Source organism: Danio aesculapii, chromosome 9 (assembly GCF_903798145.1).
Source record: "Danio aesculapii chromosome 9, fDanAes4.1, whole genome shotgun sequence".
NCBI lineage: Eukaryota > Metazoa > Chordata > Actinopteri > Cypriniformes > Danionidae > Danio > Danio aesculapii.
In genome coordinates this window covers 35,890,250-36,034,428 of record NC_079443.1, presented here as the reverse complement: position 1 = coordinate 36,034,428, position 144,179 = coordinate 35,890,250, and the positions used below count along the sequence as shown (strand labels likewise).

The following is a 144,179-nucleotide window of genomic DNA, read 5'->3' as shown; positions in this document are numbered from 1 at the left end:
TCTATTCCTTATCCAGAAAATAAAAATACATATAAATACATTTAGATCATTTACTGTGGAATGTGAAGAGTCTTTCAACCAGCACAACAAAAAATGTTTCTGAAGACAATCACCTACTGCACCTTTAAATTCTTTTAATTCTTTCGGGGTTTTTTTCAAGGTGTAGATACTCAATCTTTCATTAATTTGTCAGCACTACATCTTGTTTTGACATTCTGATATGTAAAACCTACTTTTCACTATCCAGTCACTTCGTAATAGATAAAATCAAGGTCTCCTCTCCTTTTCGCTCCTCACTGAATAGCCTGTTTCACTCGGAAATAGGTCAGATTATGAAAGTAAAGTGGGTTGCCCATGTCTTTTCTGTTCACTTGAACAACAATTTGTACCTTGTCTTGACTCCCACAGGTATACCCAGACCTCCAGATCACTAATGTAGTGGAGGCCAACCAGCCTGTCAGCATCCAGAACTGGTGCAAAATGGGTCGCCGACAGTGCCGCAGTCACACGCACATTGTTGTTCCCTACCGCTGCCTGGGTACGTATGTGTGCGTGTTCACATAAAGAAAATCCTTCAACGTGACACTTACATCAGAACACTCTGCCACTCCTGGGGTATTAACCTGGATTTGTGGAACATTAAACTAATGCTTTTAGCACGGCTCTTGTTCGATTTCCTATCATCATTCTGCAGCAGATAAGATGAGATTCATTAAAACGTCATCAACATTTGCTCGGGATGCTTTACACATCAGCAGAAATCTACTTGAGCACCTGCTGAGCAAATGTTTCTTTTTTTCAGTTGGGGAGTTTGTCAGCGATGCCCTCCTCGTCCCAGATAAGTGCAAGTTCCTGCACCAGGAGCGAATGGACATGTGCGAGAGTCATCTACACTGGCATACAGTGGCCAAAGAGGTCAGGGGTCACACCACATGACATTTACACTTTCACTAATAATTAAAGTCATATTTTGCTATATTTTGTGCAAAAACAAGTCAGATCACACATTTATGGTTCTGAATCGGGCACTTATTTTACTTGATATCAATCTTTTATGCTACTGAAAACATGTTAGAAGGGACAGTTCACCTAAAAATAAAAATGATCTCATCATTTGCTCTCCCTCATGAGGTTTTAAACCTTTATGAGTTTCTTTCTTCTATTAAACACAAAAGAAGATCTGTTTTAAAATGCTGGTTGCTGGCACTTATTGACTTCCATAGTAGGAAACAAATTACTATGGAAGTCACCGGGTGCCAGCATTTTTCAAAATATCTTCTTTTGCGTTTAACAGAAGAAAGACTCTCAAATAGGTTTTCATCAAATGAAGGGTGAGGAAATGATGGCAAAATGTTTATTTTTAGGTGAAATATCCCTTTAGTAATTCCTTTTATTTTCTGTGATTTATATATATATATATATATATATATATATATATATATATATATATATATATATATATATATATATATATATATATATATATATATATATATATAAATCCCATCTATCACAGCAAAGTTTGTTTGTTCTGCAGTTTGTCACTCCAAAGTAGAGTCAAATCATGATTATGTACTGTATATAGCATTTTATACAATAGATAATGCTAGCCGTTTTACAGTATTTTACATAAAAACAGTGTTCAAGTAGAATTACAGTTCAGTTTCTGCTGTTAAGCAGCTTTTTGCTGTTTGTTTTTACTCATGGATTTTGACAAACTGAATGGGGAAAAATGATCCAGAGCAGATTTACAGATCAAATGCAGTGCCTCAGAACCACATCCAACTTTTTACATAAACACAACAAGCCAACAGCAGTTCAAAGTCATTTACCAGCCACTCTAGAAAAGCTGTTTCAATTTCCTGGAAAAAAATCTTTAAAAAATTTGTTATGGCCTGATTTTAATATCATAGCTTATATAAGTGCCATATATGACCCTAGACAACAAAACCATTCTTATGTTGTACGGTATGTTTTGGGGAATAGTTTGGTTCAAATCGTTCAAAATTACAGATTTTTCTTTTATACCCAAAATCTTTATAATATTAAGTAAAGATCATGTTTCATGAAGATATTTAGCAAATTTCATCCTGTTCCTAGTGTTCTCACTATGTATTGTGCATTGCTAAGAATATAATTTGTAATAAGAATATAATTTGTAATATTTTTTGAACCCTCCGATTCCACATTTCCAATTCCAAACATTCACCACGTTTACATGGACACCAATAATCCAATTTTAATATGATTAAGACAATACTCTGATTAAGAGTCTACCATGTAAACAGCTATTTTTGATTTATTTAATCTGATTAAGGTCATAATCAAACTAAAGAGAAATTGGATTTAGACGTGGAGTGTGCCAGTTTTAGTCGCATTATTGAAGTGCAGTACAGACATGTAAACACCGCAATCTAACTATTATCGACTTTTCACTATGTTTTGTGACAGGATAGCCTAGTCCTTACAGACATGGCTGTTTGACACTATTCTCTGCACCTAGCGAGTCAGTAAAGGACCACAGAAACATACACCACGAAATCCATACTGCATTCGGTATCAAATTCCATTAAAACTACACTCTTCCAGCAGTTCATACTCGCATCCAATATCTCATTTGTCATGGGGGGCATGCATGAAATGTTCCAGAATGAAAGTGAAAGTGCCAAACTGCTGTTAAAGTCAACTAATTAAAAATGAAACACCCGAAATTACTAAAAACTCCATAGGAAATGTGGATAGCTTGTTGACGCAATGATGTCAATCAAATTATGTGCTTTAACATGTATAACTCAATCATGAAATTAACATTAAAAAAGCAACTCATGTAAACACCTTAATCATATTATTGTCTTATTCAGATTAAGGCAAATATTTTGATTACTGATGTCCATGTAAACATAGTCATTATCATGTTCTAATAAACCATACATCAATGGAAAGATTATTTATTCAGCTTTCAGATCTTTTATAAATCTCAATTATTTTTTTTTAGAATGTCTCTTTCCTTTTGTGATTCAGGGTCACGTACAGTATCTGCTACAAATCTTTAACATAAATTTCAATCCTGTGTATTTAATGTATAAAGTTGTATACACTAATATTATTTCTTGTTAAACAAAAGACTTGCATATCTGAACACATACATCCTACTTCCACATTAAATCATGGTGCAAGAACATTATAATTGAGTATGATGTATAATTCATCTCTCATAACCCACGAGTGTGTTCCACATATAGCTGGATGATGACTCAGCTCCTCATTCCTCTCTGGCTTTATTTGCATCTGTCTGTGCCTCTGCAGTCCTGCGCCGATCGCTCCATGAATCTGCATGATTATGGTATGCTGTTGCCGTGTGGAATCGACCGTTTCCGGGGTGTGGAGTTTGTGTGCTGCCCAATGGAGGAGCAGAAGGACTTAGACAGTGAGGAGCAGGAGGAGGCCAACTCTGATGTGTGGTGGGGCGGTGCTGAGACTGAATACACTGACGCCAGGTAGAGTTTTACAATGCTTGATGAAAAATTGCATATCATTTTGTATTGATTTGACAACATACATTTTTATGAGAGTAGTGCTCCAAGTTATATATAAATATACATATATTTGGATCATTCATTGTCATTCATTTTCCTTTGGCTTAGTCCCTTTATTCATCAGGGGTCGCCACAACGGAATGAACCGCAAACTTATCCAGCATATGTTGTACACAGTGGATGCCCTTCCAGCTGCAACCCAGTACTGGGAAGCACCCATACACACTCATTCACACACATACACTTTGGCCAATTTAGCTTATTCAATTCACCTCTACTTCATGTCTGTGGACTGTGGGGGAAACTGGAGCACCCGGAGAAAACCTACGTGATTACAGTGAGAACATGCAAACTCCACACAGAAATGCCAACTGACCCAGCTAGGAAATTTGGATCAAAATAACATAAATATATTTTGGAAACTGCTCTAAATACTTTAATATTAAATGGATATCAAACACGGAAAGGCAAGGCAAGGAAAACGCGCTGTAATATTCACAATCAGTTCAAGACTCAGCCAAGTCTGTGTGTTAGTGTGCTGTATAAATAGTCCAACTAATCAGTCTTTGAGCAGCTTTAGCTGTGTGAGTTAGCTATCAGCCTGGATTTGGAACCGGTGTGTGTGTGCTGTGCATGACTGGATCTTGCAGTCCATATAATGGTGGATTTGTAGTTTTATGCGATACTGTGTGTTTACCAGCAATCTGCACAGGCTGGATTGCTGATGATCATGACACACATAATGACTGTATTTTCATAACTTGTTAATGATTAATTTGTCACTGCTAAACTTTAGTATTGCATTATTTACAAACCAGTTAAAAGTAGGTGGTGGTTTTTAAGAATAAGTAAATGATACTAAACTATTATATAATATGTATAAAACATAATAGTTACTCTAAATGTCAACAAATGCTTTTCTAACTCAAATTCCTACAATTTTGGGAGGTCATAGTCCCTAAAGCGAGAACTATTTATGCTTTGTAAATCTATTCATTCATTGAAAAAAATTTTTTAAAATATACATTTTTCCAATTTGGGCCAAATTCGCAAAAATATAGATTGGCAGAGAGCTTCAGTTAGTTGCTAAAAATCATAGATTTTGTCAGCCTTTGAATGACCAGGAAAATGGCATCTTAACATTGAAAAATCTCTTTGTTGATGGCTGTTTCTTGTCTTTTACCCAATTAGAATGTTTAAAATTCCCAAAGCCTCCTTTTTCAGATATCTACAGGTGTGTGACTTTACAAGCAAGAATTTTCCCTCTTTTCCTTCCCTTCCCTGAACAAAATCCTATTGATCAACTTTTCCCTGATGACCCAGAACAAAGGGGAACTATTTCTGATCTATATACTAAGCTTGCATCATCATTATTGTCTACTTCTAGAACTACACAAAGAGACTCCTGGCAACTAGACTTTAATATCGGTTTGACAGACGAGGACTGGAATGAGGCCATATATAGAATCTATAGATCCTCTATTTGTGCTAGACATAGCCTTATTCAGTTAAAGTGGTACATAGACTTCATCTTTCCAAGGCCAAGCTAGCAAGGATGCATTCCTCTGTTGACTCCATCTATAGAAGATGCAAGCAGTCCCCTGCAACATTAGCCCATATGTTTTGGTTATGTCCCAGATTATCTAGAATATATCTTGTCAAATATTTGTGTATCTTACTCCAGAATATTGTGTAAAGATGTTTGTGCAAATCCCTTAACTGCTGTCTTTGGTATTGTATATGAAAATAACAATTTGTCAAAAAGTGAATTATACTGCACTGACTTTTCTTTTGGCAAGACGCTTGATTTTAATCAACTGGAAACGATCCTTTCCCTCATCTTTTAAACAGTGGGCCATTGCAGTTTGGAAAAAATAATACTTAATTTAAATGGTTCTGAGTCTAAGTTCACTGCCATGTGGCGTCCTTACTTCTAAAGCCAAATATAATTGCTAGTGGACAAAATGATGATGATGCTGTCAGGTTTTGCTCGTATTGTCGTATGTTTATACATATTCCATAATAGTTTCTAATAACTGATTTATTTTATCTTTGCCATGATGACAGTAAATAATATTTTGCTAGATATTTTTCAAGGTATTCAGCTTAAAGTGACATTTAAAGGCTTAATTAGGTTAACTAGGCAAGTTAGGGTAATTAGGCAAGTTATTGTAAAATGATGGTTTGTTCTGTAGACTATCGCAAAAAATAGCTTGAAGGGGCTAAAAATTTTGACCTTAAAATTGTTTTTAAAAAATTTTAAACTTCTTTAATTCTATCTAATCTAGCCAAAATAAAACAAATAAGACTTTTTTCCAGAAGAAAAAAATATTATCAGACATACTGTGAAAATGTCCTTGCTCTGTTAAACATAATTTGTGAAATATTTAAAAAAGAAAAGAAAATTCAAAGGGGGGCAAATAATTCTGACTTCAACTTATATATATATATATATATATATATATACTTTCCATACCCAATTTGATATTTTACTTAGCAACTCAATAATTCTTGTACTAAAATTGATCATTTATAAATATATTTATATTTATATATATTTTTGTAATACAGTTTTGTACTTTAACATGAGCAGTTAGATATATGTCAGATATATGTACTTGAAACACTTTCTGAATGTATCAAACAAAACTAAAGTACACACACAGAACAACATGAGCATTTAGAGCAAATAAACAAATGTAAATATTATCCCGCTTGATTTTTGAGCAATGTCGAGTGAGTTTTTCAACGCCTATGATTGATCACACGCTCAACAGAAAGGGCTGCGATTGGCTCTGTTCAGCAAACACCGTGACACGGACACTAATGTTAAACAGCTGTGGCAATCAGCTGATCTATTATAGACTGCGACACTGTGGAGAAAACACGCTCTGCAGACAAGCTTGTGTCTTGATCCACAAGTAACGTTATTGTTGTAACAGCCAAGAGGGAAGATAAAACGTTACCTCACAAACATGCCAGCAGGTCAAAGGGGCCACAGAGTGTGAGAGAGGGAGAGTTTTCCTAGCTGGATTCTAATATACTTCCCTGTCAGTGAAAGACTGTCCAGCAAACTTACAAGCAATGAATTGTGAACAGTTATCTGCTTTTTAAGTAGGTAGAGCGCTTTAATTACTCACAGTCTCCTCCCTCACCATAGTAAGCTACCGCCATATAACATCAGTACATAACAACCGGTAATGTTTATTACAGAACCGATACCGAATTGTTCACGTCTTCATCGCGGTGCATCGAAAAAACAATTAATTGTGACACCCCTAATAAATATGTTTAAATCTTACCTAATTATGTCTTCTAGTGTTTAAAACTACTAATTAGTTTAATTCTTATTTAAAATAAAACTTTGATTTTTACATGTGATTTTCTTCATTATTCTCTGCATCACAGCGTGCTGAAAGAACAGGTCACAACCAAGCCTGAGCCTGCAGTGACTGAGGATGATGAGGATCTCAACAATGAGGAAGAGGAAGTCTGGGACAACGATGAAGACGGTGACGGTGAGGATGATGAAGATGAGGAAGATGATGATGAAGATATAATCGATGAGCAAGACACCAGCGAACAGACCTCCAACATTGCAATGACGACCACCACCACCACCACAACAGAGTCTATAGAGGAGGTTGTGCGAGGTGAGAATTGTGTGCATGCATATTGGTAATATACTAAACAATCTGGTAGTTACCGGTCAAAAGTTTGGGATCATTCAAATATGAAGAATTGTTGCTCAAAAAACCATTTCTGATTATTATCAATGTTGAAAACTTTGTTGTGCTGCATCATTTTTTGTGAAAACTATAATATATTGCCTATACATTATTAGCAAAAATTAGCATTTAGAGTAATAATTTTAACCATCATATGTTACCTATACATATATATTGAAAATTAGCATTCATTGTCAATTTTATGGTCAAGGACTCAAATCAAAGTAAAGACATTTATAATGTGAAAACTGACTAAATACTTCATTTTAAAAAATGGTGTTATTTAGAAATGCATCTTTGAGACGCCTCTCGGGCATTCTGTCTGAATGGGGAAACATCAAATTCTCCAAAACTGTTTGCCAAGCTTACGATTACATTACATATTTGGAAACACCAATAAAATAAAACAACAACAGTCTCATAAGTTTTGTTTCGAAACAATCAAATCAAACAAAATCTGCATTTTTCCAGGCTTCCAAAGCGAATGCGCATGTGAACTCAAAAGGAACGAGATCACGACACCAACCTTATTTATGGGCGTGTTACACATTATCATACTCCGGATATTGCTTTGCTGGTCTTCTAAAGTAATTGACAACTTGGTCCTGATGGCGAATCTCCTCCAGAAATGACAGCGACTCTTGTGCCGTAGGCGTTTGAGTAGTTGCTGCCATGTGATGTGCTTTTGACAGGACGGACTGTTCCTCGCTATTGTTTCATACAGATTTCAAAACCAGAAATCTTTTGTTTTCAAGTGTAGAGAGTTCGTTTAAAAGTACAGATTTCAAGCTACTTTTGAATATATTTCTAATGTTTGTGAAGCAAGTGTTCGCTGAGATTCCAGTATGTTTGTTGACCACCACAATACCTGTCGTAAAAGCACACATCTGGTTCGCGTATGTAAGCAATGTTCGCATATTGTTATACTATTCCCCATTCAAAAATATATGAGCGACATGTCTTGTTAATTCTATAGTCTTTGGTCATGAGCATAAACAGTTCGAATATAAATATATATATATATATATATATATATATATATATATATATATATATATATATATATATATATATATATATATATATATACATACATACATACATACATACATACATACATACATACATACATACATACATACATACATACACATATATATATGTGTGTGTATATATATATATATATATATATATATATATATATATATATATATATATATATGTATGTGTGTGTGTGTATATATATATATATATATATATATATATATACACATATATATATATATATATATATATATATATATATATATATATATATATATATATATATATATATATATATATATATATATATATATAAACGTTTAATCATGTATTGACTGTGTGCAGGACGATTTGTTTGGTTTTCACACATTTTAACATTGAAAATAAGAATATCGATCACAAATGATTGAGCACCAATAATAAATGATCATAATAGAGCAGTAAATCAGTGAGACTGGAGTAATAATGCTGAAGATGTAGCTTTGTGTCCCAAAAATAAATGACATTATAACAAATATCACAGAATATAACATTTTTCTTACTCTTTTATTGTTTATTCGAATAAATATGCAATCTTGGTGAGGGAAAAAAAAAAGGTATTTCAGAACATCCCAAACTTGTGACCGGTAGTGTATATTTCAGTTGTACATTTCAGTATCCAGTATGCAGTTCCTAGAATGCACTGGAAAGGCAAAACACAACTAAAACCTTTCTTATGAAATCAAGAGTGTCTCTTCCCCATTAGCGGTGTGCTGGGCCCCTGCTCGGTCAGGGCCGTGCCATGCCAACCTGCCCCGCTGGTATTTTGTGGCGGAGAAGGGCCGATGCGCCTCCTTCACCTTTGGGGGTTGCGGGGGAAACCGCAATAACTTTGAGTCAGAGGAGTACTGCATGGCTGTCTGCAGCAGCAGTGTGTGTAAGTCAAGACGTCTCCTCAGAGGAAGTTCCGCTCTCTAACCAGCACCTCGTCTCTTTCTCACTTTCTTCGCTTCATTCGTTGCCAAACTCACAAGCTCAGCAGATGGCTGGATGCTTTAGCCCGCATGGATTACAGGTCTCTGTGAGGTGACTGTACAGCCAGAGCATCTAGTTCTTTTAGTTTAACCTCCTGTGCAACTGTGTGGAACTTTGCTTATGCTCTTCATCCGCATTTCCTGAATCCACAAAACATGTCAAAAGGAAATATATATGTGTTCAAATCACTATTGAAAGTTATAAGGGAAAAAATAGGCTGAGTTCACAAATTGAAAATCTCTATAAAAGTTTAAAAAAATAGTAATACATCCATGCATAAACACATACACACATATGACCTGCACACACCTAGACAATAATCATATTTCATACTCTGATTAAAAACGTGACACATTAAAAATTATTGATGCTGTATTTATCTGTTTTATTTTGTTCAGGCATTTACAAGAGATGATGACTTGATTTGAGCAGAGTTTCTTACGATGTGGAGATGATAATTTGTGTATTACTTACTATTGGACTACTATTACTTACATATTGTTGCCACCTATGTAGAGGCTTTAAAAATAATGAAGGGTGAGAAGGCGAAACAATTGTATGATTTGTTTCAAGAATATGGTTTTATTTAACCCCTTACAGAGTTTCTGTTTGATGTCTGCACAGTATGTTGATCTTTTTTTGTTATTTTATACATTTTGGTTTGTTTTGTTCGTGTAATTTTATGGCTTTATTCTTGATTTATTGTCTATCTGGCATGTCTCAGTCAGTTTGTGAAAGATTATGTTGGTTTGGGCTAAATTATGTTTTTGAAAGGCAAAAAAAAACTTACATATGGTTCACCATTAGTGTTGTTTAGTAAAACATGTTGATTAGCGATTGATTAAATGAGTTATTTCCTCAAAAATGCTCACAATGCAGTATAGTAATGCCTCTCCTTCATTGACATCCATTATAAAACAGCCTCTGGTCTAGCGTTAGCATTAGCCACTATACATTTTTTGGCTAATGATTTTCAGCTTGTCATCTATTGGCTTTGATGTGACTTCACAATGGAACCTGAAATAAATAGTCAAACATAAAAGAATTTTAGCACATGCTAACCAGAACATGTAAACAAGTGGGCGTGGCTAACTCACAGGCAATATATGTGAGCTTGAGCAAGATAAGTGTATCTGTCTGCGGACTGCAAGACGGGGCTGTAACATGAAGGGGCTTTACTTGTGGTAAGTTAGACTGGAGAGGTGTAACTTGCAAGACGGGTTGTGGTTGGCAAGATGGCAGAAATACTTAACAGAGAACATTTTCATCAAATATTTTCATGAGTTTTTTTCTTCAATTTTATCCACAACCTATTCATTTGATATACCAATTATATTCATTCATTTAGCAACTCCACCATGCACCTAGCTGACTTCTTCACCCATTGTGTCATTACAGTTTACCTACTCTGTATTGCCCCCTGTGACTGATGTACAGCGCCGTTTTGCCAACAACATAGTTTTGACATGGCTCCATAACTTCAAGTTACACCTCTAATGTACTACAAGTTATGCCCCTTCATGTTGCGCCCTTGTCTTGCAATCCGCAGACAGACCCTACTCGAGCAAGACGCTGCTCATGAGACTGAGGGAAGCTCTAACTGGAGCGCTCAAAGTAAGATCAGGTCAACAATCAGAGGTGAACATTTGCCTGTGATTTTAGATTAACTGTTTCGGATTACTGATTTGAAACTGTGAATGCGAGTACAGAATATCTCTGTGTACAATATCCCTCAGCAAGTAAACAGTCACTTGTGTAGCATTAGCCTCTGCTGACTAACAGCCTCCTCCTAGTCCTAATGCCCACCCGGTAACACGACTGTAAACCTTATACTAGAGGTCTGCATTCCCGCGGTACGGGAGCCGCCGGACCCAACTAGATTTCTTGCAGCGCAGGAATAAATTTCCGAATAAAGCACGGGAGGGGTCGGTAACTGGTTTAATTTTGAACGAGAGCGGGCAGTCTAACAATATCGCTCCCGACTCCCAAGTGAGCGAGCATGCGTATGTATGTGTGTGAATGAGACAGCGTGAGTTCAACTGCAACCTTAAACAAACACTTCAGATCCTACTTAGTTGGTTTAATTGTGTTTGATAAAGTTTGGACCTCTGCAGGAAACTAAATCTCCAGAAACAGGATTTAATCTAGACTACAGGTATTGCAGCCTACTCAGCAGTTCAGTTTGATTCTTATTTATATGGTTTTGATTTGATACCAAATTTGTTCAGATTAGGTTTTTTTTTAATCGAGCAACAAAAAAAAGCAAGATCTTCAGGACAAGAGATGGGAATATTCAGATACTATTCACATCTTCTGAATAAGCATGCATATTAACAATGTATTCAAGAAACTTCCCAAATTTATGAAGTTTTGTCAAATTGAAGATTAATTTAAACTTTAATAATATATATATTTTACCCAGCCTTACTATTCCACAGAGAACAATACATGAACATTTCTATATCAAGTAGCGTGAGATTCCAAGAGATTGGAATACTACTGTAATTGAATATAGACCCTTTTCACATTTCCAGGTTTCGTCATAGTTGGGAAAACTTGGAGCGCAGTGAATGGGAGAATACAACTAATAATTTTTTTACAATTTTATTTGCTCAAACAATAAAAGAAAAACTCCATGAGGATGTTATAAAGACTTCCAGAAAAAGGAAAAAAGTAGTGTGAGACAGGAGCCAGAGGAGAGAATAATGTCAGACTTACTGTCCTGTCCCATAGACGCTGCATTAGAAACGCCTCACACAAGCGGTAATTCTGGGGTTTTTTTTGTAATTTGAAGCAAATGTGATAAAATACATACATAAATAGATATAAATGTTCATACGATTTAAAAAAAAATCTAAATATTTAAAATCTTTCAAAGATTTAAGATGCTGATGACCGTTAAACGCATCATAACAGGCTTGTGAAAAGGGTCCATTAAATTACATTTTGTCCACACCATCTGTACCTTATCTGAATAGAGTAAAATAATACAATAACCATGTGTTACATCATTGTCTTTGCTGATGCAGAATTAAACCTCACAACCTTGAAGTTTGATTTACACACAAATTAAGATAATTAATCATTTTTAATGAATTCAAATATAATAATCTTTGGTGTCTCTTCAAAATCTCTCTCAGTTCATCAGAACATTTACAGTCTCCATAACTGAACTGCAAGTTATCAATAGCAGTTATATAAATAAAATACTAAAGTGCGTAATAGTTGCTGTATAAAGTGTTTTCTGAGTCAGTGTTATCCTCCAGAGATCCTCCAGAGTAGATACTGACAGATTTGATAGGCTGAGTGTTTGTTTGTGCTTGTGTCTGTTTTGAGTGCGCCTGCATGTCAGTGTGTGTGTTTCTGAATCTGCTGAGCACTGCAGTACTGGATGTGCCTCTCTCTCTGGGCGTGTGTGTTTATCTCAGTGTGTGGCCAGTGATAGAGCTGCAGTCGGCCTCTGGTCAGACCGGTCTGTGGCAGCGGTTCAGTGAGCGCTTTCTGCTCGGTTAAGCACAATGCTGGACTCTGTGGGAAAGTGACAGCAGAGCAGCCCTCATCCTGACAGGGCATATTCCACACAGCCGGGCGGACTGTTCCCGCATGCTCGCTGTCAGAAAGTGTCACAGCAGCCTCACAGGAGCTGATGTACAATTCACACAGTTACAGTAACACAATGAAGTATTATACCTTTAGAAATATCACTGCATTGCAGCATAGCATACCAACTAGCAATTCCTTTATAGATTTTATAAATATTTTTAATATATTTTTAAATATTTTATAAATTGAAGATTACAAAATAATACATTTCACAAAAATAATCTGAAAACAATAGAGGCTACTTCAAAATGAAGACAAAAGTTTTGTTTTCATAAGTGGAACTTGTCTGCATGTCTTTTGAAATGTACTCATTTGGAAAACCCTTTTAAATTTCTGTTCTTATTGACCTTATTTCCGACATACGAGCGCAGACAATCTTTTTAGCTGAAGACTTCCGGTCTCATTCACTACTATTATATATATACTATTATATATACTATTGATTTTTAGTTGTTAAAATGGCTCGGTATTCTGCTTTATGTTATAAACTGATCTTTTCTAATTATATTATTATTCTTGTTTGTGTATAGTTATGAACACGCTTGTTTGTAGAGCAAGCGGTTTGACTGTTTACTGTCGTTTATTTTTGCTAGTCATTTCTCCCACAGGCGACTAAATTGGAAGATCTAGAACAATTTCACACTTCCGCATTGAAAAATAAGGTCAATACCAGTTTGTTCATTTATACACATTATAGCTCCTTATGAGATTTGTGAAAATTGTCAGAATTTTGAAATTCAGTCATAAAAATTGGAATTTACTGCAAAATAAAAAAAATTGGCAAATTGTGGAACAAAATAAAATAAATAAAGTAGGACTGTATCTGTAATCAAATCTATAAATGAACTGTTTGTATATTAAACTGCAAAAGCTATTTAAATATGAATTCTGCATGTTCTCTGTGAAAAAAAAAAGATGCCATGGCTTATTTTACTGAACACATTAAATATATATCAAATAATTATATATAAATTTTTTCTATAAATTTCGGTTCATTCTGCTGTGGCGACCCCTGATAAACCAGGGACTGAAGGCTCCTGCGTTTAGCAATCACCGTGACCCACAGCGCCTGCCTTGCATGTAGTCGTGCATTTATACTTCTGCATGCTGTTTGTGTTGCTCTGCAATAACTCCCGAACCACTAGCTGGCAGCGGCTTTTTATGTTCCTCTGCATCGAGTTTCTTCATGGGTGTTTGGTTTTTTCTGAATGCTACCTTAATGTACAAGAAACTAAAACTTATTCAGAGGTGGGATCTGGCGGACGTGCAACAACATTAATCATAAGGTAGACACAAAACAACAGTTTCCATCTGGAGTTTCTTTATGGGACTCAACACTTAACTACACATAAACTCATCTTAACGTAACACACTTAACTTAATGTAAACATTCACTCCATCAGGCTCACGGCTATCAGCACCGCCCGCACTCATCACAGCTACCAAGCTGACCAATCACAGAGCTTGCACTACACATCATGGTGACGCGTAGTTACATTTTTTGAGAGGTGCGCATCAGGGCTATGCGACCACACGAAGGCTGCGCTGGAGCATACACATACACGTGCACTGGATGCAGAAGTATAAATCGATGTCGTATAAGTTGAAGGAAAATGAATGAATTTTACTAGGAATAAAATTATTAGGAGGAAAAATAAAATAATAGGAGAAAAGGTATTTCATAGCATTCTAAAGTGTCGTTATTTTACATTTATTGTATTCTTTAGGGTTGAAATGTGGTTAAATTGTTTATATTTTAATATTTCTTTACGTTTTTGCAGGATCCTAATCACATACATGATATTTTTCTAATGCAGCATGGACCTGTATAAGATTGTGACGGTATAATAACCTTGGATAAAAATATCACGGTTTCACAGTATCACCGTATTGTGATCGCTGCTCTAAAATATATTCTTATTAAATATCTGGGTAAAAAACTAAAACTTTTCCCCCTTAAACACAATATATTGTATTTTGTGAAACATTTATAATATTTTGGAGCAGTAAACATGTCAGGCTAAATAATTCAAATGAATCATTAACTTCTGCTGTCTTCATCAGTTTTAAAAACACTGTTTTCTTTACATTTTACAAGATATCTTTGGATATCTTTTCTGCTGGAGATACTGTTGTCCTAAAAAAACAAAAACGTAAATAAAAACTCTTACACATGTCTTAGGAACGGTATTACAGCAAATGTTGGCGGTTTTAAAACCTTGACTTTTCCAACCCGCGGTATACCTTGAAAACGGTTATCGTCCCATGCCTAAGTGACGTTCATTTATATTTGTGTGAAAAACACACATACACACATTGTTTTGGTCACACATACAGATCTTCCATTTCATACAACCTCCAGCATGAAACTCTTTCAGCTCTCTGAGTCCACTTTCAACCTCCTGCAGTAGAGCAACCTTTGGCAAAAGCAATCTCGCGCAAACGTTTCTGTCTCTGCTAACCAATTTTAACCTGCACCCGAACTAGCAGCTCTTTCCCAGGAGTCTTCGCTCTCTTTGCCGCAAGGAAGATTCTCTGGCTCGCATTTACCTGTCTTTTTTTGTGACTGTCATTGAACAAGACTCATCTCTGTCTCTAGTGCCAACCATGGCCCCGAGCCCTGCTGATGCGGTGGATCGTTACCTGGAAGCTCCAGGAGATATGAACGAACACATGCGCTTCCAGAAGGCAAAGGAGAGCCTGGAGGCCAAACACAGAGAGAAAATGTCAGAGGTGAGAACATCAGTAGATTTATTACCCTTCAGCTATATGAGAGGAAATTACAAAACAGTGTGATGATAGATGAACTGAGAAATAGTATTAAACACATTGACAGCATTCTATAAATGAACAATAGCGTATGAGAATGAAATCGATCAGCTTTGAGTGTGAGATTGCATTTATTCAGTGGTTTGGTGGCACACGTGTGTAAATAAATAAGAAACAACCACTGACTGTGTGAAGAGCTAACTTTCAGTTCTGGATTCAAATCTCAGGTTGTCAGTTTAAGAGCTTAGCAAAAGCCTCTGGTGCTACTTCTAAAACGTCACTTTAGAGCTTGTAAGTAGGGAATGCTGAGATTCTTTTGAGGAGTTCTGCAGAGTGTTATGAGACTATAAAGAGAGGATAAATTGCATAAAATTGTAATTAAGATTTGACTGAATTTCTGTGATGTTTGGTTAAATATACACTACCGGTCAAAGGTTTGCGGTATGTTTTTTTTAAAGAAAATTATTCTGTTCAAAGTGTCATTTATTAAATGTAAAAAAAAATAGATAAATTGTTAAATATTTATTAACAACTGTATGTAGTTTCAAATTAAATTACTACTCCAGTCGTTATTGCTTTTATTACTATTACAATTAATAATAATAATAATAATATTTATTAATATTAGAGTGATTTCTGAAGGATCATGTCACTCATATGACTGGAGTAATAAAGCTGAAAATTCATCTTTAAAATCATCGGAATAAATGATTAAATTCAGTTATAAACTACATTTGAACAGTTCTTTTATAGTGCAATAACATTTCACAATTTTACTATTTGTACTGTATTTTTGCTGAAGTAAATGCAGTCTTGGTGAGCACGAGAAGCTTATTATAAATCCTACTGACCCCAAACTTTTGAGCGGTAGCGTACACACATTCAAAAGCAAAAGTTAACTTTAAAAACAGTATTGAAATCATTTGAAATTAGCATTTAGTTATCTTATATATTATCACATTACAGCAGACAGCAAAGATATTTATTAGCTCTCCTTTGAAAATTTTAATTCATTTAAATCTATTTTTCATGTGCTGAAAAAAGTGATTTTTTTATCTATTTTTATTTTGCTTTTTCCAAAGTGAACAATACAGAACATCAAAACTAAGCAACAAACAAACTAATGTAAAAGATACACAGTATCTAAAAATAATTAAATAAAATAATAATACATTTTTAAAAAGGAAGGAGATACTGTTAAAATTAATGAGGGAAAACTATTTAGTCAAATCATGTGGTACTGTATTTATATGAATCAAAAATGGATTCCAAATCTTTTTAAATAATTCACCTTTTTCTTTCAATTTTCAACCCATTTTTAAACATATCAGTTTTAATAAACTAATAATTCATTTCTTTTGTCTTGGCTATAATGACAGTACATAACAACAACAGGCTAATAATATTAACCCTGTGGCGCTGGTGTACTCCATTTTTAAACTGAAACTGACTGAATTTACAAAAGAGGAATTTAATCATTGAATATCTATACATGTTTGTCTGGGTGCCAGGAAGATATAAATCTACCAAATGGAGAACAAATAATACTAATTTTTTCTGAGGGTATTTTCATCACCAGCTACACACAGAATAATAAATACAAATAAAACACAAAATAAAGGCTCAAAGTAGAATTCTCATTAAAGTCCACACAGACAATGTTGAGAGTGAAAGGTTTACTCTTAGAATAAATGTAAAACTGCTTTTATAAAACTGTTTTATTCCAAGCAAACTAAAGGAAAAATATTCTCCTGAAGAAAGAAATATTATAGGAAACACAGAACTTTCTTGCGCTGTTAAGCTTTAAATATTTGACAAAAGGGTCAATAATTCAGCCTTCAGTTGTATATGTTCTCTAATAGTCACTTCAGCAACATTTGACCTTTTAAAGGAATCATCAAATCAGAAACACACAACAACCTGTCAAAATGAATATTTAGTTCAAACTTTCAGGACAATTTCCACTGTGTGACGTTTTGAAAAATAGTTTGTTGTTTAATTGTATAGATCTTTTTCTTAGAGCGCAAAATTATCCATAATGCTTTGCATGTATGAGCAAGGAGGATGCTAAGAACTTCCGGTCGGCAGCTGATGATATTAAGAGTCACATTCGGACCGCTTTGAAGCGATAGTTTTAATCTATTTTATCTGCTTTTGACATCTTTGAACTAATACTGCTGTCGATCAGCATCACTCCTGGACTGATTATTTTAAAAAACGCCATCTGATGGGATGGAAAACAACTGCTGCAAGGGATTTTTCCCTCGTTGCCATTTAAATGAACCCTTGTCATCGCTAAAGTCAACATTTTCTTTTTTTTTTATTTATAACCAACCCAAACAAATGTAATTCACCAAAATGTTTGACACACACACACACACATAACCCACTGTACTGTCCCACTGTCCCATTGATTGAATAAGTGTCACAAAGTGAAAATAAAGTGTCATTTTGAAGTGACAGAAAAACACAAACCCTGATAAATACTACACAACACAAACTAACTAAATGAAACATTACTGCTCCTGCCTAGAATCAACATGCACGTGAGCCAGCATGATTTACTGCTCTTTTCGCACCGCCTACACTCGTCAATGCTGCCAAGCTGACCAATCACAGAGCTTGCGCTGTGTTGTTGCAACGTGTAGTTAAAGTAACGTTAACGTTTTTTGAGAGGTCAGCGAGCGTTGGCGTCAGTCACAGAAAGGGGTATGCAAATGTGTGAAGGCTACGCCAGACCATACACTGCGCTCAATGCAGAAGTGTATACAGAGCAGGGTCACATGACTCCACACGCGGTAGGGAAAGTAATTGAAGAAATTGACCTGGAAAATGTTGATTGATTATTGGTTCTGAATGTCGATTTCAATTACTTTTCAATTAATTGCCCAGCCCTAGTGTGTGTGTGTGTGTGTGTGTGTGTGTGTGTGTGTGTGTGTGTGTGTGTGTGTGTGTGTGTGTGTGTGTGTGTGTGTGTGTGTGTGTGTGTGTGTGTGTGTGTGTGTGTGTGTGTGTGTGTGTGTGTGCATTGAAGAGCTGCAGAGTACACTATAACAGCTGACAGGTAGGCTGTATTTCAGCATATGATCTAACAACAGGCACTGTATTAGGAGAACATTTTTCTCTCGCACTTGAACCGCATCTGACAGAAGCAGAACGGCTTTGATACACATCTTTCTTTCAAAATTAAAGTTTTGCATCACAAAAACACTCCGTAAGCCCCTAAAAGAGTATTGACATCCAGTTGAGAATGCTGCTCTGGCTGATGATGACTCTTAACGGAAGTTCTAAGCATCCTACTGAAAGGTGCTGGTCACTATCCATGCAGCAGCGAAGAAAAAGGTCTATAAGTCGCATTACTTTTATCACTAAAATTCAAACCATTTATAACACAGTCCAGATGAATTGTGGGAAACTAACATTTCAACGTACTGATTCAGTTTTACAACCATTGCAGATATCCTGAAACACAGAGTACCATATTACCTTTTTATTTTCGTTGTTTTGATGTTGGAGAGTAACTTGATAACCATTTTCCTGTCCTTCTGTTTCTCTTATCTGTGTTCAGGTGATGAGGGAATGGGAGGAGGCCGAGAGACAGGCCAAGAACCTTCCTCGTGCTGATAAGAAGACCATAATTCAGGTGAGCATTCGGCTTTTAATAAATGTGAATGGGATATGCTGGCTGATGATTCATGAGCAATAAAGTGCAGAGAGTAAACAGCGTTTATTGGTAATGTGATGTAGTGGCTTGTTGGACCTCTTATATAAAAACACTTAGCGGGGTTGCGGTTTAAGTGCGTTCAGATTTAGTAGTACGGTATACATCTCCCATTAAAGTGGAGGGGGCTTTCAGGGGATTGAACAGCTTGTGCTATTTTATTCTTGGGGATTAATGAACGTCTGCTGGCTTTATTGCTGTTTTTCTAGCGCTTCCAGGAGAAGGTGGAGTCGCTGGAGAAGGAAGCGGCTGGAGAGAGACAGCAGCTGGTGGAAACGCACATGGCTCGAGTGGAGGCTCTGCTGAATGACCGCCGCCGTCAGGCTCTGGAAAGCTACCTGAGCTCTCTTCAATCTGACCAGCCCAGGGTACACAAACACTCCTATACTTGACAAAACAGCGCTGTCTGCAGTCTGTTTGCATATGCAGGTCATTCGAATGAATTAGAAAGGAACTGGTTTAGTGAACAATTAAATGACTCATAAATGAATCTGTTTAACAATTGATCCACTGACAAACATATTTTACTATGTCATTTAAACAGCTATGGGTTCACAAACACTGCTATACTCAACAAAACAGCACAATCTGCAGTCTGTCTGCATATTCAGATCATTTGAATGAATTAGGGGGGAAAAACTGTTTAAGTGAACAATTCGCTGACTCATAAATGAATCTGTTAAAGAAATGATCCACTGACAAATGTTTAATGTAATTTAGGCAGCATCAGATACACAAACACTGCTATACTCAACAAAACAACACAGATGTGTTCACTGTAGTCATTTGTTTAGTTGTAATTTACCGTAGATTCTGACAACATGTCATTGCTGCAGTCTGTTTGCATATACTGGTCATTTGAATAAATTAGGGGGGAAATGGTTAAGTGAATGATTCAATGACTCATAAATGAAACATTTGTTCAACTAGGTAATTTAAGCTTTAATCTTTTAGGGATGAATTCTATGTCAGTGGCCATATCAATATCGCTTGATAAACTGCATTTTTAATGTTGTTATTGCTATAACACTGGGTTTCTTCAGGGTCTTAAATCTTTTTTTAAACAGGTCTTAATTTTCATTTGTTCATGTATTGCTACCCCATCTGGCCAACAAACATCCGATTACCAACAATCCATCTCAATAAAAGTTCTAACTTTTTATTGAAGAATGTGATTTTTAATTCTGTTTACCAAAATTGTTTCATTATTTTCCATACATTTGTTTAAAAGTTTAAAAGTTCTCTGTGTATTAACTGCTGAGGAAGCTGACCTGGACAGACTCTTGTACATACATTTAGTTTATGTATACAACTAGAGCTTGCCTATTTTGAAAAATAATTAAAATATATTTTTTATATTAAATTATTGTTATTAATGTGTTTTAAATTTATTAAATTATTTAATAAAATTTGATTTTGCATATAAAAATCTAATTTGAAAAGCCATTCGAAAAACTCCTTAGCATTTAGCCCTGTATGTCTAATATTTCATTCATAATGGTCTTTAAAATGTCCTTAAAAATTCCTAGATTTAACTTGCTGAAACCTGCAGAAACCCTGTAATAACAAAAGTGGGTCAATATCTTCAACAGCACAAATAAAACTTAATTTATCAGGTTAAAACACTTCAGATGTTTTCTGCTGGCCACTAGGGTTTTAATGGTCACTTCTGCGATGATGCAAAGTGGACTTGTGTGTGTTTCAAGAGCTAATGCCGCTGAAGAGATAATCTCAGTTTTTTTGTTGTGGAAAAAATGACTCCATACTTGTGAAATCTGCAAATGCAAGGGGGTTTTCATAAGCATGCTGAAGTTTTGCCGAAGTTTATAAAGATTATTAAACAATGAACAGCGTTATCCACTACCAAAAGTCAGCACAACAAACACACTTGACAATATGAAGAAATTTGTGGACAGTGCCAAGGCAAAATCTATACATGCAAAGTTCTGAAAGTGATGGCCAGCTTTCAGCATTGTTGAGGATTTTGCATTTTGTTGGCTTATAAAATTGTAACCATGCTTCTCTCTCCCTAGCTGGCAGAACTTTTCTGACATTTTATTTATTAGACATGTTTTCATTTGTTTCCTTTTTTATCAGGTCATAGGTTTTATTTATATAAAAGAAGGCTGTCTATAGAAATGAATAATAAATACAGTAGTTAATAAAGTTCAGAGATTAGTTCAGACTTTTTTTAAATCAGTTGTTCATTCCATGTGTTTGACTAATGTTTTTGCAATCATGCTCAGAAAAAAATGTATATTAATATTTATTGGCCGATATATCGGCTATCGGCTTCCAAATATATAGTTATCGGTTATTGATATCGACTAAAGTTTAAATAGCGGGCCATCCCAACAATCTTTTGAAGAAACAGTTTTTTTTGTTTTTTTTTTATCTTTACATCTCATTTATGTACACATTTCTACCAGTACGTTTGGTACACTCCTGAAAGTTAGCAAATAGTTAGCATCAGTTTTGCCTTCGGATACTAGCGCCAACATTTTTTCTCCTATGGTTAAGTATTTTGGTTGGTCTCCTGGACAAAAATAGGTGCATAAAGGCTAAAAGTTTAAAATAAAAGTGAAACCAACAACAAACCTGACCCCCTTCATGTTTACAAACACAAGCGCAGCCATTTAGAGTTCATTTCATGTCAGAAATTATCGGTATTTTGAAATGGGTGCGTGAATGGTTCCAGAAAAATGAAGATGTTCCAGATGTTTACCGGTATTACTGTGTGAAAGGGGCTTTTGTCTACATCACTACATCAAACCAGCTAAAAATTGTGTTCTTTTGCCCTCAAAAAAACTACAAATCTTAATTTTATAACATAATCTAAACAGTTATGATTGTAAATTACATATTGAATACTTTAGTAAGTGTTGTCATGAATATAGCCAATGCTGCTGATATGACATTCAAACATAATTAAATAAACAAATCGTAACACAAGCTAAAAAATCATCTTGAATTGTGTCCTGTCTCGCACAGCCTCGGCAGGTGCTGAATCTGTTGAAGAAGTATATCCGTGCAGAGCAGAAGGACCGACAGCACACTCTCAAACACTTTGAACACGTGCGGGAGGTCGATCCTAAAAAGGCCTCACAGATTCGGCCATTTGTAAGCTCCTGTCAAACTGTTCTTTCCTGCTTTAATTATGATTTGTGTAAATGCTTTATAACTTGATTTTGAGCCCCTGTGCTCTTAGGTGATGACCCACCTGCGTGTGATTGAGGAACGCATGAACCAGTCTTTGGGTTACCTCTATAAAGTGCCTCAAGTGGCTAATGATATCCAGGACCAAGTGGGTTAGTGTCCAGTCAATCATTTTATATTAGATTTTTGTTTTAATTGCACTTCAGAGACTCAGACTGGGGGTGATGGAAACGTAATATGTCGTCACAATACATTTCAATTTGTTTTATTTTTAATGTTTTATTTTTATTGTTACTCAAAACTGCTTTACTGTACTTCTGTTTCTATTTTGTGTTAAGTGTTTTAAAGGTGCTATATAAAGAGAAGTGATGATTATTATTATGAAGTAATTTTAAATACTGTGCTTGTGCAGCGGTGCTGGTCCAGCGTGATCAGGCTGAGGTGACGCAGCAGCTGTCGTCTCTTCAAAGTAAGATGAGGGTCAGTTATGGGAACGATGCCCTGATGCCGGATCTGCCAGACAGCACCACACCACTGGACAGCCTTCCTCCAGAGCAGGACGGCCTGGGCTTCATCCATCCTGAGAGCTTCAACCAGGCCAACACTGACAACCACGGTAAACATCAGCACATTCACTGCCTCAACCCATCTGTGCAACTTTCAAAAGAGCCAGTTTCAGGATCCTAAGATTAGATTAAATTCAACTTTATTGTCATTACACATGTACAAGTACAAGGCAACGAAATGCTTTATTATTGAAGTTATAGAATCGCCGACATGTCTTTAGTTATTGTTATTTCTGAGTATTATTAGTCTTGAGTAAAATATTTAATTGTTTCAGTTTGATAACATGTCATCACAATTTCAGCTTAGAACGTCATCTTTGAACACATTTAGAGCATTTATTTGCAGAAAATTACAATGAAAAAACAGGTCAGTATATAAATTTGTTAACTAATGAAGGTCTGGAAAAATGTAAAATGTTTAAAATTACTTTTAAGTGGTTTAATGTTCTAAATATTATTCTTTTCTGAAATTTTGATGAGGCATTATTGATTGTGAAACATGTTCTTATTAATGGCAAGTTCTAAAAACCAACAACTTCGTGTGGTCTTTTCATTTTTATCCTGAGCTTTATACAACTATATCGAGCTGTTTAATAATTTTGTGTCAGTCAGACTTAAAGAATTAATCATTTTATGGGACAGGGATACATCAGATAAGCCCCTCGAGGGCGCTGTTTAAATGTTTCCAATCTAAAATATATAACTTAGCATGTGTTTGCTGTGTTTCCGATAAAGAAAACACTAGAGGGCACTGTTTACATTTTGGCAAATCTGAAATACATTACTTAGCATGCGTTTGTTGTACGTTTCAGATGAAGAAAACACTAGAGGGCGATGTTTACATTTTTGTAAATCTGAAATACATTACTTAGCATGCGTTTGTTGTACGTTTCAGATAAAGAAAACACTAGAGGGCGCTGTTTACATTTTTGTGAATTTGAAATATGTTACTTAGGGTGCATTTGCTGTACGTTTCAGATGATAAAACCACTAGAGAGCGCTGTTTACATTTTTACGAAGATGAAATATATTACTTTGGGTGCATTTGTTTGTTTTAGATGGAAAAAACACAAGAGGGCACAGTCTACATTTTTTCTTGAATCTAAAATATATTACTTAGGGTGCGTTTATTGTACGTTTCAGATGAAAAACCTTTAGAGGGTGCTGTTTACATTTTTCAGAATCTGAAATATGTTACTTAGGTTGCGTTTTTGTGTACATTGCTAATAAAAACACTAAATAGCGCTGTCTACATTTTTGCAAATCTGGAATATATTACTTAGGGTGCATTTGTTATATGTTTCAGATGACAAAACCACTAGAGAGCGCTGTTTACTTTTTTACGAATGTCTGAAAATATATTACTTGGGGTGCATTTGTTTTATGTTTCAGATGAGGGTGCTGTCTACATTTTTACAAATTTTAAATACATCACTTAAGATGCATTTGTTGTTCAGTTTAAATGACAAAACCACTAGAGGGCGCTGTTTACTTTTTTGAATGGCAACAAATCAGCATATCAGAATGATGTCTAAAGACTATAGTAATTAGGCTAAAATAGATTTGAAAGAGAATGAATAGCATTTTTTTTTGTCTTGCTCAGTTGAACCTGTAGATGCCCGTCCAATTCCAGAAAGGGGTTTGCCTACAAGACCCGGTGAGTATGAACTTAATTTGAGTTCTTTTCAGCTGCCTCTTTCTTTGATTTCACATTATTTAAGAAATATAATCATATATGTTTTCAGAGATTCCAAAGGTTCGGCTGGACATTGAGGAAAGGCACAATGCTGGCTATGATGTTCGTGACAAGAGACTGGTACAACACTTTGTTTCACTTGACAATATATAACAATTATCTCCTTTACAGTCTGTAGTAGGTAATCGATGTGTTTGTGTTGAATCAGATGTTCCTCGCGGAGGACATGGGCTCTAATAAGGGTGCGATCATTGGACTGATGGTGGGGGGCGTGGTCATCGCTACTGTCATCGTAATCACTCTGGTTATGCTCAGGAAGAAGCAGTACACCTCTATTCATCATGGAGTTATTGAGGTGAGACACGTTTATGTGCGTTTCCATGCAACTGTGAAGGAATTGAATTTTTAGAAAACTTTAAAAATCATCAAAGTCAACACAAATGCATGAATGCAAGTGAATATCTGCCGGTCAGTGCAGATGAAGCAGAATGTGTGATCTGTTGAATTCCTGCATTGAATTCACCTGGATTGTGTCTTCTGCAAAAGCTTTGTTGTCAGCAATAAAACATTTCATTAAGTATAGTCTTGATTTTAAATCCTTATTCACTAATCATGGTGGACAGCAAATTGCTGCAAGCTATATTGTAATGAAAGTATAAAAATTTTAATTAGTACTTAAAAAAATAAATAAAAGCTTTTTACATAGTAGTAGTCCGGGATTTCTCTCTCTCTTTTATATTTGGGGAATTAAACTACATTTTGCTGTTTTTGTTTGAAGGGGTAGTTCACCCAAAAATGAAATTACCTCATCATTTATTTATTCTCTCGTTTATGAAACCTTAATGAGTTTCTTATTTTTCTCTTGAACCTCCCCAAAGAATATATTTTGAAGAATTCTGGTCGCTGGCACTCATTGAGTTCCATAGTAGAGAAAAAAAAATTACTATGGAAGTCAATTGGTGCCAGCAACCGGCATTCTTCAAAATATATATATTTTTTTGTGTTCAACTGAAAAAAGAAAATCAAATAGGTTTTGAAGTGAGAGTTAATGATGACAGAATATTTATTTTTGGGTAAACTATCCCTTTGAAACCATCAGAGGGTGGCAGCAAGTTCCTGTTTTAATGACTAAATCATTGAATCATTCATTCAAGCTATTCAAACGGCTAACTCATTTAGAAACAAAGTGGATCATTGAATAACAGGCTGAACTGATTCATTCAAAAACAGAATTGTTGAGGAATTAAATATTCTACTATCCAAGCTTTGTTTAGAACTATTTTTATAGACGAAAACACAAATGTAGCATATGAAATTTAACTCATTCAATATTTAACTGTTATATCCGCTTGTTAAGTGTGACGTCACAGGAAGTGGCTTCCGGTTCCAAGTGCTTTATCAAACTATATGGGGAGACTCATCAAATAGTAATAATAAATGTTTACAAAGCGATGGTATATTTCGAAAATCGCGATCACAACATGTATAGCCTGGCCTAATATCAGATGGCCAGAAAGTGATTCATATTTTATAAATTGTTAATATATTGTTGTCTGTGATTCAGCAAGTCTGGAGTCTGTTGTGTACACCATGATTTTATATCAAATTCACTTTAATGTGTGATATGACTAAAAGTGGTCATAAACTAATAATTTCTCAATTCAAATGAGTAGCAAAAACAGTAGAATGGAGAGACTATGACATCAATTTGTATGCAAAAACCCAGAAGCGAGTTAGCATTTTAGCAGTTCCGGTTCCCTTATCCCAAAGCCGATGAGTATTTCATAGTTTGTAGTATTTTCCTTAAGTTAGATGATTTCTTCACTTTGAGACCGTCATGACAGATTCTTTTGTTGATCATCTATTTTAATAAAACGATTTTACACTGGATATGGCAGCCTGTCCTCTTTCCTGCTCTCAGTTATGCAAATGTGTGAATAAAATTGTAAAAATGCATAAACATTAACTGTCATTTTAACGTGATCAATCAATATTTCGTCGTTTTTTCTTCATCTAAAACATTTAACTCTATCATATGTGCAAAATTTACACTCCTCAAAATTGATAGCATACTGTATGTGACTGTATGGGCTGCTTTTCGCTGTACTTTGTGTTGTATACATGCGCACGAAAGACTTATTTAAATATGTCATATGATGATGAGAAAACACATTTATAAAACATACAGTATGTGTATTAAAACTTACAACAACTGTAAAGCAAAACAACTGTATTTCCCATGGAAAAACTATCCAAAAGGCATGTAGTTCTATTTTGGGTGTTTTTGTATTTGTTTATAATATATAGCGTGGATTATAATATAATAAATCGAGAGAGTAAATCTTTGTCATGACCTAAAAATAAGCTTGAAACATTGTCTGTTGCAGGATGGTGCTGACGTAACAAGCGAGCACCCCAAAGTCAGTGTAGTACGTCTATAGCCTAATGTTAGCTTTTTAGTTCTTGCATTTGCATTTAAGATCCAAAAGTGATCAAATTTGTATTTTTGTGTGAGGGTTATCCGGTTGGACAAAACGTGTTTAAACACAGAGCTCATTATTTTCAAACTTCGAAAAGCCAATGGGAAAATCCTATGCGGATTTTATCGAGGGAACCAGTTTTATGCTTGCAGCTGATTGGCCTACAATGTGATGTCATAGTTCCTACACTTTATTCCATACGTCACGGCAAGCAGATAATCGCAGATTCAGCTGGCTTTTTTTTTTTCTTCTATTGTGTTTGGCTTAAGGCCGGCTCACACTGTTCGAATTTATGTTTTTTTATAATCCTGAATGAATGTAGCATCAGACTGTCAGACTACACGAACATGGCTCCTATGTCACACTGTAAGATCTCAGCAGTCATAAAGTCAGACTGATTGACAATGAAGATCCACTAAACAGGAAAGATAACGCCCCCAGAGTTTGACGTCATCCCCCCGTGACACTTTCACTATCCCGCGTTCTGAAATGATTCCTCAAAAAGGTCATAAGCAATCTGTAGCGGCAATTTTGCACACAGCATGTCTCAAACAACCAGGAAGAAAAAAACATTTAGACATTTCCCCATGGTCATTTAAATTAAATCACGTCATCAAATTCAGAGCTCCTATTGGTTCTTTGATTGACGCTCATCGCAGCTGTTGTCACACTGCAGGAAAGTGTCCAAAATCTTCTGACACTGCCTAAACTTCATTGGAGGAAAAAATCTGATCGCAATGGGCACTAAGTGGCTGTCAGTGAACATATCAAACCAACGATCAAAGACCACAGATATTAGCCTAGGATTTCAGGAATCTTTTAGGATTTCCCAAATTTGTCTCATGACAAAATCGTGGCTGAAATCTCACAGTGTGAGCAGGGCTTTAATTGAGCCCCTGCCTTCTAGAATTTTCTAGATGTGCTCACACTGATGTTTTTCTTGCTATATATCACAGCTGCAGCATTAGAAATGTTCTGGAAGTGGAATAAAAAAAATACTAATAAAGATCACCTTTTTTTTTTCCCCAGGTGGATGCGGCAGTGACTCCTGAAGAACGTCACCTGGCGAAGATGCAGCAGAATGGCTATGAAAACCCCACCTACAAGTTCTTTGAGCAAATGCAGAACTAAAGATCCACATCATCATCATCATCCCCCAAAATATCACCACCATCACCTCTGCATCAGGACAGAGAAACAGACTGACCCCCACACACACAAACACCGGTCAGCTCTGTCACCATCATTGGCTTCCATCACCTCAGCATTTCATCCAATCAAGCCAGCGCTCACTCAGACTGCACAGAAAAAAATGATGCATCACTGCTGCCCATCTGTCAGCGGGCCCGTCCATCTGTGCGCTTTCATGCCTGTCCATCACAGCACTGTTGCCGAGAATGAAGCCGTTTTCTTTTGCCCTTCTAAACTTACCCATGATCCTCCTGTCCACCATGCTTTAGTTTCGTTTCACCCTCTCTCTCTTGCTTGATCATTTTTGTTCCCCTTCCAGAAACTTCTAGAAGCACTTGCTCTTTTGTTTTGCACGTTTCCTTCCTTCCTTTTTCCCGGGCACTCAGATGACGCAGTGCTGTGTTCGGCTTCAATCCCAGACGCAGAATAATGTATTCATCAATCAATACGCTTCTCATTCAGGTTATTTTTTTTCTCTGGAAACAAAAAAATATATATTTAAAAACTAGTAAAAACGAAAAAAATTATAAAAAGAACAAAAAAAAAACCACAGAGATCAGAAATGAATGTTTGTTTTTATTTTGTGTGTAATATGTATTGAATTAAGGCAGAAATTAGCTGTATCTATATAGTGCATGGCAATTTTAACAGAGAGAGAGACAGGTTCTGGATCCAAAGGCAGATTTTTGACCGCTCTCTCTCTCTTTCTCGTGTAGAGATTTTAGCTGGATTGTACATTTTATCGTCTTCTTGTGATCACATTTTAAATAAGTGAGAGAAAATGATCAAATAATTCTGCTTGGCTACATCCTCACAAGGACATGTTTTAATGAAAGTGTGCTCTCTTACTTTCTTTCCTTTAGACCAGAGGTGTCCAAACTCGATCCTGGAGGGCTGGTGTCCTGCATATTTGAGTTCCAACTCCATTTAAACACACCTGAAGCAGCTTATCAAGCTCTTTAGGTATACTAGAAACTTCAGGCAGGTCTGTAGAAGGAAGTTGGAGCTAAACTATGCAGGACACCGGCCCTCCAGGACCAAGTTTGAGCTCCCCTGCTTTAGACCATGCCACGCACACTTAATGGTTGCATGGGGCTGGAAAAAGATGTATGTATTGTATTATGAAGTGTAATATTAGCCCATGTTTTGGTTCAACACTCTACGCACTTGGCAGTTTAATTTTTTTAAAGGGGTCAAAGACACCCTATTTGCCTCATGAAGTTTTACTCCATGTCAGGATTTGGTTATGGGGCCTGGATTAGAGAAGGGAGGTAATAGAAGTGGTGGGATTTTGCTTCAGAAATAGCCACCATTTTTCAATCGTGTTTTTGTTTGTTTGTCCCACTTTCCCCGTCTTTATATTCCACTCCCAGTGTCTGTGATATTCACGAACACTTTTTGGGATAGAAACTCCTCACCTCTCTTTTATCCTTTCACTGAAGTATCTCATAGCACCTTACAGGCCAGAGCAGGTGGGAAGGAATCGCTAAGATAGGATGTAATGAGTCGCTCTGATGTTGATGGAAGTTGTAAAAAATCTGTTGAATGAAACACAGCCATTAAACCAGTCAAACATTGTGCAGTTTTGTCACAGTGCACACTGCTCATTACGTTCCTGTATAGAATTACCTTAGCTCCAAAATCTGGTGTTGTGCTGATTTGTGGATGCTCCAAGCGAGTGTCTGTGGTCAGTAGGGAACAGAGAAAGCTCTTTCTGTGACGTTTTCCTTCGCTATCTATTCCCATCATTGGCTCAGAAGGGGGGAAAAAAGCTTTCTACAACACTGTAACCCATGAATAAAGTTTTGAATGTACATACAAAATGCTGTGATTGCCATCATTTAGTCAAAGGGTGTGTTTGTACGAAGTCATGCTAGGGCCATACATGTGTATATATATATATACTTGCAAAATAAATGTAAATCTCCAGAAACCGCAAAGCGAAAATTTATAACAAAAAAACTGCAAATAAAAAAGTTTCACTTTTCGACTTTTGGAGATCGGAGCTCAATATTAAATTTTTTTCTTTTGCAAAACTTTCCTTTAATTTGCAAGTATATATGGCCCTAGATCAGTGTTTCCCAACCCTGTTCCTGAAGGCACACCAACAGTCCACATTTTCCACCTCTCTCTAATCAAACACACCTGAATCAGCTTATCATAACATCATAAGAGACTCCAACACCTGAAGTTAATGCCTCCAGGAACAGGGTTGGGAAACACTGCCCTAGATTAACTCCATATGTCTGTAGATGCGTCCCAAATCGCATACTTATGCACTATTCTACGCTATTTTATAGTATAAATTAAGTGGTGCATTCACACTGAAAACTAAAAAAAAAAACAGTAAGTGCACTTTTAATACCCAGATGATGCCCTTATTCAACCAGTAAAAATAAGTGTGTAATGTTGAACACTTCACACTCAACAGCCACACTTCGCTCACATAGCGGAAGGGGCGGAGCTTTAAGGCACTGATGTTGGATTACTTTATTTAGTTTGGATTGTGAAAGCAGTACTCTCCTATGAGACGGATTATACCTCCTCCTGATGGTGAATGCGGTTATACTCATGGCAGCTATTTGGTAGTTTGCTCATTTATTTTAGGGTTAGGGTTTAAAAAAAAACATTAGTGTTCCATTTGGGACAACATTACGTTTATATACTATGCTGTTGAGTGTGAAAGTGCATAATTACATAGTGGATAAGAGCATAGTGTGCCATTTGGGATGCAGCCTGTGTGTTTTTTTCCCTGCTGCATTACGCAAGAGTCATGAAATTCAAAAAAACCAACTGTCTCTTTATTGCCCTCTGGTGGACAGTAAAAAGTACCTCACCTTGAGGGAATCGGACACTCGAAAATAAAAATAAAAAAAAGAAAAAGATCCTTTACAAATGGAAAATATCAAAATACACTGCGCCCACGTGGCTATCAAAAACAGAGAGTTATATACAATGGAAATATAGCCGATGCTACCCTGCAGTCAGAGAACAAGCATACAAAAAACTGAAAGCTCATACGTTATCATCTATACTTTTCTCACATACACACACACATTCATTCATGCACACACACACACACACACACACACACAAAGCGCACATCTGCTTACAAACCCGCTGTTCTCCCACCCTGGCCCAAAGTCAAATATCAAACCCGGATTGCTCCTGTCTTCCTCCTGATTGGCTGGGAGTCTCTCCTCAGCTGTCTTTGTCCAGCGCGGCGGCGGCCAGAGTGACTGTGGTGACGGGTTGACCTGTGGCGGTGGCCAAAGTGACTGTGTTTACAGGCTGACCGAGGCCCTGCAGCTGCACCCGCGCCAGTTTCTTCTGTTCGCACTCAGTCACCAGGTTGTTGAGCTCGGCGGCGCTGTAGCCAATCAGAGTCCTCAGGTCGCACACAAACTTGTAGACGAATCGCTTGCCTTGCACTTTGCTGATCATGTCTCCGTCGTAGTAGTACCTGTAATGGGAAGAGGTTTGAAATAAGAATGACTGTGCGATTCTTTAAAACGGCTAAGGAAGTGATAATCCTGGAATAAGATGATCACAGATATGGAGACTAACATTGAAATCATAGATTTTAATATTATTTTTGTAGTGGAGCAGGAGATAAGAGATGTAGGGAGACTGGGTTATATAATAGAATCTAAATAAGTAAGAGTACACGGGTAGAAATATCACTTCTGGTCCAGGCAGCTAATCAGGAGGTGGCAAGAAATGCATTTTAAAGCTGTATGCCAACCGCCAATTAAAGAGCCAAGAAGAAGAATCCCGCACCTGAGAGCTCTGCTTAGCTTCTCGTAGTTCATGGTGGGCTTGTTCTTGCGCTGACCCCATTTCTGAGCCACCAGCTCAGGCTGATTGAGTTTGAACTCGCCTTCTTCGCCCACCCAGGAGATGCAGTCGCGAGAGTCTTTATCCGTCAGCAGCTCCAGGAGGAACTGCCACAGCTGAATCTGACCGTTGTTACCTGAGAGGAAACACGCATGATGTATAACTCTACAATCATTGTGCAGGGTGTTTTCTCTGGTACAAGAGAAGGCTCAGGAATAGAAAATGATGATTTGTGATTTGGGCTGGGTGATTTGGCCTAAAATTAAAATCTCGATTATTACGATTAATAAACGATTATTTTATTTAATTGTTTTATGTTTTTGCCCTCATAGTTGACTGACAGCTTTTGTACAGTATCTATGCTCACATATTACAAGCAAGAGATTTCTGAATGAAGGGTGCATTACTTTTTAATGATTTAAAATAATTGAAGGAAACACACACTATCTACTATCTATGATAAATTTTTGAACATCACTGTTGAACAACTGAAATTAAACACACACTGCCTAAAATGAACAGTCACTTTTTTCTTATAAAATAGTGAAAATAAATAACTTGCCATTTTGGAAATAAAGAAATTATTTTCAATGTTTTTCATAAAAGCAGAAAATAAGCAGTGTCTCTTCTAAATAAAATAACTATTGTATATCCTGTAAATGACATTTTAAAAAGTGCATTTCTTGAATTTTCTGTAAACAAATAATGGTAAATGTGCTGTCTCAAAGCATCTCCAGCACAGCTTCTAATCATCGTCAATGTAGTGAAAAGTAACACAAAAGTAACAAATAGCGCAGGGTCACGTGACTCTACATGAAGGTGAGTAATTGAAAAAAAATAGACTTAGAAAAATTAGATCGATTTTTGGTTAGGAATGTCGATTTAGATTACTTTTTGATTAACCGTCAGCCCTAATGAGAGGAAGAAGGAAGTCCAGAAAACAAAAAAAATTACATTTTTCAAGCAACCAATAAATAAATAGATAGATAGATAGATAGATAGATAGATAGATAGATAGATAGATAGATAGATAGATAGATAGATAGATAGATAGATAGATAGATAGATAGATAGATAGATAGATAGATAGATAGATAGATAGATAGATAGATAGATAGATAGGACACAGACAGACAGACAATCTAGTGTATATCCACAAATATAATATTGTAGAGCTTCTTATTATGTGAGGAATGTACTTGTATATGCTGAGCACTGTGTATATATATATATATATATATATATATATATATATATATATATATATATATATATATATATATATATATATATATATATATATATATTTAAAAATTCAAATACTGTGTCACACAATCCTTCAGAAATCATTCCAGCAAGCTGAGCTGAGCTGATTTGATGCTCAAAAAACGTATTTCTTGGTTAAATAGCTTTTAACACAATGAAAGGTCTTATCTGCATCTAGTGACACTGCTGCAATGGGTGAACTGTCATTCCAGATTGCCAACATAACATTGATGAGGCGTCTAATATTATCAGTGGAGTGTCTGTTTTGTATAAATCCAACCTGGTCAGAATATATTATGGTTGAGATTACTTTTTGTAAACGATTAGCAAGAATTTTAGAAAGTATTTTGGTATCTAAAGAAATTAATGATACCAGTCGGTAACTGGCAGTCAGTTGGGTGCTTACCCTTCTTTAAATTTACTAAAATCACCACCTGATATAAAGTTGGGGGTAGTGTTTCCTTTTCAAAAACCTCCTCATACATATCTTTTATTAGAGGTGTTAATTCTGAGGAGTAACACTTAACAAATTCAGCTGTAAACCTGCAGGGTTAGATAGCTTTTAAATTTGAAATTAAATGTTCATTTTTCGACAACACAATACCAATGTCTTATTTTCGGAAGATCAATATTTGGTGGAATAACCCTTACTTTGAATTACGACAAATTAAATTAAATGTTATTTTGACCAATTTAGATTTTTCTTTTAAAAACATCCTCTAAATAACAGCAATTTTATTGTAATTATTTGGAAAAAATATTATCAGACCTTCATAAAATAAAACAAATACTAACAATTTCATGCCAAGTAAACATTGCCATGCCATGTAAACACTTTCCATTAATTGTATTTCCATATTAACTAACAAAATATTTCTTTACCTTTTTTTGTATTAATAAAATGACATGTAATTTGAACAAGCTGAGCTGAATATGTTTTGTTGTCTGAGTGTTTGTGTGTACCTGTGCGGTTGCCTGGGGAACTGCGCTCCTCTCCTGAGATGCGAGGGGCTCGTGGTGTTTTGTTGTGCTTCATCACTTTAATGGCTGTAGGTGTGGCCTGCTGTACAGGAGCAGGAATGATCTGCACCGCTGGAGAACATCAACAAACTCTGTTACCCACAACAACAACAACAAGCTCCTTTCATCAAAAAACAGAAGTCTAGCCTGGAGACACAAAACTGCCCTTCAAGCTCCAGTCATGTGTAGGTTCAACAAAAAGTGCTTTTGTTGAGGAAATCAAGCAGATGCTTCAGGATGTACTGATACTCACGTTGATCAATGGTGACTGTTGCTTCCTGACTTTGATCCTGACTCGCAAGTACATCTGCACAGAGCATTGGAGAAATTGAAAACAGGCTGAAAATAGAATACACACAAAACATACAAATGAGTGTTTTGTTTGTGAAGCGTACACTTGCGCAGAAGCTCCAGGTGGCTCCACAGGATCTCGCCGCTGGGCACTCTCTGCAGGAACTCCTCCTGGCTGAAGCCACAGAGCTGTCGTCCTGGGATGTGAATGCCACCCACCTCCATTTCATCAATGCCAAACTCCTTCATCACCCAAACTGCCCAGTGGATCACCTGATCTGCTGTCCACTGCACGGGGTCTGACAGACAGAAGCATTTACCGTGTTAAAGGGATAAAAATAAATAAATAACGTCATCATTTACTCACACTCATCTATGTGTTTGCATCTGATGTTGAACACAATAGAAGATATTTTGAACATTGCTGGAAAACAGCTGACAGAGCCACTGACTTACTTTTTTCATACTATATACTATATTTTTTTGTTCAACCGAAAAAAAAAAAAATCATTTAGACTTGAAACAACATAAGGGAGAGTGAATGGTTGGTCAATTTCTGGGCGAACTGTGTTTTAGCATAAAATCTACTGTAATGGCGCTTTGGTTCATTTCCCCGTTTTTAATTAAAAAATAAATAAAAATAAAAAATAAAAAAAAAGGAGTATAACAAATACATACACTGCTGCTCAAAAATGTGCAGTCAGTAAAATCAATTTGAAATAAATTAATAATATTATATAAAATTAAAGTGATTACACACAGATTTTAAATATATATTTTTAATAACTGCTGTTCTTTGAACTTTTGCTTTCATCAAAAATTCTTTCATTATTGTGTATTTTCCACAAAAAGTCTGTTTTACAATGACTTATGAAGAATATTCTGGCAGAATGATTTTTGACACTGAAAGCTGAACAAACAGCTGCTGAAAATTCAGATGTGCCATGACAATACATTTGAAAATAAATCAGGGTTTCTGCAGGTTTCACAAAGTTAAATTTAAGACCGTTATGAATGAAATTTTAGACTCATAATAGGCTAAACACAAATGAATTTCAAATGTCCCAGATAGAAAAGATTTTTATTGTAATTTAATAATAAATTAATAATAAAAAAATTGTAATATTTTAGATATTTCTTAGCTAAATATTTTAAATATTGTAACACACAAGCTCTACTTGTATTATACACTTTTTCTAACATAAACGTTCTTTAAAATGATTCAAAAAATGAACAAATGTTTTAAGTTTTAAAAAACTACAATAAACTAAATCTATGCAAAACCAATTGTCCAGGTCAGTGTCCTCAGCAGTTAATACATGGAGGACTTTTAAACAAATGTTATTGTAAGGACAATAATTAAACCATTTTGGTAGAGTTAAAAACTATATTTTAAATAAAAAGTTTCAAGTTTTAGTGAGATGGATCGTTGGTGATTGTATGGGTTTTGCCATATTGGGTAGGAGTACATGAGCAAAGGAAGATTTAAGACCTACAACACAATATTTCGGTAAATGTAAGATTTTTTTAGGGCCTAACATTTAGATTTTGATATTTAAGACATTTTTTTACTTTTTAAGACCCCGCAGATACCCTGATAAATTTTAAAATGTAATAATGTGAAATAATATTACAGTATAAAATAACATTCTATTTTAATGTATTTTTTAATCAAATAAAATGCAGCCCTGGCATAAATTATGTGCTTTAAAAAAATAAATGAATGAACTTTTGACCCAAACCTTTCAGTACTAATTAGCATTTACATTTAACTCTCAAACACACACAGACAAAGCACTCACCATAGGGAATGTTCAGTCGAACCTGCTCCTTGCGGTAGCCTTCTAGTGCTGCCGCCCAGCGGGTCACCTGCTCTGAGGTCTCATCAGGAAGGGCCGCTCGCTCCACAGCAATCACATGTCCATCCTCCACCAGATGAGCTTCCTCACCAGCAGCAGCGTCTGGATCAATCACCACCTCCACTGTCTCCACTGGCTTCACAATCTCCAGAATATTCAGCTTCTCTTCACCTAAAACAGAGCGCAGACTTAGCTCAGCATTCAATTAACTCTATGAGTCAAATGTCTGGTGTCAGTAAGAAGTTTTGTTGTTATCTTTATTAGAACAAAAATAATACAGTAAAAATATTACATTTCAAATTAATTTCCTTTTGAATTTTGTTTAATATTTTATTAATTTAGCTGAATTTTCAGCAGTCATTACTCCATTGTTTAGTATCACATGGTCCTTCAGATAATATGCCCCATATATTTGCTGCCCTATTATAATTAATTTAACAATTATTATTGCTGCTGAGGCGACGCAGTAGGTACTGCTGTCACCTCACAGCAAGAAGGTCGCTGGTTCGAGCCTCGGCTGCGTCAGTTGGGGTTTCTGTGTGGAGTTTGCATGTTCTCCCTGCGTTCGCGTAAATTTACTACGGGTGCTCTGGTTTCCTCCACAGTCCACAGACATGTGGTACAGGTGAATTGGGTAGGCTAAATTGTCCGTAGTGTATGAGTGTGAATCAGTGTGTATGGATGTTTCCCAGAGATGTTTTACGCAGCAGATGCCCTTCTAGCTGCAACCCATGGGCTGGATAAGTTGGCAGTTCATTCCGCTGTGGCGACACCGGATTAATAAAGGGACTAATAAAGAAAATTAATGAATGATTATTGCTGCTGCTCATCTGTTATTAATGATTTTTACAATTTTTCTAAGTTGAAAACCGTTTTCCTGCAGCATCGTTTTGTGTAAAGTTCAAAATAACAATAGGCCTGTCACAATCAGAAATTTTTGTTGTGCGATATATTGTCACAGAAATTGTTTTGATAAGCTATAATATTGTCATTTTGAGATCATTTTATGCCATTAATTAATTAATTAATTAATTATTAATTTGTGAATCTGTAAATATATATTGCAACGCAAAAAAATTATTGAGGTCATGTCCAAATATTGCAGGATCGATATATTGATTATTGTGACAGGTCTAAATAACAGCATTTATATGAATTTTAATGTTTAATGATTATCTTTACTTTCACTCTTGAACAATTTAATGTGTCCAAATGAAAACCATAAATACATTATTGGTACATCATACGAGTAAACACTTTCAATAATCCTGTATCACTCTTTCCACAAAAATATAAAGCAGCCCAACAGATTTCAACACTGGCGAAAATAAATATTTCTTGAGCAGCAGATCATCATATCACCAATCCTGAAGAATTAAGTGACACTGAACACCGGAGTAATGATGCTGGAAATTCAGCTTTAAATCACAGGCATAAAAAAAGCTTTTAAATACATTCCATAAGAAATCTGGATTTTAAACTAATAATATTTTACAGTTTTAATTCCATTCTTGATCAAATAAATGTGCACAGAATAGATTTAATCATAGAAGAATAGATCTAATAACTTTTAAAAATCTTGATGGCAGCTTAAAGATGAATCTCATATGAAGAATAAGGTCACATGCATTGCTCAGGTGTGATTTGTTTTCACAGAAATCAACAGTAAAAATCTTGATGGCTCATGATCAAATCTGATCTTTGTTTTGTATTTTCTTTTGGATTTGAGACAGGTGATTGGCTGGGCCATTCTACAGCTTGATTTTCTTTTTCTGAAACAATTTGAGAGTTTCCTTGGCTGTGTTTTGGATCATTGTCTTGCTAAAATGTCCACTCTGGTTTCATCTTCATCATCCTGATAATGTAGACGTTAGACTGAAGCAGTGAATATTAATTTACACTGACAAAGAGCAAAGGGTTGCTGAATAACTTCTGAGAATAACTTTATTCAGCTCCTGTCTTGGCTTTCACTGACTTTCTACAGCTCCCAGTCTTTATGTGTTCAATATTTCTCCTGTGTCATTTCATTTTAATACACACAACTTCATTTTAAACTAATTAGATTGGTTATATTTTCATATTTGGATTTCTTTGATTGTTATCAACATCCGCCACTGAGACTGCAGCTCTGCACAAGACGTTTGGCCAGCGGAGAAATTAAAATGGTGGTGCCCAACTGAGCCTGGTTTCTCTCAAGTTTTTTTTTCTTCACTTCCGCCATTTGGTGAAGTTTTTTTCCCTCTCCGCTGTCGCCACTGGCTTGCATGGTTCGGGATCTATAGAGCTGCACATCAATGGTTTTGCTCTTCAGTGTTTGGACTCTCAGTAGTGATTATTAAACCACACTGAACTGAGCACAACTGAACTGAACTTAAACACTACAAACTGAACTACACTGTTCCTATTTACTATGACCTTTTATGTGAAGCTGCTTTGACACAATCTACATTAATTATAATTATAAGCACTATACAAATAAAGGTGAATTGAATTGAACATCTGGTGAAAATAGTCAACAGCACCTTTACATATATGTTTTCTGAGAAAAAAGGTGACGTTTTGAATACTTATTTCCCCTCCTGTAATTGTGTAAATTAACTTGTAATTTCATTAGATGTTCATCTCTAACCTTCTATGCTTTCACAACTTCAATTTAAGTCCTCTCTCTGGCAGTTTTTAAACATGCAAATATTCCTCTAATCTCTCAATTATCATGAACTCATAAAAGCTGCATGCATAATTACAAAAGAATTAGCAAAGTGTTGTTTAAAACAGCACGTCCCACCGCAGGACACGTAAAACCACCCAAATATTTGAATTTCTGTCTGAAGGGCATGTTGACAAGTTGAGATTTGTCCAACAGCAACATGAGATCACTGTAAACAGTTACCCGGTTTCGTGACGATCTGCACACTGAGCTGTACTGTGCCATCTGTCTTCACTCCTTGATCGAACAAGCTGTGATCAGGATGCAACTACGAGGGAAAAAAAACAAAACAGATGAGCGTCAGCACAATGAGTGCACTCAAATAAGAGTCTGTTCAAACAGAAACACATACTAGGATGTCCTGCAGACAAATGTCATATCCATCCAGCGGGACCTGAAGACGAGGCTCCAGCAGCTTCTTCAGGTTCCCGATCGGCTCATTGATGTCAATGTCCTGAGTGATCAGTTCAGCTGCTGTGATGGTTTGCTCCTCGATCCTGGCGTTCGGTCAAATGAAAAGCATCATTTCACAGGCACAAGATGCTTATTAGTCAATGAAGTGATTCATCCTACAGAGAGGAAAAGAGGAGGAGGACTGAAATCGCTTACCCTTCCTCTAAACACTCCTGTTTCTCCCGTCCATCGATCTCAATTTCAATCATCTCCTCTGTCTCACTTTTCGACATCCCTTCAACTCCTTGTCCAACTATAAAGCAAATGCAAATTAAAATGTATAACATAGACAATTTAATATAGAACTGATCACAAGCAAGTGTATAAGAATGGCTGGTAACAATTTACAAACAAAAAGTTTGTTAACAAATTAATCTAGGTGTTTGCAAGTTTGACAAGTAAAAGTAAGACTTTCAAAAACTGTAAACAAATTTAAAGAAAACATAATATGTTGATATGATCTTAACTTGATCAGTCAAATTATAAAGACCACACAATGAGTTGTATACTACCTGACAAAAATCTTGTCGCCTATCAAAGTTTTAGGAACGACAAATAATAACTTGACTTCTAGTTGATCATTTGGTATCAGAAGTGGCTTATATGAAAGGCAAAGGCCTTTAGATTACAATTATTTCACCAAAATAAAATATGACCATGCCTTGATTTTTAATGATTTAATTAGGACAGTAAGGTCTGACTTTAAGACAAAAGTCTTGTCACTTAACAGAAATAATGTACAGCATATGGAATATAAAGTCATGGTGCAGTGGATAAAGAATTATTATGGTGTATGACTCCCATGAGCTTGGACGACTGCATCCATACATCTCTGCAATGACTCAGATAACTTATTAATATTAATAAAGTCATCTGGAATGGCAAAGAAAGAGTTCTTGCAGGACTCCCGGAGTTCATCAAGATTCTTTAGATTCATCTTCAGTGCCTCCTCCATCTTACCCCAGACATGCTCAATAATGTTCATGTCTGGTGACTGAGCTGGCCAATCCTGGAGCACCTTGATCTTCTTTGCTTTCAGGAACTTTGATGTGGAGGCTGAAGTATGAGGAGCGCTATTCTGCTGAACAATTTGCCCTCTCCTGTGGTTTGTAATGTAATGGGCAGCACAAATGTCTTGATACCTCAGGCTGTTGATGTTGCCATCCCCTCTGCAGATCTCTTGCACACCCCATACTGACTGTAACCCCAAACCATGATTTTTCCTTTACCAAACTTGACTGATTTCTATGAGAATCTTGGGTCCTGGCGGGTTCCAATAGGTCTTCTGCAGTATTTGATGATTGGGATGCAGTTCAACAGATGATTCATTAGAAAAATCTACCTTCTACCACTCCTCCAAATGATCAACTAAAAGTCAAGTTATTACTTAACGCTCTTACAACTGGGATCGACGAAAAGACTTTTTTTCAGGTAGTGTATTAGCAAGAGTTTAGGTTGTGAATTAAACTGTACTGATATCTATTGCTTTTTAATTGACTGCACAAAAACAGCTTTAGTTTGAACAACTCCACTGTCAAACCATTTTGAAGTAGTGGTTTATTTTTATTGCTATTACAGAATCTATAGCTATTGTCAAAGAATTGAGTTGCAAACTCAAAAATACAAACACTATATAAAATCTAAATAAAAACCAAGCAAACATAAAATATATTAAAATTATACAAAGTTTGTTTAATGAAAATGATTTTTAAAAAAATCTCCCAAACACTAGAATAATAAAATAACTTTGGCCGTACCTTCCTGTCATACTGCATCATGTTCTTACTCATTTTGTTGTCTTTATCAAGATGAATTGTCCAAAGAATTGTAAATCAAGATGCATATTTGGGAAGAAAATTAAACGCTATGAGTCTTGTTTTCTCTGGAATTAAGCCAAATTAGGAAAGGAAGAACACATATCTGCCAGTAGACTAAAAAAACTTCAAAGATAATTACTATACATGTCAGTCGCTTTTGTTTTAACCATAGGAGTTTTTATGTCTAATTAAAAGACCTAATTTCCTCATTTTCTCTTTGATTAATTGTACCTTGTTTGGATTTTTTTTTTTTTTTTACATTACTTGTAAGGTTTAACATTAATGCCATAACTTTATAACTTCTTTCTTCTCCAATTAAAAGTATTTTTAAGCCCTTAAAACTGCAAATGGACACTTTTTAAGACCTACAGAGACGTCAGTTCACACACTAAGAAACTAAAAGCAAGAATTTGTGACATCTGTTTTTATTATTCTTTGTTACGAATCTATAAAGTTATTACATAAAATTGTTGTGTGTTCACACTCCACATTAATCTTAACCTATTTGATTTATATTATTAGTAAACATTACTAATATATTAACAAATAAATATATTAATGCAAACATTAGTATATATTAAAGGATGCTGTAAGTAGTTTTACACTAATTTAAAAAACAAAACAAACTAAATTATACAAAACAAACTATACTAAAAATAAAAACACAATATTACATCTTTTCAAACATTTTAACAAACACAAACTTATATAAAACATCTAAGTGTGTCCCAGATGCAGTAAATGGTCAAGTTAACGCACTCAAGCTGTCTCTGAAGTCCTATAAACTCTCAGGCAACACCGAGGCTTTGCTTGAGCACAGGCCCAATGTCCAATTTTCCGCACATTATCACTTTTATTAAACACAAGGGACGCACTTATTTATTAAATATGCTATCCATTCGTTCGACCCGTTTATTATTTGGGTGTGTAGCTTTAAACGTAATATTTCGCTAATATAATTTCCACCCGCGACTGGGTGGGAAGACGACGCGCGAATCGATACAAACGCAGTTGCCATGTTGGAATGCTTTTGGGTTTCGTAATATAACCGCAAAACCGGGCGTAAAAGACGACTTTTTACAACTTCTGAAACTTTCAGGGCTAGCTACACATCAAGACTTTTGATTCTGGAAAGTTAAAACGGAAATGGAAGAAACGGAAACAAAACAAGAGAAGGGCAGATGTAAAAGCAGCCGGAAATCCTGGCCGAAGTCACGGCGGCTGACAGACTTCCGAAAACAGCCGTGCGACTGAAGAAACGGACGGAAACATCACGATGTTTAATTATGCGATTCGTGCGGGATGTATTATCTACGGCAGGTACAGTTATGGATGGAGTATATATATGTATATCTGGCGTCTTTGTTAGCTGCTTAGCTTATGCTGACGAAAGACTGAGAGACACGCCTGGCTGAACTGAAGATCTGCTCGAGCAAACAGCTCGCGCTAACTTTTACGAAAAGTCGTGCGATCGAGTTATAAACGTTAAGCACATCTCTCGATAAAATAGATCCGTTTATAACAACCCACAATAAACTATGCAAGTATCTTTACCGTCTGCTCGTCGGATGTGAGAGGGCTGGGTTATTGTCACTTCTGTTAGCACTCCGGCTAGCTCTGTTTCCCCTCAGGATGCTAACAGCTAGCTCGCGCAGAAAGCGGGAAAACTGACACGCTTATAACCTCACACGCATTGAACAGACATTCTGTTCGCCTTTATCTCCTCAATATCATAATTTCTACCAAACTTACCTCTTTATCCCGGCGAGTAAGTGCTGTGTTGGAGTTTTAGCGGGCTAAAGCTGGGTGTCAGGGCTTTAGTTTAGTGTGTGTGCTAATAAGTTGACTGAATGTTCATGCTGGTTTTTGGTCAACATTGCGTTGGGGGCGGGGATGAGCTGGAGGCCTCGCTGCCCACTGACAGCAACACGAACACCCCACTCGGGACTCCTCATCCTCTTCATGCACGGGGATTTAAACAGTATCTGTGAATTTGTTTGTTAACTGTGCCACACAAATGCCAACATAAGACAACAGAATGTGTCAGGTTTTGCGTTGTCTTTGAGGCGAGACACCGTCAGTGAATGGAGTAAAACTTTTAGTTCTCGACTTATAGAACAGAAATATTAATTTATTCCTCAGTACAGAAGGGGAAAAACTAACTTGCAAAAAAAGGCTTTAGGAATTTTTATTGTAATCAAAATCTACAGATACAAATAGATACATAGTGATTAAAAACACTGTGAAGTTTTGAAAGCCAGAATTTCTAAATTAGTCCCTGCAGTGTTTCACCTTACGATATTGGAAAAATCTGACATTACGATATTTCGTTTTCTTCTGTGAGATATATTAGGATGTACTGTAGCACTATTTGGAAAGAATTTATGGTCACACTTTATTTTATGATTCAATTTTTGCTATTAGCAAACCATTAACTATGATCTTTGACTTCAATAAACTCCTAATTTTCTCATTATTAAGATAGTTTATGTATTAGGGATCAAATACATGATCTCAGAATAAGATCATGCAGAATATGTAGTTTATAAGTACTAAGCAGCCAATTCTCAATAACATGCCTGCTTATCTTTTAGTTAATAGTGAGAATTGGTCCCTAAAATATTAATGTATTAATTTTGATTGATTGAGATGATTCTGTAGGTGAGTGAATCATGCATAAAATGTAATAAATTATTTACAAGCATAGATAAATGCAGTAAAATGAAATAAACAGTGCATGATTTATTTTTATTATTATTATTATTATTTTTGGTTTTGTTATTCGAAAAATTACATTGCAAAGGCTTTAGTGTATAAATAATTCAATAAAACTATTCTTTATTAAGCTTCCTATTGGATTGGTAGTGTGTATTGTGCCTGAAAACTTTCATCTCTCAGGCCTTAAAAACATGTAAATTATCAAATTTGACCCTATTGTGATTAAACTCTTCAGTGATACTTCTGTACTGTGACTCTCGCTAAATTCTAATCCGAACTCAACATTGCATATCTAGGTGATGTGACTATTGCGCATACACACACTGCTATATCAATGCTGATCAATGTCAAAATGATGAATTGTGCAGCCTTAACACAGATACTAACATAAACACATTTGTATTTATACAGTTGTATATACATTACATAATGTGTTGATCTGTACATGCACTGTAAAACCCAAAAAGTGAAGGTAACTCAACCCGTTTAAGGAAACCGATGGCAACAAACCATTTAAGTTCAAAAACTAATCCTAATGAGTACTGTGAACTTAATCCATTTGAGTAAACGAAGCAATATGAGCACAGTAAAAGCCAATAAATTAAGAGAACTCAAATCAACTGAGTACTGTACAACTCAATAAGTTAAGGCAACTCAAACCGTTTGAGTTAAAAACTAATTTATATGAGTACTGTGAACTTACTCCATTTAAGTTGAAGTAATGAGGTATTTAACTCATTACCTTCAACACTGAGTTCAAAACTCTTAAAATGAGTAGAATTAACTTTTAGTCAATTTTGAGTTAACTACACTCATTTCTTTTTATAAAGTTGACTGTTGGGTTTAACAGTGGGTATTCTGCACTCCAACTATATGCTGTACTTGATCATTTTATTCTTAATCCATAAACAACACATTTCTTTGGTGTTTTCACATGACTAATAGTACAAAAGGTACATGTAGTCAATTGAATATTGCATAAGCTGCAAATCTTCCTCATTATTCATAAAGTTGAGATGCAAAATGAAGAAATTGTGTGTTGCTCCCTATAAATGGACATTTAGAGAATATATTGATTAATCGCTCTCTCTTCAAATTATTCTTAATACTGTCTTTAACTGCATAAAACCTGAAGGAAATTCAGGTAAATTGTCTTTTGGTGTGATTTGTAACTGCCCTCAAGCCAGTGATCAAATAAATATTGTAGAAAATATAAAGGTTTTGTGACTTTCTTTATTTTAAAGTGTTTTTAAAAGTCATTGAGATCATCAATGTCAAAGAGGAATATTGCAGTGAAGGCTGATGTTTGAATTCACATAGAAAATACTTTAACAAAAGACTAAAACATCTAGTTTTGGAAGAAAAAACAACTCTTTGCTTGTATAAATCACACATATAAGGAAAAACAAATAGTAAAATTAGTAGAAAAGACATAATTCACACACAAAAAAGAAAACTGCCGTCATTAACTAACCAATCCAAACCTGTGTGACTGTTTCTTCTGAGAAAAATACATACATTTTGTCCATACTCAAAATACATATAAAAAATTCTGAATGATTTGATACATGCGTCATCAGACAAATGACGACGCTGAAACAAAAGAAAACATGTAGAAACAAGTCAAGGTGCTTGTGATTAAAATCTACCCAAGATTGATTATATGATGACTACAGACTTTAGCGACATCCTGAGATGAACCAAGCCTGTTTCTGCTCAAACCAAACAGACCATCAAATCTGTAGTTTGGGCCTCCTTAGTAACATGATTCTTAGCAACTTGATATGTCTGTAGGCAAAATCTAAATAATAGTGCAATATTACCTTTAAACTGTAGGTTGTATGACCTATAGCGGGCACGAGACAATACTACACGGTACATAAAAACAACTGAATCCTCCTAAATCAAAAAACACAAACAATACAGTAGTACAAAAGAAACAGTAGATGCTGCAGGCTTGTTGTGAATTGTTTAGCTGTTTTCAGATCTGGCCACCAGGGGGCGTGTTTTTACTCTTAAAGCATAGAAATATACAAGTGCACTTGAAAAATATATATAATTCTCTGGCATTTGAGGTCACTGATTCACTTCTTTTAGCACAGCACTGGCCAACAAGTGTCCATACTTCACAGCACAAAAGATTGTGTATGTTTGTATCGCCTCGGCTGTGGAAAGAGATGAACAATTCATTAAAGAACAGCCACATTATACAAAAGTTTCTTCACTATTTGAATACTATGACCAGTGAGTTAACAGTAGGTATAGCAATGCACTTAACTAAATCTATAAAACGTACTCCTGTCTATTTTCATTCTACTAGTACATTTATAGCTACTAGTATATTTTCCATTACATACCAGTGTTTATTCTATAAAAGTCAATAGTATTTATTCATTAGATACTAGTTACTACTCAATAGATACTAGTACTTATTTATTATATACTTTGACTTGCACTTTTAATAATGACTAGTAAGTACTCGGCTTTTTTACCATTTTTTTTTCTTACATGGTATATTTTGGGTCACACTTTAAAATAAGGTTTCATTAGTTAATGCTTGCTAATGAATTTACTAAAGTGTACAGTACTTGTGCTTGTTAACATTAGCTAACAATGAACAACTTTATTTTCATATAACTAATGTTAACAAAGATAAACATACTGCAATAAAGGTATTGTTCATTGTTTGTTCGTGTCAGTAAATACATTAAGTAACATTAATCAATGGAATCTTATTGTGAATTACCATACTTTGTAACTAGTGCTAGTACACACAAAAAAAATGTATCTTATTAGTCACAACTAGCTTTTTTTTTTACATATTTACATTTTTGCATACTTTACATAGGTTTGTCAAGATAAGATAAAAATGTTCTGAAAAACACACAGGACTGTGACAGGTAAAGTCTGTGTGAACCGGAAGTTGCTGAGACTTTTATTTTTAAAGGAAAACTCAAATTTTGGCTTATTATTTCTGAAAATAGAAAAAAAAATCAAGTTTGTATAGGAAATGCTTCTTGATTTAAGAAGTTTTAGATATTTGGAGTAGAAACGAGTCAAAAAACTCTTCATAAACAACTAGCCATTTGAAGTTATGACTGGAATGGCCACTGTGGACTTCAATTCAAAATCTTACTGGTGAAATAAATAATCAGTATCACTTTATTTTGATGGTGCCTTTAAAGCATTTTGTTGAATTTAAGTTACACTGCATCTACATGCCAAGTAATTCTCATTAGATTATACACTGTTATCCCTAAAGTTGTATTAATTCAAAATACCTAGATTCAATAAACATAAATACCAATTTTTTTGCTCAATTATTCAATTTGTTTAGTTTGTTGTACGATTTGCATGATATTTTTTATTCTACTGGAATGTTTAAATTGAATGTACTTAACAAAGCTTATTCTAGTCTTTTGTCAAAGTAGTGATGTGCAAGGGAAAATGTGATTGGCTCTTTGTCTTTGGACTGACGTCACTGGTGGATACAGCGTGAGCGCGCATTTTCGAATGGCTGCTGATCACTGTGAGTACAATTTCATATTTTTGTCTTAAACAGCCCATACATTGTTTTCCTTTAATAAACAAAGTATGCAACAGTTAACAAGAAAGCTACATGTAAGATTAAGCTGTGTCTAACGTTAGGATCATGTTATTGTTCCGGTCAATCGCAACCGCCATTACCACATTTATAAACAGCTCTAAGACATGCAAAGTGCAAAGACGTGAGTAATGCGATCGTGACATCGAACATATAATTTGTAAAAAAGTGAATATTAGTTTTGCCTGTGTTAGCGTGTTCATTTATGCTACGTTATAACCGATCGCGGCCGCCGCATTATAACTTAACGTTACAGTTACTGTACGTGAAAACATGCTTTATGAGGTCGTCACATGTTTAATTAGGGACCGAGCACCGAACGGTGCAAGGCCCTATTGGAATTGCTCCGTTTATTATTATTATTATTATTATTATTATTATTATTATTATTCTTCTCCCGAATGAATCGCGATTTTGAGGGTCTAAACATGCCCGAAAACTCACGAAAATTTGCACACGCCCCAGAAGTGGCGAAAATTTACGTTTATTGTAGGTTTCGGAAGTGGGCGTGGCAAATTGACTCGACAGCGCCACCTAGAAAATTGATACGGACAAGCCCCCGAGCCACGAATCACGCACATGCACGAAAATTGGCACACACCTCAAACATGCCAAGACCTACAAAAAACTCTCAAGGAGCAATATCTCAAACCCAACAGGAAGTCGGATATTTATGGCTTCCTGCGGCGAAAAAGTGGCAATTTTGCCATTTCCAGGCGTTGTACTTTAACGAACTCCTCCTAGGGATTTCATCCGATCGACACCAAAATTGGCTTATGTCATCTAAAGGCCTTGGCGATGTTAAATTGCGAAGCTTTAGAGTTTTCGTCGATGGGCGTGTCCGTGGCGGCCTCGTAAATTTTGACGACTCGCCATGAAACATCAAGTTGTTATAACTCAGGCATGCATTATCCGATCTGCCTCAAAATTCACACGTTTGATAACCGTCCTGACCTGAACACGTTTACATGCCAATATCCCGATACAGTTATAGCGCCACCTGCTGGCTACAGGAAATGACATGATTTACAGTAAAACAAACTCCTCGCACAAATTTCATCATATCAGCACCAAATTTGAGTGGTGTCATCTGAAAGCAGTATCGATGATATATTGTGAAGGTCTAGAGTTTTCGTCGATGGGCATGTCCGTGGCGGACTCGCAAACTTTGATGATTCGCCATGAAACATCAAGTTGTTATAACTCAGGCATGCATGATCCGATCTGCCTCAAACCTCACACATTTGATAAGTGTCCTGACCTGAACATGTTTACGCGCCAATAACTCGATAAAGTTATAGCGCCACCTGCTGGCAACAGTAAAACTGCCTATAACTCAGCCAAACAACATCCGATCTGCCTCAAACTTCACATGGTTGATAAGATTGCTCTCCTGAAGACATCTACATGCCAATATTGAGTCACAGTCATAGCGCCACCTGCTGGCAACAGTAAAACTGCCTATAACTCAGCCAAACAACATCCGATCTGCCTAAAACTTCACATGGTTGATAAGATTGCTCTCCTGAAGACATCTACATGCCAATATTGAGTCACAGTCATAGCGCCACCTGGTGGCAACAGTAAAATTGCCTATAACTCAGCCAAACAATGTCCGATATGCCTGAAAATTCACATGGTTCATTAAAATCCTCTCCTGAAGACATCTACATGAAAATATTGAGTCACAGTCATAGCGCCACCTGCTGACGGGAGCAAGTTTGGCATAAATCAGTGATTTTCTCAGATTTTTTTATGTATCGGCCTATACTATTATTGTTCGCGGTTCTCTGTCGTCCTACAGCCGCCGGGCAGCGGTGAGCCCGGGTGCGAGGTCCCTATCATCGCTGCTTGCAGCTTTAATATTGATATTGTATTCCATGAGTCATCCGCGTTATCTGTTGTGTAAATTGACTATTTTTTCAGTGGTGGTTATGTATCGTCAGAGATGTTTAGCATAACATTAACCTGAGCTTTTTTAATGTTTCTTTGTAAGTGAAGCATTAAACAGACTAGAATACATTGAGATTTGCCTCTTTCTTCACATGTGAGAAATACGAATCCATGTTAGTCAGCAGTTTTTAAAGATATGTAACCTCGTGCTCATCAACATGATCTTATCAAGTGCATTTTCAGGTTATTAGAATGAAAAGCTACATAAATAAATAGCTGTTGTGCTCTACTCCAAATTTCTCCCAAACAGATACTGTTAACCAAAAGAATTAAACAGATCAAAATATGTAAATGTGTTTTGTTAGCTAGTAATCTAATGTATATTTTTGTAACTGCAGATTCCAGAAAGATCAAAGCAAGGCCAACCAGGATTAGATGAAAATGTAAGTATTGCACATTTGCTTGTGACAAAAGAGGGTTATTATTAAAACATTAGAGAATTAAACATGGGAGCTATGCAAGAACCAGCCATTTCCATGCATATATCAGGAATGTACTTGTAATGAAATGAGTACAGCATTGATAAACATGATAACATGTTAATTTGACAGTTGTTAAATTTTGACATTTCTCTGATGTTAATAATTTTTTTTTGTGTGTGTTTTACTACTACAGGTGTATCAAGAATTCAACCAGATAGTTAGAAAGAATCTTAAGCAAGAATTCTATGGGTCTCTTGATCCTCACTGTCCACAGCTGATCCAGATCTTCAGGTCAAAGAGAGGTCTTACTGTGTTGCCATTGAGTGCTTCCAGTACTTCTTGGTGATGACCCAACTGAGTTCTTCAAAGCATGTTTTGTAAGTATCATTAATAAATGTTTTTGTATGTTAATATACGTTTTTTGTATCATGTTTCTTAATGTGCATTTATGTTAGCAATAACAATAAATAAATCACCCAAACAATGTCTTATTGTAGTTCATTAATAAATAGAATAATGATCAACACCTTTGAAACTCTAAAATGAAAAGTAGAATAACATAAAATCTTTAGTAATTTAATTATATCAAATATTTTCATGCCGTATGCAATGACTTGTATAAAAAAAATGTATTTAGTTTTTTGTAGTATTTTCATAATTTATATATTATTCAATACTGGATTTATTTGGGTATACAATTAACAAATTATGTTTGCATAGAACTAAAACATTCAATACAAATAATGTATATTAAAATCAAATGTACACCTCTAAGATTTATTTATGTTATCTATTTATTGTTGTAAGCTTCAGATTATGGAGACTCATGCCAACATGTGCCCACTGGATTCCTTAACCGAGAAAATTAAGATGTGGCTCTGCAACCCCTGTCCTTCCGCCTCCACCCATCCTCAGTGGGAATCATCTAGGAGGGGAATGTTGAAATGGACAATATACCCCAGGCCATGTAACTTTTTGGATTAACCTATGAACTACACCTAGGCTACCCAAAGTGCATGGACAATACCCTTCTTTTCATTCAACAAGTTTGGGTAAGAAGACGCTGAAGGGTAAGATTCTGGCTGTTAAAATCAACTTGCCATGTAAAAAGGTACAGAAAAGGCATATTCCTTCAGACTTGCTGTCCTAATTGTGAGATCAAAATTTTTTTAAACTATGCCTTAGTGTTTGGCAAGTGTTAATATTCCATAATGTTACAATTTAATAACATACTGTGGTTGTTTATGATTTGTATGTGTTTGTAAAAATTGTTTAAAAGATTTTAAGCAATTGTTTTAATACGATTTATAACAATAAATATTGACTAATTGTTGTACAAGGCATTTTCTAGTTTTGTTACTTGTTTCGGATTGATATGCCTAAGTGATTTTAAATAAAGTGTAAAGTAAATTTTTATTCTTTGTCCTTGTTTGTAATGTAGGTGTATTTTCATTAAATCATTTATAGTGAATAGCTAAATTTTAAATTAATTCTGTCACAACATTCAGGTCAAGATTTTATGTATTAAGCCTATACAGGTTGATTGAACCTAAAAAATTTATGGAAACTCGTTGCCCTAAAAAAGCTAATTTTGTTTTGTTGAAAAAACAACACCTTTTAGGTTTATTGTACCTAGGATTTCAATAGTGTTGTACTAAAAACCTTTATTTCAGTCAACTAAATATTTAATTAAATGCATTTGAAATCATAAGTACAATAAACTAAAAAAGTGTTGTTTATTCAACAAGATGAAATTAGCTTTTTTAGGGCAACGAGTTTCCATAAATTTTTTAAGTTCAATCAACCTGTCCGGGCTTACAGTGTAAGTAGACTGTAAAGGATTGGGGTTATGGTTAGTGTACTGCAAGTTGACATGTACTTGCAAAATTTCATGAGTTAAATGTCTGTTGAAGGAGCAGTATCAACAGATATTACGCAGACAGGCTACTAATACTCAAAAGAGAAGTCATTGGCATCCCAGGTAACAAAGAATTCTGACCCAGATTTGGCATACATCTGGAACAGCAGGCATTCATCCAGCACTGGCATACAGCATGTGGGCCAAACATGGCACTGGTTTGGCAGAGGTGGTAAACAATACTCGGTCAGAAGTCAAATGTAGTATTTGGCCCAGATGTTAATACTTGATATGTGGACCATGTAAGTTTGGCCTGTCTTGACCCACATTTAAAATGCATTTTTTTTCTATTTTCAAATAAAGAAAAACATTCTACCAATCAGGTCGCTTTGAGAAAAAGCTCACCCATAGCAAGCCTTAAGCGCAATGATAAATAGGTTTATCAATTTTATTGCAGTCGTGACACACAAACATATCTAACCCATTTTAGGCACATATATGGGTTATTAACTTGGCTGAGACTTGGCCCAGCTATGGTTCATATTTGGCACTTGTCTGGAAGCCAGAAATGGTCCAGTCATGTACTGTAATTCACTGCGGCATGTGGGCCAAGCAAAAGCTGATTGTGTAGTCCAGAGCTGGGTCAGAGATATTTTGCTATGTGGGATGTAGTTACAATGCAACTTTCAGTCACCTAAATGTGCAATAGTGACTAGACATGGGACGACAACTGTTTTCAAAGTATACCGTGGTTTGGAAAAGTCAAGGTTTTAAACATTTTCTGCTTTACCGTTCCTAAGGTATGTATAGGAATTTTTATTAACGTTTTTTTGTTTGTTTGTTTTTAGGACAACAGTATCTCCAGCAGAAAAGATATACAAAGATGCCATTTTAAACTGTAAAGAAATCAGTGTTTTTGAAACTAATGAAGACAGCAGAAGTCAATGATTCATTTGAATTATTTAGCCTGACATGTTTACTGCTCCAAAATATTATAAATGTTTCTTAAAATAAAATAAATTGTGTTCAAAGGGGAAAAAAGTTTTCGTTTTTAGGCAGACATTTAAAAAGAATATATTTTAGAGCAGTAATCACAATACTGTGAAACCAGCCTGATCTCACGAGAAAACGTAAGTATTTTACGTTTTGTCAGTTTAATGGCTAATTCGTACAAGTTCCGTCGTACAAAATTGTACGATTTTAAAAAGAAGGCGTGGCACCTAACCCCACCCCTAAACCCAACTGTCATTGGGGGATGAGCAAATCGTACTAAATTGTACGAATTAGATCGTATGAATTAGCCACTAAATCAAAAAGTTTCGAATTGCCATGAGATTGTGTTGGTGAAACTGGGATATTTTTATCATACTGTCAGTATCTTATAACGGCCCATGCCTAATAGTGACCACCAAAATAAAGTGCTACAAAATAAACTTGTTAGTAGCATTTCAGATAAAAATACTAATAATGGGTGCTTGCATCTACTAGGAAAGCACTATAATCTAATAATACATTCCAGTGTCTAAATAATAGGTATTGGTAAATATTAAAAAGGCACTAATACCTAAAGTTTAAACACTCACACAAGATTAAGCACTTGATGGGAAAAATAACTACATTTTAATACTAGTATAGAGTAGATATTAGTACATTAACCACATAACATTCACACTCACATTCTGAGTTCACATTTGAAAACGATGCACGCATATTTTAAAAAGTTTGTCAAGATAAGATAAAAATAAATAAATAAATAAATAAATAAAATAAAAATCAGAAAAACTGTGGGACAGTGACAGTTAAAGTCTGTGTGAATCAGAAGTTGCTGTGACTTTTATTTCAATTTGTTGATATTGCATAGGGGGCTTTCTTTTTGCCCATCATTCCCTCAGAGTAGACGTTAGAAACGATTAGTTAGAGGTTAGAGGGGCTTGGTTAAGAATATTGTGGCTGAAGCCGTCAAGCTGACATCATGAGACCACCACAAATGGTCAGACTTTGACTGAAGATTACCAAAACTCTTTTTTTAATTTAGTGGATTACCTTGCACAGATTAATTGTTCACCTAAAGAACAACAATGTGCACTATTTGATTGACTACTTGATTTCAGACAGACTTTAAGGGCTTAAATGTTAAAACTACTTTTCGTTATCACTGTTATAATAAATATTAAAACATCTTCCCATAATAAGAAGCATAAACACTTACATCTGTTGGCTGGTTATAGCTGGTCTTTGTTCTGCTAAAAAGAAAAAGAAATGCTTTGTTTTTAATAGTCTGTTCTAATGTATTAATATAGGCTAGACTAAAGTGACATACCTTTGTTTTGTCTCTCCTTTACTCTCTGTTGATAAATGTAAAAGTTGTGTGAGAAGATGCAGTCATTGAGAATCAGGTATAGTTAGTATTGAATAAAGTTGTACTCACGACGGCAGCAGCAGCGACAGCAGCCTCGTCTGCAGCACAGACAGATGGACACACAGCAGGACACCAGCAGCAGGAACGCTCCCACTTCTATTGCAATAATCATTGTCATGTTCAGCTCAACTGCAACAGAGCGGGTCAGACAGTTATTCAAATGTGCTGTATGCATTTATTAACTCCAGTATCTTGGAGTTTAACAAGCTATGACCCTACAATGTGTTTCTGCAAGAGTCAAAATGATTTTTGAATGCAAACAGTATATGGACCGTCAATAAAATAAAATAATAATAATATTCATTCATTCGTATTCTTTTCGGCTTAGTCCCTTTATTAATCAGGGGCCGCCACAGCGAAATGAACCGCCAACTTATCCAGCAAATGTTTTATGCAGCGGATGACCTTCCAGCCGCAACCCAACACTGGGAAACACCCATTCACTTGCTGTGAGGCGATCATACACCCACTGCGCCACCGTGACACCCATAATAGTAATAAATAAATAAAAATAAATGAAAAAATATATAATATATTATTACTAAATGAAAAATATTTAAATATTTATATAATATGCTAATTTAGTGCTCAATGAATATTTGAAGTCAACTATTAACTATTAATGTTGAAAAACACTTAATATTTTCCATGAAAACCAGGGCACATATTTAAGGATTCTTCAAATAAACAAAATCATTTGGATAGCATAAATAGTGGAGTATAAAAGTAACCTCGGAACATTATAAATGTCTTTGCTTATTTTAGATTTTGTCAATTTGGATCAATTTATAGCATGCTTGCAGAAAAAGCACATCCTTCCAAAAAACAAACAAACACACTTTTGAATGGTAATATATTGTTCACATTTCTGAAAAGTCAACTCTGTAGCAAAGCAGATAAGGAATTAGGCTTTAACTGCATTTAAATTTGGACAGAAAAACTTAATTAGTTAATGTTGAAATTATGAATGTCATTTTAATAATAAAATATGAATATATTAATAATTTTATTATCATAGTCAAATTTAAAAAAAAACAAATAAAGGTTTTTCCTGCTGTAGTCAAAATGTTTTAAGTGAATGCCTGAATGTGTCACATGACCTGCAATTCATATTATGTAGACGCTTTTGAAATGACCAATTTACTATACTTACATTCAGTTATCTTCATATGATGGCCTGCACAGCTTTTGGGTGCTCCCACACCATTGGAGGCCTCACATCGATACTGACCCTCGTCAGATTTAGACACTGACTTAAATTTCTGCTCAAAAGCAAAGGATGAGAATCAGTATAATTCAATCTTCATGTTATAAATGCATCTTAAAAGGTAATTCGATTATTCTGGTGGAACTTCACACAATCAACAAGGTGCATGTAAAAAACACTGGTGTTAGCATAATATTACATATACATGAAAGATTTTATATACATAGAACTCAGAAAAGTGTCTGCTTTAATGTTTCAAATAGCATTTATAAACTTAAATATGGCTGAAATAATGTAGTTATTCAGCATAACAAGTTGACTTCATGTAGTAACATATATAAAAGCTTTTATTTAATTTGATCATATTTCAAGAGACTAAAATCTCAGTGGTTTGAAGGACAGTAGCCAAGTACAAAGATTTAAAGTGTCAATTAGTGTTTATTATTTAGTAAATACACTGTAATACTTAAATGCAATATCTTAATATTTCATGCTAAATATGCTATAACAGGTGTTTCCCAACCCTGTTCCTGGAGGCACACCAACAGTACATATTTTGGATGTCTCCCTTTTCTGACCCATTAACTTCAGGTGTTGGAGTCTCTTCTGATGTTCTGATAAGTTGATTCAGGTGTGTTTGATTAGGGAGAGGTTGAAAATGTCTACAGTTGGTGTGCCTTCAGGAACACGGTTGGGAAACACTGCTATAACTATACTTTTTGTACATCTGATGTTTAAGTGATTGAAAGAGATCATAACACTACTCTTACCAGACTCCCGGTTTTTGTGTCCAGGGTGTAGTGGACATCTTGAGGGTTGGCAGTGTTGAGTGGTTTGTTGTCTTTGTACCAGCTGTAGGTGGCAGCAGGAACACTCAGCTTGTCTTTACAGTGGAGTTCAGCAGAAAATCCTCTCATGACTGCTTCCGGGACCTCACAGGTTGGCGCATGGGGCGGCACTGTAAATGTAGAACACAGTTACAATCACATGATCAGACTGCTCATTCAGAGAAAGGTTATAAATATCAATGGTGCAACTGCACATGTGTAAGCTATTAATGAAAATGACAACGCAGTTGAATAATTAAAAAAGATTTGCATTCCCACCAAGCACACTGAGGGTGACAGAGACCTCCCCAAGCTTGATTTTGTCCTGACGGGCTGTGACTTCACAATGATACACTCCCGAATCTTTCTGTGTGACACCACGGAGGGTCAGAGTCGCTCCGTCGATGGACGCACGCCCTTTATATGAGCCTGGTAATGATGAGAGTAAACAGTGTACAAATCATACATTGATTAGGGTCAGCTTTTTTCAGAAGTTTGTGTAATAGATTTAACAAATAACAATTTGTTAAAACAATAAATAAAGACAACAGACATGTTTCTCAAGGTTTTTGCTTTCATTTTCGTCATTTGGTGATGTTTGTTCCTTTCAGCACTGACATTTGCATTAAAATAAACTGAACTTCAACTCTGAAAACTGGGCTGAAGCAGGTTCAGTATGTTAGAACTTCTTCTATGTTAAGCTGCATTGACAAAATCTACATTATAAAATAAATATAAATAAAGATGAATTGAACTGAATTGAACATGATTCACATGTAGATCGGGGTCTAAATATTTGAACACCAGAAGTAAACATGGCCTCCAGCACCCACTTCCAATGTCATTTTTATAATGTTGGTGAACCAAAACAGAATGTAATTTAGTGCCCCAAGTGGTGCAAATGACACACATTCTGTCCAAATTATTTAGCAAAATATCGAAAGCTTTCCGCTACATGTGTGGACATACAGTAGAAAGAAATTTTATGACTTGCAGGACCATGGTGCTACATAAATAATCACACGTCATGATTTTGCCAAGTACGATGTTGATCCTGGAACATAATTTTTGTTAGGAAATGTAATCCATACCTATTCCCTAACCCTAAACCCAACCATAACTGTAAATTATTCCCAAAATCAGAGGAGAATAATAGTTGGATAACAATCATGCAGAAGTGCATAAACCTAACTGTAAGCGTAAACTTAACATAAACGGTAAACACATCCCTTAATCCTGAAACATAACCCTTAATTCTGATTTGCCTAATTGGAATGTTGTTCCAGCATCAACATAGATGTAATCCAAGAACATGTCCTACTTGGTGAAATCAGATTGGCAGAAATCAGAGATGCCCAAAGTAGGGCCCGCGGGCCAAAGTTGGCCCATTGTAACCTTTGATTTAGCCCACCATGCTTCTGAGAAGAGATTGAGAATGATGGGGGGATTGGGGCAAACGCCTTTAACACAGAGATCTTTTTTGTTTGTTTGTTTGTTTGTTTGTTTGTTTGTTTGTTTGTTTGTTTGTTTGTTTGTTTTATTGTTGAGCTACAAAAAAGCAAACTGAAATTAAATGTTTCAATTAAATGTTGTAAATGAATCAGATTTTAAAAAATGTACAGTAAATAATTTCACTCGATGGATAGAGAATGCAAAAGACATCGGTGAGCAAATCAAGGCAAAAACTAGTGTAATTCTGTTACAAATGAGATTTTGTTTTTGTTAGTTCATAATAAAATGTAAAAAATATAATGTATTAGTTGTTATAAAGCAATGTTTTCTAGTCATTTTTAAATATTATTAAATAAATTAGGAAATTACCCGTGGCATATTTACATTCGGCCCACTAGCCTCAGTCAAGTTTGATTTTTGGCCCTTCATAAGAAAAAGTTTGGGCAACCCTGGCGTAAATTAACATTCATTCATTCATTCATTTTCTTTTCGGCTTAGTCCCTTTAATAATCTGGGGTCGCGACAGCAGAATGAATCGCCAACTTATCCAGCATATGTTTTACTACAGACAATTTAGCCTTCCCAATTCACCTGTACCGCATGTCTTTGGACTGTGGGGGAAACCTGAGCACCTGGAGGAAACCCACGCGAATGCAGGGAGAACATGCAAACTCCACACAGAAACGCCAACTGACCCAGCCGAGGCTCAAACCAGAGACCTTCTTGCTGTGAGGCGACAGCAGTACCTACTGCGCTACTGTGTCACCCCGAGTAAATAATCATAATTATGAATATGAACACAACACTGGATGTAAGAGCTATTTTAAATCTCTACCGGAGAAGTAATATAACTATAACTACTAGTTATGTATATACTATAAATACTTAACTACAGTTGAAGTCGGAATTATCAGATGTCCTGAATTATTAGCCCCCCGTATATTTTTCCTTGAAAAAAATATATTGCTTAAGAGGGCTAATAATATTGACCTTACAATGATTTAAAAAAATTTAAAACTACTTTTATTCTAGCCGAAATAATACAAATAAGACTTTCTTCAAATAAAAAAAAAAAGGGAAAAACTGTGAAAATTCCTTGCTGTTAAAAATAACTTGGTAAATATTTAAAAAAGAAAAAAAATCACAGGAGGGCTAATAATTCTGACTTCAACTAACCTAAGACAGACTATACAAGCACTTTTACATAGGACAGAACAATACTGTGCAAGATATTGTGCAAAAGAGGTATTTTAATATTGAAGAAAACATGGTTTGTGGTACATTCACAAGTAAACATCATCATTCTTATTGAGTCCTTGTAAGATGGAGTTTAAGTAAAGTGTCTTGGTGCATATGGAGAGAAGAGTGTTATAACAACCCACCTGTAAAATCCCCTTCGAAATAAACATATGAAACATCTTTCCCTCTCTTCTTCCATTCGACACGTGGGTTTGTTTCTTTTTCTGTCTTGAACTCACAGGACAGGACAGCATCTTTTGCAGAAAACAGATAAATCAATAAGTCACATTAATATGGTCTGAAAGCCTGTAAAAACAGTCCAGATAATGAACTTACTTGTGTTTTCATGCACATCCACTTTTGCTTTGCTTGTCGTCACCGTAACAGAATCTGAGCTTGGAACTGGAGGAGAGACAAAAATGCAATCAAACATGTGAATGTTGTAGCACACCAAAAGCATTCACTCCCACAGCATTTGTAACATTTTTAGGCTTAGTTTATAAGTAAAATATATTGAAATCTACTTTAAATGAAGGACTATGGGGAACCATTGCATATTTGTACTATAGCTTTTGTTTGGGATGAAAAATAAATTCATGCACATACGCTGTCAATACCTATAATGTAAGAAATATTTTTCTAAATGGTAAAAGACTGTAAAACATATACAGTAACAGAAAACAACATGCTAAAGAGAAACTTCCTAAACTACATTGCTCTTAGTCTGTGTGACAGCTCACATTTGCTGCTTTGATCAAAAACACAAGAGTTTAATTTTTTTTATTGGTTATTTAAATTAGGATTTTACATCATATGTTGCTAAATTCACCTTATTTATTTCAGTGTTTACATCAGCTTGCAGAAAAGTACATAAATTTTGATTTATTAGGTAATGTTTTGTTTGTTTTTGTTTTACTACCAAGGCTTTTAATGATGTGGTTGACATTTTTGGCTGTCATATATATATATATATATATATATATATATATATATATATATATATATATATATATATATATATATTAGGGTGTGACAAGATCTCAGGCTACAAGATCTCGCGAGACTAAATCACGACGAGGTGAAAAGTTGTCTTGTGAGTTTTATGTCTCGTGATATTATGATGGAGCTTCAGGGTGAATTTAGCCCTGAAGATTGGAGGCAGGATTGGATTTGAACTATTTGCTGCACCAACTGAGTCAGTAAAGCACCACAGACGCACATCTCCTCTGAGTGCGCTCGCAAACACCAGTCAAGTCAAGTCAAGTTTCAACAATATACAGTGCGGTACACAGTGAAACGAGACATGTTCCTCCAGGACCAAGGTGCTACATCAAACAAGATCAATTGACAACATAACACAGGAGGACTGTGCACTACTATAAAAATATATTGAATGTAATCAAAAAAGATAAACCTAAATAAAAAATAAATAAAATAGGATTAAGAGTAAGTCATCATCGTCATCATTTATGCCGTCCTAAAAAAACTGAAGTTTTCTTTTCATTCAGCATGTGGTCTCTCCTTTCAGTCCATACTCGCATCCAGTAGTATGTAGAGTTTAAAGCAAAATATTTGCAGTGTTTGCATGACTTTCACAGCATAGAAGTAAAATAACTTTAATTACAAGTTGATTTAAAAAAGCACCTAAATACTTTTGCATGTTGTGACTTTTTTCAGTTGAATAAAAGACTATTTTCATCATTGAGGAATCCAAAAAATAGTATAAAATCCTGTCTAGTCTCGTGAACCCGATGTCATGTCTCATCATGCTGTAAATTTAGGTTTAACATTTTCTATGGTTTTCTTTAATAAATATCACAGATTTGTTTTTTTTTTCACTGTGATCCTGAACATACCTTTAAATGGGTTTGCATTAGTCAAAATTCCTTGGCAAATTTACACATTGCATCATTTTACCTTTGCATTTTTTTAAAAATATTTAAGTAAATATGATGTTATGAAGTGTAGCCATTAAGATTCTCCTCAAACATGAAACATCTCCAAACCCTCACTCCCCTTTGCGGTGGTGCCAGGAACAGGGATATGTAGGAATTTACGTAATGGATGGTCATTCTGACATGCTCTGGTTGTGTATAGTGGGGGGTGGCAGCTCAAACCAGGCCTGATAACCTCCTCACACACTGAAAAAAAAGCATGCACTTCTGGAGAAAGTGAGAAAATACTTTGCTTTTGTCTACATAGGTCCCCTTTTATAATCCATTTGCTGAGCAAACAGTGAGAAAGTACTGAGATTCAAATGAAAGGGCTGCAGAGGATCATTTTACCCAGTGATACAAAGACTCACTATGCTGCGGTAACCTAAAACCCCTTCAGCTGGAGGAGGACTGGAGTTAAAATCACAGCCCACACCAGAAGGAATTAACAAGCATAACTAGCACTTAATGGCCTGAAATGTGAAAGTTATCAGAATAAAGCCCATCAATGCCAGTCAGTTATTAGAATTTTTTAATGTAAACAATTAAATGTAACATAATATGCAACAAAAACTGGGTGGGTTCGAGCATTTCTCATGGTATGCAGAGTAACGATAGTCTCCATGATAATGGTCAATACACAAGAGTCAGTCGAGGGGCATCAGCAACATGAAAGTGTCCCTGCCACATCAGAGCGAACTTCAGATCTGGACAACTTCTTCTTGGATATCTTATCACTCAGGATCTCAAGTTTTCAAATGCTGTTTAAGACATTTGTGTAAACAGTGTCTTACAAGATCCCCACCCACCCTATCCAGAACCTCAAAGCATGCATCTTTCTTTGAAAAAGCATACAATCACACACACGCTTGAATATGTGGTTTATGGGGACTCTCCACAGACGTAATGATTCTTATACAACTGCACTTTTTTAATCCCTAAACATAACTCTTCCTCAATTTTTGAATTGAAAAAAAAAGTTTGTGTCCTCATATATCATATTTATGCTGTAATACAAATATCACCATACACATCTGTGATACACATTTCCCATGAACCCTGTGTGCCAACAAACACACACATTAATATTGGTGGTTCACAAAAACTCTATGCGTTAAGTATTTTATACAGTAACAAAAATGTATCCTTAACTAGTACAACTTAATAGAGTACAATACCCTTGTCATTATACAAACTCCTGTTTTGTAAACCACCAAAACCAGTACACACACACATACACACAGTGAATGAAACCAAACGACAGGCTACTGGTGTCAAAGATAAAAACAAAATTAAATTTAAAAATCAATATAAAAATATTTTAACTATTTGTAAACATCTGTACACATTAAATTGTTTGTAACATTTAAAAAATTAATTTTAAAGAATTAATTTAATTAAAAATAAACATTTAGGCCATTATTCACTCGATGTTATCAGCCAATTGATATCACAGTTGTTTTTAAATGTTTTAATTGTCTAAATTAAAATAAATATACAACGAAATAAAATCAGCCTTCATAATAATTACAGATAAAAAGCACAGACCAAATACACATTGAAAGTTTTAGTGAACTTATGAACTCCAACTCACCTCTCACAGTTCCCACCATATCAGTCTGTGTCGGTTTACAACTTTCTTATAAAACGTTCAGAAACTAACTGACCATTTGAGAGAAGAGCGTCAGATATTAACAAACATCATGATACTTACTGTAAATCAGCACGAGAAGAGCGAAAAAGGTTAGTGGTTGTCTTGTTTTCATCTTCGTGATGTCTGGCTGCTGCAGGAGCGTGTGTGGACGCTTCTCTCTCGCGCGCTTCTGGAAGTCCTTGAAGATGCTTTGCGCGCGCTCGTCAGAACGCTGCCTGCGCGTGCACAGCACAGATGCTCTGACAGACACGTGCCGGTCCTCTCCACTCAGGAACGTGTGTACCCTATGGTCTATACAGCATGGGGTAACTGATATTTTGTAAGTACGCATGGTAGTTTTAAAATATCAAACCGTTATTTCTCGCTGTAAATCATTATAAAATAGTATTAAATAACTGCTCCATCCTCATTGTTTACTGCCGTGGGTAGGATTACGAGCCATTTTGTGTCTGCAATTAGATTCCATTATTTTTTTAAAACGAAAAAAAAAAATGTAGGCTAATAAAACAGTTTTAAATCATAACAAAATTCTTAAAAAAAAAAAAAAGATGTCTCTAAAAAGTTTGTATGTGTATTAAGGGACATCTTGTTTTGAAAACTTTAACTTAAAATTAAACATTAATTTTCATTTTTCATTTTTTTGAGAGTTTACGAAGTAAAAACAATGCCTTATTTATTTGCTTTATTTGCAATATATACTTTTCGTTTCAACTCTGTTGCATTGGCTATAAAAAGACGATCTTTAAAGCACTTATAGAAAAAAGCGTGTGACTCTGGAGGGAAGACATTGGGGTATTTCACTATTCGTCTCTGACAAATGTGTACAGAATATTTAGGATACATCAACAGTAGATTTAATATTCGTCAACTCTGTTTTTGCAACATTTCAGTGAATTTCTCATTCACTTTTTAAAAACAATAATATGATACACAAATACATATTTTGTGTGCCATATGGTGTCTGGTTTAAGGTTAGCATCTTGAACAAAAGCACAGAACAGTAGAAAACAACAACTTTGTTTTTGTCAACTGGTTTGAAACGTCTAACAATAATTAAAACAACATTTAGCAACAGACTCAAACATTCCCTATCATATTTGAGCATTCAGTTTGCTGTAAATTACACATTGGTTTTATATAATTCCAGTCAAGAAAATGAATAAAAAAATGGAAGAAGTCAATAGCTAATCTGCCTCAGTCTATATCTTTAAACTTATTAGGCCAGCTTGTAGGCCGTTAAGGTCCCATGATCAGTTTTTTTCTGTCTGTCCCTTGGTCTGGCTGCAAATCAAAAGGTGGTTGAGCTTTCTGTGTTGTGGCCCCCAGTGCTCTGGAACAGTCTCTCTCTAAACATTAGGATTTCTCCATGATTGGATGCCTTTAAATCTAACTTAATGACCTATTTTTCTCCCTTGCCTTTGAGTGATGTATGCATGTTATTTCTTATCTGTATTTTAGTATTACATATACATTTTTTCCTTTTTTTATATTTGTAATACAAGTTTTTTTTTAATAAAATATTTAAATTTATTGTAAAGCACTTAGGATCAACTATGGTTGTGTAAATTGTGCTCTATAAATAAAGTTTACCTTGCCTTGTCTAATCTCACATCACTACCGTTTTCTGCTATATGCACTGTAAAATATTTTGTTTATAACCTAAATTATATTAATTAATTTATTTTTTTGTCCTCTTATTTCCAAGACAAGAAGGGTGTTGTTCAATAGTAGGACAACTTTGTCAGAACATTGTTATTTACGTCAAAAGTTGACTACTGTATAAAGATTAATATATAAAAGGCATCCACACTGATCATAACAAACCTCAGTTACCAGTTATTAATCTATCATCATTCTTGCTTATTTCTATTCCTTCATATTCAAGAAAGATGTTTAGAATTGTATCATTATCAGTGTTTGAACTGGCATTGAGGGTCAAATGATGTCCTTAATACATGTAAACATTTTCACGTTTAACTTTGGCTGTAAAAATTGAAATAAAAATAAAGCCTAATCTAGCTTTATCAGCCAGATCTATATTTACAGTGGTAATTTAGTGGTGCCATGTCATTTGGTTTCATGTTTTATGGGTTACTCTTTCAAGGGAATGATTTGCAAATTACAGTTGTTTTTTCCCCTTTGTAATTCTGAAGAACACAAACATGTGCAATTAAGATAACCAGAGATGACATTATAGCTTTGCCCTGCTTTTCACCATTGCAGTTGGGTTTCAGAAGAACAGGGATGCATTGTTCATGTGTGATTCTTTTGAGACCTCACACTCACTGCGAGACTTGTGCTTATGAAAGTCTTGACAGCTGCTTTATCCATAGTATACTTTCCTCTGTGTGACACTGCATTCTGATATAGCCAATGCACACAGCACCTGTCCACAGAGTCAGTTGTTGTGCTGCTGTAAAGTCCACATGTGATGCTATCCATATGCTCTCATACACACATGGACAGCGCATTATACATAATAGGCTAACGGTAACAATGTAGTATTGTCATTCTCAAAAAATATAATGTGATTAAAGCAAACTAAGAAATGTAAGCAGAACAGTGCAGAACTATAAACTGAAGTAATGCTAAAGTCTAAACTTCAAAGACCAAGTTAACAAGAAAACAATGAGGAAATGTAATAGTGAAGGCAATAATATTGTTATCAAAGACACATGAGCACAAAATTCATTTAAAAAGTTATAAATATCCTTTATGAGAAGCACAGATTTGAGCTCAGAGCACTGAAACACTCAAGAGTCAATACAGACCTGTAACATCAGCACTGGTTAGAAGAACTTACCTCATATCTCATGTCTGTCTGCCTGCCTGCCTGTCTGTTGTTCTATCTATCTATCAGTCTATCTGTCCGTCTGTCTTTCTTTCTTTCTTTCTTTCTTTCTTTCTTTCTTTCTTTCTTTCTTTCTTTCTTTCAGAGCAATTATATTTAAAGTTTAAAAAAATAAAATAATACTTTGTAATAAGTGAGCATATTTATTGTACAAAACCTGTCAGTGAACTATAAAAGGCCAAAAATTAAATAAAGAAATAAAATAATCGTTCATTAATTGTAATCGTTTTAAAATGTAATTTAATCGAGATTTTGATTTTTAGGCCAAATCGCCCAGCCCTAACACAAAATCAGTCAACTAGCACCTTGTTAACATGCTAGATTTACCACACTAGTGGTTTAATGTTTTAGCACATTGTTAGCATGCTTTTAACTAAGGTTAGAATAATGCTAGCATGGCTTAGCATGCCCTTTCTAACATGATTTACCACACTGCATAAAACATGTTTAGAGATATATCACACTGCCAGCATGAATTAACATTGCTAACATTTTAACACAATAAGAACATTTCATGCATGACTTAACATACTACCATTTTACTACACTGCAAGCATATTTGTAGCATGCTTTACACACTGCTAACATGCTTCTAGCATGATTAATCACACTTATAGCATGTATGCCAACCTAATAAGTTGTACACCGTCAAAGGTTATAATTTATAACTTATGCTGTTTATGTGATTTATAACTTACTATGTATTCTCCTGTTCTCAGTATATCAAACTTTGTCTGTTTTTCAGGTAATCTGGTATTTAATGATGTACCGTGCTCAATATCCAAACCAATCATCTGTTCCTGTCCAGTTTAGATACAGCCTCAGATGAAATCATGCCATAAACATTTTGTATGCATTAAAAGATTGCCCGTCAACAAACTTGTAAACCAGCGATGCGAATAAGAAAATCAAACCAATGTTTTTTTTGTAAAATCTAGCATTTATTGATAATATTGTAATTATATATGTGTTCACATGACTAAGATGGGGAACACTGGCTTTTCGTTTTCACCTCTCCTGACCACTAAATGTGGCGCTGTAGCAAAACTGTGCAGGAAAGTTCAGGTCATGCTTATAAATATGCAAAAGTATTGCAGATATATAGCTCCACATAAACTTTTGAAAGTTAGTCATCAAACTTGCGCATGTATTTTTCAGAAATATTAATTTATCCAAAAACTTTCAAATAGATTAAAAACTTAGCAACTTTGGACGGTTGGTGTCAATAAATGGATTATGTTAGAGACTTCAAAAGTACTGTAGTTTATATTTAGATTTAGTGTACATATACAACATATATATATATATATATATATATATATATATATATATATATATATATATATATATATATATGTATATATATATATATATATATATGTATATATATATATATATATATATATATATATATATATATATATATATATATATATATATATATATATATATATATATATATATATATATATACAGTTGAAGTCAGAATTATTAGCCCCCCTTTGAATTTTTTTTCTTTTTTAAATATTTCCCAAATGATGTTTAACAGAGCAAAGAAATTTTCACAGTATGTCTGATAATATTTTTTTCTTCTGGAGAAAGTCTTATTTGTTTTATTACGGCTAGAATAAAAGCAGTTTTTAATCTTTTAAATTCCATTTTAAGGTAAAAATATAACCTATTTAAGCTATATATTTTGCGATAGTCTACAGAACAAACCATCGTTATACAATAACTTACCTAATTACCCTAACCTGCCTAGTTAACCTAATTAATCTAGTTAAGCATTTAAATGTCACTTTAAGCTGTATGGAAGTGTCTTGAAAAATATCTAGTCAAATATTATTTACTGTCATCATGGCAAAGATAAAATAAATCAGTTATTAGAAATGAGTTATTAAAACTATTATGTTTAGAAATGTGTTCAAAAATCTTCTCTTTGTTAAACAGAAATTGGGGAAAAAATAAACAGAGGGCTAATAATTCAGGGGGGCTAATAATCCTGATTTCAACTGTATATATAATTGCAAATATCGTAGTAGTTTTTTTTTCGCAGCGCTTGATTTTTACTTGCAGTTTTTTTAAACAGATTATTTTTGGCTAATATTGCATTATATTTTACATGCAAAGTTCTGTTCATAACTTGTCTATTCATGTCTATTCATAAACCTGTAAAATGATTAAAATTGAATAAAAAAATGTTTGTTTTTTACCATACAAATGTATTTCATTTTATTTTCTTACTACATATATGATTGTAATTTGCCAGAGGTTGACTCATTTAGCTGTTAACTGAAAGGTCCCTCAATGTTAACTCCTCACAGATCTTTTCACTAAAGCTTCACAGAAAGTAAAGGAGAGCACTGGTTATTCACTCCTTCCACCTGCAATCACTGCTGGTGCCAAGACTCTTTCCTGTGACTTTTGGATCACAAGTTCAACTCTCTAACCATTAGAACACAGCTGCGCCACACTAACAGCTCAAAATGAAGTATTCTAGATCTAGTATTCTGGAAACAATAAGGAAATGTGATAGTGAGCAGTTTATAATAGAATAGCAGTAATTAATCTCAGACACGTGACAAGACAATAGCCATAAACAGTCATAAATATACTTTATAAGCAGCACAGATTTGATCTCAGAGCACAGAAAGAAACACACTACAGACCTGCAAGATCAACACTGGTGAGAATAACTTACTGTATATATTTATTTAGATTTTTTCTTTCTTTATTTCTTTCAGTAGTGATTTTGTTTCTGCAATTCATTCTCTTCATTCCCTTCATTGTAACTGGTGTAATTAGTTGATTTAGTAATGTTAATAACATTTTTAATAGAACTATACTTTCATTTCACTTTTGTTTTATTTTTGGGGATTTTGTGTTGCACTTTTAACATGAAATGGTAAACATTTTCATAACATTTTGTACAAAACTTCAAATTGATCACATTTGCACTGCTAGTCTATCTTTAAATATTGCAAAATAAAGGTGCTTTAAAATTTAATGCTTTTTCATTTTTATCTTTTTCAGTCCAAACAATCATTTTTAAATAAAAAAATCATGAGAACATTTATTTGAATCTCAAAAACCCAGCACTATGTTTACAGAGAGCAAGGAAGATGACAGAAAGGAAGTTACTGTGAATAAAATTTGCATAATTAAACACCTATTTTGTGTTGGGAAAAAATATTTTGTGGTTCTGACCTAACAACTAAAAAATGACAAATTTAAATGCATAAAAAGTGGTGCAGTTTTGAAAACGTACAAAATTGCATCAACTTAAAAAATTTACATGTCATTTAAATAGTTTTCCTTCATCTTTGCTCTCTTTAATTCTCATATTACAAAATGTGATATTAATAAGACTACAGTATATTATCTGAGTTATGTTGGCTTTATTATTAAATCATCTCTTTGCAGAAGGAACTCTTTGGATATTTTCTCCAAGATGAGGAAAATAATCTTTCTGGTTTTCATCTCATCAGGTATTATCTGTGCTGTAGTTACACGTGCAGTTAACATAAACTGAGTTTAATATTTAACAGCTTGACCTATATTATTTACTGTACCCTATTTGCAGCTTTCCGTAACCTATTTGATATGCATTTTGTTTTGTTTTGGGATTAGCTTATTTATTTAAAATATAGCTATTTTGATAGTGGATTTTTTTAAAGACTTGTTTCTGCTATCATTTACTCACCCTTCACTTGTCAAAAATTGTTTGAGTTTTCTGTTGAACACAAAAGATATTATTTAAAAAAAAACTATTTTCTATTTGGTTCTCCAATGGTTACCAATTTTTATCATTCTTTAAAATATCTTCCTTCATGCTCAGTATAAGAAACTCACAAGGTTTGGAACCACTTGAGAGTAAGTTAGTAAATGTTCCTTGCGGGGTGAACTATCCTCTCAGGAATGATTGTAAAATATAATTAGTATAAATATTTAGTAAATATTTCATTTCTAAGAAATTATTATTTCAATTTCTTTAATTATATTTATTCACTGACTTACACAATTTCTGAATTTATTTACAATGACGTACAATTACATTAATATAGGTCATAGAAATAACGAAAACAAAATATCAAACTTAATTATTTCTAGATTATTTTTTTAAACAATTTTCTTTCTATAGCAACAGTACACCTCACAGAAGCAGAAGAAGCTCCTCTGAAGCAGGATGAAGATTTCCTGGAGCCTGATTCAGTCTTGCTGGAGCCTGAAACAACAGAGGAGTACAAACACACAGAAGAGGCATCAGTGCTGTTGGAGGAACCAGAGCTAAATGCAGATTATCTGACTGAAGAAGCGCCAGAGACAGATCTACAGTCAAAAACCCTGCTGAACACAAATCTCAAACCTGTGGAGGAACCTGTAGATGAACCTGTGGAGGAACCTGTAGAGTTCCAGTCTGAAGTTCATATGCAGGTGGAATCTGAAAATGTGTTAAAGGAGGAGCCCACACTTCAAGCTGACTATATAGTGGTTGAAGAACCAGAAGTAGAAATGAATCCTCCTGGCAGGAAACAGCGAACGGCGTTACAAAAAGGTAAGACGTACGTTGGATGATAATAGTTTTTGTACTGTGCAGGCTACCATGCAAACAGGTCTGACATTAGCATAAATGCACCAAATACTGCAGTGTTTAAAAGGATCGTTTGCCAAAAGTGTAAAATTGTCATCATTTACTCATATTTTGGAAACCAGTAGCCATTGACTTCAATAGTAATGCTTTTTTCCGACTTTGAAAAGCCACTGCTATGGCTACTAGTTTTCTACATTCATCAAAATATGAGTAAATGATGATAATGTTACATTTTTAGGTGAACTATCCATTTAAGTTCACTTTGAAATGTTGCCGATGTAAACAGTAATATGAGATGATGTAATGTGCTGAAATGTCCACAGGTAGGCGCCATTGTAGAGGATTCACCATACAGTACACATGTTACGAGTTCTTCACAAGAAAGCTCAATGCCAGGGATGCTGAGGTAGAAATGAATGTCATTTTCATTTGTTAGAAAAAAAAAAACACTTTATAATGAGTATTAATTATATTATGGGTCTGGAAGGCAAATGATAATATACTTATAATTTGGTTTAGTTATCACTTTGCACATTTTGTAATTACTATTAAATTATAAATTATTAATTCCATTTAGTTTTTTTAAATAAAATTCTAAACAATACATTTACTGAGGTGTAAATTAAAAAATATATATTTTAAATTAAATAATCAATAAATAAATGCATTAATATATGCTTTAAAAATATATACCTGCATCACATTTTCATTTTATTTCTTGATATTTTTGTATATATATATATATTTTATATAATATATCAATATAATTTATATCATAATTTTCAAACCTAAAATCAGCTAGCTTTTACTTTGGATTGTCTGTAAGTAGATATACAGTGTGTACTGCTGATATTAAAGTGAATAGTTATAAGCTCCTACTAAATCACTGGTTTTCAACGTTTGTGCAGAGTAACTGAATGGCACATTTAGTTACTTTTAAAGTAACTTTCCCCAACACTGGATTCAACTAATTGTTATGAAATATATTTATAGTTATTTCTTTCACTTTATAACATCTCTGTTTCTCCTTAGTTACAATGCCAAAAAGTCTGTCCTAATGGTCATCTGGCCTCCGTGACAAGCAGCTTTATTCGTGCTGAAATCTATAATCTAATGGACCGGTACGGCAGCCGCTCTGATACATGGCTTGGAGGAAGGAGAATCATTGGTGTAGGTTCATTAGCTTCACTTTTTAAAATAGTTGATACATTTCTTATCTATATATATATATATATATATATATATATATATATATATATATATATATATATATATATATATATATATATATATATATATATATCCAACTATTAAGCTACTTTCCTGCTTTGACAGACAAATACTTTTACATGGTTGGATGGAGAGCCCTGGACCTACAATGGCTTTTTTTCTGGAGAGCCAAATAATCTGGGTGGAAATGAGGATTGCATTGAGATACTATGTAAGTGTCACAGATAACCCAAGACTATAATCTATACCTTAGGTTTTCTATTTATTTACTTATGTAAATGAGTGTCAATATACATTTATTCAGATTTTATTAGAATTTCAATAATGTTTTTGACTAATATGCTAATTAAATTGTTTTATTTGTTTACAAAACAGTTTGGATTACTTTCTGTCTTTTGATAGATAAATAAATTAAGAGACTTGCTTTGTTTACCAAACAAGTGGGTCTAGTTCAGGGGTGTCCAAACTCGGTCCTGCAGATTTTAGCTCCATCTTGCCTTTTAACACACCTGCAAGAATGTTTCTAGAGAGCCTAGTAAGAGCTTGATTAGCTAGTCCAGGTGTGTCTGATTTAGTATGGAGTCAATCTAGGGCCATATAAACTTGCAAAATAAAAGACATTTTTGCAAATAAAAAATAAGGTATTGAGCAAAAAAATAAATAAATGCAAATCTCCAAAAATCGCAAAGTGAAAATACATTTTTGAGAAATAAAAGTAAATTTTGCTAACAAAAATAAAGAACTGCAAAGGGAAAATTAAGTTTTGAGAAATAAAAAGAAAATTAGCAAACAAAAAAGAACAGAACTGCTAATTAAAGTCAAGCCATAAAAACTCAAATATTAGCAATTAAAAAAAATTTGCAGAACAAGGGGGTGGAGTCAAGGGAATTTGGGCGTTTACGGCAGGCCCGGACCTACTGGGCTGTAAGACCACCTCATTGATGCTGTGTCTCCAGGTGATGACGTCGCTTAAATGGAGGCTGGTCCATATGTTTTGCATATATATATATATAGTTTTTTTCATTGCAAATTTTTCAGTTTTATTTTTTGCACTGCTTGATTTTTATTTGCAGTTCTTTTTTGTTTGCAAATTTCATTTTTATTTCTCAAAACTTATTTTTCCCTTTGTACTTCATTTTCGTTAGCAAATTAAAAGAAAATTCACATTTTTTGCAAAGAAAATTTGCATTTATTTATTTAATTTTTGCTAAATACTTTATTCTTTTTTTGCAGAACTTCCTTTTTTTTTGCAAGTATATATGGCCCTAGATTGATTCCATATTAGGATTAAGGTTGGAACTAAACTTTGCAGCACACCGGCCCTCCAGGACCAGGTGTTGGCACCCTTGGTATAATTGGATTTGCATTATAAGCCTTAAATAAATGTTAAAAAGTTATTCTGTTTTATTGAATGGTTTAAGTTACCCAAATCATTCCACATAAATTGCACATTTTTACAAAAAGCAGCACAGAAGTAGCAAAAAAATTATCAAAAAAGTTTTTTAATAAATCTAACAAAATGTGATTTCTTTTGCTAGATCGAGTGGGGTTCAATGACGTAGCGTGCTTTCTAACAAGACCATTCGTCTGTTCCTGTCCAGTTTAGACAGCAAGAAGATTCACCAAAACAAAGTGTTTCTCAACCACGTTCCTAAGAGACCACCAGCTCTGCACATTTCCATGTCTCCTTAACCAAACACACCTGATTCAGATCATCAGCTCATTAGCAGAGACTGAAACACCTGTAATAGGTGTGACCGACAAAGGAGACTTCCAAAACATGTAGTGCTGGTGGTCCTCCAGGAACGTGGTTGAGAAACACTGACCTAACCCACTACACAGACACTTTTGTAAAGTGCAAAGTGTAACCTTGGAAGAAATGTATTAAATGTATTAAAAATAATAATTAATTATACAATATAAGTTATTCAATCAGTTTATATTAAATTTGCCATGGTTTACATTAATATTAATAATAAAAACATACATTTTATGAACAACAACTGATACATTAATCAGGTTAATATAGCGTTCTTTAAGTGATTTTTTTTACTCAATAAAATCATTCTGTACATCCCTTCTCCTATGTTGAAATAAAGCTGTAAAATGGCATTAAATAAAATGGACTTTTATTGCCATACACATGTCTTGTATTTTATTACTGTGTGTGAGGTTGTAATTTTCATGCCAGTAGTTGACTCATTTAGCTGTTAACTGAAAGGTCACTGGATGTTAAATCCTCACAGAGCTTTTCACTAAAGCTTCACAGAGGCTTTAGCAGGCGCTGGTACGCTAATAGCTCTCATCACTGAGCCTACAATGAAGGCCGTTTTTCCATCCTATCATATGGCCAGGAATGCCAGGATTCCCATGTTTCTATGCATCATCTATGGGCTAAAGCGAGAGTCACTCTGTCTGACAGATGCATTTGTTGTGAAGCCAGTGTTGAATCCTGGGAGAGGCCTAATGTTAACCTGTAACGCAGAAGGTATTAACGGTAAAATGTGTCATTTCTGTGCCACCAGCATCACTTTCAAATTTAAAGAATATATATTACTTATCAAAACCTACATTACAACTAGTGTGTTTCATATCGGGGTTTGTTCCTGGTTTTATTCTTGCAGATTTGTTATGAATCTGTTTCTGTTCTTTCATTGTGAACTTTATACAGAAGACACATTCAGAATTTCCCAAAACTGCAATGGATACAGTTTTGATTCACATTCAAGGGTAACCGGGAGCATGTGAAAGTCACAAATTCATTAGTGCTATGTGTTAATTTGTAGAAACTGACATCAAGATGTTGTACTGAATTGCACAACTCAAAAAAAAGATGGTGGTCTCTTTCGCATCGAGGGGATTTACCTTTAACATTCACCTTTTAATAAGATATAGACATTTAATGACTGCATTTATACCCAAATTAATTCATAGAATACTATATGCAAACATGTTTTATTTTTATCATTTTGCAACATACAGTGGGTAAAAAATAGTGCTGAATACATCACCAATTTTATCAAAAGCATATCTAAAGGTGCTGTTGACTTGAAAGTTTTACCAGATGTCTGTAACAACCAATGTAATCCACACATACAAAGAAAACTAATCTAATTAGTTTAGAAATTAAATTATGTGTAATAAATTTAAATGACAGGGATTAAAATCACATGAAAAAGCGAGGTGTAAAAAGGCAATGAAAGCCCAGACAGCAGCCGAAATCTCTCAATTAGAAAGCAGCCCTGCCCCTCATCAGTGTAAATGAATATTAGGTATCTCAGTCTCAATGTCTACATTTCAGATGATAAAGACGAAGCAGGGAGGATATTTCAGCAAGACAATGATCCCAAGCATATCCAAGGAAACCAATGTCACATGTATTGCTCAGATGTGCATTTTTTTTCATACTTCAAGAGTATAAAAATCTTGACCGTTTTGTTGGTCTCAACTATGACCTTTAGTTCTTATTTTCTGTTGGATTCACATCAGATGATTGGCTTGGCCATTCTACCAGCTTTAATAGACAGAACGAAGATTCACCTAAAAAAAAAGATAATTTCATATGTTTGGAATGTTTGGGTTTTTACTGAAATATGGGTCAAATTCATGTCAACAGCTCCTTTAGGAATATACTTACCAGTAAAAATCATCACATGCTCAATTTTTATTGTACCTTCTGCATATAAATCAATAAAATTATGACAAAAAAATGACCATTTATTTAACCTTAAGTTAAAAAAAATTTTCCAGTAGCTGTTGATATAGTATAGTATAATTTTTGAGGAGTCAATGGCTACATAAACTGTTTGGTTACAAAATTATTCAAAGGATCTTCTTTTTTATTCAACAAATGTAGGAAGCTCATATAGTTTTGAACAAGTGGAGGGGTGAGTAAATGATTAAATCATTTTTATTTTTAGGTGAACTAAATTTAACTGGAGACAGAAGCAATAACCCTAATTAGAAACAGAATTATTAAATTCTCAGATGTGTTTAAATGTTTCTCAGAAATTGAATTATGGGCTTTTCACACTGAGCTTAACCCAGAGTTATCATAATTGTAAACATTGCTTTTAACACCAGGGAAAGGAACGCTTGACACTTGCAATTAATAAGTGGAATTAACTTTTATTTTTAACCAGAGTTGCGACACTGCTCATGAGCTTTTGCATTGTTAAGTCTGAATTATGGTGCCAAAGATGCTCAGTGTGAAACGATGGTGAATTAGTATATTAAAGAGATGGTTCACCATAAAATTTTTATTTACTCACAATTTACTCACCATTAAAGTGCTATCTCACTCAAAACTAAAATTTACTTGTTATGTATATTATGGTCAGTTCTAAAGAAGATATTTTGAATGTTGAAAATGCATAACCATTAACTTCCATGGTACGTAAAAACAAATACAATCAAAGTCAATGGTTTAAAGTTTCCATTTTTCCAAATAACTTCTTTTGTGTTCAACAGAAACTCAAAACAGGTTTGTGACTTTAGCTTTAAGCAGAACTCAAATTGTGAAAGCTATGACGACAGATTTACTACAAATGCCATCTTTCAAACTATGCGTAGTGTAGCAAAACCATGTTGAATTTGGGGTTACAGTAGTTTTAATATAGTAGTCAGGCGGATTTAGTGATTTGGGGGTTCTAAGCAATTCCAGGCATGGGGCACAACAGTCCACTCTTTTATTTATAGTTCAGTCGATATGAAGTATCTGCTGGAGCTGCAGAATTAATCAATGTGACTCAATGTAAATAATGTGATTAATTATAAATGTTATTTTTCCTACAAAACAAAGCATAATCTCACAGTCATGTCTTAATATTACTTTATTTCTCGGCTAAAACAAAACAAAATAATCTAGGCCAGGGGTCGGGAACCTTTTTTCAGCAAAGAGCCATTTCTGATTTTTTTGGCAAATGCATTTTCTTTAAGAGCCATCTGAGTATGTATGTGTAGATGCTGAACAAGTACACGAATGAAGAAAGAACAATTTATAGGTTTTTTCTTTTCGCCCTCATCACCAGCACTTGTGAATGTTGTTTGAATTTACATGCACAAGGTATCATAGAAAGTTGTTCGCCATTTATTGCTGTCAAGTTTATCCACAGCGTCGCGCATTGGGTAAAAATCTAAAGACAGAGTTATTAATCATTTTACTGTAAAGTTAATAATTTTTTTAAGTTTTCAAAAGAAAATACATATATAACTTAGATAATCTCTCATACAGAAAGAAACTTACAGATCTTGCATATGCTTTGTATTTTCTTCCCTTTAACAACAACTATAAACAGTACAACATGGGGAGCTACAAATCTTTTAGAAGAAAAAATATATATTTAAACACATAATATTGCATTTAAAAGTTATAATTCAAGAAAAATCTGGGCATATCTCCAAATTAGAAAACATTATTCAGTCTGTGTTTTTAATGAAAAAATACTTTTTTCAAGACATATATTATGCACTATCAATCCATTCTTCAGGTGACTCTAACTTTAACCATTTTTTTGTAATTACTTTTTTACCAGCTGCCAGAAGAATAAATAACAGTTTCTTGTCTTTATTAATCTACCCATCTCAATTTATATTACCTAAATATAAAGATTCACAAGTGAAAGCAATCTCTACTTCAATTTCTTCATTTCTGACAATCCCACACATTCTCCAGCAGCTAGTGAAAGTTCCTCTGAGTATTTTCTGTGATGGTGTGATGAAAAACCTTAGAACATGTTTCTAACAGAATTTTCTCCACATGGCTGAGCTGCTACATTTCCATTGAGTTTTACAAATATTCCCCCAATCCTCAACTGAGATGTTCAGATTTCCTTCCATTTTCTATTTTTCTCTAATATATAGTGGATTGTCTGGTACAGATTTGCGAAATCCCTTATATAATTTTGAAATGATCCTATAAGATGATTGGGCCTTGCCCACTGATAGAAACACTTTTATTATTCTAGTCTCTGCAACTTTCAATGTTTCTATCTTAATATTATAATCAATATAATGTCTTACTTGAAGGTATCTATAGAAGTCACTTTAATTAGGTTATAATTTAAGTAAAATATTATTGAAGAGAGACAGCTGGAGAACTATGTACTTTTGGTCAAAGAGCCACACATGGCTCATGAGCCATAGGTTCCCTACCACTGATCTAGGCTATCACAGACATCTTAAAGTTTGCAAAAATATAATAATAATAATTTCAAAACATTGCCACCCATTAAAACCAGCACATTTTAATGGTGTTTTGGGACATTTTGGGCCAACAGTCCTAAAATGCACCATTATACGTTTATTAAATCTTTATTTATTTTGATGTTTTTATATCACATAAAATGTCTTTTCTATGTTCTGTCTTAATGCAATCTCTACTCTTTAAATGATTCGTTTTCTTAAAATGAATTTACAACTAAAAATAATGAATAGATATATTTTTATAAATTTAACTGCTGGACTGCACTATGATTGGGGGACAAATTTGTGCAGGTGTAATTATTATAATATTTTTATTATGATATTATTATTAGATAACATTAAATTATTGTAAAGTAATGTATTTTTTATTTATTGCCATGTCAGCAACCAAGGCTATTTTCATGGCAAGAACATTTCAATATTAAATAAACAATTAAGAACTACAAACAAATGAATACACAAGTTAAATAAGATGTTTAGTGTTAATATATGATAAGAATTCTAAAATCTTTTCTGGTGTCACTTTGCTAAAAATGTCCTAAAGAGAGTTCATTTCATAAAAAAGTCTTCTAGAATCATTAACAGCAGGACAGTCCAGTAAAATGTGTTTTACAGTAAGGTGAGTTTTGCATTGAGTGGGGTCATTAAATTATTATAATACTTTTATATTATAATTTATATTAAATATTATTTAATTACGTTAAAATTTTATTTGTTTGACTCTCACCATACAAAATATTACAGAAAACAAACAAAAAAGTTTATAGGTATAATTTACCTCGCTTATTGGTTAAATCTGCCCATGTATGTAGTAAAACTATGATTAATTTTCATATTGTATGAAAAGCCCACATAAGTATAAAGAAGAATGGCATACACCAGATTAAAAAATGAACATCAGTACAGATAAGCTCGCATTATATGTTGCTGAAAGAACTAATCTTTTTTTTTTTTTGCTATAAAGGACATCTTTTCCAATATTTCCCAAAATGGTTCATATCGATGTTATTATTAGAACAGCTAAAGATTAAGATGCTCTCTTTCATTTGTTCGACACACACTTTTGGATACGAGGTTAAAGCCTACTCTGGCACGCACAACACATTGTTCTCAATAGCTGAGTCAGTTTTCTATTTTACCTCTACAGCTGTGTTTTCGCTACTGGGTGTCAGCGAAGGATTTGCAGTGACTAAACCCAAATCACTCCAGTCATTTTAGTCACAAATTAATACTTGTTGTCTCACTGGCCTCCTGTTGACAAGTAGAATCAAACAAATTGCCTTATTTAACCCATAATTTCTCTATTGCACAAATGATTAGAATAACCAATACAGTTTTTGCTTCAGGTGTCATACTGATGTTGATGCCACTTTATACCCAAGATCCCCCTCAAAAGCATCTCTTGGCTTATTACTTCAGCATGCCATGCATCATGTCTCGGGTTATTTCTGATGCCTGATTCCATCCCAGCTATTAAAACTGACAGTTGGGTCATGCTACTCTTGGAGACAGTAAAACATTCATCTGCCTTAACCATCTGTGCTTGTACAGGTTATTGGATCCCAGCTTCAGCTTCCAAGACCCCACAGGCCGCAGTATATCTGCCACATCCAGGCTGTGGGTAAATAGATATCCATTCATGGGCACGGTAGATATTTAAAAGAAACTGAGTCCAGTGAAGCCAATATGTACACGAATATAAATGCCAACAGGCATCTTCTCCAGTCAGTTTTCCACAAACTCCAAAACACAGAAACCGGTGAGAGGGATCAGTAATCCCAGAGGACAGGATTGTACTGGAATTAAGTGGCTTTGATGATGTATGCAACTCGCTCTCTCATAACAAACTGCACATTTAGCTCAGTGTCTGCATGGGAGGAGCAGAAGGATGCTACTGCTTTATAAAAGACTGTTTGGCCTGAGGATGTCAGCTGTTGCACTTCAGGTCTGTTTTTGTGTGTTTGTGAAAGTGTGTTTTCATTTTCGTTGCTATTTGTTCCTAAAACTTGTGCCAAATTAATTCTGCATGGAATTTTGGGTGCCACTTTGAGTAAGTATTGGATGCATGCATGTGAGAAGGGGGAATACATGGAGCAAACCCTTAGCTTGAAGTATAATGATTGCATTATGATTGTATAATTATGCATTTGCATAATTGATTGAATTTATAGCGAATTAAAGATGTGATTCAATATGATAGCTGTGCTGAGCGTGGTAAAGATCATTTCGACTTATAATGGAGGCTGGAGGAGGACCAGGTTTAAGTGTGCAGAAAAAAGGACTGAAGCAGCCAGAACCCATCAAACCATCACCAAACAACACAGAAGAAGGTAAATAAGGTAAAGAGATCCTCCCAGCAAGCATTTTTTGTTTTTAAAAGATGTCTAATAGACGTCTAAACATAGATGTCTTGGCTAAAACAATGCTAAATTTGGGCTGTCAGTGAAAATCTTATAGACATCTAAGAATAGGCAATAAGACTAGTAGAGATAGACTAGTCATCAAATAAACAGAAATGAATGACTACACATATAAAGTCTGTCTAATCTGTCTATTTGAAGACTAGTCTAGTTTTGGCCTATTCTTATAAGTTTAGCCAAGTTTTAACCAAGCTGTCTAGGTATAGATGTGTGTTAGATGTCTATTAAACACTAAATTGTTTGCTGGGCTGACAGAAATAGAAAAGCGGGTTCTGAAAAATTACTAAAATGCACAGATTATGCAACATATTAGCAATTTTGTTTTATTTTAGAACATAAAATCTCAACCAAATACAAAAATAAGTAATAAGCAGTCAAAAACTAAAGTGTTATCATTTATTTTTTGCGTTATATTTTCAACAAACCAACATTATTTTAATGTGCTGTCAAGCTTTTGAATTGTACTGTGTGTAGGTGCATGTTGTTCAGCAAACAAAGTGTTTACAATGATATATTTTTACCCATGCTCTTTTTCAGAAGATCAGGAGGCTAAAGACATGCAGAAGGAGGCACTGAACAGACGTAATGCCTGGGAGCCCAGTGTCTTCTATTCCCTAGGCAATGAGACCTTTTTATTTACTGGGCAGGAGATCAGCATCCGAGAATCCCTCGACTCTTTTGGTGCCGTCATCTGGCCAGGGGTAAGAACCCATATTATTGAGGGTTTGCATCTAGGTCAACATTTCATCAGTTAACCGAATGCCCCGCCATGCTGCAGATACTCGGATGTTACTATAATACTGAATATATTGTTCTGCCTATTTAAACCATGTGGAAGCTGCTAAATTATATAAAGAGAGACTTAGCCAGCAGGAAAGGGTCAACATTTTTGACTAACCGAATTTAATAGATGGTAAAAGAAAATGCACATGTATGAGCAGTTTTAAATAAAATATTAGTTTACTATTTCACCTACTTGAATGATAATGACAAGAACAAACATGTATATTCTCAAGATTCTTCTAAAACGGGTTCAGTTTGCCAACAAACACGATTCATTCCTTAATAGTTCTTCTCTCCTCTGCTTGATTATCCTTTTTATTTTGTTTACATGTATATTAACTTTAAATGTTTCTTTTTTGTCCAATCAAAAAAAACAACCCAAGACTAGGCAATAACTGATCATTTTCAGCAGCAATAATAACAATAATATGGGAGTTTCAGTCATTTCAATAGCCTTGTTTAAGTTCTGCTCTCCAATATGGCTGATATATTGCGAAAACACTCTATGGCTGTCACACTGTGCTTAACAGTTGGTGCTAGGCTAGAGTTGGTAAAATGAAGATATGCAAAGCAGTGTTTATGTAAATAAATAGGTCATGTGCTGAATTTGTCCAGTCACTGAACATCTCACCAAAATAGAATAAAAAAACTGATGGAATTTTTATTTATTTTTTAAAATGTTTTTAGAAGTATTTCGTTAAACAAACTGTCCGACTTCCTCACGGTGCTCTCAAGAAATAGGGGTCAACACTTGATGTGAATCAAAAATTGTCCTAGGACAAGAATGGGTGTTTTTGAAAAGTTTGAACCACTTCAAATGTTGACTACTGTATATTTTGCCATTGTAACATTAGATTATTGTTCAGGAAAAGTAGCACATAACATTAAACATTTTAGTTTTGAGTTGATTTTGTCTTCTGTCTATGTTCTAATTCACATGACATGAGCCAGCTACAATATGTCAGTATTTAGAACAAACGTTCTGAAAACATTTGAAAGTGATGCATACGCAAGAGCATACTTTATTATTGATGTGCCCTTCTAAAAAAGCCCTTACCTTGGTGTTTGCACAAACTGCATGTATAATTCTACACAGGCAGTGGCTCTCTGTCGATATTTGGAGAAACAACGAGATCAGGTGGATCTTCTGGATAAAGCAGTGCTGGAACTTGGAGCAGGAACAGGACTGGTGTCCATAGTGGCAAGTTTACTGGGTAGGAAATCCATACAATTTGTTTTCTGCAAACAACAAGGTAGGAGTATGTTAAGTTATATAAGTCTTCATCTTTTCCACATCAAGGTGCCTGGGTCACAGCAACAGATCTGCCAGATGTCCTGCCAAATCTGAACTTTAACCTGTCCCGCAACACCCGGGGCCGCTGCAGGTACACCCCTCAGGTGGCGGCTCTGGTCTGGGGTCCAGATGTGAAACGTAACTTCCCCAACTCCATCTACCATTATGACTACGTGTTGTGTGCTGATGTGGTGTATCATCACAACTTTCTGGAGGATCTATTAATTAGCATGCAGCACTTCTGCAGGCCAGAAACCACACTACTGTGGGCGAATAAGGTCAGGCTTTAGATTTTACCCATTTAACCTTGAATTTGAACTGAAAATTCTGTCATTTCTTTCTTTTGTTAAACATATACACAAAATAAAAAGATATATTTAAAAAAAAAACATTGGAAACTAACCCAGTAATCATTCCTTGGTAGTTTGTTTTTCCTACTACAGAAGTCAATTGTTATGTTATATGTCCAAAATTCTTCAAAATATCTTTTGTGTTAAACAGTGAAAAAAAAACTACGGTTTGGAACCACTTGAGGGTGTAAATTGACATTTTAGGTGAACTATAACCCTAAGCAAACGTGTTAACTTTATGAGGTCTGAAGTAAACTTACAAGTGCTGTTTTGTTTGTTGTTTCTTTCCAAACAGGTACGATTCCCTTCTGACTTGCGTTTCATTGAAAACTTCAAAAATGTTTTTAACGTCACTTTGCTGGAGGAGATCCCTCAAGAGGAGGTAAGAATCTATCAGGCCACTGCAAAGAAGTGAGTCCAAATGAAAAGAGAGAAAAAAGATTAACAGGACGCATAGCAAGAATTATAAATGACATTATATATGATCGCACATTACCTGAATCCAGCAACTCAGCACTGGCGGGAAAGCACTCCACCTCTTGGCCATCTGCAAACTCACATGCAATAACGGCTGAGCGCAATGGAACAAAACAGGAGCACAAAAATGGGAATATCAAGTTTAATTTCTTGATCATTAAAACCAACATCTGACTAAAAAATACCTGTGTTATATTGTTAAATTTAATAATGTCTTTTGTATTTTTGTTATTGTCACTTAGTCGAACTTAGACATAGGAAAGTTTGTTTTTGAATTTCTTAAATGTTTGCAGTATTTTCTTATTTTCATTAAAATATTTTTTGCAACAATTATGAGAAAAAGCCCAATCTTTCTAACTTGACACTACTGTGAAAATCACAAACACGATCTCGCACACACTCACTCTCACACACTGTTCTATGGTATTTTCTACCATTTGATCGATTAAATGCAGGAACACAAGACACCTTTCAAAAAAACTTAAATAAATTATTAAAACTTACCAATCTCAATCTTTTGGACTGTACCATAGCCTATAACCAGAACCAAATTTTTATAATCAAGGCATATTTCAACAAATGTAATGTGTATTTATATAGCGCATTTATCGTATATGGCTATACACCCAAAGCATTTCACAATCATGAGGGGGGGTCTCTCCACACCGCCACCAGTGTGCAGCATTCCCTTGGATGATGTGACGGCAGCCACAGGTCAACAGCGCCAGTGCGCTCACCACACACCAGCTGTAGGGGGACTGGAGAGACAGTGATAAAGCCAATTCGGGATGATTGGGAAGCCATGATGGGTATTTAGCCATGAGAGGGAATTTTGCCAGGACACCAGGGTTACACCCCTACACTTTACAAAAAATGTCATGGGATTTTTAACAACCAGAGTCAGGACCTCGGTTTAACGTCTCATCCGAAAGACCGCACCCACTGACAGTGTAGTGTCGCCTTCACTTTTTACTGGGGCATTAGGACTCACACAGAACGCAGGTTGAGCGCCTCCTGCTGGCCTCACTAACACCACTTACTACAGAAACCTAGTTTTCCCATGTGGTCTCCAATCCAGGTACTAACCAGGCTCAGGACTGTTTAGCTTCAGTGAGTAACCAGTCTTGGGCTGCAGGGTGATATGGCTGTGGCTCTAATGTAGATTCGTTTAATGAAACGATCACAAAAATAGCTAACATGCCATGTTAGAGTTTCCAGCTTACTGTTTTTCAAACAACTTTAAAACAAGCAAGCGTTCGAGGCATCACTCTTTGAACAAGCAGTTTTGGTTACGGTTTTAGCACAGTGCATAAATAAAAATGAGAAAGGAGCACAGTAAAGGGGTTCAAATCAGGTGAATTGCACATTCTGTCATACTTGTTTATATCTACTACATATTTTATATGTACAACATCTGTTCAGAAATATGAGTCGATTAAAACAGATAAATCTGTATTTTAGTTCAGCCCTATTTATTATAACAAAAAATTTAAAAGAAATTTTTAACATTCCCCCATCCCACCTGAAAAAACCACACCAAAACAACAGTAGCTCTTTTCTTATGGTTTCCACTAAATTACCAGTAAAACATTAAACCAAAAAATGTTAAAGATTAAAATTTGATAAAGCCAGTACAATTTGATGCTTTTTTTTCTAGTGTGTTGACACATTTCATTAGGATTTACTGGCTTTAACATACAAGTTTTAAACAAAATACCAAATCAAAACGTCTTCATTTAAACCAACACACTTCCTATTAGAATAACAGAATTTTTTATTGGCAGGGAATTTCTTTTTCCCCCCCACCATTTTATTTACCGTCTCAACGATCACTTAAATGTTTATGCTGTGCGGAAACTTTATTTACTCAGTGTAAAAAAAAAAAAAAAAAACACAATATAAAATACATTTTAAAGGTAAGCTGCCTGAATGCAAATCTAGTCACACCAGGCACATATATAAAATAAAGTTTATTGAAATTAGTAGTATTACATTAGTGTCGCAAATAAACACAATGAGTTTGAATTCTTAAAACATTCTTTATATTTAAATTTGAAACTTATATTAGATTACAGAAGAGTTACTTTGAGGAGTCAGTACAAGGATTCAGTTTCTTTTCTTTTTAAAAGGAAAATTTCGAAGGGAAGTCCAGAGAGACCTAAAGCCCATATCTCTTTTTTTAATACACAACATTAACCTTACACGCTTCAAGGTATAACTGACGCAGAGAGAGGACACTAGAAACAAATCTTGATATCATGTGGTTAAGAAACAAAGCATTTTTATATTCCTATAACTGCTTTAAGGTACTGAAGTTTCTCCGTTGTCCTCCAGTGTCTCTAGGACAGATTGGCCTATGAAGCTCTGAAAGAAAGAACAATCGAAACAAACAAACAAATAGACTGACTTCTCAGAGTCCTCCAAAAAAAAGTAGAGCTCTGCAGAATGCCAAGGAGCCGAACACACACAGGAGGAGATTCTACAAAAAGAGCCTGCAAGAAAACATCAGGTCAGCATATGAAAAAAAGTCCACACATCCAAAGACCTGCCCTCCATGGGGCAAAAATAGCAGCCAGCTTTAAAACATTCTTTGATTCATTAGTCTCCGAATCATCAGAACGCAAATCAAGCCAGCATGTTCAGGGGAAAAAAGATCATTCAAAAAAACAAAACAAGAGAACTACTTCACACAGAGATCACACAACATTTTCCAACAGCACGCGAGGCCGTACGCAAGAAGGGTTGGTTTTCATTCGGAGGGTCACACGGATCAGAGCGAATAACATCCAGGAGGAAACGCTGCGACAGAGAACAAAGTGACACCTCTAAACTTCAGCAAAGTCCTTCAGCTGAAAACTAGAATTCCCAGCAGGCAAAGCACACTGCCTATGATGATGTGCTTGTCCTGAGCTCAGAAAGACGAGGATGAAAACAACTCATCCTGATAAAGCCCGTATTCTTCAATGCCCTTCTCAGACAGAGAGTGAGAGAAACAGTGAGTTGCAGAAGAGTTAAAAGAACGATGTGGTTGATCAATCCTCAAACATGGCAGCTGGAAGAACTTGTGCACGATGGGACAGGTTTGATGGAGGACTGAGCTTTTAGTCCTCGTCGTCGTTTTCATCAAACTCATCGTCGTCGTCATCGTCCTCGCCCATGTAAGAGATGGGGGTCTCCACCCGAGAGCCGCTGTAGTGAGAGTCATTTGAACTAGAGGCCATTGTAGCGTCCGCCCCACTGTCACTGTCAATGAAGTAGATGAAAGTCAAACAGTATTCAATTAATTAAAGGTCCAGATATACTTCAAGCTAAATAATGTGATGTCAAATTAAATTTTCTGAATTTTCAGAGAATTTTTCCTGAAAAGTTAACTTTGGGTGGGAAACTTTGAACTACCATTGGTCAAACGTGATTTAAAAAAAAATATAAGTGTGGCTCCTGTGATATGAAAAACTACTCAGGTTTGTTTCTTTAGTGAATTTAGGTCAGAGAAAAGAAAAAAATATATAACAACAACAACAACAACACAGGAAAACTAAATTTTTTTGAAATTGTTATGCTTATATCTGGATTCCAGCTTGCTTTAAATTAATATACTCTAAAGCACTATATAAATATAGATGGGCTGAATTTAATTGACTGAAGTCCCAAATTGCTTTGTTATGCTGTGTTCACACCAGATGCAGTATGCAGGAATAAATCATGCCAACATTTTGAGTTTACTCGCTTTATTCACGCGTCAAGTTTACTTCACAATAGACGCGGATTCGCATCATGAAAAGGGCTTTTGTCTGCCCGGTGACTTTAGCTTTGCTGCTAAATGGCTAACATGGATTTTAATTGCGATAGTGGCTGTGCTTTAGGAAGGCTGATTCATTCGGCGCCGTGTCTTAGTGCACTAGATCCTTTCAGAGGTGCACCCAGCTGTGCGAGTTCAACTCCTGCAGAAACTATCCCTGAATGATGGAGGCCTTTTAGCGGTACTTCAGAATGAGCCGAACCCAGTTTGATGAACTGCTGTCTGATGTTGGTAAGGGGTTTTCCCATCGGAACATCAACAGCAGGCACTATGTCATAATCAAGCCCCTACAAGAGAAAGCTCCTGATTGGTTAACGCAGTGCGAATATTTGCTCAAGTTCAGATTTTCCTACTATCACGATATGCTTGTCAAATGCACAAAACACTCAACTCGTGCTGCGTAATTCGCGCCGCGTCATTCGCACAGGATGTCTTTTGCGTCTATGTAAATCGATTTTATCATCTGGTGTGAACGCAGCATTACAAACATATTCAAGCTGCTATTACAATATCCTTTCTTTATATATTTGGGGATTGTTAAGAATTTAAAAGTTTTTACTCATCACATTAAGGTTGCATTTATTTAACAAAAAAATACACTAAAAACAGCAATTTGATGAAATTAAATAAAGTTTATATTAACTACTTCCTATTTTAATATATTTTAAAATGCAGTCTATTCCTGTGATGACACATCTGAATTTTCATCAGTTTCTCCAGCAATCCTCTTCTTTCAGAGAACATTCTAAAGCCCTTTTTCCCCCACTGTGGTAGAATACAGTTGAGGATGGCTTGTATTTGCATTTCCACTGCAGTTTAGCACCACTTAAAGTGGGCTGGATTTAGGGTTATCAAAAGTATCAAATTTGGTACTGAAATGTTTAAATTTAATTTTGCGATAACATTTGAGCTTGTTCTTAAACACTGCTGATTGGCCATTGTGTTCACATGCTCAACAGAACTTCTGAGGAACACAGCTGTCTTTTAAAACAGAAATCTAAATTTCTGAAAAAATACTATCTATAAAAAACACAATAATACTGACCATTACTTTTAAAAGGTAGTGTGTGGTTGGGAAATAGCAGTCCAATATAGGGCTGTCACAATAATCGATATTATCTTATTGCAAAACACATGGACTTGACCTCAATCATTTTTGGTGATACAATATGTATTGCCCATACATAAACTATTCTAGCAACATTTTAGCGCAACCTTTCTATTGGAGGTGTCAGTATGGTTAAACACTATAGTATTTACTATAAATTACTATAGTATATTTTCATGTGGGTGCCTGACAACTGAAAATAGATCTGGTAGCAGATATCACAGCCTCCGTTACTTCTTACCTTGCACTTTTATTGTTAACATTTATTATTATTATTTATTTATTTGTTTGTTTAGAATATATGTTTTCACATTCCAGTGCCTAATTTTTAAAAATGACTATAATTAAATGAATGATTCTTAAGAATAAACTATTATGTGTTCTGTGGAAGAGTGTAATTGCATAATGATGCTGTTATATTGTCATTCTTTAATTATACAATGCCATAAAATGGTTTTAAATTGACAACAATTTTGTTTATCGCGATGTTTTGGTGCAATACATCACACAACAGAAAATATATATCGTAACAGGCCTACTCTAATATGATTTAAATAGCTATATTTTCTTCAACTTCATCTATTTTAATAACGGACAAGGGAAGAATGTACAAAAGAAACTCACCCTCCTACATGATAGCGGCCACCTCCATTTGCAGACGAAGCCCCCGTCATGTAGACATTACTGATAGGCCCCTGTGCCATTTCTGCATGTAGAAGTCACCATTAATTGAAATATTTGATCTCTGCGGTAACTAAACTTTTGCATCAGACATAATATCCTCCGATGTGGTGACCAGTGGCACTCACCTGTGACATAAGGCTCCAGGGCTCTGGGCACCAAGCTCCTAGCAGTTTTCAGGTCTTCAGCAGAGCACTTGCCCACCTCAAGACCACAAGCCATGCCCATGCGCTTCAATACCTCGATGTCATCGTGAATCTCAAACATGCTATCAAAGTTGAAGAGGTACTCAAACCTGACCACAAAAGGAAGCAATGAGTGAAGTGCATGAAGTTAAGATCTTTAAGATTTAATTCCTCCCACAGATAAGAATGTGCAATATTTATAATCTACAATCATAACTGTTGTTTTAATCAGGAGCTGATGATATAGAATGTTGCTAACTTGGAAAAAGTTGGATCTAAAGTCTTCATAAAGCCGGAAAAGTGTTAAAATAAAATTAGAATGGCCTTGTAATCTGTTTTAAATTTAAAAAAAAAACTGTGATACCGTTCGCATAAATTGCCTCGAATTCTGGAATAGAATACTTGAGGATAGCACTCGACTGATTGATTCATATACGCACAATACTTTTTTACTTTGTGATCTGTCAGGACCCAACATGTTATTTAATCACTAGTGTGGGAGAAATAGAGATAAAGGATGCATTTCAATGAAATATAAGCACTTGACCACGGATTCATACATCCATTCTGACACAATTTCTTGTAGTCTTCTATATTTCACACAGCCTATTATGAGCTTTAGAGATAGTTCATCCAAAAATATTCTGAAGTTGTAAACCTGTAACTACTGACACAAAGATGTTTTAAAGAAAGCTGCCATCCTGCAACTATTGACTTCAGCTTTCTTCAAAATATCTTCATGTTCAACAGAATAAATAAGTTTATAAAGGTTTAGAACCACTTAAAGGGTAAAAACATTGGCTAGTTAACAGTACCAGCAAACCTTTCACCTTTGATCTACATTGAGCTATGCAGCATACAGAAACTGCACCAGTAACGCTGCACTAAACTTCATGCACAAGTTTCACTTGTGTCATGCTGCTTAATTGAGTGCATGACAGCTTGAAGTTAATTCGCCTCAAACTGGGAATCAGCAAGAATCAGGGATGAAAGAGACCAAATTCAAATGATCCCCAAGACTATACTTTTTTTTTTAAATAATAATTATCATCATTGAGTGGGTTACATTTCAGAATACAGTATTGTTGTTTTTGTGAGCTTTTTATACATATAAATTTAACTTTACGACTGCTAAAAAGCTATGTTCTATTCACCATATTCTATGTGTACGAGCGGGTGCAACCATTTGAATAATTTTGGCTTGATACTTCCCGTCTCATTAACTTCCATTCACTTTCAGACGTTAAAAACAGCTCATTATGCTGCTTGAAGTTGCAAACTGATATTTCCTTATTATATTACTCAATTTTGTCTGTACATTCATGCAAACACTTGTTTGTAGAGCAAGTAGTTTGACCATTTTCTGCTTTCTTTATTATTCCCAGTACTTTCTTTCATAGGTAATTGAATCGGTTCTTAAACACATCGCAAAAACAAGCGCACTTCCGCATTAAAGAATAAGGTCAATATAATATGAATTTATGTGGTATGAATAGTACACACAATTAACATTTGAATGAAATTTGAACAATAAGCATCATATGTGCTGTTTTTATCCAATTCATAAATCTGCATTCTTGGTATAGTAAAGCATCAGATACACACTTTAAAATGTCCCCAGAAGTAGTAGGTCAATCAGTAGCAGTTTGCGGAGTACTGTGAATTTGGACAAAACTGTACATCAAAACTATATAGCAGCAAAGTATGTAATAATGGATGCAGTCTGTAGACCAATGGTCTTAAAACTCAATTCCTGGAGGGCCGCAGCTCTGCATAGTTTACCTCAAACTCACACCTGCTTAGACTTTAGTAGTCTTGAACATCTTGATTAGTTAGATCAGCTGTGTTTGAATAGGGTTGGAACAAAACTGTGCAGAGCTGCAGCCCTCCAGGAATCGAGTTTGAGACCTATGCTGTAGACTAGAAATGCATCAAACTAACTGTCTGCACTCCACCTATTGACAGTTTTAGTATCATTTTCATTTATACATGACAGGCCAAAAACAAGCATAAAAAGTTTAGTCAAAATAATAAACAAACATCAAGACATATATTCTTCCCAATATCCCACACCCTTATCCACCAACAAACTACATGGCTTGACTTGATGTCATACTTGTCATTGGAAATGCTGCAGTCAATGACTGTTTTCTTGCTGGTGTTGACGATTATAAATGGCAGGTGAATGACTGAGTTGGCGGGTGGGGGCCTTTTTGTTTGTTGTTCTCTCTGGCGGTTTCTCTGTACAAGGTTCTTGAAAGCAATTTGCTGCAAATAAAAACAGCGTGTTACTCTCAAGCTCATTAATATAAAATAACTCTCCTAAAATAAAAGACTAATTTCTGACCTGTAATATAAGTTCTTGAAGTTGTGACTGTTTTTGTTTGATTCTCTCCAAACGTCTTTGTCTCTCCACCTTTAAAAAAAACATTCAGTTTAAGTACAATTAGTTTAAGCTCTAATTGCCTGTAATTTCTCTAATTGTCTAACAGGAAGGGACAAAAACTTCAGTGGAATAAAGTACTAGTACACCCACCTCCAGGTTCTGGCACTCCTGAGCAGAGTTTGTGGGCAGACCAATCCATTTGATCTCCTTTTTCTCTTTGGAGATGATGTTCATGGCCATCAGCACATTGAGAGCATCGTACACACGCCGTCGAATGTTCTTCTGGTCATACACATGCTGAAAAGAGCAGAAACCAAAAGCGTTGGTCTATTCATCATGCAATATATGTTGAGAAGCAAGTCTTTAATTGGTTTTAAAAGCTTCACTTCTGCACTCAACAAGCAAAGCTCTGGATCAATGTCTGGCCGCAGGAAAAGGCTCACCGCATCATTAGGAGAAATATGATTATCACCAGAGCTGAACTCGGCCACAAGCTCATCAGCAACCTCGTTGTAGGTTGTGACACCCTTCCGCTGGACCTTCTCGCAAACCTTCATGGAGAAATGTCTGAGGCCTTTCCCATTCTTCTCCCCCTTCTTACCCCTTTTTCTAAAAGACAAGAAAATCAACATCCAATTATTGAGATTTAACATTATAAGTGCTGATAGAGAAAAGAGAGCATAGCAAGAGTTTATTTAAAACTTTCCAATGTACTTATACAATGTACAATGTGAAGTAAAAATGTTCTGGTTGAACAAATGATATTAAAGTGTGTAATAATTAGACTATTAGCAAAATCAATATTAAATTTAGTGGTAATCCACATATAAACAAACTGTCACCAGATCACAAAACCAGTCATAAGTGTCAATTATTTAATTTTTAAACATCGCAAGTAATTTGTCTAAAAATTGCTTTCCATTGATGTTTTTGTAAGTTGGGATAGGGCAATATTTCGCTGAGATACAACTATTTGAAATTATGAAAACCAAGAGTTCTAAGAAAATCAATACTGTGACAAAAATCTGTTTTTACTGAACTCAATTTTGCATTTGATATATTTACAGTAAGAAATTCATTAACCTTCCTGTCGTGTTTGGGTCAAATCTGACCGATTTACAACTTAAATCACTCATAAATATTGTGTTTTACTGATTGCCTCTGATTGCCTCAAGGCCTTATGATATTCTCCATACTATGCACTTGAACATATAAAAGTGACTCTTTCATTGAATTTTGAGTGTTTTAATCAACCTTGTTACACCTGTGGTGTTCCCCGTCAAAAGTGACCGCCAAAGGAAATGAATAGGTATCCAGGCTACATTCATTTATTAGACAGAAAACATCCCCACACACACTACCCCAACTCACTCACTCATTACAGACTGAACAATGTCTTTTGCAGGTACACATCTCTTTTACGCACTTATCTGCTGATTCTCCAGTCTGATCTCACAAGGAAACATAACTTTTTTAAAAAATGTCAGTTTAGTGACTAATTTATAAGAGTTCAGTCGTACAAAATTGTAAGATTTTTGAAAATAGCCGTGGCACAAAACCCCACCCCTAAACCGTCATCGTCATAGGGGATAAGCAAATTGTACAAAATTGTATAATGAGATCATACAAATTCATACAGATTAGCCACTGAATCAATAAGTTATGAATTGCAGGGAGATAGCGTTGGATCCTCCAACGTGAATCAACTTCCTGATACAACAGTATACCACATCTTCATACAGACTAGGTGTCTGTAATGTGAATCCATCAATGTGTGTCTATCTTTCTTTTTTTTCTCATTTTATTTTTTTTGTTTATTTATTTATTTCTCTCTCTCTGGAAAGCACAGAAAAGGAATCTTGTTCCCTTTCTTTCTGCCAATCTCTGTTCAGTCTGAGTCTAGCAGGAGTACTTTTAGCTTAGCAGCAATTATTTTATTATATTACACTGTTATTATCTCGCTCAAAAATAACCAAAGTATAACTAGTGCTAGTTCTGTGTCCATGCTCACCGTATATACCCTCAGTCATTATTCCCTATATTAGTACACCAGAAAGACTGAAAATTTGATCACTCAGAACACAGGAAAGGATAGCATATTGTTTGTGCTTTGCTGGTTGATAAATCATTCAGTTGGATTAAAATTTCAATTTCTTTGGTCAGACCCTGTGATAGTTATTTCAGCGAGCTGTCTATTTGAATTGAAACAAAGTATTTTGATTTCTGTCATCTATTGTTCATTTTGTAATATATTTTCAGCTCCTATTTTTTTTTTCATTGCAGTTATTTTGGGTCTACTTCTGTAAATTTATGTTAAACCCTACTTTGAGACATTGTTCACAGCTAAAGAATGTTGAATAAAAATTTGGTGGAGAAAAATGATTTCTTTACTAATATAAGATCAGTTAAAACAGACCGGTCAATTTTGACCGGGAACACTAAAGTAAGGGGCAGGATGTGAACACGACAGGCGGGTTAAATTAAAAAAAAAACTTAGGGCTATGCGATTAATCAAAATCGAATCATGATTTGAAACGTTGCAATAAGCTATTTACAAGAGGCTGCAATATGTAATATATTTGTATTATATAATTTCCCCCACCCAGAGCAAATGCAAGACTGCCTTCTGTGTGTGACAGTCTTACTAGCCAATTGAGTGAGCACACTTTTGTTCTGACCAATCAGAATTGCACAACCGAACTATACGGAAAGCCCACAATAAAACAAACAAACAGGAAAGCGCGGACAAGTGGGATGACGCCATCCGCCGCTTCAGAAGCATTAATAGACAAATTTAAATCGGTAATATGGGAATATTTTGGTTTCAAAATCACAGACACCAAATAAAAACAGGTAATTTGTTAGATCTGCCACAGAATTGTTGCCATAGCACAAGGAAATACAACCAGCACCTAAAAAAGCACCACAGGTGGCTATGAGTGTCTTGCTAAAAGTCAACTAAACATATTGCTAGTGACACTCAATCTAGTAGCTACCAACAGCAAAGTACAATTTCAGAGTTGTTTGCAGCTGTTACACCATATGAAGAAACATCACAAAGGCATCAGGAGATAACTAACGTCATAACTCACTACTAAAAATTTGTGTTTAATTTCTGAATATTTATCAACATATTTGAATAGAAGTTTGAGGTAGTTAATATCTTTTCGGTTCCATTTTTTTAACGAACACTCACTGCATTTTAGCAGTAAGAAGCTACGATACAGAATATTGATGTAAAGCTTGACTACAAAATTAAAATCCAAATTAAAAAAAAAAAAAAAAAACGCAGTATCAGTGTAAAAAATTTTTTTTTAATTGCAATTACATATTTTCCCCAAATAAACAACCCTAAAACGATTTTCATGAAATATGATATCATTTTATCTCAATATGAAATCATATTGACTCATACAATGCATTAAGCTATTGTAAGTTTTGTAGTCCAGGGTCACATTTATGGTTTCAAATGCAAAGTGAAATGGAAATATAATATATAAATATCATTATTAATGTTACTGATTTCTCCTCCAGTATTCAAATGCAGATTGAGAACAGGAAACTCCAAATCATTCAGAAAAAACACCTGGTTCCACTGAAGGTAATACAATAACCAGCTGAGATATGACTTACCCTGAAGACCAAGGAGAGGCTTCTGACGGTTGACTCTGGGTGATAAACTGAGAGCTTGGTGTGTGTGGGCTGTTCATTAGGATCACATTGGAGCCGCTGGGCCTCTGAGGTGTGCTAATAACCTGCGACAGAGACAATCAGGTTGAAACTACAACAAAAAAAGAATAAATAATATTGGATATGGAACTATCTTATATTAAGTTGATGTTTACAAATGTTAACACTTTGTTTCAAGTGCGTTTATTATGCTTCTGCAGGTATTATATTTCATGTGTGCAAAGGCCAAAGATCACAGTAAATGAAATTGAAACTTAATTATTGTAATCAGTAATCCATGTCTTATTTCCGGTGCAAAGAGCATGTTTAAAACGTATTTGCATTATGCCAGCTAATGGTCTTCCTGCCATCAAATCCTTGAATTAATCCTTATGGATGTTGTGTAAAACAGGTGATACAATGTATTTTAATAAAAATTGAGTGTTTATGACCATGGATGGAGTGCAGGCGAATGGGTTTCTTTTTCATGATTACATATAAATGACATTCTACTTATTCTCAATGACATATGGCCGGAAATTAACAGCATAGCAGCTGTGAATATGCAGGTGGCTAAACAGCAAGAGTCTGTTGTAGATGCCAATAATTCCTCTTATAAATGAGTTCATTTAATTTTTTATTATTATGGGAGTTAAGTGGTCAAAATTGGACAGTCTAATCATAACCAGTTGTATATGGCAAGGTGACTATCTACTTCTGATTTGATTAACCAATCTTAATATCAAAATGTAAAAACAGTCCCTCAGACAGTAGACGGAGTCCAGACTTGAATTCAATCCGCACACGCCTCCATTTCAAGAGTAAGAATTGTGTTAGTTTATATTTAACTTAGTTTATAATGTCCAAAATGAAACAAATACAAATTTTCACTTTAGTCATGTAATGTAATGTGTACTTGTATAGCACATTTATTGTGTATGGCCATACACCGAAAGCGCTACACAATCATGAGGGGGGGGGGTCTCTCCACACCACCACCAGTGTGCAGCATCCATTTGGATGTGACGGCAGCCACAGGAAAACGGCAATAGTGTGCTCACCAGACACCAGCTATTGGTGAAGTGGAGAGACAGCGATAGCCAATTCTGTGTTTTGGAATGATTACAAGCCAATGATGGGTAAGGCACAATGTAGGGAATTTGGCCAGGACACTGGGGATACGTCCCCACTCTTTACAAAAAGTGCCATCTGATTTTTAATAACCACATTGAGTCAGGACCTCAGTTTAACGTCTCATCCGAAAGATTAGATTAGATTCAACTTTATAGTCATTACACATGTACAAGTACAAGGCAACGAAATGCAGTTTCGGTCTAACCAGCAGTGCAATAGCAGCAAGTGCAGGATACAGGTATAAGTTATAAAGTGCAATTATGGAAAAATTATGGTAATATTTACAGATGGATGTACTATGAACATTATATACAGGTTGTATTAGCTATGAATAGATTTACAATAAATGAATATATGTACAGGATGCTATTAATAGCAGAAGTGTGCAGATAGATAAACAATTACAAATGTCCATGTGCAGTGGGTATGTACAGTTCAGATAAATGAATCAGTGCAATGAATATGTGCAAACTTTAAATGTGCAAATGTTAAATAGTGCAGTGATTGTGAGGAGTATAAGTTAGAGGAGTGTGGGGGGGTGTATTGGGGGGGTAAACGAGTCAGTGAGGGGCAGAGTTCAAAAGGGAGACAGCTCTGGGGAAAAAGCCGTTCCTCAGTCTGCTGGTTTTTGTCCGGGGGAGCCTGAAGCGCCTGCTGGAAGGCAGGAGAGAAAACAGTCTGTGAGCAGGGTGAGAGGTGTCCTTAAGAATACTGCGTGCTCTGCGCAGACAGTGTTTCTTCTGGATGTCCTCAATGGCTGGCAGTGTAGTCCCTGTGATGCGTTGGGCAGTTTTCACCACCCGCTGCAGTGCCTTACGCTCAGCAACAGAGCAGCTTCCATACCAGACTGTGACGCAGTTGGTCAGGATGCTTTCTATTGTGCAGCGGTAGAAGTTCACCAGTACGGCTGATGAAAGCTGGTTCTTCTTAAGTTGCCTCAAGAAGAATGCTGATGAGCCTTCTTGACCAGGCTGGAGGTGTTGGTGGTCCAGGAAAGGTCCTTAGAGATGTGGGTCCCCAGGAACTTGAAGGATGAGACAGGCTCAACGGCCATCCCATTAATGTGGATGGGATCATGTGAGCCTGTTCGTCCCTTCCTGAAGTCCACAATGAGCTCCTTGGTCTTGCTGGTGTTAAGGAGCAGATTATTGTCGGTGCACCAAGTGGCCAGATGTCCATGTATCTCCTCCCTATAGGCAGTCTCATCATTATTGCTGATTAGACCAATCACTGTGGTGTCATCTGCAAATTTGATGATGGTGTTGGATCTGTTCACAGGCCTACAGTCGATGGTAAAAAGGGAGTAGAGGAAGGGGCTCAGCACGCAGCCCTGTGGTACACCAGTGTTGAGTGTGACGGTGGTGGAGCAGATGTGGCCTGATCTAACATTCTGAGGTCTGTTAGTCAGAAAGTCCATAACCCAGTTGCAGAGAGACGCGTTGATATCCAGGTCTCTGAGTTTGATCAGTAACTTAGAGGGTATGACAGTGTTGAATGCTGAGCTGAAGTCAACAAACAGCCTTCGTGCATAAGTGTTTTTATTGTCCAGGTGTGTGAGGACAGAGTGCAGTGCTATGGAGACGGCATCTTCTGTGCTCCTGTTGCCACGGTAGGCAAACTGATGTGGGTCCAGTGTGGATGGCAGAGAGTCTTTCAGATGTGCCAGGACCAACCGCTCGAAGCACTTCATGATAATGGGTGTGAGTGCTACAGGGCGGTAGTCATTCAGGCATGTTGGGCTGGAGTGTTTGGGCACTGGCACAATAGAGGTGGTTTTAAAGCATGTTGGCACAGTTGCTAGGTTAAGTGACAGGTTGAAAATGTCTGTGAATACCCCAGTGAGCTGTTCTGCACATGCTTTGAGGACGCGCCCAGGGATACCGTCTGGTCCAGCAGCCTTACGCACATTGATCCGACTCAGTGCGGTGTAGACTTCTGATGAGGTGAGTGTGATAAATGAGTGGTCGGTTGAGGTAGTGTTCCTGGTGTAGGGTTCTGTATTGTCTCTTTCAAAGCGGGCATAAAAGTCATTTAGCTTGTTCAGGAAGGAGACATTTGTGGCTGTGGACTGGCTGGGTTTGTAGTTGCTGATGGCCTGGATGCCCTGCCACATGCGCCGAGGATCAAAGTTGGAAAAGTGCTCCTCTAGCTTTAGCTTGTAGCAGTGCTTGGCCTTTTTGATGCCCCTCTTCAGATTAGCCCTGGAAGTGCTGTAGGCCTGTGCATCCCCTGATCTGAAGGCAGTGTTGCGTGCCTTCAGCAGGAGGCGCACCTCCTTGTTCATCCATGGCTTTTGATTTGGGTATGTTGTGATCTGTTTCTGGGTTGTAACACTGTCTATGGTGGTGTTGATATATTCCAGAACAGAGGAAGTGTAACTGTCAATGTCTGTGTGAGAGCCACATGTGGCCTGGGAAGCAAACATACTCCAGTCTGTGTGTTCAAACCTGTCCTGGAGTGTGGAGTCCACCCCCGCTGGCCACACTTTGATGGTCCTTACTGATGGCTTCACACGGTTGACGAGGGGTGAGTACTTGGGGGTGAGAAACAAACAAAGGTGATCTGATTGACCCAAGTGGGGGGGGGGGGTCACAGCGTATGCTTCAGCCATGTTTGTGTAAACTTGGTCTAAAGTTTTGTTTCCCCTTGTGTGGCAGAAAATGTTTTGATGGAATTTGGGGAGCACTGTCTTTAAGTTTGAGTGATTAAAATCCCCCGCTACAATAAAAGCAGCCTCCGGGTGAGCAGTCTGTTGTTTGCTGATGGCTGCATGAAGTTCATTCATAGCAAGCTTGGCATCAGCGTTCGGGAGGGATATAAGCAGCAGTTATTATGGTGGAGGTGAACTCCAGTGGCAGATAAAACGGTCTACATTTAACCATTAGAAATTCCAGGTTAACAGAGCAATGTCTCCCAACGACGACAGAGTTTGTGCACCAAGCTTTGTTACTATAAATGCATAATCCTCCGCCTCTGGTCTTACCGGAGTCATCCGCCGTTCTGTCTGCTTGGAATGTTTGATGCTCCGTTAGCGATATAGCGTTGTCTGGTATCCCGCTGTTTAGCCATGTTTCTGTGAAAATCATGACATTACAGTTCCATAATCTTTTGCTGTGGTTGATGCGCAGTCGAATCTCATTCATTTTGTTCACCAGTGACCGTACATTGGCGAGAAAGATGCTGGGTAAAGAGAGCCAGTGTGGTGTTAGCTTTAGCTTGGCTCTTAGCCCGCCACGCTTCCCCCGTCTTTGTTTACGTTCTCTGCGCCGCCTTCGAGCACTTCCGCCCGGCTGGGTAGGTCTCTCAGGCCCGGGTGTTCTGGCGATCTCAGGGATGAGTCGAAGATTGTTAATAAAACTGTCCGGAACGCACAAACCAATATCCAAGATGTCCTGTCGGGTGTACGATGTAAAGGCACTGCTGTTCTGCACGAACAGACCCGAAATGAGCAGGAATAATACTGCAAAATTGCAGAAACTGGAGAGACGCTGGGCTTCGCGAACTGAACGCGCCGCCATCTTGCCGTCTAGATCCCGAAAGACGGCGCACACTGAAAGTATAGAGTCCACTTCACTATACTGGGGCATTAGGACCCACAGAGCCCACAAGTTGAGCGCCCTCTGTTGGCCTCACCAACACCACTTCCAGCAGCAACCTAGTTTTCCCATGTGGTCTTCCATCCAGGTACTGACCAGGCTCAGCACCGCTTAGCTTCAGTGAGTAACCGGCTGCAGGGTGATATGGCTGTGGTCGTGACATGTAGGGGTGTCAAAAATCGTTTGCAAAGTGCATTGCGATGCAGATCCTGTATCAGTTTAATACCAGACCATAACCGATTATGATGTACTAACAGGTTTCTGACATACTATGGTGATGGAGATACACGAGTCTCGCCTTCACGCAATAGTAGGCTACTTGTATCTGCCTCACTACAGTACGTGAAAAATCCCTCACTAGTAACATACTATGGCGAGGGAGCAGGGATGTATCGTATTGCATCATGATATCAAGTTGAATCAAATGACATGATAATCATAATCAAACTCTGAGAACAGTGTAGTTTCACACCCCTACCAGCTAGTGTATGACGTTTGTCATAAATGAGTGACAGTCCATCTTAGCATTTGAATACATGAGGAAGTACAGAAAAGATGAATATACAGGGCTATGCATTCATTTTATTCCAATAAAGCACAAAAATATTCTTTCTGATTTCTAATGCAATTTGTGTAGAGTGGAAATGTTAAACGCAACTGAAAAGGTTTAGGCAGCTGATGGAATACGGAGTAACATTTCTCACACTAGACTGCTCTGTATTTCGCAAAATTACCTTTGAACTACCTCAGGTTTTGTCTCGTTCATAAAAGTGGCCAGTACCTAAATTAGGTTACCACTTTTTATTTTCATTTTTAGTTATGTTATTTAATCAATAATGACTTTTTCCAATTGTTGATTTATGCATAAGCATATTCATCATGTTAATGTTATGTTAAATATGTCCATACTGGTTTATGGTATGTTCCTCACTCCATTGGATATTCTGAGTTGCTTTATGTGTATTAGTAAAACAAACTAAAACATAACCATTCTTGGAAATCTGTCAACCAAAACTGTTAGATCCCATCAAAGAAAAGTAATTTTCTTTCTTTATTCAAGAGATGGTGTGTGTTCAGCATAACGCACAACAAGAGCAGTGTCTAAGACTAGCTATTTGTAAACCTATTTGCTATTTGTGATTAAGCAGAGGCAAATTTTACAGTTATCCATTACCTTTAACCTGATGCCTGGCCAGCCTTAGTTGTTGTAAATAAAAGTCATCTTCAGGGTTCAAAAATAAAATAGCCTAAGGGCCTGAGCCCAAAGTCAGAGTTTTGTGCAAGCTAATGAAAATGTGACATGCTCATTTTGCTTATGTTTATTTCAGTCATAATAAAATCAACAACTAATGCTTTGCTGTAGTTGTAAGAGTGACTAATGACAGTTTTAAGAGCAGATTTATTTCAAATGGATGGAAAATTAAATCAGTAATGGTTTGCTCAATATCCCATCAATGACAGTTATGGCCATCATAAGCTCCAGTGAAGCCATTAAAAAGCTTTTTTGTTGACCCAATCACTGATGGACAATCCCAAATACAGGTGTAAGCATGGTTTTCAATCAAAGTTCTTTTGCAGTGTAAACAATTATGTGGTCAAATGGGTTCAACAAGACACAAAAGATCACCTGCTTTCCAACCATGTTATATAACTAGTCTCCAACCTTGTGATCTCTTTGGGACATGTTGTAAGAAAGAGCACCAAAACAAAGTATTTATATGTTGTTGCACCAAATCACAGATTACAATTGTAGTTGCCATCCATATTCTTTTCATTTGGCTTCTTTCCTGTTCTCTCGTAAGTCACGAAACATGGGTGTTTATTTTAAGAGTACTAATGCAGCACACAGAGCACTCCGGAGAAAAAGATTTAGAACATAACAAATGAAAAGGTCTTGATGAAAATGCCAAAGTATCCCAGCTCTCTACAATATCTATAGCAATTATTACAACATAATTAGATCTGAGAAACACATTGAATTCACAAATGGAGTGATTAACACTTGCATTATCTTTACATGCAGTGTTTGTGACCAAACTCACCATATGTGGTGCAATGTTCACGTTGGAAGGGCCTAGTGTTTTAGGCAACAGCTGTTTTCCAACAGTCAAAGCCTGTGGATGCACCGTTACTAAAGACAGCACACCTGCAAGGATAAACACACAGAAAACTTCTAAATGTAGTGCCATATAAGCTCAAGCAGGTGTCTGGGATTTTGCAAAGCATTTTTACAAGATCTTGAATATTATTCTTTAGAAAGCCTCTTCTTACCTTTGCCAGGGCTCAAGTTCTGATCAATGAAAACTTTTAACTCCCCATTGGCCTCAATCAGACCAGCCTGTGGAGAACAAGATAACCCTTCAACTCAATGATTATTCTCAGCAGATGACATCTAATAGAGCAACAGAAAATACTCACATCTTTGGCCATGATCCCTGGGGCTGAGGAATAGATGCTTGGTCTAGCTTTAAAACCTGAGCCAAATTTCCACAACAAAACGTCACTGCAACAGAAACGAAAACTAGTTTGGCACAAGAACCGAGGACACTTGAAGACTGTAACCAAGGTTACTACACAAATCTTTGTTTCTCATGAAGAAAGTGACTAATGAGGAATGTTTTCAATCGCCACAACAGCCAAAAGATGCAGTGATCAATGGAATTTCTTATCTTACAGATCGTTTCTTGATTATAAACAGAGGTTCAGACAGATATAGATACCCAAACCCTCTGTAAGCAAGACCAAAGCAGAATACAGTACAAAAGCCATGTTCACAATAAATGGTGCACATATTCAGAATTTGTTGCCACACATCTAAATTCCATTCATTAATTTATTTTCTTTTCGGCTTAGTCCCTTTATTAATCTGGAGCCGCCACAGCGAAACGAACCGCCAACTTATCCAGCATATGTTTTACGCATCGGATGCCCTTCCAGCTGTAACCCATCACTGAGAAACACCCATACACACTCATTCACACACATACACTACGAACAATTTAGCTTGCCCAATTCACCTATACCACATGTCTTTGGACTGTGGGGGCAACCGGAGCACCCAGAGAAAAACAACGCAAATATAAAGAGATATTATTAAGCATCAAGAGTGGGTTTTAACTTCAAAAATTTAACAACTATTTAGGGTGTGTTCACATTTGTAGTTCAGACCTCTTAGTTTGGTTATTTGGTCTGTCAAAAAAGTAAATGCTACACTAAAGCCTGGTTTATACTTCTGCGTCAAGGGATCGGCGTGACCCACAGTGCATGCAACGCACGTAGCTGTGCATTCATACTTCTGCATGCCGTTTCTGCTGCTCTGCAATAACACTTCCAAAACGCTAGTTGGCAGTGAGGTGTTTATGTTCTTCTGTGTTGAGTTTCTTCGTTGGTGTTTCGTTTTTCCTGAATGCTTCCTTAATGTACAAGTGGTTCAAACTTGCTCATTTTGAGGCAGGAATCGGCAGACGTGCAACAACTTTGACCTTAAGGTAACCACCAAAACAGAACTTTCCATCCGGACTCCTTCACGAGACTTTACACTTGTAAACAATTGCTCCATCGGGCTCCCACGGCTCTCAGTCCCAGCCACACTCGTCAGCGCTACCAAGCAGACTAATCACAGAGCTTGCGCTACGCGTCGTTGCGACGTGCAGTTACATTTTTGGAGAGGTGCGCGTTAGTGACGCCGACAGCGAGGGCTATGCGTCTACACGTAGGCCGCGCCGTAGCATAAGCGTGCACTTGACGCAGAAGTATAAATCAGCCTTTAGTCCTAATTTGCTAAGTGTTAAAACTGTCATTTTTAAGACCAAACCTAAAGATTCAGGAAGTTTAGCCAGAGGAGAAATGGTTGTGCCCCACTGAGCCTGGATTCTCTTGAGGTTTTTTTCCTTCACTTTTGTCAATTGGTGAAGTTTGTTCTTCACCACTGGCTTGCTTGGTTTGGGACTTGTGGAGCTGCGCATCGATGGATTTGCTCTTCAGTGTTTGGACTTTCTGCAGTGAAGTTTAAACCACACTGAACCGAACTAAACTGAACTTCAACTCTGAAAATCGGACTAACACTGTTTCAATTTACTAGAACTTCTATGTTAAGTTGCTTTGGCACAATCGACATTTTAATAGTGCTATATAAATAAACATTTAGTACAAAATTTTAATATTTTGTAACAGAACATCGAAAACGTTGCTGTCTGCTGGGCTAAACACACTCATAATGAAAAGCCTATAAAACATGTAGGCTAAAGGAGTCAAAACTATGCCATTAACAACTTTGTTTGCAAAGAGACCCCTATCCAAAACCTGTACTTAACCACAAAGAGCAGCCTTTCTTCTAAAAGAAAAAAACTATGTATGATAGAGTACTGTCTTTTTTTGTGGTCACATATTGTGACATGTTTTTAGCTTGCAAGGAAGTCTATGGTGTGTCGCATTGCTATTTTATTCAATTTTTGTTTTAAAGGGTTCACGCCAAAACTTTTTTTTTTTCCGGCAGTCAAGGTCTGCTTGTTTGGTCCACAACCATGGCAGCGTTCACACTTCTTAAAATAAACTAACAGCAATTACACCAAAGATAATTCTAATCAAACCAAACCCACCAAGTGTCAATGAACACACCCTTACATATTTAGCACAAGTCTAAACAATACAAGTTTAGATAAATGTTTAGAAATTAACATCCCAATGCAATGTTTAGCCAAGATGTTTTACATGATGATCATATTTACAGGTGAATGGCAAGTGAATTTAAACATCATATTATAAAATGAAATTTAAAACACTTTCAAGCACAGTGTGAATTCAAAGTCACTTTGATTCTGTGTTACTTAGTTCCCTAAAGCAGTCTAAGATCGCAAATTTTAAAATGCTGTCTAGGTAGGACGCTCACTGGGTTTGGAAACACAGCCATGGTTGATGAAAACGAGGCCCGCCGACTTGCTTCCAGCATTCATGCAGCTTTTATTACCAGACAAAGACCTCGACGAATCGTATCACCTCTTTAACATCAAATCTTGAACTCCTACACGCAAACCCCGCGTGCAATATCCTGAAAAACATCCATATGCAACAGTTCCTGTCGTTTTGAGTAACTTTTCTTGCAAAAGGAAAGGGCCCTTAAATACAAAATTATCCAGTGTATTAAGTTATAAAAAAGCATGTAAACACATCAAGCAGAACGTAATTTGCTTCATTCGTTTACATTTTCCGCTCCAAACATAATGCACAATCGGAGCAGTGTGCACTATTATAAAGCGTGTTAGCCCAGTTAGCTAGCAGCCTTTCAAACACGTTTTGCATCGAACCCTGGTCCTAATTGTGATCAAAACGTGCTCCTCGTATCTACATGCGGGCAGATCGAGTATTGTGCATGTACCCGTACTGTTTTGCGAACGAATCGGACTTAAATGGCCATCTGGAAATGAAGTGTGTAAACTTTCCTCTGAACTTACAGTCCTGAAGCCCCTTTGCCTTCTTAGGTGCTGTTTTTGTTGGCATAGCCAGCTAGCAAGAGGACAGAGGAAGAGGAGGTCTGAAGCCCATCTCTCAAACAGGAAACAAAAATAAATCAAATAATATGATAAATAAAAACCCATGTGCGGTGAATGAGCGTGCTTTTGAAACGAGCTTGCACTTGGGAGATGTTTGATTGTAAGATCATGGCACATTCACAAACCTCAAAATGGATGCGGATGTTTTAAGCATGCACATAAAAGACGCACGCAAACTGTAAACCCTCATAAATAATTTCAAATAAAAGAACTAAAATGATTGATATCTATTATAAAGAGTTTAATAAAGAAGAATCTTAAGCAAATATATATAAACGACCACAATATTAAGCAGCACAGTTGACAGTCATAACACCTATTCAGCTGGAGGGTAACAGAATTCGTTGGCTTCACCACAGCACAAGTTAAACAGCTGATTATCCTCCAAAAACATAAAACAGTCGTTCATAATGAGAAAGGATTATTTGCAAACATTCATGAACTAATTGTACAAACAGGATGGTTTTGGTTTAATGCCTGGCAGCCATTTTACATGGTTGCTAAAGCAAAGCCAACATGCAGTGATGCTAGCTGAGGTGACAGGTCCTTCTGTCGCCAAAAACTACTTAATAATTTAATAAATTCCTCGTGCTTATTCAATATTAACAATAACAACCACTTCATTTCCATAAGTCTTTAAAACACGCTTTAAAGCGAATAAAAATAAAACTGTTAAGCTAGCAACCAGGCAAGCTAGTAACGTCAAGCTAACTTCCACTCAAATCGAGGTCATCTCGATAGCTTTATCATAATCAATCTACAATCCACTTACTATTGTTTATTACACGTCCAGTTTTGTATCCCAATGCTGTTTTGTACGATCAGTAAATATCAGGGATGATTTTCTATTCCACTGCACTGACAGAAACACTTGACATGGCTTAGCTTGTTGGCTAACACAAGCCATCTGAGACAGACAGTTTTAATATTTCACCTATGTGATAATAAATCCGGACTGATGGTTAACAGACTAACGATCTCAGATAGCATATGTATTACTGCATACAGGCTCACGCTGTTGTTACAGAATGAGTTTGCTGTCAAACGCACTTATTTCATGTTAAATTATTACAAGCGCAGAAAAACGACAGCTCCTTTACGTACTGGGGATAAATAAAATCGGAAAACATCGCTTAAAGCTGTCTGTGTGGACTCAGAGGCCCCCCTGGTCTCACTTACGGTCGGTTGCATCCGCCTTCAACTGTCTAGCGTTGAATGAATAGGAGCGCACAGTAGAACCTGCTCCCTCTCTGGATCTGTAAAACTGAGCTTGGCGGTGTCGACGCCACGGGAAACCCGATTGGACGGTAATGTATGTGACGTCGACAAAACGTTTTACAAAAGACACGCCCGCGCTAAATTCTGATTAGACGGAGCGCTACAATAGCTGTGTTGACATGTTCTTATTGGTTGATTCTATCGGATCCCACCCACTGCGTCTGAGGGCGGAGCGTGCGTAGGTATACATGTAAATAAAGAGAAACTCACGAATAAAAAATGGTTCATGTGTATTAAGTGTGTAATATATGTTTATTAATGCAGTCAAATACTATGATACTATCTGTTATCAGAGTATAAATGTCTAATTACCGCTTTCATATCACTTTCTCGGGTTATATTTTCAATTAGACCACTTCCCCTTTGCACGATGGTTATCCTGTTTATTTATTTAGATCTCAGTACTGTAAAAGTACGTAACATTTGAACCTAAGCTTAGATACAGACACCATATCAATTTAATTACAGCTTTGTAGTCAAAAATAGTACACAGGTATCTATTTAACTGTGTTTAGGAAACGAAAAGTAAAAGGTAAACACTTTCTTAGCTCTTTAAATGTATTTGTTGGCTTGTTAGCCAAATTAGTATTAATATATAATGTTTTCATTTTAAATAATTGAGAAAAGACTTAGTATGACATCCAAAAAATACTTTTGGAGGCGTTTAGCATTACATAAGCACAAGTCAGTATTTATACAGTGTGAATCATAGGGTACAAATCAGCAAAATAATAAATTTTTCTATTTTATTTGATCATTATATAAAATATAACATTTAAACTTTAAGTCATTAGGTCACATTTTGGTTTCTGGACTGTATCATGTTTATCAGTATTCCTGCTGCCCCCACAGACAGGACTGTATACAGTATGTTTCATACAGATAACTAATGGAGAAGTGTTCAAAAAAGGGTGTCACCATTTTAGTGTCACTATCCTTTTCTGGTCTCGGGGTGGGTATATTTGAAGAAGTTATCTGGATAAAATACTGTACATTTAGAAAGGTCGACTCCTTACCTAACCCAAATATTAACATAAACACAATTAGATACAATAGGCAGCACGGTGGTTAGCACCGTCGCCACACAACAAGAAGGTTGCTGGTTCAAGTCCCAGCTCTGGCAGTTGGCATTTCTGTGTGGAGTCTGGGTGCTCCGGATCCTCCACAGTCCAAAGACATGAATAAAGGTCGTAAAGTACATGAATTGAATAAACTAAATTGGCTGTAGTGTATGTGTGTGAGTGTAAGAGTGTGTGGGTGTTTCCCACTGGGTTGCAAATTGAAACACATGCTGGATAAATTGTGCTGTGACGACCCCTGATGAATAAAGGGACTAAGCCAAAGGAAAACGAATGAATGAATTAGGTATAGTAATTAAACAGAATAAGCATAAACGTAAACAAATGTTCTTTTAAACAAATCACCTAATAAATCTGACAAATTAAACATATAACTCAACATATATTGCAACATTTTATTCATGTGTCTGGATGTAAACACAAGCTTGGTTACAAATAACTGCCATGCCATGAGTCAAAGAAGAACTTGCTATTGCAACATACGTTGTGTCTGGGTTTATTTCAAATAGCTGCAGGTAACCTCTGTTGCAACATGCATGGAGATCTAAATTTAGATATTATATTATATTATATTGATTTGAGAAACATGTTCGCGTCATTCCATTTTGCTCTGTTCACACTAAACATCCAACAGTGTTATCCACTCAAAGGTTTAGGCATACTGCACTGGTCAGCTGAACATGCTGAAAGTAGGTCATAACCAGTGTTAGATTATGCTAGCAGAGTCTGTAGATTGTGCTACTGAGAGATGACAGAATTAATATATAACGTAAATAATTAAAAATAAAATCTAACACAATCCAAGGCTTTGCTTTACTTTATTTGATTTTATGGACTTATCTCAATAAAGGTTAATTTGTTTTGGTAATGTATTTACTGTTCACTTAGTATTAGAAAACACTTTTGCTACAATTGAGCTCCATGTAATTTTAGGTACATGTTTACTGGGGACCAGTAATTTTCAGCGTGGGTAAAGAGGAGCATGCTTCTTAATGTGTTTTCATTTGTGTCCAGTTATTCTTCACACAATTTTATATTAAATTCATTAGTTTGCCTTTAATATATATATATGTAAGTACAGTCTTCATTTTAGTTGGTTTATTGTTTAGTATTGTTTGTATATCACACTGTTTTATTGCTTTTTGATGAACTATTTTATTATTTTCTTTTTTGTTATTGAATGTTAAGCCATTATTTGTATCTATTCCTCCTCTCCTCATGTTCCTAACCCTGATTATGACAGTACTTAAATATGTCATTACAGAAATTGTAGGTTCCTTTTTAAAGATACATGTACATAATAAGTGTTTTTATAACCTTAACATTTAAAAATATTAGTTAATGGTTTATATTAATAAAAGAAAATGCATCTAAATTAATATTTATATGATTTGTGTAGATTTTTATTCCTCCTGAGTTAGTTGAAAAAATACTAAATAAAGTCTGACAAATTGTATATTATATTATATTATATTATATTATATTATATTATATTATATTATATTATATTATATTATATTATATTATATTATTTTATATTATATTATATTATATATATATTATATTATATTATATCATATTTATTATATTATATTATATTATATTATATTATATTATATTATATTATATTATAGTATATTATATTATATTATATTATATTATATTATATTATATTATATTATATTATATTATATTATATTATATTATATTATATTATATTATATTATATTATATTATATTATATTATACACTCAGAAATAAAGGTACGCGAGCTGTCACTGGGGTGGTACCTTTTCAAAAGGTACACATTTGTACTTGAAGGGTCAATATTGGTATCTAAAATATATATATTAGAAACTACGAATTTTAAGAGGAACACTTTTGTACTTTTTAGGTACTAATATGTACCCTTGAGATATTGATATGGACTATTTAGGTACAAATTTGTATCTTCTGAAAAGGGACCACCCCAGTGACAGCTCGTGTACCTTTATTTCTGAGAGTCTATATTATATTATATTATATTATATTATATTATATTATATTATATTATATTATATTATATTATATTATATTATATTATATTATATTATATTATATTATATTATATTATATTATATGATGGGGACACTGTGGCGCAGTGGGTAGCGATGTCACCTCACAGCAAGGTCGCTGGTTTAAACCTTGTCTGGGTCAGTTGGCATTTCTGTATAAAGTTTGCATGTTCTCCCCGAGTTGGCATGGGTTTTCTCTGGGTGCTCCGGTTTCCCGCACAAGTCCAAAGACATGCGGTATAGGTGAATTGGGTAAGCAAAATTGTTCGTAGTGTGTGAATGAGAGTGTATGGGTGTTTGCCAGTGATGGGTTGTAACTGGAAGGGCATCCGCTGTGTAAAACATGTGCTGGATAAGTTGATGGTTCATTCTGCTGTGGCGAGCCCTGATAAATAAGGGATTGAGCCGAAAAGAAAATGATTTAATGAATGAATGCATATTATATTAAGATATTAAATCTTTAGACAAAAGTAAAAAAAAAAATTAAAATGTGTTTTTTAATATCATAGTTTATATTGTTTCATACACTTTTTTAGAACTAAACTTGATAATTGTATCATATTACACATGATTTTGTGATCATTTAGAATATATAATATATAATAAAGTTTTACATGTGAAATGATGATTGAGATAAGTAAAAAACATTAATTAAAAGCATATTGTTTTGTATTTTGTAAAGATATTTTTGTAATGTTTTCTCAGTGATGGGTTGCAGCTGGAAGGGCATCCACTACGTAAAACATATGCTGGATAAGTTGGCGGTTCATTCCGCTGTGGCGACCCCAGATTAATAAAGGTACTACACTGAAAAGAAAATGAATGAGTTAATGAATTTGTGTAATGTTTCACAGGAGTTGCTGTGAAACTTGCTTGCAGTCTGTAAGCTATAAAATAGCATATTCCTAATATAACAAAATAGACAGAAACTCCAAAATCTGAACATATTTATAAAACATTTTAGAAAACACATGCTCCACGGTCCGTGTACTATTCGTTCATTTGATAAATATTGACTGTTTTTCTGATGTTTCATTTTCCAGAATAAAAGGAATAATCAAATGAACAGATGGTACACGGACCCGCCATGAAACAATATGGATACAATGAAATAGCTTTGACTTTTCCAGTATTAAAAAAATTAGTGAATCATTTGAACCAATTCAACTGAATTTAATGATTGTTTAGAGTGAGGTGTTTTCTATTTTGGGATATCAACCTCAAATTAGGAACACAAATAATTTTCTTTAAACTTCTAGAACTTTTTATAGATAGCCTAAGAAATTTGACTCTAAAACATCTAACACTATTGACATTTTCAGTTCATGCTTAAAATGCTTTATATAAAAAATATAAATAAGTAACACAAAATCCTCTACAATACAATTACATTATTGAACTAACATATAGCATTATTTGATTCAGTGAGATATTATTTTAAATACAAAATCGTTTATTTTTGACCATCACGCGAAGAGCACCAGAGAGTTAATCAAACTACAACTCCCAACACATCACTGTTTCCCCGCGCAGACTCGCTGGGGTTCTAGCGCATTCCCTTGATGCCTACACGCATGCGCAGTCGTTCATGGGAGCATTGGGTATCAATTTGGTCAAACAGCGGGTGATAAAATGGTAGGTGACATATAAATTAAAAACATTGCTGTCGTTTTCTGCTTCTGTGTTCGACGGAGAAGATCTGGCAAACGTAAATATTTGCGCCTTGTACGAGTTGTTGTCTGCGCGTGTCGCACCGAGAATGCTCAAAATTGTGTGTATGTTTTGTATGGGCAGGAAGGTCAGTTGTTGATGTTTAGGGAGTTCAGCATGTACCTTCCCGCTTATGTGCCCTATATGTAATGCATAGTGCACATGAGGATGAATAATAACACGCGCTTTACCCAAGCATGCACGCCGTTAACCCTGATGCTCTGTTTGGGGTTTTAAGGACCCCGTTAACACCTCAAAATCGTTGAACAATCAGGCTAGACGTCATGACTTTTCGAAATGCCTTCAAAACAAAAAGGTTTCTGCTTGATAAAATATCTTCACACTAAAAACAAGCTCATTTCTGACATGTTGTCATCTCCAAGTTCAAATTCTGCTTGATAAATACAAAAGCACCAGTAATTGTGAATGTCTACTCAAACAGATTAGGGGTCTGAGGGCCCCCAAACAACCAGGCAGTCAATGTCAGCAGAACAGGAGGGTTAAGTGACACCCAAAGACACTCCATAAAATGTCAAACGTCAGACTTTTAGCCCTGCCCTTTAAACCCAGCCTGGTTGTTTTCCAGATTGTTATAAACATGTCTTGAGAAGGCTATCAAACTTTTTTTGTGTGCATAGTGTTCTGCTTTCATGTCTTGTGATGACCGGTTGTTTTGAACTTGTTAAAAGAACTAGAGTCAAAAGAGCTTACTGTGCATGGATGGAAATAACTGTCGGGTAACCCGGTTGTTTTGCACTGGCCGCCCTGAGCTTGCCATCTCATATTACATGCCAAGCGCAAGTGGCCTGTCACAGGTCCTCACATGCTTGGTGCTTCAGTCGAACTTGCTCTGACCGGTAGAATGTCCTTTCAAATTGACACATTAGTGTGGACGTTTTGTGTTTACGCTTGTCCCCGTTGTCAGCTTTAGTCGTGTGTGCCTGAATGTGTGTAATTTTCTCTCTCTGTATGTTCGTTTGCGTCTCCTTTTGTTTGTATACAGTGCTGAATGTATTCCTGCGTCTGTCTGAGTTCATGTCTGAGGGCATATCTTTTGTGTCCACACAGCATAAACTAAAATCCTCCCAAAAGGACAAGGTACGGCAGTTCATGTCCTTCACTCAAGCCGGGGAGAAGACCGCCGTTTACTGCCTCACTCAAAATGACTGGAAACTAGAGGTGGCCACTGACAACTACTTTCAGAACCCAGATTTGTACCACAAGGAATCCATGAAAAGCTCAGTGGACCGAAAGAAGCTGGAGCAGCTTTACAATCGATATAAAGGTGAGATTTCCTTACATTTTTTGTTTATTTCATTCTTTGTCCTATAGCTGTTTGAACTATTTAATGCTAAAAAGTGCACTTTTACAATTGTTACTTGACTATTTTCTGTTGTTACTTTTACCGAATGATTCCAATATAAAGCTATTTTATTTTTCTATACAGACTGGGTTGTTCCCTCATGGGGTCTGTCATTTTGAGATGACCAGCTGTGTCATTCAGTCCTACAGAGTTGCTAATAATAAAAACATCAAGTTTACTTTAAATAGTTCCTAGCTAGTGCTTAAAGCTGGCATGAAGTGGAAATACATTTTCTAAATGCCTTAGAACAATATAATTGTAAACTTTATTATTATATATTCAATTTAGGGCTGGGCGATATGGCAAATATGCAATCACGATAATTATCTTCCATACTGAATGGTAATGATACATATTTTAGTATAAGTTGTTAATGCTTCCATATTTAAAAGAGTATCCCAACAATGACTGAAGCCACAAAAATTAGAGGGTCCATTAAATGGCATAACATTTTCTGCGGCCAAAAATTTGGGTCACACTTTAATTAGTTGGTCTATTTGCATATACATGCCAATAAATTCTCATTAGATTATAAAAAGACTATTAGGTTAGGGTTAGGGTTAGTGTAAGTTGACATGTACTTGTAAAGTTTCTTATAGTCAGTTAATGTCTGTTAAAGGAGCAGTATCAGTAGATATTAAGCAGACAGTCTACTAAAACTCAAATGGACCGTCAAGATAAAGTGTTACCAAAATTTGGTACATCTCTAATATCAACACACTTTGAGATTCCCATTGTTGTACATTTCTGCTGTGTGATTGGCTCTTAGGGTGCTTTCACACCTGTGGATTGATTCTTTTGTTCTGAAACAGGGATTAAAATTGTTACATTGTTGTCGAGTTAAGACTTTCTCATACATAGCCGTTGGCTTATGCATTATAGGCTTTACATTATAAAGAGAAATAACCTATAAACCAAGACTGCAGTTCGGTCAATGGATAAACAGCTCTCGTTAATAGTTCAGCATGCTTTCACTTATTTGACATGAAACGCACATTTACCAGTAGGAATGACTTCCCACCCTACTCATGATTCTCTCTTCATAAAGTCATATATGCCTATTACATATCCATAAAACACTGTGATATAGCCTGGTTCGGATCGTATTGCTTTCGCACTATAATCGATCTGCTTCAGAGTTTGTTTCAATTCAGCCGAGACTCCTCATTCAGGCGATCAGGTTGGACAAATCAGGACAAACGCGCCAGGTTTCGAAACAAAAGTCTAGATGTGGAAGCACCCTTAGATCAATATAGAGTTAAAAAAGTCCAGAGGTTAGCATTGTTATTGACATGAATTTCTATAGCGATTCGGTATAGTATTGTTATCAGCCCAGCCCTAATTCAATTGTATTAACTTTTCTCACAGTCAAAGATTTTTGTGGTCTAAAAGAACTGAATTTGTGGAGATATTTGTGACATTTCTTGTGTTGTTTTGCAATGAAAATATACCACAGACAACATTCCAGAGCATTACAGAGCTACCATTGTGCTCTGTAATTCACCAAATGCAAACACTGAGAATAATGTACAATTTGGTGTTGTATAATTAAACAGCATTACTGCAATGAAGCAAAACAACCAGCCATGAGGGGGAATTACAACATTAATAAACTTTAAAGTATAAGAAAAAGAGGTATATACTTTTATGTGAGAACAAGTTTATTTCAAAATATGTATTTATACAATTACCTAATTATTTAATGAGAGTAGTGAGGCCATCTCATTTATGTAATTCGGTAGATGGAGCTAAATATCTAATTTGGCAGGCTTGGGTCACGGTGACTTTGATTGGTGGATTTTTCCATGTTGCATCATGGGTAATGTAGTTTTCTCAACATGATTGTTTTAAAATAAGTTGCATATTGGTGGGTTCAACAAAAACATATTTCATTAATACCAATCTAAGAGCTCACAATTACAAAATAAGAGCTAAGTTTTAATTCAAGTTCAGTTAGAATAAAAACTGTTTTTAGTTTTGGATCCTGACTTGAGCTCTGTAGTAAATTAGAAAAAAAAATATCGGAAAGTTGAACAAGTTTTTTTTTTAAATTTGACGTTTCTTTTTGGTGAGAAGCGGTGTCTGAAACAGAAAGTAGAGCAGCCTGTGTTTACAGTGGCAACTTCAACCTCTTTTACACAGCATACAGAGAGTGTGGGTAAATTTAACTAGCTGATGGAAAAGATGTCACTCAGAGCGTTCACACTTGTATGTGTGCTTACAGTTGGAGTGGGGGTTGACTGTCAGAAGTTTAGCGATTGCTTCCATACACAAAGCTATTGTGAGATGGGCTTTGGCTGACTGCACGCTACGGTGGAGTCACATTACGCTTGTAGGCCTGTGAGAAATCTGCAGCAATTTCGAAAAATTGCTTTTCCAAATATTGCAAATTTGCTTGATTTTTGCATTAAATTCTGTGATTGCGGAATTGCTAAATTACTAATGTCTCCATAAACCTTACCATTTATTATAATTAACTTTATACAGTCAGATCTGCTTTCATTCAGTCATCCACTAATAAAAATAACCAAGCCTCTGCCATACTTTTTTTTTAACGATTCACTTAACTTGTATGAGTCACAATATGAAATAACTGTTGCATGACTGTTGTATGACCTGTTACTCTTTTGTTTCACTCTGACCCTTGTATCATGTTCAAAAGCTGTAACTCTATGTTTTAAGAAATTGGATTCAGCGTAAATGACTAAAAATCAACTAATGAAAATTACACAAACCCCAACCTACAAATTTCCTTTATGTGTAACACTGCAAATTAACAAAGTTATATATTTTCTTCATTAGTTTTTTTGCAATTATCTTAAAAATTGACCAAAATTAAAACGTTTAAACATTAGACTTGAATATTTATATTTAAGATCTTGATTCTAAATGAGGAAAAATTACTATATATGACAATTTAAAGTCTGCATGAACATGAAGTTGTTGAGACTTTTATTTCAGCATGTTGTTGCACTTCCAACTGAACCAGACTATTAAGTTGGGGCGGGGCTTTCTTTTGCGCATGCCCTCATAGTTAATGTAGGAGAGAGTATTAGTATACATTTGCTACAGAAGCACTCAGCTTGACATCAACAGAAGGACAACCACTCCAAACATGGAAGCAAGTGAGCAAACTTTCATTGAAGATTACCACAACAAACGCATTTTATCAGGGGGTTATTTATTCCCTTAAGAATAACAATGCCAACTAGCATAATGAACATTGCAAATTTAGATTTCAAGCAGACTTTAAAAATCCGAATATGCCAAATTTTCCTAGAACATAATGTGAGGCCAACTTAAGTCTTAAGTTTGAATGGAAAAATAAAATATCTAAACAAACCGTTCTTGTTAGAGCAATAAAGCAAAACCTGCAGTTCTCATGTCACAGAGTGAAGAATAATGACATGGCCTTTATAAACAAATGTCATGCATTCATGAATCACTATAAACCCCAAAACTATTGGCATAAAGAAGAGCCAGGAAAACATAAACAAAAACATACTTTGTGCCACAGAAAATTCCACAATCAACTTTCTTGAATTCATTCTTTCATTTTCTTTTCGGCTTAGTCCCTTTATTAATTGGGTCACCACAGCAGAATAAACCACGGAATTATCCAGCATATGTTTTACTCAGCAGATGCCCTTCCAGCCGCAACCCATCACTGGGAAACATTCATACACTCTTGCATTCACACTCATGCTCTACATGCTCACTATTCAATTCAACTGTATCGCAAGTCTTTAGGAAACTGAAGCACCCGGAGGAAACCCACGCAAACATGGAAAGAACATGCAAACTCCACACAGAAACACCAACTGACCCAGTCAGGGCTCAAACCAGTGACTTTCTTCCTGTGAGGTGATCATGCTACCCACTATGCCACTGTGACGCCCAAATTTAACTTAGAAAAGTTTTTTTTAACCTACGTATACTAGCATCCTTTTTTAAAAGTAACTTAAGTGTTGTGCTTTTCTCCCTCAGACCCCCAGGATGAGAATAAGATCGGGATTGACGGAATTCAGCAGTTCTGCGATGATCTCAATCTGGATCCAGCGAGCATCAGTGTTCTGGTTGTGGCATGGAAATTTCGTGCAGCAACACAGTGTGAATTCAGCAAGAAAGAGTTCATTGATGGCATGACAGAGCTGGGGTGAGATTTGACATCATTACTTAATAAAACTGTGCACACTGTTGACAGTTTTTAGGGTGTGTGGCGGATGGGGATATCATAGGGGTCTCAAACTGGCGGCCCCCTCTCCTCCTCCCTCCAGCCCACAAATGACTATTGATCATTGTTGTGCAGTCTCATATGGCCACTTGTGGTTTTGATCCTCACCTACTGAACATTTAAAGTACCGTACTATATATTTAGGTTACTTTCGGTTTCTCTCAGTGTGCGATCGAGAGTTACGCACATGCAGATTATTTATGTGGATGATTTAAACGTTAAAATATATGTCCTTAAGTGCTCTATTTTTACTAAAGCTATATTTTTTATAAATATTCAAGGGTCATTTGATTGTTATCAGTTTTATACCACTTGTATTTTGTTGTACAAACACTTCTTCATGGCTTATACGTTATGGCGGGGGTGTAAATAGGATAATTTTGCTAATATTCAATTCAAATGCTCTCATTAATAGATTTTCCTCATATGCTTATTAAGATTTGTATAAAAAATGTGCATTAGTAAAATTTGACTGCTGACTGAATTGAACGTTGGCGACGCAGTGGCGCAGTAGGTAGTGCTGTCGCCTCACAGCAAGAAGGTTGCCGGTTCGAGCCTCGGCTGGGTAGGTTGTCGTTTCTGTGTGGAGTTTGCGTGGGTTTCCTCAGGGTGCTCCGGTTTCCCCCATAGTCCAAAGACATGTGGTAGAGGTGAATTGGGTAGGCTAAATAGTCCGTAGTGTATGAGTGTGGGTGAGTGTGTATGGATGTTTCCCAGAGATGGGTTGCAGCTGGAAGGGCATCCGCTGCGTAAAACATGTCCTGGATAAGTTGGCGGTTCATTCCGCTGTGGCAACCCCAGATTAATAAAAGGACTAAGCCGAAAAGAAAATGAATAAATGAATTGATCGTGTTAAAGTAAAAGTGAATATATACATACTGTCCCCCTCTTTGTAGTAGTTTTACAAAAAGAATGATATTGAGAAGAACAAATGCCAGTGAAGTTAACAAAGTTACCCAAACTTCTGTTTAAATCTTTATGAATCTGTTAAACTTTTGGTTAAGCAACAATTGATTGGGACATTATTAGTATTATCATTATGCCTATTATTAAATTGTAGTATTTTCATAGTTTCAATTTAAACTACCCCTTCAATACGTACAGCAAGAATCAAAAAGAAGAAGGAGCTTTGATACTTTGATAATGTCTTAGTGCATAAATTACATCAGGTTTCTATTTTTTCCTGTGCTTGAATGTTAAAATGGCCCTTCTATGAACTGTCAGTCACTGATATGGCCCTCTGCCTATTTGAGTTTGAGACCCTGTGATATCAGGTGCTACATTTTAGATGATCACACTTTAAATGTACTAAAACCTGGCAGCATTGCCAAATCACCTGTTTCTGTGATAGTCCTTGGGCCTGAAATCCACAGAAAAAAGCCATGATGTGCTTGATGTCTTTCAAATCATTTGCACATTCAGATCTGCTAAATGAAGCTGTAGTTGAAATTGATAGGTGAACCTTTGGTTTACATCTTTTGATTCTGTGTGAATGACATGTGAATGAGCCTTTGATTAGACTGACAGTGAGCTTTCCTTTCATCTGCAGGTGTGACAGTCCAGAGAAACTTCGAGCACTTCTGCCCAGATTAGAACAGGATCTGAAAGACAGCGGAAAGTTCAAAGATTTCTATCAGTTCACCTTCAACTTTGCCAAGAATCCTGGACAAAAAGGTTTAGGTAAGGACATCTTAAATGCTTTTTTTCCTCCTCTCTTTCTGCATTTTTGTAATTTTGTCTTATGTGTTACCATTTTAACTGTTAAGCTTTTTTCATTTCAGATTTAGAAATGGCAGTAGCATATTGGAACCTGGTTCTGGCTGGACGTTTTAAGTTCCTAGACCTCTGGAACAGATTTTTATTGGTAAGTAATTATACCACTGGACTCTAGACTCTCTATTCAGGGTGTCCGCGGGGTCTTAAAAAGTATTAAAAGTTGATAAATCAATTATGAGAAAATTAAGGCCCTTAAAAGGTATTAAAAAGTCTTAATCGTGTTCTTAAGAGGTCACAAGTTTTGTTCAAGCGTTGTCCAAAGTGTTTGATTTCAAAAAAAGCAAAAATATATTTATTTTCCTCCTAATATTAACAACGGCGTGCTCAATCCACGCGATTGGTTTGGGCCAGGGCGCATCCGGCCAGGGCGCATCCGGCCAAGCTCCTCCGTCCGGGTTTGCAATTTTGCGAAATTTGCGACAAACGCGGGATGTTGATGTAAAGCTCTCCACATGTAGCAAAACCAAAGAGCAAAACAGACAGCAAAATGGGAAAATTTAACAGTTTGCATACTCCTGGTTGGAGAAAGAGGAGTTTAAACAGTGGCTGAAGCCTGTCGCTGAAAACAACCGTGTAATTTATTTTTTTAAGCTTTTCTTCCGAGCTTATCTGAGTTCTGTTGCATGGTTGTGCTCCATTAATTTATTTAACTACAACTGTTTATTAACAACTGTTTATAAAGTTAAAGGTTCGATAGTGATTAGAACTTAAAGTGGTGATGAGGTCTTAAAATATTCTGAAAAGGTCTGTAAAAGGGATTGAAATTACCTTTAGGATCCCTGCATATACCCTGCTATTGCACTGAATATGAACTAAATTGGATTCTTTGCCAGCTACGCAACATTTAGCCACATAGCAGAATCATTTCCTTCATCGATTTATTAAAATGCTTACTGTTCGCTATCCTTATTTTGCACAGGAGCATCATAAGCGATCAATTCCCAAAGACACGTGGAACTTGCTTCTGGATTTTGGCAACATGATTGCAGATGACATGTCAAACTATGATGAAGAAGGTGAGACTCTGATCGCTAATTGGAATTTTACTGCTTGATTTTTAAAGAAAGAAGAATTTTAATCATTTGACTTTTTTTTTTTTTTAGGAGCATGGCCTGTTCTCATCGACGACTTTGTGGAATATGCTCGGCCAATTGTGACGGGATCAAAGCGCAAAACTGTATAGTAACGCTACCACTGGGCGAGAACTCACGCCTTGGTCGCCTCATTGACTTTGTAGTTTTTTTAAAGACTTGTAAGCATAATAAGAGAGAACTAAGAGAAACACTTGAAACCGACAAGCTTTGCAAAAGGAAAACAGGAATGGACAAGACGCCTCAGACCTCCACACGCCACACAGGAAGGACAAGAGTGCGAGACTCGAGATTTCTTATAGAGCCATTAAATGCACATGGCCAGCTATATTTGCACTGGCGACTCAATTCTTGCCCGAAACCTTTGGAGATTTTGGGTGGAAAACTTCGAACCTAGTACCTCATCTCCATAGCAGTCAGTGTCATTCTGTAGGGCTGAGTCCTCATTGCTTTTACCCACTCCTCACAGTCTGAATTATGGAATAGTCTCTCCAGTTTCGTTTTAGATAATGTACGCATCTGTCCGGGTGTGTATCTCATGCAGGACTTGATTCTGATCATGTCCACTTTTTATGCCAGATGTTCATGGGCAGCACAGCATGCGGCTCACAACACCAGCACTATTGTTACAGTTGTAAAATACTGTATCTACTGCAGCAGTATGTACAGAGAGAAATGTATTATCAGTGATGTTTTATTATGTGAAATATGAGACATATGAAAGAAAAGCGTGGTCAAAACAAGATGCCTCCATGCCATGTTCTTGTGTGATTTTTAGGTCAAATGTGTCATCTGCCCTGTTGCGAAACTTGTAACAAACACGGTTCAGTGTTACTCTTTCTTTCTTTTCCTTTCATTTTTTTTTGGTTTTGTTTACCAGATTTATGTTAAAGAAATAAATTATTGCCCTTTATGTTCTTCTCAATCTTTAACATCCCTCCTATTCGTTAACAGAACACATATAATAGCTTTCACTTTGAAGCATTCTCCCATCGATATCAGAAATTCAACACGCTCATTCACTTCCTGAAACACAATACTTATGCAAAGCAAAGTTCTAAGCACATTAGGTATGCACCAAACATGCAGGACATTGAGAATCATTTTAATGTCTTCAGACCGCAATTTTCTACTAAAAGCTTTCAGGTCTGGCACGTTGTTCTAGCGAAATCCATGCATGCTGTAATGTTGATCTTTTTCAGAAGTTGTGTCTTTCTTGCCAAAGGGTGTGCCAAATCTGCAGTGCCCAGAATATTGAATGCTCTGCAACGTGGTCAGTGCTGCAGCTAGCCTTTTGGTCACCCATATGATGCCTTCTCTTTTTTTGTTGCTCAGTTAGGCCTGGAATTTGCCTCAAATTTGAAGTTTTGTGTTGGAAGATTCTGAGCGTTCCCTATAATAGTAATAAAACAGCTTTCTGGCTTTTAAATATCGTAAAGTTCACCCTAACATTACACATCAGAGGCAGATATTTCGTTTTTAGTGAATTTATTAAATTGTACAGAGGTGGAAGTGAGGTTAATTTAACAATATCTGAATAGTCATTTTAATTGAGTGGATTTAAAGCCAGTATAATTTTGTACGACTTTATTATGAGGAGCACAAGCTTTATTTTGCCCGATACCATAGAAAAAAAAGAAAGTATTGTGGCTCTGAAACAACATGATGGTGAGTAAATGGAGACAGAAGTTTTATTTTGGGTGATGGATTCTTTTAATGGCGGAAAGTAATGTTATATCACCGTGTACCACAAGAGTGTGCCAATGTGTTTATAAACCACCTAATGCTTTACGTTTTCGCTTTGAGGGCTTTTCTGTATTACTGTTTGCGTTTATGTATGTAATAACATTCTTATTCTGTAACAAATGTATTTCCACTGAAATCTGCATTTTTTTTCTTACGTTGTTGCTTATAAAGCATATACAAATATTAAAAAATGACGGAACTTCACAAAATCCGTGTTTCCTCACGGAGTGTTATCAACGCAACACAGGTTTTATGCTAACCGCGGGCTTCAATCTGCACACAGAAGAACAGACTCCAAAGCTATTTTTAATCATTTGGATTTGACAAGAATGCCATTATTTTGTATTTGACAGACAGTACAATCATCATGAATCTTGACAGGCTTCGTAAAAGAGTGAGACACTACATTGATCAGGTAAGAAAGGGCAGTGAATTTAGCACGACCAGTGTAGCTTCAATTTACACACAAAATTAGATTTGATCAATTTGTGATCCTTAAAACTGACCATATTATATTACACAATCGGAATATTATATAAAGAGAAAGCTAAATAGTTTGTGCGCTGATTTGTGGTCAAATGAGTACATTTTGTAAAGTTCGCCAGGTGACTTTAATGCTAACAGGTTTGAAAGCTTCTTAAATCATATTTAAGTAACGTAAATATTGGTTAATAACAGCTGGAACGCCCTGCTGTGGGAATTTTCAGGAACAGACTCGTATTATGATCTTTATAGGGCGTTTTGTACGTCAGAATAATGTAGTCACTGTTTGATGGCTGAATTAAAGTCGTCTGTTCTTAATAGTCAAAATATAAACATGTGAGTTATGTCTGTAATTGTTGAATGGTCTGTTTTATAGCAACAGTATCAAAGTGCTCTCTTCTGGGCTGACAAAATAGCATCCCTGTCACATGGTGAGTATCATCTTTAATACTGTCAAATTTGAAGTGTTTAATCTAGATGTGACTTAAATTAAATGCATCTTATGTTTTCTTTACATTGGACTAAACACATATGGTTTATTCTCTTACAGAGGATCCTCAAGATATTTATTGGTTAGCGCAGTGCCTTTATTTGACAGCACAGTATCACAGAGCCTCTCATGCGCTCAGATCTCGCAAACTTGACAAGGTAAGACGTATTGGACTAAAACAGAGATGCCCAAACTAGGGCCCGCGGGTCAAAGTTGGCCCATGGTAACCCTTGTTTTGGCCCTCCGTCCCATCAGTGAAGAGAGGGAGAATTTTGGGTAGTGTTGGGGTTAATGCCTTTAATACACATTGTCATTTCTAATTAAACTTAAGCTTTTATTGGTTTGTTTTATTGTTAAGCTATTTTAAAAAAATTGATATGTTTCAATTAAATGTTGTAAATTAATTAATTTTTTTTCAAATGAACATATTGTTGCTCAACGGATAGACCCCATTATATAATTATCCCATTATAGTACAGTTGGATATGTTTACTTTTGGCCCATGGCCCTCAATCAAGTTTGGTTTTTGGCCCTTCATAAGAAAAAATTTGGGCACCCCTGGACTAAAGAAAGAAGCCATTAAAATTGTAATGTATTCCTAGATCTAGAAATTGCAGTTTTGTGCAAAAGCATGAACAAGTACAATAGTTAGTAAAAGGCAGTAGAATGGAGTAAGCAAATTATCTTCACTGTTAAGTACATTTTTATAGAAAAGGTATAAAATGCTTCATATGAATTTTTATTTATGCTTCTCAGTTGTATGGAGCCTGTCAGTATCTAGCTGCAAGATGTCATGTGAGTATTTACATTAATTTCATGCATGTGTTTTCTTTCATGCATCTATATACAATGTGCAATATCTGTGTCAAAGTCAAAATTGGTTTATGTGGTCCTGAAACAAGAAATGTATAATACAGCTATATTTGGAACTTGTGGAGCATGTAATAAAAATTAGTATCATTACTTATTATTTAAATATAACAAGAAAAATGGGTCGGAATAAGCATGTTCTGATTTTTACATGATTTCATCTGTTACACTGAATAACAATGGTATTTCACCTTTATTTTTTTATATTTTATTTTCACATAAGAGCAGTTCCATGCAAATATCAACCTTGCCAGGAACAAAAATATGTTTTCACCAAAATAACAAAACCCTTTTTAGGATATTTGAGTAGGCTTGCATTTTACAGTACTGTAAAAATACAACATGTCTCTGTCAATGTCAATTTGATTTACCAAAGTCACACAAGTGCCAATTTCACATCTGTGGCATCCATAACAGAGATGTCACATCCATAACCAAGCTTTTCCCTCATAAATGCAAAAATGTCAAATAAAATCAATCAATTGTGTTCTATAGTGAGCCAACTCTCATCATTTTGATTAACGTCATTTCTTTTGGGGTGTGCAGTTTAATTCACAGAACTTCTACAAAGTATGTTGTAGACTGTAAACTCGCAAACATTTTTTATTTTCCTCAATTAAACTATGAAAATGTTTACAGATTGATATTTTTTCTGATCCCATAACTCTGTTGTTAGTTGTTTTGGAAAATATAAACAGATGTTTTAATATAATGTTAACATGTTCTTTCTCTTTGAATTTATGTTGCGAATTTTTACTGCAAATGTCATGTCCACAGCGCTGGAATTGCTCAATAGTTATTTCTACATTTAAGCAGACTCTTGGCTTGCGTTAAATGTGTTTTTTAAATATAGAAAGCCACTGTTGTAAATTAAATTTTGCGCAAACATCAAAGTGGGATTGTAAAACTGCAATTGATTTTGCATAGTAAATATAAACATAGCTAAAAGTATCATCATAGCATTGACAGCTAAAAGCTTAATCATAGAAGCCAAAATTTGTATTACATAAACATGCGAATGAAGATTTAATTTAGAGGCATTTTTATGAAAATGTAAAGTTAATAATCAGTGATCAGACTTTGATAGGTTTCTGATTTCTCCAGTATGCTGCCAAAGAATATCAACAAGCTCTGGACATACTGGACATGGAGGAAGCAGCCAGTAAAAAGATATTGGACAAGAATTTAAAGGAGGAGAATGGCTCTAGAGAAGTCGTAAAGGATTGGGAAATGTCCCCTGCCTCAGTGAGTGGTTTTTTTTTTTTTTTGTGGGACCATGCTTAACTAAAAATGGTTGATCTGATCTTCGAACTAAAGGAAGTATTTGAATGGCAGAACAGCAGTTGACTGGATCTTTCACTTGCTCTGGCATTTTCTCTCAGATCAATAGCTCCATCTGTCTCCTGCGGGGGAAGATCTATGATGCCATGGACAACAGACCCCTGGCCACGTCTAGCTACAAAGAAGCCTTGAAACTAGATGTCTACTGCTTTGAAGCCTTTGACCTTTTAACGTCCCATCACATGTTGACCGCTCAAGAGGGTGAGAGAAACTGATCATGGCTACATTCTAGGCGTATCATTTAATTTGAAACATCTAGTTTTATGGATTGCCATCATAATAAATTGATATATATATATATATTCCTAATTTCTATATCTTTTGGACTATGCAGCTGAAGAGCTCTGATGCGAAAGCCTTTAAGTGCTGTGTGGATTTTTTCTAAAATTATAAGTTCAGTTATTCAGGATTTTTGCAGGTTTTACCAAGTCAAATTTCAGACTTATACACGGTTAAACACTAAGAATTGTTTACTAACTGCAAGTGGAAAAGATTTTTAATGTGTCAAAACAATTAGACTGGTTGCATACATAGACTTAAAAAATTGTTCATTCTTTTTACTATTGTTAAGGATTTTATTGAAATGTATTATTGGTGATTGGATGAATGTTGGCCGGATTGGAAAATGAAGACCTACAAGACAATATTTCAGTAAATGTAAGATTTTCTATGGCCTAAAAGTAAGTTTTTGAACTTTAAGTCCTTGTAAAACTTTTTAGGACCCCACGGATACCCTGGTTATTTCACTTTTACGATATAAATAGGTTCTTTTATTGCTTTTAAAGAAAAAACAACTAAACATTATGAGAGTAGTCAGAGGGAAAAATGTTCATTTAAGAAGAACATTTTAGACAACACTTACAGGCATTTGCAGCTGAACTTTTCAGTTTCAGTTGTTGATACTTGAATACAACGAAATGAAAAGTCAAATTCTATAAATGTTCGAATTTATCAGGAAATTCTGTATGCAGAACTTGTTGGCATTCTAGAGAAGTTAATGCTAAAAAAGGGGATTTCTTATAGGGATGATTATTATTAATTTTGTTATGTAGTTTATTAATTATTTATCTGTTTAAATATTCTGATACATTATTTTTCTGACATGTTGATTATGATTTATTCATAACATTTAATCTTATATGATGCATTGTGGAAGTAAAAGGCTTCTCTATGTGTACGATATTAGCTGAGCAAATCCTAAGACAGACCCCTTTTCTGTATTGACAACATACAGAACAGCTTTAAAACTGATACGTGTACTACGTCTTTTCTGTGTAGTTTTATACTCCTACTGTGTTCGGTTTTTAAAGTAGCTTGTCCATGCTTTTGTAATTTTGAAATTAGAAGTTCATAACAAAAGTTCTTAACAAGCAAGATTGAATGAAATGTGTGTCATAATTTGAAATTCGCTTCGGATGAAATGAATAAATGCTTTAACAAATGCTTAAAATGCTTAATTCATTCAACGTTATCTCATTGTAGAAAAAGATTTCTTGGATTCTTTGCCATTAAGTCAACAATGCACAGAAGAGGAAGTGGAGTTGCTGCATTTCCTTTTTGAAAACAAGTTAAAGAAGGTAGGAGAATTTCCATTCCATGTAAAACCTTGTGTGGTCATTTCTGAACACAATATAGACATTATGCATACCATAGGAAGCTTCTAGAACTGTTTTGGTTGTTTTGGCTCAACATTTACGTCATTGCATGGGTCAGATGCTGTTGTTGTATGACGTTCTGATTTTGGTTGCGTTCATTAAAAGAACATGCACAAATTACTATGAGAGCTTAAAGTACCTGTTTATTCAGGCACTGGTTTTGAAGTGCCTGCTAAAGTGCTAATCAGTAACTCTCCTTTTCCAGTATAACAAACCTAGCGAGATGGTAGTCCCAGATATAGTCAATGGTCTTCAAGACAACCTGGATGTTGTCGTCTCCCTTGCAGAGCGACATTATTACAACTGTGACTTCAAAATGTGCTACTCTCTTACATCAATGTAAGTCTGCCAAACATGCAGTGGTTTCTGAGGTTTGGTTTGGCATTCATGGAGTGTTTTATAATGTCATGTTCTTCTGTCTAGGGTTATGGTGAAAGACCCATTTCATGCCAACTGTTTACCGGTGCACATAGGAACCCTTGTAGAGCTGAGCAAAGCAAACGGTATGAGACTAAATAGTAATTGAGCTTTCATTTAAATGCTGATTGTTTTTCTTTATTTCAAATCTTTTTATTGACCCCATGTTGTCTTTTTAGAGTTGTTTTACCTGTCTCATAAACTGGTGGATTTGTATCCTAGCAATCCAGTGAGTTCTCTTTTAAAAGAGTTTCTGCTAAGTTTCACTTGACTGTTGTCTTATTAGCTGTTTTTCTGTGAACCTCTCCAAGGTTTCGTGGTTTGCTGTTGGATGTTACTACCTTATGGTTGGGCATAAAAATGAACACGCAAGACGCTATCTAAGGTATGACTGTATGTAGTAGCTTTGTAAATCACCGTTCAACGTTTGTTGTCAGAATACATTTTTTGTATTCTTGAAGAAATCCATTCTTACATAGATATTTTTGCCTTTCATTATTTGATATTTCTTGGGTTAAAGCTTGGAAGTTGACAAACAAGTTTTGCATAAATAAATAAATTAAAGAAGTGTCGTACAAAATACTTCATAGAATTTATCCTGCTAAACATGTTTTGGAAAGATTGAAACTTAATATTTCATAAACAGTTAGATCCATAAATTTTTGGACATTGACTCAATTCTAACATTTTTGGCTTTAACAGTTTGCATATGTGCTTCCCACTTGTTAAGGGTCCAAAAGCAATTAGACAATTGGCTTCTAAGCTGTTCCATGGCCAGGTGTGTGTTATTCCTTCATTATCCCAATTAAAATAAGCAGATAAAAGGTCCAGAGTTCATTTCAAGTTCATTTCAGAGTTCATTTTGTATTTGGAATCTGTTACTGTCAACTCCAAGATGAGATCCAAAGAGCTGTCACTAACTAAAATGAAACCCAGCATCTGGTGATGTATTGATGATCAAGCTGTAATTGACAACACAGGATTTGCAACCAAGTATTAAAAAGTGAAAGTTTGATTTATGATTATTATTCTGTCCAATTACTTTTGGACCCTTAACAAGTGTGAAGCACATATGCAAACTGTTGTAATTCCTACACCGTTCACCTGATTTGGATGTAAATACTCAAATTAAAGCTGACAGTCTGCAGTTAAAGCACATCTTGTTCGTTTCATATCAAATTCATTGTGTTGGTGTATAGAGCCAACAATGTTAGAATTGTGTCGATGTCCAAATATGTATGGAATTATTTGTAAGTGTGAATTATGTGGTCGAGAAAGAAACAATTTTGCATCTTTTTTTATTGTATTTACTTAAGAATATTTTCGAAAGATTTGGAATTGTTTATTAACAAAAAAAATTGAGTATAAGTGTAAATAATAATACTGTTTTATTTTGATAATGAGAACTTGAACTGTAAAGGACAACATATTTTTAATTTATGTTAATAGAAAAATACCATATACATAAAACCAAACTTTTCCCATTTTTTGAATGAATTCAAATTATATGTAAATATTTTAGAACAATTGCAAAACAATCTAAAATTATTTTATTTTATTTGAATTTATATTTTTGAGATATTTTTCTCTTTCAGAAAAATCTTGTTCTTGTGGCATTGAATTAATTAAAAATAATAATTATAAATCCATACTTGTATTCAGCAAGGTGCATTATAGGAATAGTTTACCCAAAAGTGAAATTTACCCTCCAGTGGTTCTTTTTTCCCTCTCTGTTGAAAACAAACGATAATTAGAAAAGTGATGGTTACCAATAATAGCCATTGACCTCTGGAGTTGGAAAAAAATATGGAAGTCACAGGCTACTGGTTTCAAGCAGTCTTCTTTTGTTTTCAGAAGAAAGGAAAAAAACCAGGTTTGGAACAAGTGGAGCATAAACATGGAGGACTTTTTTAAAAAGCCTTTTAAATTGTGTATTTAAAAATGATCTATAAATGTACATATTTTATTGTTTGATTAATTAGTGTTTTAAAACATGAATTAAATAAATGGTTATAAAATTGCCTATTTATTTATACATTTAAAAGTAATTTTTTAATGTATTGTTTTATTGCTTTATTAAATTTAAATACACAATTTAAATATGTCTTAATTTGTCCATTATTTCAAATTGTGATTTATTTATATACATTTTTATGCTTCAGTTATTAAATTGATCATTTGATTCTTCATTTTATTTCCAACTGACACTCCTGGTCCTCCATACATGAGCGAATGAAAACCAAAAATAATTTTTTTCCATAAACTATACAATAAAATTTCTTCTATCTTCATCTTATCTTGATTGACTTCATCTTATGAAAGTCACATAATGTCTAACATCTATGCTCGAAAGAAGCATAAAACAAGTGAATTAGCAAATATATGTATATGTATATATATATATATATATATATATATATATATATATATATATATATATATATATATATATGTATATGTATATGTATATGTAAAATAAATATCCAAAAAAAAGTGAGGGGAGAAACTAAAACATTTATTGTCATTTTCCGGAAACATTTCTGTGGTAAATCTGAGAAAACACTTTGTAAGGCAGACGGTAGATCTGAAACTGACGTAACTTGTGGCTAATGTGAAAATCCCCTTTCACAGTAAAGCCACCACTCTGGAGCGCACGTACGGCCCGGCGTGGATTGCATACGGCCACTCATTCGCGGTAGAGAGTGAACATGACCAAGCCATGGCTGCGTACTTCACAGCGGCACAGCTCATGAAAGGGTTTGTAGACCTTTCATTGTATTAGGCCGAGAACCTCTAGTTTGGCTTTTGCTATATTTCCAAATTAAAAATATGCCTGAAAAATCAACATTCTGGTTTTCGCAGATGTCACCTGCCAATGCTGTACATCGGTCTGGAGTATGGACTCACTAATAACCCAAAGCTGGCGGAGCATTTTTTTAGTCAGGCCCTCAGCATTGCACCTGAGGACCCTTTTGTCATACATGAGGTGGCTGTGGTTGCCTTCCAAAATGGAGAGTAAGTGATGAAAAAAAACATTCACACTTATTCATCAGTGGTTTGTGGTTGTTTACAGGTTTTTTCTTGATGAGTGATGACTTTTTGTTTTGTGTTGCAGTTATAAAACATCTGAGAAGTTGTTTCTGGATGCTATGGAGAAGATCAAAGCTATTGGAAATGAGGTAACCATCCACTCCATCGGGTGTTTTTCTGGTCAAGATAGGCCTTTATGACTTTGATATATTTTTAAAGCAGAATCGCACAAACTGACATACCTTTATGATAAAACAATCAAGATAGCTTTTCCACTAATTTCCAATAGTCAAACAGACTCTTGTTTTTATTCTTTCTCTTTTTTCAAGTGCCTGTTCTGCAGCGTGTTTATTTTTCTTACCTGGCAACATGATAGGAAATGGTCAATAAAAATGTCTTTAAATATCTTAATGTATTATTTTTTTTCTCCAGGTGACAGTAGACAAGTGGGAGCCGCTCTTAAACAATTTGGGTCATGTGTTTCGAAAACTGAAGTAAGTTAAAAATCCTAAACGAAGGGTGCATTTTATTGCATTTCCATTTTTGCTTTTGCCATTCAGTTAATAAACGCTAATATGTTTAGTCTGTGAGATAAATAAAATGCTAATGTTTTTGTTTTATAAACATCTGATAACATTTTTGTTCTAAATTTCAAATAAAAATATTTAGAGCATTTTTCCCCGTAGAAAATGATGGTCAAAGGTGCGTTTTCCAAACAACAACATAACTCTGGACTGAACTATCATAGTACGATGCATCGTTTGGGAAAAGAACCATGTATTGATGAGTGTTTCCCAAAACCGTAGATGGTGGTCGCAGATCTATTGTTTGAACCACTTTAGTTATAACGTAAAACGTCCATAACGATGCTCTAAATGGGGTGGAGTAACTACTTAGAGAAAAAAAATATTTTTTTTGTGAATTAAGTTGTTTTACACGCACTTGGATTTTTTTAAATCCAATATTAGTTTTGGTAAAAACATGCACTCGTTTTCCATTTTTATTAAAATATACAGTTGAAGTCAGAATTATTAGCCCCCCTGAATTATTAGCCCCCCTGTTTATTTTTTTTCCCCAATTTCTGTTTAAGGGAAACACATTTCAGCACATAATAGTTTTAATAACTTATCGTTGCCATGATGACAGTAAATAATATTTTACTAGATATTTTTCAAGACACTTTTATACAGCTTAAAATGACATTTAAAGGCTTAACTAGGTTAATTAGGTTAACTAGGCAGGTTAGGGTAATTAGGCAAGTCATTGTATAACGATGGTTTGTTCTGTAGACTATCAAAAATATATATAGCTTAAACGGGGTAATAATTTTGACCTTAAAATGGATTAAAAAATTAAAAACAGCTTTTATTGTAGTGGAAATAAAACAAATAAGACTTTCCAGAAGAAAAAAAAATATCAGACATACTGTGAAAATTTCCTTGCTCTGTTAAACATCATTTGGGGAAAAAATTCAAAGGTGGGACTTCAACTGAATGTAAATGGAACATATAGCGCCTATGTTTCCTTTACAAAAATTATTAAGAATATTCCATATTTTATTCTAAAACATAAAATATATAACATATTATAAAACATAGATCATAATCTCTTATATAAATCATATAAATCTTTAATGTAATTTAAAGTAGGCTATTTATTAAAGAATAAAAAACAGTCCTACTTATTAATATTTTATTATTATTATTATTACTACTATTATTATTATTAATAATATTAAGTAGGATATTGTTTTTTTTTTTTTTTTTTTGAAGGTCTACTTTTACAACGTTTACACATTCAAACCACTACAAAAATGTTCTAACCAACAGGCCAGATCATATACAGTACAGATATATTTCTTAATAAATAGCCTACTATAAATTAAAACCATTAATGTACGCTGTATACTTTTGTTTTCACAAGCTTTGGAGATGTAATGTAAATTCCTCTTTTAAGTCATATGTTTATTGGAACGATGGATTTTGGAAACGTTAAATCAACGAACTGTGTGTAATGACGTAACCTGAGATCTTAGTTAGCTGACGATGGTTTTGGGAAATGCGCCCCAGATTAACAAATGTTTTGATTTGTTGTGATTGAAAATATTGATTCCCTACTCTTCTAAAAATAAAAATTCTGGTATTGTGTTGTCTAAAATTGAATATAAATGTGTGACTTTTTAAATTCAGTTCAAACTCAGTTCCTAGAGGGCCACAGCTCTGCACAGTTTAGCTTTCACGCTAATTAAACACACCTGATCAAACTAATTGAGTCCTTCAGGCTTGCTTTAAACCTCCAGGTAAAGCCACGGTCACACTGGACTTTTTGCCCCATAGACTTCCATTCATACTCACGCGTCAGACTGGAAACGCAAGCTCGTGCGACAAGTTTAGCAGTTTACTGCGTTGCAAAGATCAAGCTTGGTGAACTCTGACTGGCGAAATCGCATCATGTGACTGCGTGAGACCAATCAATGATCAAAACATGACCTCTTTGGACAGAAATGTAAAATATGAACCAATCGCTTGCTTTTTTAAAATGTCTAATCATCTTGTTTAATCCCGCCCTTTTTCACAGCGCCGTACAACAAAATTTTGCATGCTCAAACACTAGTGTGACCGCGGCATAAGTGTATTTGAGCTGGGTTGAAACTAAATTGTGCAGGACTGCGGCCCTCCATGAACTGAGTTTGACACACCTGCTCTAAATTACAAAATTTTATATTAAATTTGAAAGAAATCAGTAGCTTACACCAACAAAAAAATGCAATTCAGGTTTGCAATCACATAAATACATTACAAATAAATACTTAGCAAAATAGGAAAAAGGTTAATTATTATCAGATTAATAATTCACATTATCAGCTTCTTATGGTCAAATCTATTCAGCCTTGGTGATCATAAAAGACTCAAAACCAAGCCCAAACATTTAAATGGAGTTTACATAAACTTCAGGTGTGCTAATTATTCCTGCTTAAGTACCTCATTATAACCCAGTTAAAATAGATTGTGAGCCATAGTGGTGCACTAACCCGGAATCATGGCTAAGAAGTGTGGGCTTCCAAAATTGTCTCAAGTAGTATTTTAATGAAGAGCATGAATGGGTGGTCATGGTCACATTGCTTCCCTCCTGTTGTGCGTCTTGTTTTCTCCACTTTAATAGAGTGCTTGTTTTTGTTCTGTCACTCTAGTGTTTGATGAATTATGCATGTCCATCCACTGGATATCAAAGGACTCGCAATTCTCACTTGAAGATCATTCCACTCACGAGTCTTTAGCTTTAAATGGCGGTTTAATTCTTTCTTTAATGTTTGTTTGCTTGGACTATAGAGGACTCAACATAAATGAGTACACCTCATTTTGAAAATGAATATTTGTATGCATTTCTCAGTGAATATAGGTTATATATTTTGGTGCATTTAAACAAAAGAGATTTATTAAACAGATATATGTATTAAAATATTATTTTAGTCTGAACATCTTTAGAAATAGAAATAAACTACAATTAAATTTGTGCAAAAAATGGGGAAAAATTACAAAATACAAAAAAATTTACAACATTTTATAATTTGTTTCTCTTTAATTTTGCTCTTTTTAAATGTTTTATTTAATATTTTTTGTAATATATAAATTTGGGTGTACTAATTTTTGGACTTATTTTGTTAGATTAGCTCCAGATTTGGCTTCACTACTGACTAATGTGTATGCACAAATATAATATTGTAAAGCTTCCTTTTGACCTTATTCTTTGCGCAGGCGCGCTCACAGCCATTTGAATCTTTTTGGCTCGAGACTTCCGGTCTAATTCACTTCCATTCATTTTTAAGCGTTAAAAACAGCTGCAGGTTGCAACCTGATATTTCTTATTGTGTTATTCTGCTTTGTCTTTATAGTCATGCAAACACTTGTTTGTAGAGCGAATAAATTGACCATTTTCTGGCGTTTATTATTCCTAGTCATTTCTCCCATAGGCAGCTAAATCGGAAGTTCTAAAACAATCGCAAAAATGAGCACTTCCGCATTGAATAATAAGGTCAATAGAAAATATTAATTTAAATGAGAAATATATTGAAATATTTTAAATGTATATTAAGATTTAATATATGTTGAGCCCTGTATCAAAATAAAGATTAGTTCTACAATATAAATGACACAGTTTTGCTATTAATTCAGATCAAAATGTGTAAATAAATAATATAAAATTTGTTTAGTGGATTTTTTAAAGTCGTATTTTTGCTATTTGTAGTTGAAATTTCCCTTTGGAACTACAGTTTTGGGTCAGATCTGTTAATTTGGTTTAAATTTGTTTATCCAGCACGGATACATAAACCTATTAAAAGTGTTTATAATGTTACAAAAGAGAAACATTCATGTTTCTCGGTTTTTACAAAAATATTAAGTACAGCTTTGTCAACACTGATCATAATTATTTTGATTATCGTTTCTGGATTTTTTTTATGTGTTAAAATAGAAATGTCGTAGACTTACAAGTGTCAGTTTTTCCACAATATTACTGTTTTTACCACATTTTTTGTTCAATTGAATGCAGCCGGCATTTGTCAAGCTTGGTATATTGTCAAGCTTGCCTATTGTTTATAAGTTGAGATGTACAATATGCAAAAGTTGCAAACATGTCCCTGATTCCCACACTATAAATATGGGAAGTCATTACAAATACACAATGTTTAGACTCTAAAATAAAATCTACTTTTTGATTACAATGGATTCAGATCAACTGTCCTCTGCTCATGTTGCAAGTTTGTCTAGCCATTTATCTGTTGCAGTAGACAAAAATCAGGTCAATGACTGCTTTCATCTTGCTTGTATAGGAAATACGAACAGGCTCTCGAATACCACAGGCAAGCTTTGGTTCTCATCCCACAGAATGCCTCAACTTACTCAGCCATAGGTTATGTGCACAGCCTCAAGGGAGATTTCGAGAGCGCCATCGACTACTTTCACACTGTGAGATTACAAGTCATTACATTGGTCAGTTTTAAAATGAATGATGCTTTTATTGTACTAAAAACACAAACTTTTATTTTTTAGGCACTTGGGCTTAAAAGAGATGACACGTTTTCTGTCACCATGCTGGGCCACTGCATTGAGATGTATATCAGCGATTCAGATGCTTACATTGGTGAGATCATACAATAAAAACATTTATTAAAGTGCTAGATCAACCCAAAATATATATATATATTTTAAATTAAGTATTCATCCTCATGTCATTTCAAACTTTTTGGACAAGAAAAGAGATATGAGAGGTTGCTGCTTTCCCCATTAAATGTCTGATCACAAAACTCTGATGCTGGTATCCTGCAAAGTTTAGTTCCAACCCCAATCAAATACACCTGTGCTAGCTAATCAAGCTCTTACTAGGCTTTAGAAACACCCTTGCAGGTGTGGAGGCAAGTTGGAGCTAAACTCAGTAGGACACCAGTCCTCCAGGATGGAGTCTGGACACCCCTGATCTAGAACATAGGTCTCAAACTTGATTCCTGGAGGGCCGCAGCTCTGAACACTTTTGCTTCAACCCTAATCAAGCACAGCTGATCCAACTAATCAAGGTGTTCAAGACTACTAGAGACTATTAAGCAGTGAGTTGGAGGTGGTTGGAGCTAAACTATGAAGAGCTGTGCGGAAATTGAGTTTGAGACCATTGATCTAAAACAGGGGTGTCCAAACTCTGTCCTGGATGACCAGTGTCCTGCAAAGTTCAGCTCCAACCCTAATCAAACACACCTGAAATAGATAATCAAGCTCTTACTAGATATAATAGAAACTTCCTTGCAGGTGTGTTGAAGCAAGTTGGAGCTAAACTCAGCAGGACACTGGCCCTCCAGGACCGACTTTGGACTCCACTGATCTAAAATATCTTAATTTGTAATCAGATGATTAATGGAAGTCTCAGGGATTTGGAACAACATGAGTTATTAATAACAGAATGAAAAATTCTGGGTGAACTAACCCTTTAAGTTGTTTTGTTTTTGTAGGAACTGATATAAAAGACAAAGTGAGAAAGACTCTCAACACACCTGCACTAATGAAGATGCTCAACACTTCTGCCGACGGCAACGAGAGCAGAGCACAACCCATAGAAGAAGTGAACGTGTGCATAGAAACGCCATCATTCAATGCGGACAAACAAACCGATGCTTTTCAGCGCTTCCTCTTAGAATGTGACATGCATGAGAGCGACATGATGCTGGAGACGTCCATGTCTGACACCAGCACATGATTTAAGACCTGTAAACGGGTTAAAGAGGAACTTCAAGCATGAAATGATGAAAGAATGTGATGCAGACGAGGACGCGACACTCCCTCCCTCCTCCTCCACCTCTATCGTGTCCTCTGTGTTGGACCCCTGTGGATTTTTTTACTATGAATAAATGTAAAGAAGTGAATGCAAAAGGGTTCGAATGATTCAATCAATAAACCCTGCATCCATATTTTTACACCGATTCGTGTATTCTCATTGGTGCTCTGTTGTGGATGAGGCCGCACAAAATGTGGTGTTTACAGTGTCAATCAGACATGAGCATCTGCTGCTAGTTGCATTTATGTTTAAAAGTCCCTGACATATGTTAACCAACGGAAATTACTTGCAGCGACTTTGGTTGTGTTACCAGTTATCTCAAATCTGTGCATCCGCAGTAGAGAAGGGGAAAAAAATCAGTGTATTTTTCTGTGCAAGTCAAATGAGTCATAGCATTCTTGTGAAAGTTTATAATTTACCATTCAAGTGCAAGATGACTTGTAGTATTGAAACTGGACTCAACAGTATTCTAAAGTGTTTGCTTATTTATTAGTAGTGAAAAAAATTAGGATACCCTATGAAATTCCAGTTTCACATGAAATGATCTGACCTTTGGCAGGTCAAAATATCTGGAAAGTAAAACCTCAGATGAACAACAGCATATAGAAAAAAACGAGGCAGATATTGCTAATTAAATGCCTGAACTTATCATCAGCAAAGGTTTTAGCAGTTTGCTGGTCTGGAGTTTTTAGCTGTGTGTGCCTGTCCCAAAGCTAAAGCTTGGCCAAAATTGGGTCATGCAGCAAGACAATCATGCCAATCAAACCAGCAAATCTACAACAGAACAGCTGAAAAATAATAAGAAAATAAAATCAAGGTATTGCAACATTCTCATGCTGACTTAACTGCTGTGGTGAGAGCTGAGTATAAAATCCTTCAGATTGATCTAATAGACCAATGTTCACCAATCTTGTTCCTGGAGGGCTGGTGTCCGGCAGATTTTAGCTCCAACCCTAATCAAACACACCTGGACAAGCTAATCAGGGGCTTAAGCTGCAGTCACACTGCACTTTTCTCCCTATAGACTTCCATTCATACGCATGCGAATCCGTCACACCGGAAACGCAAGTCGTGCGTCAAGTTTCGCAGATCGTTGCGTTGGAAAGTTCAAGCTTGGTGAACTCTGACCTGCGAAATCGCATCACTTGACTTCGTGAGAACAATCAAGAATCAAAACATGACCTCTCTAGACAGGAATTTAAAATATGGAGCAATCGCTCACTTTTTTTATTGTCTAATCATCTTGTTTAATACCGCCCCTTTTCGCAGCGCTATATGACAGAATTTCGCAAGCTCAAACTCTAGTCTATTTAATGTGCAGAACTGGTGGTCCTCCAGGAACGTGGTTGAGAAACACTGACTTAAGTAATTACTGCTAAAAGTGAATGTATGAATAGCATCTGAATCATCTGAATCTTTATTTTGTCACCCATAGCATTTCTATCTTGGGTTTTGTTAAATAAAAATGACATGGAATGAGATGTCATGTGATGGTGCTCATCTCAGGTTTTATTTTCCAAATTTTAAAACCTGCTAAGGACCAGATTTTTTTTATTATTATGTCCTAATATGGGGGAAAAAACATAAAAAACCAAGTAGATCTAAAAGAGTCTCAGATCATCCCATATACCACCAGCATACCACCCATATACCATGCCACATTTAAAGGGCACCTATGATGAAAATAGGTGTAGGTATAGTGTGTAGGTATAATGTGTCCACAGCCATATTTGGATGATATATAAGACAGAAGTATATATTTTTTTAATTCCTGGCGTTAAAATAGGATCCAAATCACTCCCATTTTGAGGCCCACCACAACGTGACATAGAAGTGTGGTTTCCCTGCTCACCGAATTGATTGACAGCCGCATATTAACATGACTTCATAGTAATGCATATAATCACATCAACAAGACAGGATGTGCTCAAAGCAACTGGAATTAAAAGATCTGCTCAGCTCTCTGTAATCATCAATCATCCTCAAATGTGATCAAGAGTGAGTTTTACAAGTTTAAAATGTTTTAAAACCGTGCATGTGTGTAATGAATTACAGCTTTTTTACCATCATTACTTTATCACCACAGCTGCGTGTCAGTACAATTATAAAAGAGACGCTTCAATCCCGGTTTGTGGACGCTAAATCAAGTTTATTTTCTACATTAACATAACGGATGTCCATACAGCAGTGGATATTAACCTGCATCCTGTCACATTTGCCGTGCAAAAACAGTGCAAGGTTAAACGTGCATGCTGTCTGTTTGTGTTTGTGTCTTGAGTATAAATGTGAACTTTGTAACGACATTGTGTGTTGACTCATCGAAAGGCTTGAATTAAGTCCTCAACAAATACATCAAATAATCATTGGGAACGTTCTTTCTGTAGTATTTCTCACAAACGTTACGTGAGATCTGCTTCCTTCATGTCTGTCACTGTGCTGTTTATCTGATGCACGTGGGAACAGTGGGCGAGAACTACAGGCACAGGCAACAAAAACAGCCACATTGTGTTCAGAGGAGAAAATTCCAACATTCTGAAAGGTTTAATAAATAATCAGATGGGTGTTTTGAGCTGAAACTTTACAGACACATTCTGAAGACACAAAAGACTTATATTAAATCTAGAAAAAGGGGTAAAGTAGGTGCCCTTTAAAGGCTCCTTACTTCCTCATTTAGATTCTCAGTTTGAACTTCTGCAGATTATGTCTTTATCATGTATGCCAAAATGCGCAGATTTTTTTGCCATGTGATTGGCTAATTAGATATTTGCTTTAACAAGCATGATGTGATAAACAGTGATGTTAGTACTTAAGGTTGTTGATGTTACTACTTAAAGTTATTACACTCTTCCTGTTTTTTTTTCCATTGAATTTTGCTGTACTCAAAGACCCCTCTCAAGAGGAGGGGATGAAGCACCGCCTCCCTACATGTGCATCCAGGAACGTCATGGGTGTCTTTTCAAAGCAGCCCCTGAAGTAGAGCAGAAGTGTTTTTGTTTGGTGCCACTGAAATGTACAGGCTGTGCCATTCTGAATGCTCTGCAGATAGAAGCTGGCTTATGAACAGCCGAATTAGTCATGGGCTGCACACCATCCAAATCCAACATCAGCTACTCGCATGTGCGCGTGAGTCGAGATCTGGACACTTGCTCTACATTTGTGCCAAGTTTAAAGAGCTCAGTTTCCACGCCAGAGAGGCCTTCGCCACAACTCTGCATTGAGACGGCCAGTGGGAAGCAAACATTTCTGAGTGGTAAGAAACTAACTTTTCTTTACTGAAATAGGTGGAAATGTGGATAGTGATAACCAGAGAAAATAATATAGATTATGCAAATTTTTATGAATTGATAAATTTGTAGGAGTTCTGGGCAAAGAATAATAGCAAATAATATAAGTTTGTTTTTACATATTACATGTGTTTACTGTGTATATTTATGTATATATAATTACATGCATGCATATATTTGAGAAACTATATTTTAGATATAAAATATATATGAAACAATATATATATATACATTTAAATTATATATATGTGTAAATTGTAAAGTGCTCAGCATATATCAGTACACCCCTCACAAATCTATCTTTTAAATTCATATTTTTAATAGGAAGCTATACAATATTATATTTGTGCATATACATTAGATTATTCAGTACTGAAGCCAAATCTGGAGCTTATCGAACAAAATAACTTATGATAACGGTCCAACAACTAGTACACCTAAATTTATATGCTATAAAAAAATATTAAATGCAAAAAAAAAAAAAGGAAATTAAAAAAAATTGAAAAATTAGTTGAAATTTTGTAGGTTGTAATTGTTTTCTGCAATATTTTGCTTGAATTTAATTGTAATATTTTTTCATTTTTTTATATGTTTGATGAAAATATGATTTTAATAAATACATCTGTTAAATTATCTGGTTTATTTAAATGTACCAAAATACATTGCCTATATTCACTGAGAAATGGATAAAAATATTAATTTTCTAAATGAGGTGTACTTAATTATGCTGCACACTGTAAGTAAATTACAAGTACTTAAGGTCTGAACTTTATTCCAGAGCTGTATTTTTAGATGAATAAACTGTTGAAAACTTTTGCTATAAGACTGCTATGAGAAAAAAAACTTAATAAATGGCTGGATATCTATACTGTTCATACTAGCCTATTTATTAAAATAGATTGGATATTCTGTATTTTGATGGACATTTGATATGCATTGGCATGCTTTTGCATATGCTATGGGTGGTCTAATACTTTATATAAATGCACTGTGATTTATATATCTTTTACTTTTGTTGGTGAATAAAGGGATATACATCTGTTTAAATAAATAGATGGATAATACTTTGCAGGTGATGAATACTTTTGCTGACCTCCTTATTAGATGGCCTACATAAAATTACAGATAGATGGATAGAGAAATAAATATGGATGTAGTTACGTTTGCAGAAAGCTTTGTGGTCTCGTGTGTTCTGCAGTTCCCGGTCGTGATGGTTACGGGCGCTCCGTGAGTCAGCCCAGCAGCCCGGACATATGGAGCACAGTGAGCACCGGGAGCCCGTTCGGTCCCGTTCAGCCGAGTTGCACCGACAGCGACTCTGAGGAGGATACAGCCGGCAGCAAACGATGACAGTTATGGCTACTGTTTTTATACCTCAGCCGCAACGCTGAAATGAAGCAAACATACGGGAAAGTTTAATATTTTATTGTTTACCATTAGTCTCCAGTGTTTTTATCTATTTTTCTTTCTCATAAAATACTAACCAAATATATAGTGGCCAAATAAACAGATCATATTTAGAGTGAATACTTAAAATAAGTAATTATCACTGCTCCATTGTTTTGTTTCTTCTGATATTAAACAAATCCGGACAAGAAGATAATAAACACCGCGCAAGCCTCGCGGTATTTGGAGAATTCCCGCGAGAGTTGGCGGATTTCGGACAGCGAAGAGGGCGAAATGGAGAAATGAGGTCTGAAAAGGAGCAGAGGACAGGCAGCAGGGAGAGAGGCAGCGTCGAAATTCAGTTCAGGGACTGTCAGGACAACGCAGCGGTGAACCAGAAGCACAAGGAGGAGAAAAAGGAGACCTTTAGCAAGGTAAAGTGGCGCAGTTCGGTGGGCTAGGAGAGTATGGTGATGATGATGATGATGGAGGAGGGAACGGGATTCAGCACCACAGACAGCGAAACCACAGGACAGCCAATACACACGAACATCCCGGTGCTATCATTCATATAAAACACAAACACACTCCTACACGGTTAACACTTTGAGTGGATTCAGTCTAGGTGTTGATTAAACATGACGTGAATGTAGCGTATAGCCAGTGGTGCAATGGGGTCATAATAGACGTTTTAAGATTAATCTATTGAGGTTGTGCGTGTGTAAATAGACAATTCTATCATTATTCTTATTTTTATAATGTTAGGGTTTGTTTTGTAGAACGCTTATAGAGAATTTTAATACTGTTCTGGATATTTATTTCTATTGCATTTGATGGGTAAATGAATTTGAATAATCAAAAGCAGGGCCTATTATGAATACTCTTCAATAACGACATGCTTTTTTTAAAATAAAAAAATTATTAAAATAGATTGGCTAGTCCATTTATTAATCTAAAGTCTCTGGAACAGTATTTAGGTTTATAACACAAAAGTGACTCCCACCAAACATAGGATGAGATTTTCTTCTGCATGTTATTTTATCTATTAAATGGAAAAAAACAAAACAAAACAGGAAAATCCTAAAATAATAATAGTAATTACTTGTGTGTACTTTTTTATATAATCGAAGTGAGTCTGACTTAAATAATTTAGCTCTATCCTTTATAACAAACAACAACAGTCCATTTCTGTATATATGTGTTTTTAACATATTGTGATGTAATGTATGGCTGATTAACCAAACTATTTTTTAATTGTTTTTATTTTATTAAGTTTTTTTATAAGTTGTGTGCTGCAGACCTCTTGGCCAGGTCACCCTTGTAAATGAGATCTCAATCTCAATGAGTTTTTTTAATTGATTAAACAAAGAAGCATTTATACAGTGCTTAGCATATATAAGTACACCCCTCACAAATCTATCTTTTAAATTCATATTTTTAATAGGAAGTCAAATCTGGAGCTTATCGAAAAAAATAAGTCATGATAGTGGTGCAAAAGCTTGTACACCCAAATTTACATGTTATACAAAAATTATAAATAAAAATTTTAAAAAGGAAAAATGGAAAAATTTTGTTAAAATTTTGTAGATTGTAATTTGTTTTTGCAATATTTTGCTTGAATTTAATTGTCTTATCTTTCAATTTCTAATTATGTTTGGTGACTAAAGTATTAGTTTAAGAAACATACCTGTTTAATAAATCTGCTTTGTTTAAATGCAGCACAATACATTGCCTATATCCACTGAGAAATGGATAAAAATATTCGTTTTAAAAATGGAGTGTTCTCAGTTATACTGAGCACTGTATATACTTATTTTGCCTTCTAAGAGAGCTTTTGAAGGTCAGTAGGCCTACAGAAACATGAATAATATTTAAAAAGTATCTTAAACCAAGTTTTTACACTTACAAAAAATCTTTACATGCCTGTCTGTTTTTATTCATTTATAAAAACAATTGAGATTTCAATGATATTTTGATACCTAAACAAGAAACTTCTCGTTTCTTTCTAAAAAATCGGATCATTTTATTTAAAAAAAATGGTCAGTTGTGTAAACCAGAAATGTTATAATTATATAATATTGCATATGTACTGATAAAATTATTCAAATTGTTATTATACTAACAAATTATTATTATTATCACTAATACATTAATGAAAATGATTATTATCAAATACTTTATTGTTGAGTGGTAATATAGTAATATTTCTTTATTTATTTGTCAATTTTGATTAACCTGAATAAGTTTGTTTTCAGCTTTTGTCAACCTTCTTTTATTCTTCTTTTATATAGGTTGTCATTCGCCGACTGCCCCCCAGTCTATCAAAAGATCAGCTCCAGGAACATCTGAGTCCTCTTCCATCTTTTGACTATTTTGAGTTCTTTCCTGCTGATCAGAGGTTTTTTTCACTTTGTTTATATGAATATACTATGATCATGAGTGCTGTCAGTGTCTTTTACATGTGTATATTTGATATGCAGTATTTTTATTCTCCCCAGCTTATACCCTCATCTCTTCTCAAGAGCATACATAAACTTCAAAAACCCAGAGGATATAATTATTTTCAGAGATCGCTTTGATGGCTATGTATTTATTGACAGTAAAGGTGAATTGCTTTCTGCCTTTTCCAATCTATTCTGGTTGAATGTAATGTATTATGATTATAACTATAATATATTTACTTTTTAATATGGCAAATGATATAATTGGTATTAGTATAACATTTATTTAACTTTTGTTTATTTAGGTCAAGAATATCCAGCTGTTGTAGAATTTGCCCCATTTCAGAAGGTTTCCAAGAAAAAGCTAAAGAAGAAAGATGCGAAAGCAGGGACCATTGAAGAAGGCATCTTAAAAGCGATTTCTTAATATTTAAAGTATTCAAGAAAATTATGTTTAAATTATGTACTGTAATATAATAAAGCATTTGTTAAACACTTATTTTTAGACCCAGAATACAGGCGATTTCTGGAAAACTACTCTTGTGATGAGGAGAAATCGATGGCCAACCCAGAAACACTTTTGGGAGAGATTGAAGCTAAAACCCGAGAACTCATAGGTATGGTTTTGGAAATCATTTTAATGCTGTTATCATTCACACAGATAAATGCATGACCAGGAAAATCATTACATCAGTTTAACTATATATTCATTCATTCATTTTCTTTTCGGCTTAGTCATTCATTAATCAGGGGTCGCCACAGAGGAATGAACTGCCAACTTATCC

The 144,179-nt window shown here is 35.4% G+C and overlaps 9 protein-coding genes and 1 long non-coding RNA gene across 23 annotated transcripts in view; 7 read left to right on the top strand and 3 right to left on the bottom strand.

The window, feature by feature from the left end:
• appb (amyloid beta (A4) precursor protein b) overlaps window positions 1–30,327 on the top strand; it is a 46,257-nt gene extending 15,930 nt beyond the window's left edge. The window contains exons 3-17 of one of the 2 annotated variants that reach the window (XM_056465619.1): window positions 409–538; window positions 803–915; window positions 3,307–3,497; window positions 6,945–7,189; window positions 9,054–9,224; window positions 15,525–15,658; window positions 19,263–19,337; window positions 19,625–19,783; window positions 22,407–22,535; window positions 22,624–22,723; window positions 22,984–23,187; window positions 24,741–24,794; window positions 24,883–24,953; window positions 25,042–25,188; window positions 28,343–30,327. In XM_056465619.1, the coding sequence (XP_056321594.1) occupies window positions 409–538; window positions 803–915; window positions 3,307–3,497; window positions 6,945–7,189; window positions 9,054–9,224; window positions 15,525–15,658; window positions 19,263–19,337; window positions 19,625–19,783; window positions 22,407–22,535; window positions 22,624–22,723; window positions 22,984–23,187; window positions 24,741–24,794; window positions 24,883–24,953; window positions 25,042–25,188; window positions 28,343–28,444 (2,025 nt within the window). In that variant the 3' untranslated portion in view covers window positions 28,445–30,327. The remainder of the gene's footprint in view (window positions 1–408; window positions 539–802; window positions 916–3,306; window positions 3,498–6,944; window positions 7,190–9,053; window positions 9,225–15,524; window positions 15,659–19,262; window positions 19,338–19,624; window positions 19,784–22,406; window positions 22,536–22,623; window positions 22,724–22,983; window positions 23,188–24,740; window positions 24,795–24,882; window positions 24,954–25,041; window positions 25,189–28,342) is intronic. The other variant, XM_056465620.1, reaches the window with a different exon arrangement.
• Window positions 30,328–31,283: 956 nt separating this feature from the next.
• gabpa (GA binding protein transcription factor subunit alpha) lies at window positions 31,284–43,637 on the bottom strand. 3 transcript variants are annotated; one of them, XM_056465616.1, is made up of 10 exons: window positions 43,507–43,637; window positions 40,094–40,190; window positions 39,837–39,981; window positions 39,668–39,752; window positions 36,721–36,948; window positions 35,023–35,217; window positions 34,881–34,934; window positions 34,571–34,699; window positions 32,285–32,477; window positions 31,284–31,967 (listed from the first exon to the last, which is right to left on the bottom strand). In XM_056465616.1, the coding sequence occupies exons 2-10, from the start codon at window positions 40,168–40,170 to the stop codon at window positions 31,706–31,708; spliced, it is 1,368 nt and encodes a 455-aa protein (XP_056321591.1). In that variant the 5' UTR covers window positions 40,171–40,190; window positions 43,507–43,637; the 3' UTR covers window positions 31,284–31,705. The 3 variants fall into 3 exon arrangements, with proteins under 3 accessions (XP_056321591.1, XP_056321592.1, XP_056321593.1); XM_056465617.1 differs by lacking the exon at window positions 43,507–43,637 and adding an exon at window positions 43,309–43,413; XM_056465618.1 differs by lacking the exon at window positions 43,507–43,637 and adding an exon at window positions 41,695–42,225.
• Window positions 43,638–45,680: 2,043 nt separating this feature from the next.
• Window positions 45,681–63,227, bottom strand: jam2b (junctional adhesion molecule 2b). 2 transcript variants are annotated; one of them, XM_056465963.1, is made up of 10 exons: window positions 63,102–63,227; window positions 59,790–59,855; window positions 59,597–59,707; window positions 57,042–57,191; window positions 56,706–56,893; window positions 55,882–55,990; window positions 54,738–54,857; window positions 54,630–54,654; window positions 54,519–54,552; window positions 45,681–46,637 (listed from the first exon to the last, which is right to left on the bottom strand). In XM_056465963.1, the coding sequence occupies exons 1-10, from the start codon at window positions 63,151–63,153 to the stop codon at window positions 46,599–46,601; spliced, it is 894 nt and encodes a 297-aa protein (XP_056321938.1). In that variant the 5' UTR covers window positions 63,154–63,227; the 3' UTR covers window positions 45,681–46,598. The 2 variants fall into 2 exon arrangements, with proteins under 2 accessions (XP_056321938.1, XP_056321937.1); XM_056465962.1 differs by having other exon boundaries at window positions 54,519–54,549; window positions 63,102–63,226.
• LOC130235389 (uncharacterized) lies at window positions 47,883–51,787 on the top strand. Of its 2 annotated transcripts, XR_008838394.1 has the most exons (4): window positions 47,883–48,001; window positions 50,368–50,412; window positions 50,645–50,828; window positions 51,259–51,787. It is a non-coding gene; the product is annotated as an uncharacterized LOC130235389 (long non-coding RNA). The 2 variants fall into 2 exon arrangements; XR_008838393.1 differs by lacking the exon at window positions 47,883–48,001 and having other exon boundaries at window positions 50,290–50,412.
• A 5,293-nt stretch (window positions 63,228–68,520) lies between the features above and the next one.
• Window positions 68,521–73,853, top strand: si:ch211-160b11.4 (CD209 antigen-like protein B). Its single transcript, XM_056465206.1, has 7 exons — window positions 68,521–68,578; window positions 69,316–69,380; window positions 70,034–70,447; window positions 70,807–70,889; window positions 71,516–71,653; window positions 71,819–71,924; window positions 73,252–73,853. Exons 2-7 carry the CDS (start codon window positions 69,344–69,346, stop codon window positions 73,317–73,319), a joined length of 846 nt encoding a protein of 281 aa, XP_056321181.1. The 5' UTR covers window positions 68,521–68,578; window positions 69,316–69,343; the 3' UTR covers window positions 73,320–73,853.
• A 5,815-nt stretch (window positions 73,854–79,668) lies between these two features.
• On the top strand, window positions 79,669–83,476 carry mettl21cb (methyltransferase 21C, AARS1 lysine b). 2 transcript variants are annotated; one of them, XM_056465007.1, is made up of 6 exons: window positions 79,669–79,862; window positions 80,118–80,247; window positions 80,875–81,038; window positions 82,217–82,334; window positions 82,421–82,692; window positions 83,060–83,475. In XM_056465007.1, the coding sequence occupies exons 2-6, from the start codon at window positions 80,154–80,156 to the stop codon at window positions 83,177–83,179; spliced, it is 768 nt and encodes a 255-aa protein (XP_056320982.1). In that variant the 5' UTR covers window positions 79,669–79,862; window positions 80,118–80,153; the 3' UTR covers window positions 83,180–83,475. The 2 variants fall into 2 exon arrangements, with proteins under 2 accessions (XP_056320982.1, XP_056320983.1); XM_056465008.1 differs by lacking the exon at window positions 79,669–79,862 and having other exon boundaries at window positions 80,166–80,256; window positions 83,060–83,476.
• Window positions 83,477–85,198: 1,722 nt separating this feature from the next.
• Window positions 85,199–106,624, bottom strand: tfdp1a (transcription factor Dp-1, a). 3 transcript variants are annotated; one of them, XM_056465613.1, is made up of 12 exons: window positions 106,528–106,624; window positions 102,218–102,302; window positions 102,071–102,137; window positions 101,842–101,945; window positions 95,034–95,155; window positions 91,844–92,009; window positions 91,551–91,697; window positions 91,362–91,430; window positions 91,131–91,282; window positions 88,958–89,124; window positions 88,773–88,854; window positions 85,199–86,484 (listed from the first exon to the last, which is right to left on the bottom strand). In XM_056465613.1, the coding sequence occupies exons 2-12, from the start codon at window positions 102,227–102,229 to the stop codon at window positions 86,343–86,345; spliced, it is 1,230 nt and encodes a 409-aa protein (XP_056321588.1). In that variant the 5' UTR covers window positions 102,230–102,302; window positions 106,528–106,624; the 3' UTR covers window positions 85,199–86,342. The 3 variants fall into 3 exon arrangements, with proteins under 3 accessions (XP_056321588.1, XP_056321589.1, XP_056321590.1); XM_056465614.1 differs by lacking the exon at window positions 106,528–106,624 and adding an exon at window positions 105,250–105,335; XM_056465615.1 differs by lacking the exon at window positions 106,528–106,624 and adding an exon at window positions 105,180–105,265.
• Window positions 106,625–111,326: 4,702 nt separating this feature from the next.
• On the top strand, window positions 111,327–120,846 carry dcun1d2a (DCN1, defective in cullin neddylation 1, domain containing 2a). Of its 5 annotated transcripts, none has more exons than XM_056465609.1 (7): window positions 111,327–111,394; window positions 112,538–112,754; window positions 116,820–116,988; window positions 118,616–118,746; window positions 118,848–118,930; window positions 119,762–119,858; window positions 119,946–120,846. In XM_056465609.1, exons 1-7 carry the CDS (start codon window positions 111,392–111,394, stop codon window positions 120,023–120,025), a joined length of 780 nt encoding a protein of 259 aa, XP_056321584.1. In that variant the 5' UTR covers window positions 111,327–111,391; the 3' UTR covers window positions 120,026–120,846. The 5 variants fall into 5 exon arrangements, with proteins under 5 accessions (XP_056321584.1, XP_056321586.1, XP_056321585.1 ...); XM_056465611.1 differs by having other exon boundaries at window positions 111,378–111,467; XM_056465610.1 differs by lacking the exon at window positions 111,327–111,394 and adding an exon at window positions 112,149–112,326.
• Window positions 120,847–121,898: 1,052 nt separating this feature from the next.
• Window positions 121,899–136,422, top strand: cdc16 (cell division cycle 16 homolog (S. cerevisiae)). The gene is made up of 18 exons (XM_056465607.1): window positions 121,899–122,094; window positions 122,539–122,593; window positions 122,713–122,810; window positions 123,409–123,447; window positions 124,627–124,767; window positions 124,905–125,064; window positions 126,346–126,440; window positions 126,724–126,857; window positions 126,942–127,021; window positions 127,115–127,164; window positions 127,247–127,320; window positions 129,567–129,692; window positions 129,798–129,950; window positions 130,051–130,114; window positions 130,398–130,459; window positions 134,794–134,929; window positions 135,014–135,104; window positions 135,961–136,422. The coding sequence occupies exons 1-18, from the start codon at window positions 122,047–122,049 to the stop codon at window positions 136,203–136,205; spliced, it is 1,851 nt and encodes a 616-aa protein (XP_056321582.1). The 5' UTR covers window positions 121,899–122,046; the 3' UTR covers window positions 136,206–136,422.
• Window positions 136,423–141,059: 4,637 nt separating this feature from the next.
• The window catches only part of upf3a (UPF3A regulator of nonsense mediated mRNA decay), a 12,089-nt gene continuing 8,969 nt past the window's right edge, over window positions 141,060–144,179 (top strand). Inside the window, exons 1-5 of one of the 2 annotated variants that reach the window (XM_056466059.1) lie at window positions 141,060–141,387; window positions 143,245–143,351; window positions 143,452–143,558; window positions 143,700–143,798; window positions 143,901–144,011. In XM_056466059.1, the coding sequence (XP_056322034.1) occupies window positions 141,256–141,387; window positions 143,245–143,351; window positions 143,452–143,558; window positions 143,700–143,798; window positions 143,901–144,011 (556 nt within the window). In that variant the 5' untranslated portion in view covers window positions 141,060–141,255. The remainder of the gene's footprint in view (window positions 141,388–143,244; window positions 143,352–143,451; window positions 143,559–143,699; window positions 143,799–143,900; window positions 144,012–144,179) is intronic. The other variant, XM_056466058.1, reaches the window with a different exon arrangement.

Coding starts and splice junctions, on each gene's coding strand:
- gabpa (XM_056465616.1), bottom strand. CDS start 40,170: ATGTCGAAAAGTGAGACAGAGGAGATGATTGAAATTGAGATCGATGGA. Junction 36,949..39,667: donor GCAGATCGTCACGAAACCGG/GTAACTGTTTAC, acceptor GCTCTGTTTTAG/GTGAAGAGAAGCTGAATATT. Junction 34,700..34,880: donor AACAGTCACCATTGATCAAC/GTGAGTATCAGT, acceptor GATGTTCTCCAG/CGGTGCAGATCATTCCTGCT.
- mettl21cb (XM_056465007.1), top strand. CDS start 80,154: ATGGAGGCTGGAGGAGGACCAGGTTTAAGTGTGCAGAAAAAAGGACTG. Junction 82,335..82,420: donor CATAGTGGCAAGTTTACTGG/GTAGGAAATCCA, acceptor TTCCACATCAAG/GTGCCTGGGTCACAGCAACA. Junction 82,693..83,059: donor CACTACTGTGGGCGAATAAG/GTCAGGCTTTAG, acceptor CTTTCCAAACAG/GTACGATTCCCTTCTGACTT.
- si:ch211-160b11.4 (XM_056465206.1), top strand. CDS start 69,344: ATGAGGAAAATAATCTTTCTGGTTTTCATCTCATCAG. Junction 69,381..70,033: donor TCTGGTTTTCATCTCATCAG/GTATTATCTGTG, acceptor TTCTTTCTATAG/CAACAGTACACCTCACAGAA. Junction 70,890..71,515: donor TCAATGCCAGGGATGCTGAG/GTAGAAATGAAT, acceptor GTTTCTCCTTAG/TTACAATGCCAAAAAGTCTG.
- tfdp1a (XM_056465613.1), bottom strand. Junction 92,010..95,033: donor GCCTCTCCTTGGTCTTCAGG/GTAAGTCATATC, acceptor CTTGTCTTTTAG/AAAAAGGGGTAAGAAGGGGG. Junction 91,698..91,843: donor ATATTTCTCCTAATGATGCG/GTGAGCCTTTTC, acceptor TGCTCTTTTCAG/CATGTGTATGACCAGAAGAA.
- jam2b (XM_056465963.1), bottom strand. CDS start 63,153: ATGAAAACAAGACAACCACTAACCTTTTTCGCTCTTCTCGTGCTGATT. Junction 59,856..63,101: donor TCTTCTCGTGCTGATTTACA/GTAAGTATCATG, acceptor TCTCTCCTCCAG/TTCCAAGCTCAGATTCTGTT. Junction 54,858..55,881: donor TCATATGAAGATAACTGAAT/GTAAGTATAGTA, acceptor GCTCTGTTGCAG/TTGAGCTGAACATGACAATG.
- cdc16 (XM_056465607.1), top strand. CDS start 122,047: ATGAATCTTGACAGGCTTCGTAAAAGAGTGAGACACTACATTGATCAG. Junction 122,594..122,712: donor AATAGCATCCCTGTCACATG/GTGAGTATCATC, acceptor ATTCTCTTACAG/AGGATCCTCAAGATATTTAT. Junction 124,768..124,904: donor GGGAAATGTCCCCTGCCTCA/GTGAGTGGTTTT, acceptor ATTTTCTCTCAG/ATCAATAGCTCCATCTGTCT.
- dcun1d2a (XM_056465608.1), top strand. CDS start 112,439: ATGTTCGTTTGCGTCTCCTTTTGTTTGTATACAGTGCTGAATGTATTC. Junction 116,989..118,615: donor GATGGCATGACAGAGCTGGG/GTGAGATTTGAC, acceptor TTTCATCTGCAG/GTGTGACAGTCCAGAGAAAC. Junction 118,931..119,761: donor TCTGGAACAGATTTTTATTG/GTAAGTAATTAT, acceptor TATTTTGCACAG/GAGCATCATAAGCGATCAAT.